The 123,208-nt window shown below is 44.8% G+C and overlaps 3 protein-coding genes, 1 long non-coding RNA gene and 1 other non-coding gene across 15 annotated transcripts; 2 read left to right on the top strand and 3 right to left on the bottom strand.

Moving 5' to 3' along the window:
* The first annotated feature begins 13,002 nt into the window (after positions 1-13,002).
* LOC133061795 (cytochrome P450 4F6-like) lies at positions 13,003-46,141 on the top strand. Of its 2 annotated transcripts, XM_061149997.1 has the most exons (13): positions 13,003-13,234; positions 13,679-13,906; positions 21,866-22,010; positions 22,633-22,686; positions 22,779-22,906; positions 27,329-27,450; positions 28,388-28,658; positions 29,246-29,312; positions 29,507-29,636; positions 45,152-45,285; positions 45,368-45,432; positions 45,545-45,627; positions 45,838-46,140. In XM_061149997.1, the coding sequence occupies exons 2-13, from the start codon at positions 13,709-13,711 to the stop codon at positions 46,010-46,012; spliced, it is 1,572 nt and encodes a 523-aa protein (XP_061005980.1). In that variant the 5' UTR covers positions 13,003-13,234; positions 13,679-13,708; the 3' UTR covers positions 46,013-46,140. The 2 variants fall into 2 exon arrangements, with proteins under 2 accessions (XP_061005980.1, XP_061005981.1); XM_061149998.1 differs by lacking the exons at positions 13,003-13,234; positions 21,866-22,010 and having other exon boundaries at positions 13,710-13,906; positions 45,838-46,141.
* A 3,772-nt stretch (positions 46,142-49,913) lies between these two features.
* On the bottom strand, positions 49,914-62,216 carry LOC133061796 (uncharacterized). 4 transcript variants are annotated; one of them, XR_009694035.1, is made up of 5 exons: positions 57,908-62,216; positions 55,715-57,324; positions 55,097-55,365; positions 53,197-53,389; positions 49,914-50,182 (listed from the first exon to the last, which is right to left on the bottom strand). It is a non-coding gene; the product is annotated as an uncharacterized LOC133061796 (long non-coding RNA). The 4 variants fall into 4 exon arrangements; XR_009694036.1 differs by lacking the exon at positions 49,914-50,182 and having other exon boundaries at positions 50,618-53,389; positions 55,715-55,828; positions 55,979-57,324; XR_009694037.1 differs by lacking the exon at positions 53,197-53,389.
* A 124-nt stretch (positions 62,217-62,340) lies between these two features.
* On the bottom strand, positions 62,341-78,227 carry LOC133061793 (cytochrome P450 4F2). 7 transcript variants are annotated; one of them, XM_061149991.1, is made up of 13 exons: positions 78,136-78,227; positions 77,550-77,778; positions 75,502-75,646; positions 72,674-72,727; positions 72,452-72,579; positions 69,451-69,572; positions 68,315-68,585; positions 66,787-66,853; positions 66,492-66,621; positions 63,398-63,531; positions 63,238-63,302; positions 62,999-63,081; positions 62,341-62,598 (listed from the first exon to the last, which is right to left on the bottom strand). In XM_061149991.1, exons 2-13 carry the CDS (start codon positions 77,745-77,747, stop codon positions 62,421-62,423), a joined length of 1,575 nt encoding a protein of 524 aa, XP_061005974.1. In that variant the 5' UTR covers positions 77,748-77,778; positions 78,136-78,227; the 3' UTR covers positions 62,341-62,420. The 7 variants fall into 7 exon arrangements, with proteins under 7 accessions (XP_061005974.1, XP_061005978.1, XP_061005975.1 ...); XM_061149995.1 differs by having other exon boundaries at positions 77,550-77,748; positions 78,136-78,179; XM_061149992.1 differs by having other exon boundaries at positions 78,023-78,159.
* A 9,874-nt stretch (positions 78,228-88,101) lies between these two features.
* TRNAM-CAU (transfer RNA methionine (anticodon CAU)) lies at positions 88,102-88,173 on the top strand. The gene has a single exon. It is a non-coding gene; the product is annotated as a tRNA-Met (tRNA).
* A 1,943-nt stretch (positions 88,174-90,116) lies between these two features.
* On the bottom strand, positions 90,117-122,760 carry LOC133061572 (CCAAT/enhancer-binding protein zeta-like). Its single transcript, XM_061149548.1, has 16 exons — positions 122,544-122,760; positions 122,007-122,234; positions 119,571-119,715; positions 117,842-117,986; positions 116,798-116,851; positions 116,578-116,705; positions 114,064-114,185; positions 113,381-113,651; positions 108,685-110,213; positions 107,380-107,700; positions 94,208-94,274; positions 93,938-94,025; positions 91,115-91,248; positions 90,954-91,018; positions 90,684-90,766; positions 90,117-90,294 (listed from the first exon to the last, which is right to left on the bottom strand). The coding sequence occupies exons 9-16, from the start codon at positions 110,020-110,022 to the stop codon at positions 90,117-90,119; spliced, it is 2,274 nt and encodes a 757-aa protein (XP_061005531.1). The 5' UTR covers positions 110,023-110,213; positions 113,381-113,651; positions 114,064-114,185; positions 116,578-116,705; positions 116,798-116,851; positions 117,842-117,986; positions 119,571-119,715; positions 122,007-122,234; positions 122,544-122,760.
* Positions 122,761-123,208: the final 448 nt, after the last annotated feature.

Raw genomic sequence — 123,208 nt, 5'->3', positions numbered from 1 at the left:
TCATACTGGCAGGTCTGCAGATAAATGGAATGTGGGGTTTGGGAGAATGGGACAACACCAGATTTGGGTCTGTGGTGGTTTAGTCACCAAGTTGTGTCCGACTCTCTGCAACCCCATGCACTGTAGCCCACCAGGCTCCTCTGTCCATGGAATTTTTGAGGCAAGGATGCTGGAGTGGGTTGCCATTTCCTTCTCCAAGGGATCTTCCAGACCCAGGAATCGAACCCAGGTCTCCCGCACAGCAGGTGGATTCCTGCATTGCAGGTGGATTCTTTACCAACTGAGCTACGAGGGAAGACCAGGTTTGGGTCTGAGCACCTGGAAATATGGAAATGCTATCAATTGAGATGGAGAATCCCAAATGGAGTGTGGTGTTTTTTTTTTAGGCGGTGGGGGGGGGGGGTGAGGCAAATGAGGGAGGTGGTTTGAGATCAGCATGTTTGTTTGGGCTGGGGTAGTTGGAGAAGGCAACCTGGCTGTTGGATAGATGGGTTCTAAATCTGGACGAGTCCAGGGCTGGTGATGTACATCTGGGGAGGCTCAGTGTTTAGATGTTGTTTAAAAAGCCTCAGGGCAAGGAGGGATCCCTTGGTGTGTGTGTGTGCCCGTGTACACACTGTGAGCTTGTGAGTACAGGAAGGAGGGGTTAAGGACCAAGCCCCTGGTGTCTCCAAATTAATAATGAGGTATGAATTGACTGAATACTTCTTGTGTGCCCTTCCCAGATATTTTCACTTAATTCTCAAGGGTGCTCTTACTCTCTCTCTTTTTGGGCTTCCCAGGTGGCTCAGTGGTAAATAATCTGCCTGCCAAGCAGGAGACACGGGTTGGATCCCTGGGTCGGAAAGATTCCCCTAGAGGAGGAAACAGCAACCCACTCCAGTATTCTTGCCTGGGAAATTTCATGGACAGAGGAGCCTGGCTGACTACAATCCATGGGATCACAAAAGAGTCGCAGGCAATTTAGTAGCAGAGCACATACGCAAAATCTCGTTTCACGGAGGTGGAAACTTGAGTTCCCCAGAATGAAATGACTTGCCCCGAATCATACAACGATGTCCTTGGGACCTTAGAGGGGGCCCGGAGTCGTTTTCTACCCCATGCTTCGGGCTCCTGGTCCTGGCGGGGTCTCTAGCCCCTCTTTGCCTGGAAAGGAGTGTGCTAGGGAATGGGGTGGGGTTGGGGGCATGGAGGAGCGGAGGCAAACCTGGCAAGCAGATCCTGGGGCGCCCTCAGGTGGCGTAAAGTGGGGTCGTCGATCGGAATCCCGTGTCAGAGGCTCCTCGCAGTCTAAGTGGGGAACTTGGGATTCCCGGCCTTGCAGCGGTCACTCGGCTTTGATGGTGCTCCGTCTTCCACATCCTTGTTCAGGCTGAGGGTCTCCAGGCACACATCATTCCCTAAATATCGCAGCGACATCTTTCGCCCCACCCTTTCGTTTGCAACCTTGTCATCCGCCGGCAAAAATAACTTGGCCTTGGGAGGCAAGAGGTGTGGGTTCAAACCCCAGCTCTGCCCCCTCCTAGCAGTGGGCTTTGGCGCAGGACTGCCCCTCTCTGCTGCTCTGTTCTCTCTTATCGTGTGGATTTTACAGGCTCATCATCCTTGTAATTAATGCAGATTGACTTTCCTCTCCGGGCTGTGGATGGTGAATGAAAGAGACAAGGAGGAGGGGAAAGAGACCAGGTCCCTGAGATGCAGGTGCACCCGTGTGTGAGATTCTTAAGGCCTGGTGCTGTCACTAGTTGCTTTTAGATCTCTTTCCTCTCCTGAGTGTGTCGGAGGCTCCCTCTGCTGGACGGTTCGGGAACAACAGGCTCTAAGGCGTCCGGTCTACACCAGTTTAGTGTGTGAGCGTGAGTGCACGCGAGGTCGTGTGTGACTTGGTATGTTAGGGCGCATTTGAGTGAATATGCGAGCATCCATGTGACTGTGTGCAAGTATGTGAGTGTGTGTATGTGTGTAAGAGTCAAAATGTGTGCACAGTGTGTGATTGTGTGCTGTGTGAGATTGTGGGTGCATGCATCCGTGTGTGCACGTGTGTGGATGGGTGTGTTGGGAATGACTGCAACTGTTCACATCAGGCTGGGCGTATCGCAGGAGCTGCTGTCCAAACTTTCCTCAGGCAAGACATTCTGGAGAAATAATGCCTTTGGAAGCAGCCCTAAGGAAGGACTGGAAGGGGGGGGGGGGTACATGTTCTCTGCTGTCTCCCAGAGGGACTGTGCCCCAGGAACTCATAGTGTAAGCTTCCTTGATAAAGCATCCTTTACCTGCTGCCTTCTCTTTTCTGCCTCACTTCCCCATTGTCTTACTGGCATTTTCTAGAACCACCTCCCAAAGAAACAACTTAACAGTTGAATTTTTGTCTCAAGGTCACTTCCAAATAAAATATTTTCACTTGAATCTTTACATCAGTGTTAAATTCTGGAGAGCCCAAATTAAGACACATATATGGGTTTGCTTCTCCAATTCCCATGTGAGTGTTAGTTGCTCAGTCGTGTCTGACTCTTTGGGACCCCATGGACTGTAGCCCACCAGGCTCCTCTGTCCTTGGGATTCTCTAGGCAAGGATTCTGGAGTGGGTTGCCATTCCCTTCAACAGGGGATCTTCCTGATCCAGGAATCCAACCCTGATCTCCCTCACTGCAGGTGGAGTCTTTACCATCTGTAGACCTAATCTTATGCCTCTTTTTACCAAGAAGGAAGTGAGACTCAGAGAAGGCAAGTCACTTGTTCAAGGTCACACAGCTGGAGATCAGGCAAAGGTGGGCATTGACCATGTGCTGTCTGACCCCAAGCCCAGTGCTTTCTCCCCTCTGGGAGTCTCCTCCTTGATAAGGGCTAGGGGAGTAAATGAGGTGAAGGTTGTAAACAGCTGGTAGGTCACTGATGTGTGTGGACCCAAAGCTCTTGCCTTGCACTCATGTCCCATTCTGTCATAAAATAAGAGGAATAACGGCAAACACCATGCTTGATGCTGACTGTGTGTCAGGAACATTGTTGTAAGCACTTCATTATTTATCTCCTCTCTCCCCCTTCCTTTCTCTCCAAGTATTACATGGGAAACATTTTCACTCTGTTCCTGCTCCCCAACCACCAGCCCCGCAGTGTGGTGTGATTTCTTTTTCGTTTTACAAAACTGCATACAAGAGCATTTTCATTGTGCACATTTGTGCACACATAACTATTTTTTAAGGACTCTAAACATGTTGGGAAATATATCTGTTTGTTGACTTTAATTGTGTAATAAACCTCCAGGAAGTTTAGTAACTTAAAACAATAAACTTTAGCTCCCTGGCAAACTTAAAAGAACATCTTCTCAGCAACACCTAGATAAGTGTTTAATAACTGGGTCCTATACTTTGGCCACCTGATGCAAAGAGCTGACTCATTGGAAAAGACCCTACAGCTGGGAAAGACTGGAAAGGCAGGAGAAGAGGGTGACAGAGGATGAGATGGTTGGATGGCATCACCGACTCAATGGGCTTGAATCTGAGCAAGCCCTGGGAGATGCTGAGGGACAGGGAACTAGCGTGATACAGGACTAGCGTGCTGCAGTCCACGGGGTTGCAAAGAGTCAGACACGACTTAGTGACTGAATAACAGCCACGACAACTGCCCCAGTCTAGCTGACAGACAAAATAAAATCATCATAATCTCTTAAGGGGAGGGGTGGCAAAGAGTTTACTGCTATCTTTAATTTACTACTTGGGGAGTTAGAAGGGGACAAATGATCTCTTTTTATAGCATGACACTTCCCAAGGGTCATTTCTCCAAGCCTCCCTCCTGTGGCTTGTGGTATTTCCTTGATGGTCAGGCTAGTTTTTGTGAACAATCATCACCCAGTAAGCAGACGGGGCAGATGATGAAGAGGAGGAGGGGAAAGGGGAGGAGGAGGGATGTGGGGAGAAAGGAGACTATTCGTAACTGTATTGTCAACAATAATGCGCCCTAGTGGTTTTTCCAACTGTGTGTGTTCTCTGTACTTTTCCAAAGTTTTCCTCCAGGCTTTCTGGCTCCCAAGCCAGTTTATTTCATCATCTGCCACCTGGGCCAGAAATCTGGCAGCTCTGCCATCTGGTTCTGCCTACCGTGTGGCCTCAGGGACCTGTTGGTTTTTTATCTCAAACCTGCTTCAGGGCTGGGAGTGTTGAGTCAGATTGCATCAGCTCCACTATGGGTCTCCAGCATGGCTGGTTCCCGCTGTTCCCACCAGCCCTGATTATCTTAGCCCATTTGAAGACAGAAGCAAGAATGAACATGTGTGTCCCACCCTGTGCCAGATCTTTATAGTCCTGGTATGGCTTCAGGGGGTGGTTCTTATTCATGGCCCACTTTCATTCAGGTTTCTGCTTGAAAGCTACCTCCTCAGGGAGGCCCTCCCTGACTGCCCAGTCCAGAGCAGTGCTCTTGGTCACTTTCTAGTGCATCTGACTCTGTTAATTTCCCTAATTCCTGCCACCATCCAACTTGGTCTTATTTCCTGTTGACTTCCTCCACTAGATGTGAGCTCAGTGATCCAGAGACCTTGTCTGTCTTGTTCATCTGTGCTGGGTCCCAGCCCTGTTCCTGGTATAGAGTGGATGGGCAAGTACAGCTTGTTGTTGAGGAATGAACCACCTGGGAGATATAAATCCTCTCTTCATCTGCAGAGGAGGACATGAAGATTAGAGAGGGCAATTGACTTGCCCAAGGTCACACAGCCAGTGAGTAGCAGAGCTGAGACTTGAACTCAGTCAGTTCTTCTGAGTCTGGAACTTGTTCCTTCCTAATAGGTGAGAGAGGAGAGGTGAAATACCAGCCAGCAGGCAGCCCACAACCTTGTTCTAGAGAGACTCCAGGCTGGTTCCTGAGAGGTGTGTCTTTATTATGACAACAAATAAAAGCTCCTCATCTGTTTTGTGTGGCCAGCTAAGTGCCTTTCACTGTGCTAAATCCTTAGTTCTTTTAAAAATTGTGTTTTACACAACAACCCAAAACCTATGGGACACTGTAAAAGCAGTGCTAAGGGGAAGGTTCATAGCATTACAGGCTTACATCAAGAAACAAGAAAAAAGCCAAATAAATAACCTAACTCTACACCTAAAGCAATTAGAGAAGGAAGAAATGAAGAACCCCAGGGTTAGCAGAAGGAAAGAAATCGTAAAAATCAGGGCAGAAATAAATGCAATAGAAACTAAAGAGACCATAGCAAAAATCAACAAAGCTAAAAGCTGGTTTTTTGAAAAAATAAACAAAATTGACAAACCATTAGCAAGACTCATTAAGAAGCAAAGAGAGAAGAACCAAATTAACAAAATTAGAAATGAAAATGGAGAGATCACAACAGACAACACTGAAATACAAAGGATCATAAGAGAGTACTACCAGCAGCTCTATGCCAATAAAATGGACAACTTGGATGAAATGGACAAATTCTTAGAAAAGTATAACTTTCCAAAACTGAACCAGGAAGAAATAGAAGATCTTAACAGACCCATCACAAGCAAGGAAATCGAAACTGTAATCAAAAATCTTCCAGCAAACAAAAGCCCAGGACCAGATGGCTTCACAGCTGAATTCTACCAAAAATTTAGAGAAGAGCTAACACCTATCTTACTCAAACTCTTCCAGAAAATTGCAGATGAAGCTTCCAAACTCATTCTATGAGGCCACCATCACCCTAATTCCAAAACCAGACAAAGATGCCACAAAAAAAGAAAACTGCAGGCCAATATCACTGATGAACATAGATGCAAAAATCCTTAACAAAATTCTAGCAAACAGAATCCAACAACATATTAAAAAAATCATACACCATGACCAAGTGGGCTTTATCCCAGGAATGCAAGGATTCTTTAATATCTGCAAATCAATCAATGTAATACACCACATTAACAAATTGAAAGATAAAAACCATATGATTATCTCAATAGATGCAGAGAAAGCCTTTGACAAAATTCAACACTCATTTATGATTAAAACTCTCCAAAAAGCAGGAATAGAGGGAACATACCTCAACATAATAAAAGCTATATATGACAAACCCACAGCAAGCATCACCCTCAATGGTGAAAAATTGAAAGCATTTCCCCTGAAATAAGGAACAAGACAAGGGTGCCCACTCTCACCACTACTATTCAACATAGTGTTGGAAGTTTTGGCCACAGCAATCAGAGCAGAAAAAGAAGTAAAAGGAATCCAGATAGGAAAAGAAGTGAAACTCTCTCTGTTTGCAGATGACATGATCCTCTACATAGAAAACCCTAAAGACTCTACCAGAAAATTACTAGAGCTAATCAATGAATATAGTAAAGTTGCAGGATATAAAATTAACACACAGAAATCCCTTGCATTCCTATATACTAACAATGAAAAAACAGACAGAGAAATTAAGGAAACAATACCATTCACCATTGCAACAAAAAGAATAAAATACTTAGGAGTATATCTACCTAAAGAAACAAAGGACCTATACATAGAAAACTATAAAACACTGATGAAAGAAATCAAAGAGGACACAAACAGATGGAGAAACATACCATGTTCATGGATTGGAAGAATCAATATTGTCAAAATGGCTATTCTACCCAAAGCAATCTATAGATTCAATGCAATCCCTATCAAGCTACCAACGGTATTTTTCACAGAACTAGAAGAAATAATTTCACAATTTGTATGGAAATACAAAAAACCTCGAATAGCCAAAGTAATCTTGAGAAAGAAGAATGGAACTGGAGGAATCAACCTGCCTGACTTCAGACTCTACTACACAGCCACAGTCATCAAGACAGTATGGTACTGGCACAAAGACAGAAATATAGATCAATGGAACAGAATAGAAAGCCCAGAGATAAATCCATGAACCTATGGACACCTTATCTTTGACAAAGGAGGCAAGGATATACAATGGAAAAGACAACCTCTTTAACAAGTGGTGCTGGGAAAACTGGTCAACCACTTGTAAAACAATGAAACTAGAACACTTTCTAACACCATACACAAAAATAAACTCAAAATGGATTAAAGATCTAAATGTAAGACCAGAAACTATAAAACTCCTAGAGGAGCACATAGGCAAAACATTTTCCGACATAAATCACAGCAAGATCCTCTATGACCCACCTCCCAGAATATTGGAAATAAAATCAAAACTAAACAAACGGGACCTAATGAAACTTAAAAGCTTTTGCACTACAAAGGAAACTATAAGCAAGGTGAAAAGACAGCCCTCAGATTGGGAGAAAATAATAGCAAATGAAGAAACAGACAAAGGATTAATCTCAAAAATATACAAGCAACTCCTGCAGCTCAATTCCAGAAAAATAAATGACCCAATCAAAAAATGGGCCAAAGAACTAAACAGACATTTCTCCAAAGAAGACATACAGATGGCTAACAAACACATGAAAAGATGCTCAACATCACTCATTATTAGAGAAATGCAAATCAAAACCACAATGAGGTACCATTACACGCCAGTCAGGATGACTGCTATCCAAAAGTCTACAAGCAATAAATGCTGGAGAGGGTGTGGAGAAAAGGGAACCCTCTTACACTGTTGGTGGGAATGCAAACTAGTACAGCCACTATGGAAAACAGTGGAGATTTCTTAAAAAACTGGAAATAGAACTGCCATATGACCCAGCAATCCCACTTCTGGGCATACACACTGAGGAAACCAGATCTGAAAGAGACACGTGCACCCCAATGTTCATCACAGCACTGTTTGTAATAGCCAGGACATGGAAGCAACCTAGATGCCCATCAGCAGATGAATGGATAAGGAAGCTGTGGTACATATACACCATGGAATATTACTCAGCTGTTAAAAAGAATTCATTTGAATCAGTTCTAATGAGATGGATGAAACTGGAGCCCGTTATACAGAGTGAAGTAAGCCAGAAAGATAAAGAACATCACAGCATACTAACACATATATATGGAATTTAGAAAGATGGTAATGATAACCCTATATGCAAAACAGAAAAAGAGACACAGAAATACAGAACAGACTTTTGAACTCTGTGGGAGAAGGTGAGGGTGGGATGTTTCAAAAGAACAGCATGTATACTATCTATGGTGAAACAGATCACCAGCCCAGGTGGGATGCATGAGACAAGTGCTTGGGCCTGGTGCACTGGGAAGACCCAGAGGAATCGGGTGGAGAGGGAGGTGGGAGGGGGGATCGGGATGGGGAATACGTGTAAATCTATGGCTGATTCATATCAATGTATGACAAAACCCACTGAAATGTTGTGAATTAGCCTCCAACTAATAAAAAAAAATAAATAAATTTAAAAAAAAAAGGAAAAAAAAAAGAAAAAAAAAGGTCTGTAACATATTACTAAATGAAAAGAAGGTACAAAACAGTATATGGAATTTGACACAATTTTCATAAATTTTAAATAAATATTAAAAATTAAAAAAAAAATAAAAATTGTGTTTTAGTGATAAACATTCTAGCAGCTCAATGTGGGAGAAAATGCATTCGAGACTCCAATTTACTTCCCTCAGTTCCACTGTGTTGTGTGGATTCTTCTGGATTTTTTCAATGCACATACAAACGTGCACACATGCACATGCGTTCACAGGTTTTGTTTATAATCTCACCTTTGTGCTTGCTCACTTGCTCAGTTGTGTCTGACTCTTAGCAACCCCATGGACCATAGTCTGCCAGGTTCTTCTGTCCACCAAATTCTCCAGGCAACAATACCAGAGTGGGTTGCTGTTTTCTTCCCCAGGAGATCTTCCAGACCAAGGGATTGAACACATGCCTCCTGCGTCTCCTGCTTTGGCAGGTGGATTCTTAATCACTGTGCCACCTGCAAACTGTTTTGAAACATACGTTCTCCTACTCTTTCTGCCTGTGTCTAATGGGATGCTTGCAACTCTCTGTGAGGTTCCATCAACCCATTTAACAGATGTGTAAAGTGAGGTTCAGAGGGGTGATGGACTGTGCCAGGGGCTGATGATTCCAAGCAACCACCACAGCTGGTCTGGCACAGGCTTGCCCACTGCCTGGCTCTCGGTGGGGGTGGAAGGACCTCTGGCAAAGGGACAGAGGGAGAGTGGCTCCTTTCTGTAACACTGGCTTGGGGACATTCAATAAGCCAGGCTTGTTTGATCTGGCAGCTGAGATGTTCTTTGATGAGAAACCATGGGAGATGCTCCAGTCTCCTCAGGCACAGAACAGAAGGTCCTCATCTGAAGCTTCCTGACCCCCCATGCTGGGTCCCTTTATTCTCCTACCATCTGATCCAGGAAGCTGGGTGATGGATCCTGCCCCTAGGCCTGTTGGATTTTGAGTTCTTGGCCACACAGTGAAGCAGTCTTTAACTCTGGCTTCTGGACAGAATTCTGGACCAAAATTTTCACATTAGCTGGCTCCCCCAAGGACTTGGCAACTGCCATCATAGTGTGGGTACTGAAAGGACAGGGACAGACTTGCTTGTGCCTACTCTGTGATTATGGGGCCCTTTTAACCATGCAGTCCACTCCCCCTCTTCATTTGGGTCCCACTCAAAGGTCACCTCCTCCTGGAAGCCCTCGTGTCCCTGTCACTGTCTGGTAATTCTTGATCGTTTATCTGATCATCGCCCTTCTCCCCCCTTAGAGGAGTCCTTGACAGAAGAGACAATGTCTGCTGTGCTTACAGCTACACCCTAGCCTCTAGAATTGTGCCTGGAACATAGTAGACACTCAGTAAATGCACAGCCATCCAGGCCTGGCAAGGACAGGTTTTTCTCTTGATTTCACAGATTAAAAAAGTGAGAGACAAACGGGGTATGGTTTCCTGACATATATTGCAGAGCCTGACTCAGGTCTCTTAAAGCAGTGACTATCAAACTTTAACAAGCACAGGAATCCCTGGGATCTGGTTAAAACATCAATTCTGATTAGGTAAGTACAATCCTACAGTAATGATCTGTCACTGGGTAATGAACACCCCCCAAATCTTTTTTGTAGTTATTTTATATCAATAACCTTTAAATGTTGTTTTGGGGTGTAGCCGATTAACAATGTTGTGATAGTTTCAGATAGACAGCTAAGGGATTCAGTCAGGCATCTACATGTATCCATTCTCCCCCAAACTCCCCTCACATCCAGGCTTCCACGTAACATTGAGCAGTTTCCTGTAGGTCCATTTGGTTATCTGTGGCTCAGCTGGTATAAAGAATCCACCTGCAATGCGAGACCTGGGTTTGATCCCTGGGTTGGGAAGATCCCCCGGAGAAGGGAACGGCTACCCACTCCAGCATTCTGGCTTGGAGAATTCCATGGACTATAGTTCATGGGGTCACAAAGAGTCAGACACGACTGAGTGACTTTCAGTTTCACGTCACTTTTAAATATAGCAGTGTGTACGTGTCCATCCCAAACTCCCTTACTATCCCTCCCCCTCATCCTCACTGATCCCTCCTGCCAGCAGCCATAAATTCATTCTCTAAGTCTGCGAGTCTCTTTCAGCTTTGTAAGTAGTTTCATTTGCATCATCTCCTTTTAGATTCCACATGTTAGGGATGTGTTACACCATTTGTCCTTCTCTATCTGATTTACTTCACTCGATATGACAGTCTCTAAGTCCATCCATAATCAGTCCCCAAGTCTTCATGGCTTAAAACAATGGCTACTTTATTTTCTCTTATGATTCTGCATGTCAACTGGGAACACTGTGATGTCACCCAAGGTGATCATCTGGAGGCTCAGCTGGTTGGACCATACAGATGGCTCCCTCTTGTGGCCAGCAGGTGACACTGGCTGTCAGCTGGGAGATAATCCAAGGCTGCTGATCAGAGCTTCTCCAACCACCTTGGGTGTCTCTATAGCATGGTGACTGAGTTCCAAGGGACTGTGTTTCAAGAACAGCACGTCGGGCTTCCCTGGTGGCTCAGTGGTAAAGAATCTGCCTGCCATTGCAGTAGACACGGGTTTGATCCCTGGTCTGGGAAGATCCCACATGCTGTGGAGCAGCTAAGCCCCTGCACCACAACTATTGAGCCTTTGGTCTAGAGCCTGGGAGCCTCATCAGGAGAAGCCCCACACCAGAGCTAGAGAGTATCCCCTGCTGGAAAGTAGCCTGTGCAGCAGTGAAGACCCAGCATAGCCAAAAATAATAAATAAATAAAATTACATACATTAAAAAAACTCTCATAATGTAAATTTAAGCTGCCAAACCAGTCTAAGGCCCATACCTGGCATGGTACCTCGCCACACAATGTTAGTTAAACACTGTCAGGCCCGATTCAGGGAGAAGACAAAATAACTCCTCCTCTCACTGGGGACAATGGTAGAAATTTTGCGGCCATCACCTTGGTGTGTTAGGGCCCAAAGTTCTGCATTTCCTAGATGTTGCTGCTATTGCCAGTGCTGCTGGTCTGAGGACCCCATTTTGGGTGACCAGGTTTTACAGCTCGTAGCTATAAAGGTCCCTTTCTTCCCTAAACAGTTGATGAGTTCCGAATAAGTGCCAAAATTCTCTTTCACTAGTGCTGTCTTGTTGAATTACTTCTCTATGTGGTTGGAGAGAGTTATTGTACCTCTCTGGACCCCTGTTTCCTCTTCTTTCTTCCTGCTTCTCCCCACCCCACTCTGGCTAGCCCTGCTGCTTCTTACCTGCTCCCACCCTGCTCCTGGCTCTTTTCTGGATGGAACTGTCAGTGGCTGGATCCACCTCAGCAGAGAAGAAGAGTCTAGGACAGTGCACCCAAACTTGCTGGGGGCTCCAGGCTTCCCAGGTGGCTCAGTGGTAAAGAATCTGCCTGCCAATGTAGGAGATGCATGTTCGATCCCTGCATTGGGAAGATCCCCTGGAGGAGGGCATGGCAACCCATTCCAGTATTCTTGCCTGGAGAATCCCATGGACAGAAGGGCCTGGCTGGCTACATAAGTCCATGGGGTCGCAAAGAGTTGGACATGACTTAGTGACTAAACACAAGGACCAGGCACCTGAAGCTGGATGAAGCCTTCTGAAGGGACCCGAAGCTGGATCAGGTAGACCCGGAAGAAGTAGGGGGTAGCAGAGGTGGTGGAAGAAATTTGGGCATCTCTCCAGCTTTCTGAGATACAGAAAGAATGTCTGTCTGAACTTCTTTCATCCAGCAGCTGCATCCTTCAAACCCACCCTCATCTTTTAGCCCAACCACGAAGAGAGCTCATGGGGGGCTGAGACCACTTTACAGGGAAATTTGGGAATGGGATCTGGAAGAATTTGTGTTCCCTTTAATGCTTACATCCCATGTCCCAGAAGGGAAGGCTGAGCCCAGAGAAAGTGAAAGTGTTCGTCACTCAGTTGTGTCCGACTCTGTAACCCCAGGACCGTAGCCCGCCAGATTCCTCTGCCCATGGGATTCTCCAGGCAAGAAGACTGGAGTGGGTTGCCATGTCCACCTCCAGGGGATCTTCCTGACCCAGGCATCGAACCTAGGTCTCCTGCATTGCAGGCAGAGTCTTTGCCGTCTGAGCTACCAGGGGAGCCCAGAGAGAGTGGGCACAAACCACTGTGAGATTGAGGCTCCCCCCTCAGGATCTCCCTGCCCTGCCCTCCCCTGTGTGAACCCTGCTCTCTACGAGTGCCTTGCAAGCCTTACACCTCATGCTTCCAGATGCTCTCTTCCGACTGAGTCTTTTTTCCTCTGAATCTAAGGTGGGTAATTCCCAGTCAGGCTGGATTCTCTGTTCCTGCTCCCCTCAGTCATGGCTGAACACACACCCTGGGCTGTCTGGAGGAAGGACTTGATCTCCTGCCAGGCTGTGTGCCCCAAAGGGCAGAGGCTTCAGATCTCTGAGCTTCCTGATTCTGCGCTGAAAAATGACTCACGATGCCCTCCTGACACACGCATGGAGAGGAGCTGCAGAGATGTTTTGGGACAAGGCTGGGCCAGGCCCTGCTCACCTGGCACCTGAGCGTTCTTGCTTTGAGCGCCACACCCTAGCCTTGGAAGGGCAAAGGCGGTTGTAAACTTGGGGGCCCAGAGTCATCTTTGCCCGCACCCCAACAAAGCCACGCGGGAGGCGCTGAGTCCTGAGAGTTCAGGGTCTGCGCCATGTGACCCTGAGCTGGTCTCTCTGGTCAGACACCTCCGGTCTGAAGTCTTGGGCCAGACGCCAGGTTGGGGAGGAGGCAGGCGGGGACTGGCTGTGAGCCTAGCCCAGCCTCCCTGCGGCCATTCAAAGGTTGGGCCAGAGGGAGAGAGACCTCCCAGAAGGAGGACAGAGGAAGTTGTGTGGGACAAGCCGCTCCTGACCGAAGGTGCTGGGCTGGTGTTGCTGGGGCTGAGGGTTCTGGCCTGGGGCAGGAAGTGGGTGCTGCCCTAGACAGGGTGGCTCCAGAGAGAGAGTTGCACACCCACTCCCCCCCACCGGGGATGGTGGTTTCCTCGCAACTGGAGCCCCTGGCAACCTTCCACTAATTCAGTTCTTCATCTGTCTTTCTTTCTCTCTTCTCTCTCTTCCTTTCATTTCCCTTCCCTTTCTTCCCCTGCCTTTTTCTTTCTTTCTTTTTCTCTCTTTCTCTCTCCCTCTTCCTCTGAATTTCTGCTTCTCCCTCCCCTCTCCCAGTGCCTGTCTGCCTGTCTCTGAGCCCTTCTTGCCCGTCCCCAGCACTCCCCATCCCTACCCCTCTCTCCCTTGCTCCTCTCCCTCTATCCTTCTCTGCCTCACAGCTCACCATCGCTGCCTCTTCCTTCATCCTCAGGTTTCACCCTCCAACCCATCTGACCACAGGATGCTGGAGCTGACCCTGTCCTGGCTGGGACTCGGGCCGGTGGCAGCCTCCCCATGGCTGCTGCTGCTGCTGGTCGGGGCCTCCTGGCTCCTGGCCCGCATCCTGGCCTGGACCTACACCTTCTATGACAATTGCTGTCGCCTCCGATGTTTCCCGCAGCCCCCCAAGCGGAGCTGGTTTTGGGGTCACCTGGGCCAGGTGAGTATGAGCAGCAGGAATAGGTCTGGGGGATCAGGGTGGATAGACTTCCTGAGGGTCAGGAATGGGGCTTAGAGAGCTGGGAGTCTGGGATTAGGCTGGGGTCTATGGTGGCAAGGGAAACCTCTTGCCTCACCTCCCACCCACTGGGTCCAGTCCTCTCTTCTCTGTCCATCCTATGCTTCAATGCCTTCCTTCTTCTTCTTCTTTTTTAAATTTACTTATTTCACTCACTGGATCTTAGTTGTGGCATGCAGGATCTTCAGTCTTCTTTGCTGTATGTGGGAGCTTTTTTTTTTTCCATTTATTTTTATTAGTTGGAGGCTGATTACTTTACAATATTGTAGTGGTTTTTGCCATACATCGACATGAATCAGCCATGGATTTGCATGTATTCCCCATCCCGATCCCCTCTCCCTCCTCCCTCCCCCCTCCATCCCTCTGGGTCTTCCCAGTGCACCAGCCCCGAGCACTTGTCTCAAGCATCCAGCCTGGGCTGGTGATCTGTTTCACCCTAGATAATATGCATGTTTATACATGATATATGATACATGATATACATGATGTATACATGATAATATACATGTTTTGATGTTCCGATGCTGTTCTCTTGAAACATCCCACCCTCGCCTTCTCTATGTGGGAGCTTTAATTGCAGAATGCAGGATCTGGTTCCCTGACCAGGGATCGAACCTGGGCCTTCTGCATGGGGAGCATGGAGTCTTAGCTACTGGACCACCAGAGAAGTTCCCCCAGTGCCCTTCTTGTTCCCCAGTGCTGTCCTCACCCCAAGCCCGTTTTGGGTCATGTTCCTGTTTGTCTTCCCCACATTTGTGCACATTTGAGGGGCTCTCAGGGTGGGCTGGAGAGAGCTGGGCCCCATGGTGTCCCCACAGACTGCATGGCTGGTCTTGAGGCCTCCTCAGACCCACTGTCCAGGATCTGTTCCAGTTGGGCCTTGGGCCAGTGTCTACTCCTCTGTGGGCTTCTGCTTCCCCATAGGAATTAATTATGAGCCCCGCCCCATCTTCCCCCAATGGGGTCAGAGGAATATGTGGACAGTTTCTCCTTCTCCCCTTCCTCAGTCACCTTTCTTTTCCTATCTTGCCTTCCACCCCCAAGACGCATCAGTGAGCCCTGTTGCCCAAATTGGATGAAAGCGGACCACTCTCTTTTTCAGAATCACTCTGCTCTAATGGTCAAACTTCCTGGAAGGAGGCTTCTGGCCCACCTTCCTAGTCTTATCCTCAGAGGCCTTTCCTCTGCGTTGAGTCCGGCCCCTTTTACCACAATCACACTTAGGATTTTGTCATCACCTGTAAGGGCGGCACCTCCAGAACCATTGACCTGAGGATTGCATTCTGTGATCACAACCCCTCTTCCTTCGAGCTTCTTTTTTCTTCATCTCCCATCCTAGATCTTTCCAGGATATTCAGTCCCTTCTATACCCTAGTCCAATGGCTTCCTTTCCATCCTACTGCCTCGGATACATTTAGCTTAGATTCTCATCCTTTGTGCTTGGGCTGCGGTGTCTGGCCAATCGGGTTTTCCTTCATGACGCTTTGGATAAGAGCTAAACCCTCAAAGTACTCTGATCTCTTCTCCACGATGATGCTAGAGGTCACAAAACAGGACAAAGAGGTGACATGAACACCCCCACCTGCCCATTCCCAGTGGGCTTTCTTCTGAACAAAACCTCTGGTCTGCTGTCTCAGAGTTGTTTTCACTCACTGCCTCCCTTTCTCTGTTTGCTCTCTCCTGCTCCAATCTGGTCCCCACCTCCATCTGGCATCTGCTCCTGCCAGATGGCTGTGGTCTCTAGGTCTCCACACCCCATGGACTCCATTCAGCCCCATCTCATCCAACTCCCAGCAGCTCTCTGAGCTTGCGGACCATGCTGTCCTCCTGAAACCTGCTTTTTCTCTTGGTTCCAGGACACACCCTCCTCTGGTCTCTCCCCTACCTCCCCATAGCCCCTCTGTCTCCTCTTGGCTCCTCCTTTGTTCCATCTTTTCATGTGAGGAACCCCCCACCCCCAGCATTATAACCCTTTCTCCTTCTTCTGAAGACATTTCCTCACCTAGGACTCCAACTTGTAAGGCGACCATCAGTTTCCTCCATAAGTGAATTTCAAGTTCACATCTCTCCTGATCCCAAGGTCATCCAGCTCCTTACTCCTCTTCTCACGTGAAGGGGGAGGGTCTCATAAACATCTCATTCTTTGCTCAGAATCTGAACTCATGGCTTCCTCCCCAATCCTGCCCCTTCCCTCAGTTTAGCACATCCTTCTAGCTGCCCACATCCCATACTTTGGGGTCCCTGAGCCTGCCTGCTTCTCTCACCCATGCCCCCAGGCCTAATATGCTGCCTCCACAAGCTGTCTTCAGTCTGTCCCTATCTGCATCTCCTATCACCCATGGCCCCATCCACCATCATTCTTCTCCAGGAATCCTTGCCAAGCCTACTCTCTGGTCTCCTCATTGCCACTGGCATCCCCTCCATCCTCTCTCTCTCTTTAGTCCTGGATAGACTTTTCTGGAATTCAGTTTAGGTCCTGCCGTTTCTTGGCTGAAAACTGTTCAATGACTGCCTATCACTCTGAAGATAAAGACTAAATGTTTCCAGGCCGGCACCTGCAGTTCTCCTTAGCCTTGTGCATGTCATGGTCACTCTGAGCTTCTGCTTTATCTCTTCAGTGAACCAAACTCTTCCCACTGCAGGGTTTTTGCTTGTGCTGCAGGAAGCACTCCCCTTCCTGTGTTTACCCCCTGGATTCCTCCTCATCCTTCCATTTTTGGCTCAGGTATAACTATCTTCTCTAAGCTTCCTTTGACTCCCCCAGACTCTGATCTCTGACTTTGCCCTTCTGTTGCCGTTGTTCAGTCTCTAAGTCACGTCCAGTTCTTTGCAACCCCATGGACTGCAGCACAGCAGGCTGCCCTGTCCTTCATCATCTCCTGGAGTTTGCTCAAACTCATGTCCATTTAGTCGATGCTGCCATCTCATCCTCTGTCATCCCCTTCTTCCGTCTTCAATCTTTCCCTGCATCAGGGTCTTTTCCAATGAGCCAGCTCTTCGTATCAGGTGGCCAAAATATCGGAGCTTCAAAACTTCAGCATCAGTCCTTCCAATGAACATTCAGGGTTTATTTCCTTCAGGATTGACCGGTTTGATCTTGCAGTCCAAAGGACTCTCAAGAGTCTTCTCCAAATGACAGTTCAAAAGCATCAATTCTTTGGCATTCAGCCTTCTTTATGGTCCAACTCTCACATCTGTATGTGACTACTGGAAAAACCACAGCTTTGACTATATGGATCTTTGTTGGCAAAGTGATGTCTCTGCTTTTTAATATGCTGTCTAGGTTTGTCATAGCTTTTCTTCCAAGGAGCAAGTATCTTTTAATTTTATGACTGCAGTCATCATCTGCAGTGACTTGGGAGCCCAAGAAAATAGAGTCTGTCACTGTTTCCATTTTTTCCACGTCTCTTTGCAATGAAGAGATGGGACCAGAATTCATGATCTTAATTTTTTGAATGTTGAGTTTTAAGCCAGTTTTTTCACTCTCCTCTTTCACCCTCATCAAGAGGCTCTTTAGTTCCTCTTTGCTTTCTGCCATTAGGATAGTATCCTCTGCATATCTGGGGTTATTGATATTTCTCCGGGCAGTCTTGATTCCAGCTTGTGATTCATTCAGCCTGGCATTTCTCATGATGTACTCTGCATGTAAGTTAAAAAAGCAGGGTGATAATATACAGCTTTGTTGTACTCCTTTCCCAATTTGAACCAGTCTTGTGTTCATGTCCAGTTCTAACTTTTGCTTCTTGACCTGCACACAGGTTTCTCAGGAAACAGGTAAAGTGGTCTGGTATTCCCATATCTTTAAGAATTTTATACAGTTAGCTGAGATCCACACAGTCAAAGGCTTTAGTGTAGAAGCAGCAGTAGATGTTTTTCTGGAATCCTGTTGCTTTTTCTATGATCCAGCTGATGTTGGCAATCTGATCTCTGGTTTCTCTGCCTTTTCTAAATCCAGCGTGTACTTTTGGAAGTTCTCAGTTCATGTATTGTTGAAACCTAACTTAAAGGATTTTGAGTATTACCTTGCTAGAATGTGAAATGAACACAGTTTTATGGACTTGCCCTTGCTCATGGTTGAATAGTTAATTGTTCGTTACTTATTATCCATCTCTCACACTAGGTATTTGCTCTGGGGACAAACATGATATACACAGTGGCCCATCCTGTTAAATAAATGTTTGGCAATACTGTGGTGGAGGCCTGGGTAACTTGCCATCACTTCCCTTTTTCATCCAAGGCTAAAGGCACAACTGTCCAGCTCCTCTCTCCTCCTCCCCCAGACCAGCATCTCACAGAACAGTATGTCCCAGGCACATTGTAAAGTCTGCCTGAGATTAGAGGGCTTGTGAAAGGTTGTTGCTGGAACTGAAAAGACGTCAGGATTCTTGGCCTCCGGAGGAGAAGAATTCAATCCGGGGCCAGAGACGAGCCTTGATCGCTCAAAGCTTTTGTGTAATAAAGTTTTATTAAAGTATAAAGGAGGTAGAGAAAGCTTCTGACATAGACATCAGAAGGGGGCAGAAAGAGTGCCCCCCCTGCTAGTTTTTAGCTGGATGTTATATAGGTACTAGCAGTCTGTTAATGAAAGAAAGGAGTGTCTTGAAACTCAGAGAATGGCATCAGCCCCCTCATCCGTAAGATGTACTTTGGGATAATCTTGGCACCAGATGAGTCATCCCCGGGCCATAAAACAATGACTTGAATCTTGTAGAAAGACAGATTACAATACAAATAGTTTCATTTACATAGTTTAGGGGAACAATGTCTGAGTATAACATACTCCTTTGACAAGTTGGTTCTGAGCCGTTAGGCAAACCGACTTGAAGACAGAGTCTGGGGTAAATGCACAGTACATTAACATAGCTTATGACAAACATTTCCATAAGAAAAGTGCATTGGTTAACTCAAGGTTTGAGAATAGTTAACTTCACATGGAACCAGGTGTCATTATGGCAACATAGTATTTTAAGAGAAACCTCCTTTTAAATTTGTATAGAGAAAGGAAAAAAAAAAAAATCACTAGTTTGTTTCCTCCTGCCGCTTAAGAGAGAGATAAAAATGTCTGACACTTGCAGCCTATTTCCTCCGTTTGGAGACACCTGGCTTTCCTGCCTGTTACCCTCTCACTTGGAATGTTCTCAGAGAGCTCCAGAGGGAGCGGGAATGCTATGAAGTTACTCTTCTGACTCCCCATCCAAGCTTGACTGTGGAGGCTGGTCTTAATCATGCTTTTCTCCTCCAATATCTCCTGCTGTGTGACTTTGGCTAAGTTCCTCTCCCTCTCTGAGCTGAACTTATCAAATGCCTCAGGGTCCTCAGGGAGCAGAGTGTGTGCACTCTCAGTCACTCAGTCACGTCCAACTCTTTGCGACCCCATGGACTGTAGTCCACCGGGCTTCTCTGTGCTTGGGATTCTCCAGGCAAGCATACTTGAGTGGAATCTTCCAGACCTAGGGATTGGACCTGTGTCTCCTGCATTTGCAAGTAGATTCTTTACTGTTAGTGCCACCTGGGAAGTCTCCAGTGAGCAAGGAGCAGGTCACAAAGGTAAAAATGACTTATGGTCACCTGCCTGGAGCACCTGAGGGCTTGCATGGGGTGTCCTGAGGGACTGGAGAGGGTGCCTCACCAGAAAGCAACTCTCCCTTCTTCTTCTTTTGGGGGATATGGCTTCAGTTTCTTCATTTGTAATTGTCATGATTTATGGGAGTGTCCAAGAAGCAGGTTCTAGCCCTGCTTCTTGGGAAGATCTTGGGTTGGGAAGATCGCCTGGAGAAGGAAATGACAACCCACTCCAGTATTCTTGCCTGGAAAATTCTGTGGAGAGAGGCGTCTGGTGGGCTATAGTCCATGGGATTATAAAGAGTTGGACACCACTGAGAGACTAAAGACCAATAGTAGCAGCATGGGAGTGTCCATAGGTTCAGGACAGAGATAGATAGCTAGGATGTACTGTGAGAAATAGATAGACAGGATGTACCAGATAGATGTCTATATCTAGATAGATATTTGGTTGGCCAATGAGTTCATTCAAACCTTCCATAAGATGTTATGGAAAACATGAATGCACTCCTTGGCCAACCCAGTAGCTAGCTAGCTAGACAGACAGAGAGGATGCACTATGCATAGAGCATCAGCAGAAGGGGTTCTAAGGTGACAGGGGATGTCTTGACTGATGGGCAGAGTTAACCTGTGTCCCTTGGGGTCAGCCAGGGCTGGAAAGCCCCAGGACTGTAGACCCTTAACTATGGAAGGAATTTGAGGCTATGTGGATGGGCCAGAACATGAAAGGATGTGGACTCAAAATCCAGGGACAAGTCCTGAGTCCACCCTGCTACTAATAAATCTCCTCCATAGGGATCTTCTCCTGTGTCCACCCCTGGGGCTGGCACCACTCCCAGGATGAGAAAAATGATTTCTTTGTGCTAAAGTCATCCTCCCTGTAGGCAAAGAATGTCTTCTCCCTGCCCTGGGGTGCCCCCTTGGGACTTGGAGAGCCTCCATGTCCCTCCCATCTCTGGCATGAAGAAGCAGGGGAAGCAGAGATCCCCTCCATCTGTGCAGGTTCCCACACACTGTTCACTGCAGCAGCTTCTCCTGGGGGAGTGATGGCTATTGCCTTGCTTGCAGGTCCTCCCAACGGTGCAGGGCTTGAGGGACTTCACTCCACTTCACTCACCTGCCCCCGGGGACTTAGGATCTGGCTGGGCTCCATCATCTTCCTCATCATTTTCTGCCACCATGACATTGCCTGATCTGTCACCAGCACCACAGGTGTCCGCCTGGGACAGGTGGTAGTGGGTGTCATGGCAGTTTCTGAGGGCGGTGAGCCCCTCACTGGCAAACTTCTGTTCACTTCCTGCAGGTCCCAGGGCCCCTCCTGCTCTTGGGCACCCTTGCTCATCTTTTCTTTCCCCCTTTCATTTATTTGCCAACCCCATTCTGGTGTTCTGAACATTGCTTGGGGATCCTTACAGAGACTGAGCTCTGGGCTCTGTTGTGGAGGACCCTCCAATCTTGGTCACACAGGATTAGAGATATCCCTGATCCTGTGTGGTCTGGGTGGGTCTGAGGGAGAGACACGGGCTGGGGGAGCCCAGAGAGGAATTAGGGCTTTTGCCATTGGGGCAGGCTGGAGGACTTCTTGGAGGCAGAGTTGTTGGAAGTGGGTCTGGAACAATTAATAGGCATTTTTTTTAAAGCAAAGAAGTGAAAGTATATTCTGTGGAGAGGACTAGTGCACTCAAAGGCCTGGAAGTGAAAGCGTGAGTGCCTGTCTTATATATACACAGATATACATATACACAGATACAAATATATCTATCTTCTACCTATTTATCAATCCATCAACCCACTTTCTATCATAGCTGTCATATCTGCTTATTTATCTATATGTTTTCCATCTACCCATACATCATCATCTATCTGTCACCTACCATCTGTCTATACCTACCCATCTATCATTTATCCAACTATCATCTAGTCATCCATCCATCCATCTTTCTATTCATCCATCTATCCTCCCATCATCTAATGATTAGTGGATTAGTAGGTTATCTATCTATCTATCCATCCACCCATTATCTCCTCCCACCTCTCTCCCCTGCCCTCTTTCTCTCTCTTCCCTGCCATTCTCCCCTCTCTCTCAGTCAAAATACAGAGATGAAGAGAATAAGGGGACAGAGAGAGGCACATAGAGAGACATGAAAAAAGACAGAGATGAACAGAGAAAAGCTGACTCAGATGGAGAGAGTATAGATCAACAATCTAGGCAGAAGAGGATAAGGGGGTGAGTGGGTGTGGTGGGTAGGGGGATGAAGCAGGAGGGTGTAGCTTCTGGTACCTCCTGCCAAGCCTAGCCTCAACCCCACCTGTTCCCAGGCACAGAGCAATGAGGAGGGCATGCGGCTGGTGGAGGAGCTGGGCCACTCCTTCCGCGACGTCCACCTCTGGTGGATGGGGCCCCTTTTCCCCATCCTGCGGCTTGTCCACCCTAACTTCGTTGCCCCTCTGCTCCAGGCCTCAGGTATCTGTCCCAGGAGCACCCCCTCCCAGCCTCTTCCCTGGCCCCTGCTCTCAAGCCCTTCCCACTCCTGGACAGACCAGGTTGAGCAGGAGAATGGACAGCATTGACAGAGAGCTGCTGGGTGACTCTGGCAAAGTCTCAAGTTCTCTCTGGTTGTCAACATCTTTTTTCAGCTTTGGGTGGTGGAAAATCAAAAATGTTGGTCCACCATGTCAGATGTTCCAGGAGAGGTCAGAAAGTGCTGGGGCAAGCATGCTGTCCCTGTTGCCTAAAAGTGCATTTTGCGGAGTGCTGTGCTGTGCTTGGGGATTTTAGGACATTCTGGGCCACGTAGGAGCCATGCCAAGGTGTGGTGGGATGTGTTGTGTCATGTTGGGGTGTGTCTAAGCACATAGGGTTGTGTTGATGGGGTCCACTCTGTGCTGCAGCCTGGTCTGGTCCCCCTCCCCCTCCCCCCCCACCACCTACCTCTTCCCAGCTTCCTCTCCTCTTGGCCCCATTCCTGCTATGCTGGGCTTGGAGGAGAAATTCAGAACCCTTCCTGGGAGCCTCCAGCCCCCACCACAAGTTATTCCTTCCCCTGCATCCACCATGGCACCTGATGTTCTATTTCTTGTGTCAGCCACCATCATACCCAAGGATACGTTTTTCTACAACTTCCTGAAGCCCTGGTTGGGTGAGTAACTGTTTGTGAAGGGGATTGGGGATGACCCTGGGGACCCAGAGGAAGGTCTTCCTTTGCCCACTCCCCGTGGCTGTCTCTGCTAGGGGATGGGCTCCTGCTGAGTGCTGGTGACAAGTGGAGCAGCCACCGTCGCCTGCTGACACCCGCCTTCCACTTCAAGATTTTGAAGCCATATATGAAGATTTTCAACAAGAGCACAGACGTCATGCATGTGAGTGTCTTGAACCCAGGGTCCCAGCTGGAGCCTTGGGAAAGGGGGAATGGGCTCAAATACATATGGTCTGGAATCCTGGTTTAGCTGGATGGCTTTGGGGAGGGGGTCACTGATTTTCCTCTCTAAGCCTCAGTTTCCTCATCTGTAAAACTGGGATGAAAGTGAAAGTGAAATTCGCTCAGTTGTGTCTTACTCTTTGCGACTGCATGGACTATACAGTCCATGGAATTCTCCAGGCCAGAATAGTGGAGTGGGTAGCCTTTCCCTTCTCCAAGGGATCTTCCCAACCCAGGGATCGAGCTCAGGTCTCCCACATTGAAGGCAGATTCTTTGCCAGCTGAGCCACTAGGGAAGCCCAAGAATACCGATATGGGTAGTCTATCCCTTCTCCAGGGGATCCTCCCAACCCAGGAATCAAACTGGGGTCTCTTGCATTGCAGGCAGATTCTTTACCGTTTGAAAGTGAAAGTGAAAGTGAAGTCGTTCAGTCATGTCCGACTCTTTGCGACCCCCGTGAACTGTAGCCCACCAGGCTCCTCCATCCATGGGATTCTCCAGGCAAGAATACTGGAGTGGGTTGCCATTTTACCATTTGAGCTACCCCTTTTTAAAGATCGTGATGCTGGGAAAGATTGAAGGCAAAAGGAGATGAAGGCAGCAGAGGATGAGATAGCATCACTGACTCAATGGACATGAATTTGAGCAAATTCCAGGAGGCAGTGAAGGACAGGGAATTCTGGCGTGCTGCAGTCCATGGGGTTGCAAAGAGTCAGACAGGACTTAGTGACTGAACAACAACAACAAAACGGTGATCAAGATGACATAATGGAATCAGGTTCCTGGCACATATTAGGTACTCGGAAAGTTTTAGTTGCTAGTCTGCCTCATGGAAGCTCTGTAAATTCAGGACAGAAATGATGAACATTGCACAGCAGTTCTTTCTGCATTACATACCACACTAAAACTTGTGGACTTGAAAGAATTAGTGCTTATTATTTTTCATGAGATGAAACATTAGTTGAGTCATTCTTCTCATCCTGGTTGGAATCATGCATGCATTTGTGGTCATGGGTGGGTTATATAGACAGCTCTGATGTTCTGGGCTTAGCTTTGGCATGTATTTGGAGCTTGGCTAGCTGTCAACTGGTTTAGGATAGCCTTAGTGGGACAATGGACTCCTGCACTTTTCTCTCATCTTCTTGTAGCTCTCCTCACCTGAGCTTGACTGCATGGTGGAGACTGGGCTCCAAGAGAATGAGCAGAAACATGTAATATCTCTTGAAACCTAGTTTGGGAACTAGCACACCATCTCCTGTTGACTGAAGCAAGTCCCAGCTCAGTCCAGATTCAACAGGTGGAGAAAGAGGTTGTACCTCCTAATGAAAGAACTGTGAAATCTCATTGCAAAGAGTGAAAGTAAAAGGAAGGATGAAGAAATGGGGACCCGTTTGCAGTTGTCTTTCACTATGATAGTGATGATGATGATAGTTAAAAGTTATTTAACACTTATTGTATATCAGAAGGGCCTTCCTTGGTGGCTCAGAGGGTAAACAGTCTGTCTGCAATGTGGGAGGCATGGGTTCAATCCCTGGGTCAGGAAGATCCCCTGGAGAAGGAAATGGAACAGTGAGCCAGGTCCATGGCATGTGTTGTCTAATTCATTTTCACAATCCTATGAGGTAGAGATGATTATAATTGCCACTTTAAGGATAATGAAATGGAAGGTTAGAGAGGTTAGGGAGATTGCCCAAGATAGCTCATTTAGTAAGTGAGCTATGCCTAGTGAAGCAGGTATTCTAACTTGGTTTGTGCAACACCAATGCAGGTTATCTTTGTTGTTCAGTTGCTAAGTTGGGCCCGACTCTTTGCAACCTCATGGGTTGTAGCACACCAGGCAGTCCTGTCCTTTACTATCACCTGGAGTTTGATCAAACTCATGTCCATTGAGTCAGTCAGGCCATCCTACCATCTTATCCTCTGTCAACCCCTTCTCCTCTTGCCCACAGTCTTTCCCAGAATCTGGGTATTTTCCAATGAGTCAGCTATTCACATCAGGTGGCCAAAGTATTGGAGCTTCAGCTTCAGCATCAGTCCTTCCAATAAATATTCAGGTTGATTTCCTTTAAGACTGATAAGTTTGATCTCCTTGCAGTCGAAGGGACTCTCAAGAGTCTTCTCCAGCACCACAATTTGAAAACATCAGTTCTTCGGCCCTCAGACTTCTTTATGGTCCAATTCTCAAATTTGTACATGACTACTTGAGAAACCTGTATGCAGGTCAGGAAGCAACAGTTAGAACTGGACATGGAACAATAGACTGGTTCCAAATAGGAAAAGGAGTATGTCAGGGCTGTGTATATTGTCACCTTGCTTATTTAACTTATGAGCAGAGTATATCTTGAGAAACGCTGGGCTGGATGAAGCACAGGTTGGAATCAAGATTGTCGGGAGAAATATCAATAACCTCAGATATGCAGGTGACACCACCCTTATGGCAGAAATGGAAGAAGAACTAAAGAACCTCTTGGTGAAAGTGAAAGAGGAGAGTGAAAAAGTTGGTTTAAAGCTCAACATTCAGAAAACTAAGATCATGGCATCTGGTCCCATCACTTCATGGCAAATAGACGGGGAAACAGTGGAAACAGTGTCAGACTTTATTTTTCTGGGCTCCAAAATCACTGCAGATGGTGATTGCAGCCGTGAAATTAAAACTTACTCCTTGGAAGGAAAGTTATGGCCAACATAGACAGCATATTAAAAAGCAGAGACATTACTTTGTCAACAAAGGTCCATCTAGTCAAGGCTATGGTTTTTCCAGTAGTCATGTATGGATGTGAGAGTTGGACTATGAAGAAAGCTGAGTGCAGAAGAATTGATGCTTTTGAACTGTGGTGTTGGAGAAGACTCTTGAGAGTCCCTTGGACTGCAAGGAGATCCAGCCAGTCCATCCTAAAGGAAATCAGTCCTGGGTGTCATTGGAAGGACTGATATTGAAGCTGAAATGCCAATGTTTTGGCCACCTGATGTGAAGAGCTGACTCGTTTGAAAAGACCCTGATGTTGGGAAAGATTGAAGGCAGGAGGAGAAGGGGACAACAGAGGATGAGATGGTTGGGTGGCATCACCAACTCAACGGACATGAGTCTGGGTAAACTCCGGGCGTTGGTGATGGACAGGGAGGCCTGGCATGCTGCGGTTCATGGAGTCACAAACAGTTGGACACGACCAAGCGACTGAACTGAACTGATGGGAAAAAACAGCTCTGTCTGTACGGACTTTTGTCAGCAAAGTGATGTCTCTGCTTTTTGACACACTGTCTAGGTTTGTCATAGCTTTTCTTCCAAGGAGCAAGTGTCTTTTAATTTCACTGCTGCAATCACCATCCACAATGATTTTGATGTCCAGGAAAATAAAAGTTGTCACTGTTTTGACCTTTTCCCTATCTGTTTGCCATGAAGTGATGGGAGTGAATGCCATGATCTTAGTTTTTGAATGTTGAGTTTCAAGACAGCTTTTCACTCTCCTCTTTCACCTTCATCAAGAGGCTCTTTAGTTCCTCTTTGCTTTCTGCCATTATAGTGGTATCATCTGCATATCTGAGGTTGTTGATATTTCTCCTGTCAATCTTGATTCCAGCTTGTGATTCATCTAGCTTGGCATCTTGCATGATGTACTCTGTATATAAATTAAATAAACAGTGTGACAATATACAGCTTTGTTGTACTCCTTTCCCAATTTTGAACAAGTCCATTGTTCCACGTCCAGTTCTATTGCTTCTTGACCCGCATACAGGTTTTTCAAGCATCAGGTAAGGTAATCTGGCTTTCCCATCTCTTTAAGAATTTTCCAGTTTGTCATGATCCACCTGGTCAAAGGCTTTCATGTAGTCAATGGAGCAGAATTAGATGTTTTTCTGGAATCCTTTTGCTTTCTCTGTGATCCAACGAATGTTGGCAATTTGACCTCTGATTCCTTTGCCTTTTCTAAATCCAACTTGTACTTCTGGAAGTTCTTCGTTCATATACTGTTGGAACCTAGCTTGAAGAATTTTGAGTGTGACCTTGATAGCATGTGAAATGAGTGCAATTGCAAGGTAGTTTGAACAGGTCATCTTAACTGCTACTAAGAATTGGATAGTGGAAAAGCCAAATGGAAAGCAACGAGTTAACTCAGGGCACACATAACATAAGAGGCAGAGCTGGACCTTGAGTCCAGGTCTCCTGACTCCCAGCTGTAGGGTCTTCATGTCTTGATAATAGGGGATTCCACTCTCACTCAAGCCTAGTTTTCCCTGGGGATGGGTATTTGGAGCACAGGACCAAAAGGTTGGGTCTCACGGAATTCAACCAGGTGGTTTGGATTGCGCAGGGACTCATGAGGGGGAAGTCCCAGCCCTAACCTTGCTCTCTTTTGTGTTTAGGGTAAGTGGCAACGCCTGGCCTTGGAGGGCAACACTCGTCTGGACATGTTTGAACACATCAGCCTCATGACCCTGGACAGTCTGCAGAAATGCGTCTTCAGTTACGACAGCAATTGCCAAGAGTGAGTCTCAGCCAAGGGCCTGGGGAACATGAAGAGTAGAGGGAGTAGAGGGTGAGGGGGGATGGACCAAGGTAATCAGAAGGGTCTTCTTGGAGGAGGTAGGTCAGAGCTGGACGCTGAAGGATGGGAAGGGAAAGAGTAGGAGTGATTCTTGCAGGTAGGCAGAACTGTTTGATAAAATCCAGGAGGCCAGGATGAGCAGAGCCTGTGTAGCTGTGAGGAGACATCTTGGGTATGAGGTTGGAGGAATGGGCAGAGTTCTATCTTCAGGACAATCTGAAGCCAGACAAAGAGGATATGAACTTCATCCTGAGGTTTCCTGGGAGCTGTGGAAGACCTTTGGGTACATGAGGATCTTGGTCAAAGATGAGCTTGGATATCTGACTGGAGAGAAGACTGTTGTGTAGACACAGGATGTGAGGAGACCACAGAGGGGAGGAAGTTTGAGCTTGGTGGAGAAAATGGGGCAGATTTGGGGAAAACTGAGAAAGATATTGGCAGGCCCAGATATTGTGTGGGAGAGAGGAGAGATGAGGGTGATTCCCATGCTCTGCCCTGATGTCTAGGACATGAGGAAGCTCACAGAGATGGGGGTCAGAGAGAGAAATGTGACTGAATGGGATGTGGTCCTGGGTAACTGACCAGAAGTGCTCCTCACAGTATGAGATCATGAAGGAAGACAATAGCTTAAAACATCTGAAATCCAGAAGTGATCAGGGTTCTCAAGACTTCCTATTAGGAATCAGAGTTTCTAAGGAGAGATGGCCTTCTTTTTTTTTTTTTTTTGGCGATGCCATGTAGCTTATGGGATCTTAGTTCCCCAACCAGGGATCCAACCTGTGCCCCCTGCAGTAGAAGCATAGAGCCCTAACCACTGGACCACCAGGGAAGTCCCACAGTACTGCTTCTTAAGGCTTTCTCTGGTTTGACCCTGTAGGAAACCCAGCGAATATATTGCTGCCATCTTGGAGCTCAGTGCCCTGGTGATGAAACGAATTGAGCAGATCTTCCTGCACGTGGACTTCTTGTACTACCTTACCCCTGAAGGGAAGCGCTTCTACAGGGCCTGCCGCCTGGTGCATGACTTCACAGATGCCGTCATCCAGAAGAGGCGTCATACTCTAACCAGTCAGGGTTCCCAAGAATTCCTCAAAACCAAGACTAAGACCAAGACTTTGGACTTCATTGATGTGCTCCTGCTGGCCAAGGTAGGCTTCTTATGTGTGTGTGTGTGTGTGTGTGTGTGTGTGTGTGTGCATGCTAAATTGCTTCAGTCATGTACAACTCTTTGTGACCCTATCGACTGTAGCCCACCAGGTTCTTCTGTCCATGGGATTATCCAGGCAAGAACACTGAGTGGGTTGCCATGCCCTCCTCCAGGGGATCTTCCCAGCCCCTGCACTGCAGGCAGATTCTTTACTGCTAAGGCAGCCAGAAAGCCTCAAGGTGGGCTTCTCTGGGATCTCAATTCAAGAGGTAGACTAGATGTTCGTTTCAAAGGACAGATTAAAGAACTTGGACTTGATCCAGAGAGTGCTAGGGAGTCATAGAGGATGCTCATAGAGGAAGGGAGGGGCAGGTAAGAGAAAAGTTTCAGATGTGACTGTGTAGAAGGCTGCCTGGAAGGAGTAAACAGGAGGCAGGAGACCAGGGAGGAGGCCCCTGGGGTGGAGTGGGCTATGGAGATGAAGAGGGAAGGATCCTGCTTGGATGATGGAGCTTCAGGGACAATCTCAGATTAGGCTCAGGTGTCCTCAGAGCTGGTGTGACTCTGGGGATCTTGCTTTCTGTTCAGGATGAAGATGGGAAGGGATTGTCAGATGAAGATATCCGAGCTGAAGCTGACACCTTCATGTTTGAGGGTGAGGGTCCCAGTGTGGGACTAGAGAATGGGCAGGGGTCTCTTCATCCTGTGGACTTGGCGGGTGCTGGATCACCCCATCTTGCCTATCCTTCCCATCTTCTTTGTGGGGAAGTGGGGAAGGGTGGCTTGGTGTGGTCCGCCCTTTGGTGCTGAAGTAGCCCAGAGACCCAAGTCTGTCTGGCTGCCCCTCAGGCCATGACACCACAGCCAGTGGCCTCTCCTGGATCCTGTACAACCTGGCAAAGCACCCAGAATACCAGGAGCACTGCCGGCAGGAGGTGCAAGAGCTCCTGAGGGACCGCGAGCCTAAAGAGATTGAATGGTGAGTGCAAGTCCTCATGGTGTGCTCCTGAACCCTTCCCACTGCCTCTGCTTTCCAGGTGGGAACCTGGAAAGATCTTTTTTTGTTGATTCTATAATTATTGCCCAGTGGGAATAGGAGCAGAACCCAGAGGCAAGGTCTGATACCTAGTCTGAATAGCAGGTGAAAGTTTGTAGGCTTTTGGGACAGAAAGATCTGAGCATCCACATTAATGTCCCTACTAACTTGCTATGTCACTTTAATAAAATCAGTTTCCTTTTATGAATACCATTTTTCTCCTCTATAAATTGGGAATGGGATGGGGAATCTCTCCCCCACAGTGCTGTTTGGAGTATTGGGATAATATGTGTAGAACAGATGCCACTGAATATATATTCAGCATATGAAGTCTTTTTCCCCCTCTCTTAATTTTCTGCCTGAAGTTGCATTTTCCTCGAAAAGACTCTCACTTCTCTTAATTTTTGTTCTTTTCTGATTCCCATGTAATAGTCTATTCCAGGGATTTTTCTTTTTTGAAAAATTTATTTATTTTAATTGGAGGCTAATTACTTTACAATATTGTAGTGAGTCTTGCCACACATTGACATGAATCAACCACGGGTGCACATGTGTTCCACGTCCTGAACCCCCCTCCCACCTCCCTCCCCATCCAATCCCTCAGGGTCATCCCAGTGCACCAGCTCTGAGCACCTTGTCTCATGCATCGAACCTGGCTTGGTGATCTGTTTCACGTATGATAATATACATGTTTCAATGCTATTCTCTCAAATCATCCCACCCTTGCCTTATCCCACAGAGTCCAAAAGTCTGTTCTATACATCTATGTCTCTTTTGCTGTCTCGCATATAGGGTCATCGTTACCATCTTTCTAAATTCCATATATATGCGTTAGTATACTGTATTGGTGTTTTTCATTGGGACCTACTTCACTCTGTATAATAGGCTCCAGTTTCATCCACCTCATTAGAATTGATTCAAATGTATTCTTTTTAATGGCTGAGTAATATTCCATGGTGTATATGTACCACAGCTTTCTTATCCATTCGTCTGCCGATGGACATCTAGGTTGCTTCCATGTCCTAGCTATTGTAAACAGTGCTGTGATGAACATTGGGGTAAACATGTCTCTTTCAATCCTGGTTTCCTCGGTGTGTATGCCCAGCAGTGGGATTGCTGGGTCACATGGCAGTTCTATTTCCAGTTTTTTAAGGAACCTCCACATTGTTCTCCATAGTGGCTGTACTAGTCTGCATTTCCACCAACAGTGTAAGAGGGCTCCCTTTTCTCCACACCCTCTCCAGCATTTATTGTTTGTAGACTTTTTGATAGCAGCCATTCTGGCTGGTGTGAGATGGTACCTCATTGTGGTTTTGATTTGCATTTCTCTAATAATGAGTGATGTTGAGCATCTTTTCATGTGTTTGTTAGCTGTATGTCTTCTTTGGAGAAATGTCTGCTTAGTTCTTTGGCCCATTTTTTTTTTAATTGGGTCATTTATTTTTCTGGAAATGAGCTGTAGGATTTGGTTGTTTATTTTTGAGATTAATCCTTTTGTTAGTTGCTTCATTTGCTATTATTTTCTCCCATTCTGAAGGCTGTCTTTTCACCTTGCTTATAGTTTCCTTCGTTGTGCAAAAGCTTTTAAGTTTAATTAGGTCCCATTTGTTTATTTTTGCTTTTATTTCCATTACTCTGGGAGGTGGGTCATAGAGGATGCTGCTGTGATTTATGTCAGAGAGTGTTTTGCCTATGTGCTCCTCTAGGAGTTTTATAGTTTCTGGTCTTACATTTAGATCTTTAATCTAATTTGAGTTTAGTTTTGTGTATGGTGTTAGAAAGTGTTCTGGTTTCATTCTTTTACAAGTGATTGACCAGTTTTCCCAGGACCACTTGTTAAACAGATTGCCGTTTCTCTGTTGTATATTTTTGCCTCCTTTGTCAAAGATAAGGCATCCATAGGTGTGTGGACTTATCTCTGGGCCTCCTATATTGTTCCATTGATCTATATTTCTGTCTTTGTGCCAGTACCATACTGTCCTGATGACTGAAGCTTTGTAGTAGAGCCTGAAGTCAGGCAGGTTGATTCCTCCAGGTTCATTCTTTCTCAAGATTGCTTTGGCTTTTCGACTTTTTTTGTATTTCCATAGAAATTGTGAAATTATTTGTTCTAGTTGTGTGAGAAATACCTTTGGTAGCTTGATAGGGAGTGCATTGAATGTATAGATTGCTTTGGGTAGTATACTCATTTTCACTATATTGATTCTTCCAATCCATGAACATGGTATATTTCTCCATCTATTTGTGTCCTTTTTGATTTCTTTCATCAGTATTTTATAGTTTTCTATGTATAGGTCTTTTGTTTCTTTAGGTAGATTTATTCCTAAGTATGTTATTCTTTTCGTTGCAATGGTGAATGGGATTGTTTCCTTAATTTCTCTTTCTGTTTTCTCATTGTTCATGTATAGGAATGCAAGGGATTTCTCTGTGTTAATTTTATATCCTGCAACTTTACTATATTCATTGATTAGCTCTTGTAATTTTCTGGTGGTGTCTTTAGGGTTTTCTATGTAGAGGATCATGTCATCTGCAAACAGTGAGAGTTTTACTTCTTTCCCAATCTGGATTCCTTTTATTTCTTTTTCTGCTCTGATTGCTGTGGCCAAAACTTGCAAAACTATGTTGAATAGCAGTGGTGAGAGTGGGCACCCCTGTCTTGTTCCTGACTTTAGGAGAAATGCTTTCAATTTTTCACCATTGAGGATAATGTTTGCTGAGGGTTTGTCATATATAGCTTTTATTATGTTGAGGTATGTTCCTTCTATGCCTGCTTTCTGGAGGGTTTTTTTTTTTTTTATCATAAACATCCATTTAGGATGTTGAATTTTGTCAAAGGCTTTCTCTGCATCTATTGAGATAATCATATGATTTTTATCTTTCAGTTTGTTAATGTGGTGTATTACATTGATTGATTTGCTGATATTGAAGAATCCTTGCATCCCTGGGATAAAGCCCACTTGGTCATGATGTATGATATTGTTAGTATGTGGTTGGATTCTGTTTGCTAGGATTTTTGTTAAGGATTTGTTCATCAGTGATATAGGCCTGTAGTTTTGTTTTTTTGTGGCATATTTGTCTGGTTTTGGTATTAGAGTGATGGTGGCCTCATAGAATGAGTTTCGAAGTTTACCTTCCTCTGCAATTTTCTGGAAGAGTTTGAGTAGGATAGGTGTTAGCTTTCCTTTAAATTTTTGGTAGAATTCAACTGTGAAGCCATCTGGTCCTGGGCTTTTGTTTCCTGGAAGATTTCTGATTACAGTTTCGATTTCCATGCTTGTGATCAGTCTGATAAGATTTTCTATTTCTTCCTGGTTCAGTTTTGGAAAGTTATACTTTTCTATGAATTTGTCTCTTTCTTCCAAGTTGTCCATTTTATTGGCATATAATTGCTGATAGTAGTCTCTTATGATCCTTTGTATTTCTGTGTTGTCTGTTGTGATTTCTCCATTTTCATTTCTAATTTTGTTGATTTGATTCTTCTCCCTTTTTATCTTGATGAGTCTGGCTAATGGTTGTCAATTTTATTTATCTTCTCAAAGAGCAAGCTTTTAACTTTGTTGATTTTTGGTATGGTCTCTTTTGTTTCTTTTGCATTTATTTCTGCCCTAATTTTTATAATTTCTTTCCTTCTACTAGCCCTGGGGTTCTTCATTTCTTCCTTTTCTAGTTGCTTTAGGTGTAGAGTTAGGTTATTTATTTGACTTTTTTCTTGTTCCTTGAGGTAAGCCTGTATTGCTATGAACCTTCCCCTTAGCACTGCTTTTATAGTGTCCCATAGGTTTTGGGTTGTTGTGTTTTCATTTTCACCAGTTTCTATGCATATTTTGCTTTCTTTTTTGATTTCTTCTATGATTTGTTGGTTATTCAGAAACATGTCATTTAGCCTCCATATGTTGGAATTTTTAGTAGTTTTTCCCCCTGTAATTGACATCTAATCTTACTGCATTGTGATCAGAAAAGATACTTGGAATGATTTCAAGTTTTTTGAATTTACCAAGGCCCAGGATGTGATCTGTCCTGGAGAGGGTTCCATGTGCACTTGAGAAAAAGGTGAAATTATTGTTTTGGGGTGGAATGTCCTATAGATCTCAATTAGGTCTAACTGGCCCATTGTATCATTTAAAGTTTGTGTTTCCTTGCTAATTTTCTGTTTAGTTGATCTCTCCTTAGGTGTGAGTGGGGGTATTAAATTCTCCCACTATTATTGTGTTATTGTTAATTTCCCCTTTCATACTTGTTAGCATTTGCCTTACATATTGCGGTGCTCCTATGTTGGGTGCATATATATTTATAATTATTATGTCTTCTTCTTGGATTGATCCTTTGATCATTATGTAGTGTCCTTCTTTGTCTCTTTTCACAGCCTTTATTTCAACGTCTATTTTATCTGATATGAGTATTGCTACTCCTGCTTTCTTTTGTTCTCCATTTGTGTGAAATATCTTCTTCCAGCCCTTCACTTCCAGTCTGTATGTGTCCCTTGTTTTGAGGTGGGTCTCTTGTAGACAGCATATATAGGGGTCTTGTTTTCATATTCATTCTGCCAGTCTTTGTCTTTTGGTTGGGGGCATTCAACTAATTTACATTTAAGGTACTTATTGATAAGTATAATCCTGTTGCCATTTACTGGTTGTTTTGGGTTCCAGTTTATACACATTTTCTGTGTTTCCTGTCTAGAGAAAATCTTTTAGCATTTGTTGAAGAGCTGGTTTGGTGGTGCTGAATTCTCTCAGCTTTTGCTTGTCTGTAAAACTTTTGATTTCTCCTTCATATTTGAATGAGATCTTTTCTGGGTACATTAATCTGGGTTGTAGGTTTTCCTCTTTCATCACTTTAAGTATGTCCTGCCAATCCCTTTGGCCTAAAGAGTTTCTGTTAAAAGATCAGCTGTTATCCTTTTGGAAATCTTCCTGTGTGTTATTTGTTGTCTTTCCCTTGCTGCTTTTAATATTTTTTCTTTGTGTTTGATCTTTGCTAATTTGAATAATTTGTGTCTTGGGGTGTTTCGCCTTGGGTTTATCCTTTTTGGGACTCTGGGTTTCTTGGACTTGGGTGGCTATTTCCTTCCCCATTCTAGGGAAGTTTTCAACTATTATCTCCTCAAGTCTTTTCTCATGGCCTTTCATCTTCTTCTTCTGGGACTCCTATGATTCGAGTGTTGGGGTGTTTGATGTTGTCCCAGAGGTCTCTGAGGTTGTCCTCATTTCTTTTAATTCTTTTTTCTTTTTTCCTCTCTGCTTCATTTATTTCCACCATTCTATCTTCTACCTCACTTATCCTATCTTCTGCCTCAGTTATTCTACTGTTCGTTCCCTCCAGAGTGCTTTTGAACTCAGTTATTGCATTATTCATTATTAATTGACTCTTTTTATTTCTTCTAGGTCCTTGTTAAACATTTCTTGCATCTTCTCAATCCTTGTCTCTAGGCTATTTATCTGTAACTACATTTTGTTTTCATGATTTTGCATCATTTTTCCTATCATTATTCTGAATTCTTTCTCAGGTAGACTCCCTATCTCCACTTCTTTTGTTTGGTTTGGTGGGCATTTATCATGTTCCTTTACATGCTGAGTATTTCTCTGCCTTTTCATCTTGTTTAGATTGCTTCATTTGGGGTGGCCTTTCTGTATTCTGGCAGTCTGTGGTTCCTCTTTATTGTGGAGGTTCCTCCCTGTGGGTGGGGTTGGATGAGTAGCTTGTCAAGGTTTCCTGATTAGGGAAGCTTGCATTGGTGTTCTGGTTGGTGGAGCTGGATTTCTTCTCTATGGAGTGCAATGAAGTGTCCAGTAGTGAGTTTTGAGATGTCTATAGGTTTGGAGTGACTTTGGGCAGCCTGTATATTAAAGCTCAGGGCTATGTTCCTGCTTTGCTGGAGAATTAGTGTGATGTATCTTTCTCTGGAACTTGTTTGCTCTTGGGTGGAGCTTGGTTTCAGTGTAGGTATGGAGGCTTTTGGATGAGCTCTTATCGATTAATGTTCCCTGGAGTCAGGAGTTCTCTGGTGTTCTCAGGATTTGGACTTAAGCCTCCTGCCTCTGGTTTTCAGTCTTATTCTTACACTAGCCTGAAGACTTCTACATCCATACAGCACCGATGATAAAACATTTAGGTTAATGGAGAAAAGATTCTCCACAGTGAGGAACACCCAGAGAGGTATACAGAGTTACATGGAGAAGAGAAGAGGGAGGAGGGAGATAGAGGTGACCAGGAGGAGAAGAGGGGGGATCAAAAGGGGGAGAGAGCAATCTAGCCAGTAGTCAAGTCCCTATGTGCTATTCACAGCCTGGAACAGCCAGAGAGGTTCATGGAGATACATAGAGAAGAGAAGAGGGAGGAAGGAGATAGAGGTGACCAGGAGGAGAAGGGAGGGGGGATCAAAAGGAGTGAGACAGATCTAGCCAGTAATCAGTTCCCTAAGTGTTCTCCATAGCCAGGAATAGCCAAAGAGATTCACAGAGTTGGGTAGAGAAGAGAAGGGGGAGGGAGGAGATAGAGGTGACCTGGGGAGAAAAAAGAGAGTCAAAAGGGTGAGAGGTCAATCAAGCCAGTAATCACACTCCTAAGTAAAAATGGGTACTGAAGATTGGGTTCTTAAAGGTACAAAATTGATAACAAATAACAAAAATCAAAAATTAAAAATCTAGAGAGGTTAGACTCTCAAAAACACAATATTAAAAAAGCAAACAAAACAAAATCACAAAGATTATATCACAAAAAATATATAAGAAGTTTGCTTTAAAAATAGGGTCTTTTTTTGGTAAGGTAGTAGTAGGTTATAAAAATGAAAATTAAAGGAGTAATAGAGGGCTTAAAAATTAAAAAACTTAAAAAATGATAATAGTAAAAATAGATCTAGGAATTTCTCTGGAGTCGGGCAGTGTAGGATGAGTTCAGTTGCAGATAGTTCCTTGTTTCTGCTTGTACTTCTCAAGACCTATAGGCCCCTTCCAATGTAGTCGGTGCTAACTACAGGGTTTTAATCTCTTGCACATGTCACTTCCAAAGTGGTTCCCTCTGTTTATTTTGGCTTCTTCTGTTTGCAAGTCTCTTCAGTGTCTAATTTCCACCCCGACACAAGGGGGCAAAGGTGGTCTCTTATCTAGGCTCACTTGTTCAGTCGTGCTGTGGGGAGGGAGGAGCACTGCAAACAAATATCACTGGCGTGTTTGGGGAGTGCTCGCAGTGTCTGGGCCACACTGGGTTTGCCCACTGCTCACGGCGTGTGTGCTTTCATTGTCTACACTGCTCAGGCTCCAGGTTGCTCTGCAGGGGAACTGTCTAAAGTAGACCCTGGGTTGCGTGCATTTCCCAGGTCTAAGCTGCTCAGGTTCAGGTTCTCGGGTACTCCACAAAGGCACAGACTCGGTTGGGCCTGCGTTTTATGCCCTTCCCAGGTCCGAGGAGCTCGGGTGACCAGGTGCTTGGTGAGCACACTCTCCCCAGGTGGGCTGGGAATCTTATCACCTCCCCCGCCCCAGCCGTTTGGTTTCCCGGGTGCGCAGTGGGAGCGCTGTCTCAGGTGTGCCATGTGTCTCTTCTGGGGCACTGATCTCTGGCTGCGACCCTCCTGATGGATGTCAACTGTCCAGGATCCCAGGAAGACTTGGTTGGCAACTGGGAGCCTGCTCACAGTTTGGGAGAGGATGCCGTCTAGGGGCCCAGATTGCCCCTTTCTGGCTCTGGCTGCCATCCACCTGCCTCCCTGCCTCCGGAGGGGGATGGGCCGGTCCAGTGTCCGCTAGCTCTCCTCTGGTATTTGCTCAGTCCTTTGTTCTGTGATTGGCCCAGCAGTGCCTTCAATTCAGTTCAGTTCAGTCGCTCAGTCGTGTCTGACTCTTTGTGACCCCATGAACTGCAGCAGGCCAGGCCTCCCTGTCCGTCCATCACCAACTCCTGAAGTTTATTCAAGCTCATGCCCATCAAGTCGGTGATGCTATCCAGCCATCTCATCTTCTGCTGTCCCCTCCTCCTCCTGCCCCCAATCCCTCCAAGCATCAGGGTCTTTTCCAATGAGTCAGCTCTTCGCATGAGGTGGCCAAAGTACTGGAGTTTCAGCTTCAGCATCAGTCCTTCCAATGAACACCCAGGACTGATCTCCTTTAGGAGGGACTGGTTGGATCTCCTTGCAGTCCAAGGGACTCAAGAGTCTTCTCCAACACCACAGTTCAAAGGCATCAATTTTTGGGTGCTCAGCTTTCTTCACAGTCCAACTTTCACATCCATACATGACTACTGGAAAAACCATAGCCTTGACCAGAAGGACCTTTGTTGGCAAAATAATGTCTCTGCTTTTTAATATGCTATCTAAGTTGGTCATAACTTCCTTCCAAGGAGTAAGCGTCTTTTAATTTCATGGCTGCAATCACCATCTGCAGTGATTTTGGATTCCAAAAAAATAAAGCCTGACACTGTTTCCACTGTCTCCCCATCTATTTCCCATGAGGTGATGGGACCAGATGCCATGATCTTAGTTTTCTGAATGTTAAGTTTAAGCCAACTTTTTCACTCTCCTCTTTCACTTTCATCAAGAGGCTTTTTAGTTCCTCTTCACTCTCTGCCATAAGGGTGGTGTCATCTGCATATCTGAGGTTATTGATATTTCTCCCGGCAATCTTGATTCCAGCTTGTGCTTCCTCCAGCCCAGCGTTTCTCATGATGTACTCTCCATATAAGTTAAATAAGCAGGGTGACAATATACAGCCTTGACATACTCCTTTTCCTATTTGGAACCAGTCTGTTGTTCCATGTCTAGTTCTAACTGTTGCTTCCTGACCTGCATACAGGTTTCTCAAGAGGCAGGTCAGGTGGTCTGGTATTCCCATCTCTTTCAGAATTTTCCACAGTTTATTGTGATCCACACAGTAGAAGGCTTTGGCATAGTCAATAAAGCAGAAATAGATGTTTTTCTGGAACTCTCTTGCTTTTCCGATGATCCATCGGATATTGGCAATTTCATCTCTGGTTCCTCTGCCTTTTCTAAAACCAGCTTGAACATCTGGAAGTTCATGGTTCACGTATTGCTGAAGCCTGGCTTGGAGAATTTTGAGCGTTACTTTACTAGCGTGTGAGATGAGTGCAATTGTGCAGTAGTTTGAGCATTCTTTGGGGTTGCCTTTCTTAGGGATTGGAATGAAAACTGACCTTTTCCAGTCCTGTGGCCACTGCTGAGTTTTCCAAATTTGCTGGCATATTGAGTGCAGCACTTTCACAGCTTCATCTTTCAGGATTTGAAATAGCTCAACTGGAATTCCATCACATCCACTAGCTTTGTTCATAGTGATGTTTTCTAAGGCCCACTTGATTTCACATTCCAGGACGTCTAGCTCTAGGTCAGTGATCACACCATTGTGATTATCTGGTTCATGAAGATCTTTTTTGTACAGTTCTTCTGTGTATTCTTGCCACCTCTTCTTAATATCTTCTGCTTCTGTTAGGTCCATACCATTTCTATCCCTTATCGAACCCATCTTTGCCTGAAATATTCCCTTGATATCTCTAATTTTCTTGACGAGATCTCTAGTCTTTCCCGTTCTGTTGTTTTCCTCTATTTCTTTTTATTGATTGCTGAGGAAGGCTTTCTTATCTCTTCTGGCTATTCTCTGGAACTCTGCATTCAAATGAGAGTATCTTTCCTTTTCTCCTTTGCTTTTTGCTTCTCTTCTTTTCACAGCTATTTGTAAGGCCTCCTCAGATAACCATTTTCCTTTTTGCATTTCTTTTCTATGAGGATGGTCTTGATCCCTGTCTCCTGTACAATGTCACGAACCTCTGCCCATATTTCGTCAGGCTCTCTGTCTATCAGATCTAGTCCCTTAAATCTATTTCTCACTTCCACTGTATAGTCATAAGGGATTTGATTTAGGTCATACCTGAATGGTCTAGTGGTTTTCCCTACTCTCTTCAGTTTAAGTCTGAATTTGGCAATAAGGAGTTTTAGCTTAGGGTTTTTCGCGGGAAAGTTCTCTCTCTCTCTCTCTGGCTATCCCACAGTTTAGGTTGCTATCTCATGTAAGCTCCCTCAGATTGCCCTCAGGGCATTCAGGCTACGTCCTTACCCTAAGCAATGCAGCCTGCGCCTCCCTGTTCAGCACCCGCTTGCTAGTGGCGGATGTGAGCGTCTGGGCTACTTCTGTACTGGGAGTTGCCATTAGGCACATAATCTGTGGGTTTTATTTATTTATTTTTCCTCCCAGTTATGTCGTCCTCTGAGATTCCAAAACTCCCCACAGACCTGCCAGTGAGAGGGTTTCCTGGTGTTTGGAAACTTCTCTTTTATGACTCCTTCCCTGGGAAGGATCTCCATCCCTAATTCTTTTGTCTCTCTTTTTATCTTCTATATTTTGTCCTACCTCCTTTCAAAGACAATGGGCTGCCTTTCTGGGCACCTGGTGTCCTCTGCCAGCGTTCAGAAGTTGTTTTGTGGAATTTATTCAGCATTCAAATGTCCTTTTGATGAATTTGTGGGGGAGAAAGTGGTCTCACCATCCTATTCCCCCGCCATCTTAGTCCAGGGATTTTTCTGCTGGGGCAGAGAAGAAAGTAGGTAAGGCTTGATAGTAAAACAGTGAATATGAATTCACCACTCTGGGTGTAGGTAGTGGACAGTGTCCAGGCTAAGGGGATATCTTGTGCAAAGGCCAGGAGTGAGCCTGAGTTTGGAAGTAAAAGTGGCTGGAAAGTTGTGAAATATACAGTGTGAGTATCAGAGGGGCTCCCAGTAAGGCTGGAACTTGTAATGGAAGCTCTTCTTTAAATGTTTTGAAAGTCATGTTAAGAATTTTTAAATATATCAGTTCAAGTCCTTTAGGGAGCCAATACTGGATAAAAGAGAGAAACGGGCAGGTGTGCCACCATTAAGGAAAAGTGAAGTTGGGCAGAAATGGTCAGGCAGTAGTGTGCTCAGTCATTGACTGTGAGCTGCCTGGGAAAGTGTGGACTTGGCTTGAATCCTGCAGCAGAGCCCAGAGACCCTATAGCTGGAGGCTGTCAGCTGACAGCTCTTCTTGTAGCTCTCCAGCAGGTTCTTTCTTGAAGGGAGATCCATGACTAGTGTAGGAGGGCAATGGGGAGCCTTGGGAGATATTTGAGCAGGGGAGGGGCAGGTCAGATATGAGTATTAGAAATATCTCTTAGCAGAGACTTTCCTGGTGGTCTGGTGGTTAAGACTCTACCTTCCAATACAAGGGATGTGAGTTTGATCCCTGGTCAGGGAACTAAGATCCCACGTGACACGAGGCCAATGCAGCCAAAAATAAATAAAATACATTTTCTTTTTAAAAAAGAAAGAAATATCTCTTTGCAGATACAGGGGCAAACTGGAGGAAGTGAGCTGTAGTCTGGGAGTCCAGGGGAAGATTCTGGGCCAAAGACTGAAGGATGGAGAGGAAGTAGGACTAGAGAAAGGAGGCCATGCCCTCAATTTCAAGGTTTTGCTCAGCATAGCAGTCCTGTAAGATGGAAAAATATTTTTATGCTTCCCCAAACTTCAAAAAATTATGCACTTGGTTAAAATCCAAACAGAAGGCATGAAAGGATTTACAATGAACTTAAGCCTCCCATCAGCCCCACCCCTAGCTTTATTGAGACATAACCAATGTATAACATTATGTACATTTTAGGTGTACAACATGACCTGATATATGTATATATTGCAAAATGATTACAATAAGGATAGTTGACACATACACCACCTCATATAAACCTCTGTCATATGCCAGTGTCCCAACCCCATTTCTTCTTTCAATGGTTTCCTGTGTCCTTCCAGACATTGTTCAGTCTGTACCTATGTTTATTTATTTATTTTTTGCTCCCTCTGCTAATGACTTTATTCGTGAATCTATAATGGAACTCAAAATAGCAAAGAACATGAAAAACTTCATATTAATATTTATCAACCAAATATATCAAACAATACATTTATTTTTTATATAACTAACAAAAATCTCTAAAATGCACATGTGAGAATACAAATATTCCTTACTTCGTGGCATTTCAAAGCAATGAAGATCTGGTTAACACAGTTGGCCAGAATAGCCCTTTGTACTTCCCTCTCCAATCCCTTAGTACTGGCTATCCAGGACGCTCCCATCACATCACCCAATGAACATCTTTGTGTATGTGTCTTTATTTACCTGTCCTAGAAGCTCTCTGAATCTACCCAGGAGCCAGCTTGCTGGGCTGTAAAAGACATGTTGCCTTTTCTTGACAATGCTGATGCCCTCTGCTTGGTCCCTGTCCACACCTCCACATATCAGCGCCCAGCACTCTACCTGCACAACCTCAGCCACTCCTTACCATTATCCACCCTATTAATTCTTGCCTCAAATAGATGTGAAGTATGACATCAAAGGCGCTTGCTCCTTGGAAGAAAAGTTATGACCAACCTAGACAATATATTAAAAAGCAAAGACATTACTTTGCCAAAAAAGGTCTAGTCCAAGCTATGGTTTTTCCAGTAGTCATGTATGGATGTGAGGAAAGCTCAGTGCCTAAGAATTGATGCTTTTGAAAGTGGTGTTGGATAAGACTCTTGAGAGTCCGTTGGACAGCAAGGAGATCCAACCAGTCCATCCTAAAGGAAATAAATCCTGAATATTCATTGGAAGGATTGATGCTGAAGCTGAAACTCCAATACTTCAGCCACCTGATGCAAGGAACTGACTCATTTGAAAAGACCCTGATGCTGGGAAAGATTGAAGGCAGAAGGAGAAGACGATGGCAGAGGATGAAATGGTTGGATGGCATCATTGACTCAATGGACATGAGTTTGAGTAAACTCCAGGAGTTGGTGCTGGACAGGGAGGCCTGGTGTGCTGCAGTCCATGGGGTCACAAAGAGTCAGACACGACTGAGCAACTGAACTGAACTGAACATCTATTTGCCATGTAATTGCCCCTTTTCTGATACCAGTTATTCTGAACATCTCTTCATATTTGAAATCTCAGTGTTTGCAGTTCCCTGAATTCCTAGATCATGTCCTCTGCTTACTTTTCTTCCAGAGCCATGCCACCTATATATTTATTGCAGCTATCTCATCTGTAATAAATGTTAATTTGGTCCCCTGGTATCTTTTATTAACTAGAAGATCTCCTTAATTCTGTGCATATTTATCCATTTCTTTTTGTCTTCCAGTTTGTACTTTTGGGATTTTAAGAATTCTTTCCTACACCTAGATCATGAAGATATCTCATATATTGTCTTCTAATATTATGGCTTTATCTTTCACATATAAGAGGAGATTATATTCTGTGTATATGTATATATTTAAAAATTTATTTATTTGTTTGGCTGTGTTGGGTCTTAGTTTCAGCACACAGAATCTTAGTTCTCCAGTTAGGGATTGAACCCACACCCTCTGCATTGCAAAGTGGGTTCTTAACCACTGGACCACCAGGGAAGTCCCCACTCTGTATATTGAATAGATGCGGATTTAGTTCTTTTAAACATTTTTTTTTTTGGTAGAGTCGCAGGGCTTGTGGGATCTCAGTTCCTGGACCAGGGTTTGAACTCAGGCCCCCTGCAGTGCAAGTGCAGAGTCCTAACCACTACACTGCCAGGAAGTTCCCGAGGATTTAGCTCTGTTCCTACATCACCGCTTGTCTGAATACCTTCAACCAATGATCCATCTACTGCTCAGTGGTTTACAGGGCCTCCTTTCCAGATGCGGTTTTCACCAATTCATGTTTGATCTCCAAGTTCTCTATTCTGTTCCATGAGTCTGTCTTACTGTTCTTGCAACAGTACCACGCTTTTTAAAAATTACAACACTTTTGTAATAGGCCTTAACATCTGGTAGGTTGGGTTCTCCTGTGTCTGTTCAGTTGCTTCAGTCACGTCTGACTCTTTGCAACTCTATGGACTGTAGCCCACCGGCCTCCTCTGTCCATGGGAATCTCCAGGCAGGAATACTGAAGTGGATTGCCAGATCTGCCTCTAGGGGATCTTCCCAACCTAGGCATTGAACCCACATCTCTTAGATTTCCTTTATTGGCAGACAGGTTATTTACCATTAGCACCCCCTGGGAAACCTTGCATTCTTCTATTATCTTTTATTTTCTTCTTTAAAAAAAATTTTTTTTAATTGGAGGATAGTTGTTTTACAATGTTGTGTTGGTTTCTTCCTTACAACAATGTGAATCAGCTATATATATATATATATATACACATCCCCTCCCTCCCTCCCACCCCCACCCCCACCCCCATCCCACCCCCATCCCACCCCTCCTAGGGCATCACAGAGCGCCAAGCTGGGCTCCTTGTGTTACACAGCAGCTTCCCACTGGCTGTCTATTTTACCCATGGTACTGTATATGTGTCAGTGCTACTCTCTCAAATCTTCCCATCCTCTCCTTGCCTCACTGTGTCTACAAGTCCGTCCCCTACATCTGCATCTCTATTCCGGCCCTACAAATAGGCTCATCAGTACCATTTTTCTAGACCCCATGCATGCGTGCATGCTAAGTCACTTAGGTCGTGTCTGGCTCTTTGCGACCCTTTGGACTGTAGCCCACCAGGCTCCTCTGTCCATGGGATTCTCCAGGCATGAATACTGGAGTGGGTTTCCATGCCCTCCTCCAGAGGATCTTCCAGACCCAGGGATCGAACCAGAGTCTCTTATGTCTCCTGCACTGGCAGGAGTGTTCTTTATCACTAGCACCACCTGGGAAGCCCCCTAGATCCCGTATCGATCTTGTTTTCAAACTGACCTAGCTTTGATGAATTCCAATTCTTTCAAATTGAAGATTACCAAGTCCCCCCCTCCCCCAACCAACTAGATTTTTATTTAATTACATTGAATATGCTCATTAATTTAGAAAGTATTGACACCTTAATAATATTAGGTTGTCTCACTATACAGTGTGGAGTAGAATAAACTTACTTACTCAAATAAACTTATATGTCCATTATAGAGACTTTTTTTGCATTGTAAGCTAATGATATAATTCAAAAAGCTTTAAATTATTAACACTTTAAAGGGTTAACACTTTAAAGAGTATGTTGGGAGTGTTGTGTTTTGCTCAGAAATTTTCTAAAAATACCAGGCTGTTTTCTTCTATTAATAGTAACTTGAGATATTGATATCCTAATTCTTAAATCTTTGGTTCATCTGGAATTAATTTTGTTATAGCAGTGAAAGTCAGAAAAGTGAAAGTGAATTTGCTCAGTCTTGTCCGACTCTTTGCGACCCCATGGACTGTAGCCTACCAGGAACCTCAGTCCAAGGGATTTTCCAGGCAAGAATACTGGAGTGGGTTGCCATTTCCTTCTCCAGGGGTTCTTCCCGACCCAGGGATCAAACCCAGGTCTCCTGCATTGTAGGCAGACGCTTTACCATCTGAGCTATCAGGGGAGCCCCGTGAGAGTCAGAGGGAGGTGGAAAGAGGGTCTTTAGGGCAGCAAGAGGGCTGGGGGTGTGTCTCTGTTTTTACTCCCGGGATAATTGTTTGGGGGTTCCTTAGGGACGACCTGGCCCAGTTGCCCTTCCTGACCATGTGCATCAAGGAGAGTCTGCGTTTGCATCCCCCTGTTGCTGTCATCTCCCGCCGCTGTACCCAAAATGTTGTGCTCCCAGATGGCCGAGTCATCCCCAAAGGTGCTCAAAACAATGGGGGTGAGGGAGGCTGGTGGTCCCATCAGCTGAGACCTTGACCTGACCATCCTCTCCTCTGTCATAGGGAACATCTGTGTCATCAGCATCTTCGGGATTCATCACAACCCATCGGTCTGGCCAGACCCTGAGGTGCTGCCTTCCACTGGGAAAATCAGACACTCCTCCACTCTATTCACATCTGGGGGTGTCCAGGTATCCTGAGATGTCCCACCCAGTAGCCCTGCCTCTCTCTGCCCTCCAGGTATTCAATCCCTTCCGCTTTGATCCAGAAGCTCCCCAGAAGAGATCACCTCTGGCTTTCATTCCCTTTTCGGCAGGGCCCAGGTAAGGCCAGCTGGTGTGTGAGGTGGGGATGGTTTGAGGATGGTGCTGGGGCTCAGGGAACATGCAAGCCCACGTGGAGGGAGTGTCTCAGACACCGTTAGCCTCCCTGTCCATCCCTGCAGAGGGGAGGGGTGTCCCAGTTAGTTTCTGGGCACGATGGAACATGATAGGGTTTCCCAGCACAGTCGGAGCCCTCACTTATGCCTATAGGAACTGCATCGGGCAGACGTTTGCCATGAACGAGATGAAGGTGGCGCTGGCGCTCACGCTACTGCGCTTCCGCGTCCTGCCGGATGAGGAGGAGCCACGCCGGAAGCCAGAGCTGATCCTGCGCGCGGAGGGCGGACTTTGGCTGCGGGTGGAGCCACTGAACACCGGCCAGTAATGACCCGCTACCTTCTGTCCTGGGGTTCACCCTGACCACAGACACCTCACTGCAGATTCCCAGGAATAAAACTGTGCTGTTATGTCTGTCCCAGTCTCATCAAGAGCCAGCAGGGAGAACCCAGGCGGGTGGGCGTGGCTGTGAATGTGGGAGGCGGGACGGAAGGTGAGGGAGGGGGCTTGGCGGCGGATATTGGTATGATACCTGGAGCTCCATCTTGGATCATGAGGACAAGACTACTCTTTAGCGAAGTGTGGAGCAGAGAGATAGATGCAATCAGGGTCAGATGACCCACTGATCCACCACTGTCCCACTGCAGAACTCGCCGTCCTAGTCTGCTATTTACTAGTTGTTTGGTTTGGGGAAAATCGTTTATTTTCCTTTACTACATAATAGTTCAGTTCAGTTCAGTTCAGTCGCTCAGTCCTGTCCAGCTCTTTGCGATCCCATGAACCGCAGCACACCAGGCCTACCTGTCTCTCACCAACTCCCGGAGTCCACCCAGTCCCATGTCCATTGAGTCGGTGATGCCATCCAACCATCTCGTTTGTTACATAATAGTAGCCTCTTAATTGCGATGTTGTGGAGATTTGTAAGCGAGTATGTGTGAAATGACTGACAATATTCGGTAAGCATCAGTACTCAATAAGGGTTCATTTCCTCTCTTCTTTTTGCATCACTTTCTCAAGTTCAAAGTGTTTTAAAGTCATAAAAGGTATATTTAACACTTCAGACATGTGGAAATACTGCTGAAGAAAACTGTCATTAAAAGATGCAGTAAATTCAAAGTCTCCATAGTTACATCTATTATGTAATTACAAGGGGCTCTGATGTTAAGCTGGTCTGAAGCTAGGAACCAAAAAAAATTTTTTTCCCTCTAAGAGGTATGATCCAGGACTTCATTTTCACCTAAATGTTCTAGGAAATAGAGATCAAGAGGGTCCTCAATAATAAGAGGAGGTGGAGGGGGCAGGAGTGGGGCCACTTAATTCAGCACCTGGGACAGTGGCTGCCCCAGACTTGCCCCACCGAGGCTGCAGGGGTTTCTGGGATAGAGTCCTACTCTCAGAGTCTTTCAGGGACCAGACGACTTACTGGTGGCAAAAATAAGAAAGAAGTCCTGTAACATGGAATGAGTAAATATTTAATATATCCTAAGCTGAAAACTGCATACATTTTTCTTTGCCTTCAGAGTTCTTACTTAAAATGTTTTTCTTTCCCCCCAAATGATACCTTGTCATTGAAGAAAATAAAGAATAAGAATTAAAAATCTTATCTATAATTCAAACATGTCAAAGTTATCACCATTTATATTCTCTCACATATACTGCCAAATTTAGTTTTATATGTAATAATTATACAAGTAAAATTTGATTTTACATATAAGTGTATAACATTTACATGTAATATCCTTTTAAAATGCTATTTTACTGACTAACAAGCACATGGAAATATGTTAAGCATCATTAGTCATTAGGGAAATGCAAGTCAATGCTACAATGGGATACCACTTCACACCCAATAGAATGGTGAAAGTAAAAGCGTTAGTCACTCAGTTGTGCCTGACTCTTTGTGACCCCATGGTCTGTAACCTCTGTTCATGGAATTTCCCAGGCAAGAATACTGGAGTGGGTTGCCATAACCTTTCCCAGAGGATCTTCCTGGTCCAGGGATTGGACCGGGGTCTCCTGCATTGAAGGCAGATTATTTACCATCTGAGCTACCAGGCGAGTCCTAATAGGATGGTAAGAATATAAAAAAAAATGGAGGACAAGTGTTGGTGAAGATGCGGGGTAATTGGAATCCTCATACATTGTTGCTGGGAATGTAAAATGGTGCAACCACTGTGGAAAACAGCCTGGTGTTTCCTAAGTAAATTAAACCTACAAGTATCATATGATTCAGCCATCTCATGCCTAGGTATGCACAAAGACTTGAAAATATGTGTTCAAACAAAGAACTTATACATGACTCTCTGTAGTGGCACTATCCACAATTGCCAAAAGTTGGATATTTGGGAAACAACTCAAGTATCCGTTAACAGATGAATGAATAAATAAATGAGGTATATCCATAACAAGGAATATTATTGGGTCATAAAAAGGAATGAAGCACTGATACATGCTACAACATGAATGAACTTTGAAAACATTATGCTAAGTGACAGGAACTGGATACAAAATGTCATATATTGTATAATTCCATGTATATGAAATGTGAAGAATGGGTAAATCCATAGAGATAGATCCAGGAGCTGGAGGGTAGAGGAGAAAATGGAGAGTGACTGCTACTAGGTATAAAGTTTCTTTTTCAGATGATGAAAATATCTTGGAACTAGTAGAAGTGTTGACTGCACCACGTTGTGAATGTACTAGAGGCATGGACTCGAAAGCTTTATAATGGTCACAGTGGTAAATTTTATGCTGTGTGAATTTTGCCACAAGAAAAAATTGCTATTTTGCCATACATTTCTCTTGTTAATCTGGATTTTTCATATAATAATATATTGTGAACATCCTTCCACAACATGCAGTCATCATCTTGGGGGTCTTTAGAATCTTTAAGTGTTAAGTGTTCAAGCCACTGTTTATTTTTGTAAATGACATTATGTTAGAAAATAATTTAATTTGTCTCACTTTATAAGGATTCTCTTTATGCACCTTGATGACTTGAAATATCACTACCAATTACATATTGAGTTACTCTTAATCACATAATTTTAAGTGTAGAAATTTTATTTTTTAGCAATAGATACACATACATTTATGTGGGTGTGGTTAAACACTTTTTATGCAACATATAAGGCTTGATAACTCTACAGACACTGATGTTTTTGGTCCTATTAACAGAGGTAGACCACTGGAAGGAAGAAGGTGATGACACTTCAGTTCCCCCAGGTAAACACTGATTTCATCCTCTCACCAGTCTATGGATTGGAGAAATTAACTCACTTGCTCAAGGTCACTCGATTGATGAGTGGTGGAATGGGGGTAAATTTTATCAGCTTGGCTTCAGTGGTCATGCCTAATCTTCTAAGGAAGTGAAGTGATTTTTAGTGTGTGTCTCAGCTCCAGTTGTGTCATATTACCTGGAGAAACTGTGCAGGCTTACAAGATGAGACTCTTTGATGAGTGGTGTCTAAATTTTTAAATTTAATATTTTTGACAGGGAATTCATTCACTCACATAGAAAATAAGATGCTCAATGAAAAATATTGGTGACAAAACCCACTACAATATTGTAAAGTAATTAGCCTCCAACTAATAAAAATAAATGAAAAAAAAATATTGGTCTCCCTATATCCTTTGTTGGATACCAGGCCAGAAGAGGGTGGGTCACCACTGACTTGTGCTCAGCGGCTCTACCCGCAGCCAAAGTCCACCCTCAGCAGGCATGATCAGCTCTGGCTTCCTGACTGACTCACAGCAGGGTGAGCACCAGGACCACCCTCATCTCGGTCATGGTGAGTGTCTGCCCGATGCAGTTCCTGTGGGTAAGAGAGGGGGCTCTGACTGCACCGTCATTCTGGCCTCATTGCACCCGGAATCTGGCCTGCAGCCCCCACCCATGACAGCAGAGGTAGAGGCTAATTGTGCCTGGGATCCCATTGTGGGCTTGAATATTCCCTGAACCTGGCCCCTGCTCCAGTCCTGAACTCACACCAGCAGACGGAAATGGGGCTCTCAGCACACTCTCTTTGGGTCCACTGCCATTCCCAGACTCTTACCCATTATGTCTTGGAGAGTGGAAGCGGGAGAGCCAGAACTCTATCTTTGTTTTCCCCATTCCTCTGCCCCACAGTTATGCCAGGAATCTAAGTCCCAGGCCCCACCCCCCCATCCCTACCTCAGAAGCCCACTACCCTCACCTGGGCCCTGAAAAGAAGGGACCAAAGGCCAGAGGTGACCTCCCCTCGGTGTTTTCTGGCTTGAAGCAGGAGTCATAGACCTGGGGACAAGACAAGACAGGGCTACTGTCTGGGATCTCTCAGGATGTCCATCCTTAGAGAGGCAGATGTGTATATATCGGAGGGAGGTGATGTCTGCTATGCATGTCAGAACTCTTTGCCCTTCCTTGCATCCCCCAAGGGGAGGGGGGGCAGCGCCTCAGGGTCTGGCCACACAGATGGGCTATGGTGGGTCCTGAAAATATTGATGAAACAGATAACACCTGTGGAAGAAGAGGGGCCAGTCAGGACTAAGTCCAACCTACTGATGAGTCCCTCTTTCTCACCAGGAACCTCCTCCCCTAGTCGTTATGGGTACCTCTGGGGATGACCTGGCCATCTGGAAGCACAATATCCTGGGTACAGCAGCAGGAGATGATCATGACTGGGGGATGCAGTCACAGACTGTCCTTAATGCACATGGTCAGGAAGGGCAACTGGGCAAGGTCATCCCTAAGGAAACCATATGACATCCAGGGAGCAAAAACAGAGACCCTCCAACCCTCCTACTACCCTGTAAGATCCCCTCTGCCTATAATAAAATCACAGATGGATCAAATAGCTCCAAACTCATCATGTTGTATACATTAAATATGGACAGCTTTTCTTTGTCTATCACACTTCAATAAAATGGTTCTTGAAAGAAAAGTAGTGCCACAGAAGTACCAGACAAAATTTACTCACATATTTTTAGAAGACTTTCTGAGAAAAACTACAAAAAGCCAACAATAAAAATATTTACAATATTGTATAAAATCAAAACATTCTTTGTGGAAAGTCTGCAAAATCAAAAGGCAATGCATAAGAGACAAAAAAAGCAAATTCAATATTTACTCTTATTTGTTACGGCACTAGAGATACTAGCTAATGCAATTAGACAGGGGGAAAAAGAGTAATGCCATTTGAAACATGGGGGAAAATGTATCATTTTTTGCACATAGTGATGTTATACTTAGAAAAGAAGAGAAATCACTGGAAAACTTTCATAAACATTGAAGGTAAGATCCAGTAATGGGGCTGAATTCTTTTTTTAAAAAATTTCTTTCTTTTTGTGTGGTGATTTAAGTTTTTTTTTTTTTGATTTAAATTCTTAATAGATGATACAGTTAACATAGTTCAAAGTTGGAACAATGCAACCATCACCCCTATGGCCCAACAGCACTCATTTCTCCTCACAGTTTGCCTAGTGGTTATTTTTATGTATCGTCCTAGAGGCATTTTTAAAAAAAAAACTTTTAATTTTGTATTTATTTTGTGTTGCTCACAGCTGTGAACAATGTTGTGATGGTTTCAGGTGGACAGCAAAGGGACTCAGCCACACATATTCATGCACCAGTTCTCCCCCAAATTCCCCTCCCATCCAGGCTGCCACGTAGTATTGAGGCGGGTTCCATGTGTGACACAGTAGGTCCTTGTGTATTATCCATCTTAAACATGGTGGTGTATACCTGCCCATCTCAAGCTCCCTAACTGTCCTTTCCCCTGTCCTTCCCCCTGGCAACCATAAGGTCATCCTTTAAGTCTGTGGGTCTGTTTTTGTTTTGTAATTAAATTCACTTGTATAATTTCTTTTTAGATCCACATATAAAGGATGTCATATATTTCTCCTTCTGTTTGACTTACTTCACTCAGTATGACAATTTCTAGGTCCATCCATGTGGCTGCAAATGGCATTTTTCACTCTTTTTAATGGCTGAGTAATGCTCCATTGTACACATTAAAGGTTTTGTTTCATTAAAAATTATATAATAGCATACTCTGTACTATACCTACTGCTCTGTATCTATGTCATGTAATAGCATATCAGTGTCTTATCGTACACCCTCTGGGACTTATGTCATGATACAGCCTTCTTACTGTGGAGCTGTAATATAACTTCCCATAGTTTCCTCTAGAGCCTTTAAGACTCCCTTATATGTTTTAAATCTTTGATTCATGTAGATGTTATTTTCTTGCCAGACATGAGAATCAGGTTGAATTAGCTATTTTTTCCATGTAGTTTCCCTGTTTTTTCAAAAGTTTTTATTATTAAGATGATATTTATTTTTCCTACTGATATGGGACTCCATATTTAGCAGTTACTAAGTTCACTGAGCAAGAAATTGATATCCATAAATTATTAATTTTTCTATTAGAAAAACTAGAAAAGATGATGATATAAAATATGTGGATCAAATTTAACAGGAAATGTGAATATCTGTATTCAAAATGAACTTGTAAATGTTTCTCAATCCAGATAGACTATATTCACCATAGCAACAAGAGTACCTAAGGGTTTATTTAGCAAAAGCTGCTCAAGATCTCTATGCTGGAATTGTAGACTCTACTAAAAGACCAAGTATTATTTTAATATCCAGAATTGGATATCTGCTCCACACTCTGGGACAGTGTGTTAATATTATGATGTAATCTATGCTCCACAGGTCAATCATATATCAACCCCCTCCTTTCCTCCTTTCTCTCTCCCTCTCTCTGCCCCTCTGCCTCCATCTCTTCATTTTTGACCAGCTACCTTGTTGACCTTACCTCAAATGCACCCACCTCTCTACTGATCAACTTTCAGGGTCTGAGATGAGGCACTTTTTTCCACCTTCTACTTTGTCTATCTTACTCTAAACTGTAGCTCTGCCCATGTATACAGGGAGTTTCTTGACTATTCCTCCATGAGACTAGGAAGGCAAAGGCCGGGTCTAGGTTCTTTCTGAGTCTCTGCAACACAGAATGGCTGAGAAGAATTGGAGATGTCATAGAACTGAGAAGAGGGAAGAAGTGTTCCAGTGTTTGTTGAATGGGGACTGGATGGAGGAAGATGCAGGTATACCTGGACAGGTGTTGAATGACTTTAGTTCCTAAGAGCTCCATGTGAATCCTGGACTAATTAATACTAGGAATTAAGGAGCAGGATATGAGGAAACACTCAAGGAGTGAAGATGTTGGAAAATATGTAATTTCAGAGAGAAAAGTTAGAGAGTAGAGGGAAATTTCACTTACTGAATATGTGCTAAGTGGTATCATCTACCCTCACACATTGTCACTGATTATCTCAGAAATCCAAGTCTTTCTGTCTCAAAAGCCTGCAAACTTCCCCCTACTATACCTGCTGTGCACCAGACCTTGTCTCTGGGTCTTCCCACTAAGAAATAATAACAGAATCCACAAAAAGATTTTTCTCTTTCCCAGCCAGGGAACAGAGCCAGTGAGAGGGACTCAGAAAAGTGCCATGAGGACTTGCATTCACCATTCAGTCTCTTTAGGCTCACGGTCCTTCAGGAACTCTTGTACCTCCTGCCAGCAATGCTCCTGATGTTCTGGGCACTTTGCAAGGTTGTACAGGATTCAGGAGAGGCCACTGGCTATGGTGTCAAGGCCTGAGGGGTAGCCAGACACGCTTGGGTCGCTGGGCTACTTCAGCACCAGAGGGTGGACAGCACCTTAACAGAAAGGACCAAGGGGAGGATGGAGAGGCATGGGGGATAGTTCAGGGTCCACACACCTAGTTCCTGCAATGGAGGGTCCAGTGATCCCCTCTGTAGTCCCACACTGGGACCCTCACCCTCAAACATGAAGGTGTCAGCTTCAGCTCAGATATCTTCATCTGACAATCCTTTCCCATCTTCATCTTGGAGAGAAAGCAAGATCCCCAGATTCACACTAACTCTGAGGGCCCCTAAGCCTAAACTGAGACAATCTCTGAAATTCCATTATCCATCTAGAAACTCAAGCCCACTCTGAAATCCTAAACCTCCTGGGTACTCTATCACCAGAGGCCCCATCCAGAGATCTCCTCCTTGACATCCTTGCCTACTATGCCATCCATGGTAAAGAGAATCAAACATTCATAGAAATTTTCATGTTTATACATGATGCAACCTAGGTTACAGGATAATTAAATGACAACTTGCCACGGAAGCTAGAGTTTAAACATTGTCCCAAAGCCATTTGCTTACAGGCTAGGATAGTAAATCCAGAGATTCTTTAGTCTCTTGGAGGGAAGAGATGGGTTAGAAACCTATAGAACCTATAAACTACTTTCTCACTGAAAAGGATTTAAGTTCCAGAACAACCTCTCTCCCTCCCTTCCTTTCCCCTATTTCTCTCTCTCCATCTCTCTCTCCCCTTTCTCTATTTCCTTTCCCCTCACTCTCTAAAGAGAAAGTGAAAGTCACTCAGTTGTGTCCAACTCCTTGCGACCCCATGGACTGTATAGTCCATGGGGTTGCAAATAGTCCATGGAATTCTCTAGGCCAGAATATTGGAGTGGGTAGCCTTTCCCTTCTCCAGGGGAACTTCCCAACCCAGGGATCAAACCCAGGTCTCCCTCACTGCAGGCAGATTCTTGGCCAGCTGAGCACCCACTAGGGTGAATGGAAAGGGGAAGAAGGGAAGGAGAAGATATATCAGCTGTCCTATATAAGGTCAAAATTTCAAAATCCTGTTCTGTGATGCAACCATGGTTGCATGTACAGGTAAAAGCATCATGGTGCCCTCAAAGGAATTTGGGGATGGGGAACCTGAGCTACAACTCTGCTCTGACTACTGTTTCTACTATGAGAAATAAATGTGCTGCTCTGATCCAGGCTTCCTTCTCTCTGTGTGTGTGTGTATACACATACACATATATGTGTATATATATGTATGCATGCATGCTCAGTCACACAATCCTGTTCAACTCTTTGTGACCCCATGCACTGTAGCCCACCAGGCTCCTCTGTCCATGGGATTATCCTGGCAAGAATACTGGAGTGGGTTGCCATTTCCTCCTCCAGGGGATCTTCCCAACCCGGGGATTGAAGCCACGCCTCCTGCAGCTCCTGCATTGCAGGTGGATTCTTTACCACTGAGCCATGTGGGAAGCCCATGTATGCATGTATTTGTACATGTATATATACAGTCTACCTCTGTGGTAGATAACTTACTAGCTTGGGAGTAGAGTAAAATCTCAGACCTTCACAGTTTCAGACTTAGCACTCCCCTGCAGACCAGTTTCACATGGTCATGTCTAAAACTTATCCATGACCCATTTCTCCCTTCCTCAAGCACCTCCTGTGGCTCCCCAGTACCCTATGCATCCCATCCAAGATCTCTGATCAGATCAAAGTTCATTCTACTTCTTGAACTCAGATCCCACAGTAGCCTACCTTGGTCAGCAGGAGCACATCAATGAAGTCCAAAGTCTTGGTCTTCACCTTGACCTTGAGGAAGTCATCAATACTGTCCCTGAGGAGGGGCTGGTGCTGCTCCTGGGTGACTGCATCTGTGCAGCCATGCACAAGGGCAAGTCCTGAGGAAGCGCTGCCCATCTGGGGTGAGGAAGCCCGGGAAGTCCATGTGCAGGAAGATCCGCCAGTGCAGTTTAGCCACAAGTGCACTGAGCTCCAAGAAGGTGGCAATGTATTCACTGGGCTTCCTGAAGGATGAGAGCAGGAAGGGAAGCCACCGCTTAAAACACCGGAAGCCCAGAAGCTGGGGGCTACCTCCCATCAGGAAACTGAGGCTCCAAGAACAGATGGTTCACAGATACAGTGTGGGGATGAGCCAGGAGATGTGACTCTTCAGACTCTTCTCAACCCACATCCCATCTCTGTGAGCTGCCTCCACGCCCCAGGCACCCAGAGCACAGCTTAGACATCAGGCTTCTCTCCTTTCTCTCTCACCCAGTTTCAGTCCTCCTCTCCTTCCCCATACTGTCCACTCGGCTCAGACCTTATCCTCTCCCAGCTGATCAATGCGGATAATGCCTTCCCTAGTCTCCTTACCTCCAGTTGTCAACATCATCCAGTGTCTGTATTGTGGTCAGTCTTCTCTCCGGTCAGATGTCCAAGTTCAGGTTTGACCTCGATCCTCATCTGCTCATACACCTTCTACGGCTCCTAGGAAACCTCAGATATAGTTCATATCCTCTGTCTACTTCAGAATGTCCTTAAGACATTCCTTCCACCTCATACCCAATTTGTCTCCTTACTGTTGCACTTACTTTGCTCATTCTAACCTCCTAGCATTTATTAAACACTTCTACCTACCTGTAAGGTTTGCTGTTTCTCTTTCCCTTTTCCTGTCTTTCAATGTCCAGTTTGACCCATCTCCTCCAGGAGGGCTTTTCTGATTGTCCACCTCATTCTCATTCATTTACTCCTTTGGGTCCAGGGCTCATATTCCCAGGCCCTGGGCCGAGCACTCCCTCCTGGCAATTGCTGTCGAAACTGAAGACGCCTTTCTGCAGACTGTCCAGGGTCATGAGGCTGGTGTGTTCAAACATGTCCAGATGGGTGTGGCCCTTTTTAATCAGGTGCTGTCACTTGGGCTGGACAGAGAAGGGGACACGGCTGAGGTTGGAAACTGCCTCCTCCCTAACCCCAGACACCAGACGCACTCTCCAGACCCTGCCTGCTGGTCCTAGGCTCCGATCTTCACAGATGACCAGCCTTGAGTGGGAGTGGAAGTTGTTACATTAAGGCATGAAGTCCCCAGCCTGGGAATCAGGAGACCTGCTATTAATATAACTTTGGTTCCTCCTACTACATTTTGTGCACTGTTGGTCAGCTTACTGCGTAAAGTAACTGCACAGCAAATGTCAGACCTCATCATCTTCATTGTTAGAAATTGGTGAGGGAAAGGTCCCCTACGTTGAGAGAGGTAGTCCTCCGTGGGTCCTGTGTACAATTTGTACTTTCTTGCTTCGTATGCCAAAAAAAAAAAGAAAAAGAAAAAAAGCAAGACTCTGATATTCTTTACCTGGACCATTTCAGAGTTGTGTTTTTAGCAAACAACCTTGAGGAGTGAAGTAATGTCTCCTCCTGGACAGTATTAGGGGGAATTGCTTTTAATTGATATGAAAGTCACAATTTCTCTTAACTCCCCCCGCCCCCCACCATAATACAACAGAGCAGGCATATACATCAGCATACTACTTGAGTAGGCATATATCAAAGCCCACCTGTGTAACCTGCATGAGATATAGTGACTTGGAAGATGAATGCAAACCAATGAGAAACACATGTTGTCGCCTTCTGAGGGTAATAAATTGTCCTCTGTCTCTCACCCAGGAGTTTCATGTCTCCTGACAGAATCCATGAAACAGTAACAAGCTCTCTTGTCAGCTTGCAGGTATGGTAAAAAATCCCAGGCACTTCACAAAAGCCTGACCTCCAGTTCTTCATTCCCACATATATACCCAAACCCTTTGCAGTGCAATTTTTCAGTAGCTTCTCTTAGGAGGTGGGGCCTCTTTCACAATCCTTGGATTCGGAGCTGGTTTGGCCAATAGACTGGTGAAAATGATGAAGTAGTCATCCCAAACCTAGACCCCAAGGAGAATTGCAGCTTACTTTCAGTCTGTTGGAACCTTGCTTCTGCCATGTGAGCAAGCCTAAAGGGAGAGAATCATATGAAAGGACATCCAGTTGTCTCATCTGAGGTCATCCGAGATCAATCTGCAGTCAGCCAAGCCACAAAGATGAGAGAGGACTGACCTCAGATCAGTAAGTCTTCCTATCTGACCTCCGGCAGACCACCCAATCACCCCAGCTCATCACAGATACGTGAGTGGCCCCATCCATGTCCAGAAGAACCAGCCTACTGACTCACAAACTTGTCAATACTAAGCACTTATTGTTTTCAAGTGATTTGTTACTCTGGAATAATGACTACATGATATTCATCATTATCATCAGCCATGTCTCAAGATTTCAAGCCTTCTGTGAGGGAAACATAGAAACTAACACCTTCTGAGCACCCACCATGTGCCAGGAACATGACTCCATTACATCATCTTGGCCACCCTACAAAGTGGGGATCACATAATCCTCATTTTTCAATTGTGGAAACCAAGGCTCTGAAAGAAAGAGCCATGGCCTTAAAGTCACCCACAAGAGTCAGATTCCAGACAAGATGTTGTTGTGTCCCTGTTATCCCCAAGACTCCAGCTGGAACCCTGAGTTCAAGAGACTCACGTGCATGATCTCTGTGCTCTTGGTGAAAATCTTCATATAGGGCTTCAGGATGTTGAAGTGGAAGGTGGGTGTCAGCATGTGATGGTGCCTGCTCCACTTGTCACCAGCACTCAGCAGGAGCCCATCCCCTAGCAGAGACAGCCACGGGGAGTGGGCAAAGGAAGACCTTTCCCTGGGTGCACTGGCTCATCCCCAACCCTCTTCACTCACAATTACTCATCCAGCCAGGGCTTCAGAGTATTGTAGAAAAGCATGTCCTTTGGTGCGATGGCAGCTGACATGAAGACCATCAAGGGCCGGGGAGCGGGGCGGGCGGGAAGGGAATTTTGGTGCAGATTGGAGGCTCCCAGCCAGGAACCTGCATTTCCCCTCCAAGCCCAGCATGGCAGGAATGGGGTTAAGAGCACCGGAAGCTAAAAGGAGGGGTAATGGGAGGAGGGAGGACCAGACCTGGTCCTCCCAGACCAGGCTGCAGGACAGAATAAAGCAAAGGCAGAGCCCACAGATACCACCTTGTGAGCTTAGACACACCCCAACATGACACAATATGTCCCAACATGACTGGACATGGCTCCCAGATTGTCCTACATATTTGGCAGGAGTTTGGGTGAAAAGATTTTTAACTGTTATTAGTGGTGGTTATAGGACTCTAGACACTTCAGAACTCAAAACTGTATACCAAATAGAGCAAACTTTACTTTTTATAAATTTTGTAAATTTACATACAATTTTAAGAGAAGCTGAGGGTAACTAAGCATATATATTATTTGCATAAATATACTGTGAAATGATGGGCTTTCCAGGTGGCTCAGTGAGTAAAGAATCTGCTTGCCAATGCAGGAGACTTGGGTTCAACCCCTGGGTTGGGAAGATGCCCTGGAGGAGGAAATGGCAACCCATTCTTGCCCGGAAAATCCCAGGGACAGAGGAGCCTGGTGGCTACATTCCTGGGGGTTGGAAAGAATCGGACATGACTAAAGCGACTGAGCATGCATGCACGACACTGTGAAAAAGGTACTATACAAAAAGTACAGATGAAAAAACAGGGAAAATGAACACCATATGGAAGACCAATGTATTTCACTGAGCATCTTATTTTCTACACGAGTGAATGAATTCCCTGTCAATAATATTGCATTAAAAACGTTAGGCACCACCCAGCAGAATCTCATCTGATAGGCCTACAGGTGTTCTCCAGGTGACCTGATGCATGTGGAGCTGAGACACACCTTGAAAATTACTTCCTTGGGAGGTGAGGCATGACATTTGAAGCCAAGCTGACTGAACTGACCCCTCACTTACAAAGTCACTCATCAACTGAATGACCTTGAGCTAGTGATTCAGTCTCTCCAATCCATAAGACTGATGTGAGTTGAAATTGTTTACCTGGGGGAGTTGAAGTGTCACTGCCTTCTGCCTTCCAGTGGTCTACTTCTTTAATAGGACCAAAAACATCAATGTCTGTGGAGTCACCAAGCCTTACATGCTGTATGAAAAGTGCTTAAACACATCCACATCTTACATGAATATATGTGCAAATATTACTATATAAATAAAATTGCTATACCAAAAGCTATGTGATTAAGAGTAACTCAATTTACAGCTGGTAGTGATATGTCAAGCCATCAAAGTGCATAAAGAGAATTCATAAAGAGATCAAAAATAAAGAGTGGCTTGACTATTTAACATTTAAAGATTTTAAAGACCGCCAAGATGATGACTGTCTATTGTGGAAAGATGTTCATGATATATTAGTATATGAAAAATCCAGATTACAAGAAAAATGGAAGATAAAATAACATTTTTGGTTGAGGTAAACTTACATAAAATTCATACATTCACAAAATTCATAACATTAGAAGTGTTCAAATCCATGCCTCTAGTACATTCACCGTGTTGTGCAACCACCAGCTCTCCTCTATCTAGTTCCAAGGTATTTTTGTCATCTGAAAATGAGACCTGTACCCATTAGCAGACACTCTCTGCTTCCTCCTCCAGCTCCTAGATCTATCTCTATGGATTAACCTATTCTGTGCATTTCATATAAAAGGAATCACACAATATGTGACCTTTTGTGTCTGACTCCTTTCACTTAGCCTGTTTTCAAAGATCATTCGCATTGTAGTTTTCATTCCTTTTTTTAAAACAATTTTTTTGGCCATGGCACATGGCTTAGTTTCCCAACCAGGGATCAATCTCACATCCCCTGCATTGGAAGCACGGAGTCTTAACCACTAGGCTGCCAAGGAAATCTTTGCTTCATTTCTTTTTATGACCCAATAATATTTCTTGTTATGGATATATCTCATTTTATTTATTCATTTTTCTGTTAATGGAAATTTGAATTGCTTCCCAAAGTTGAACTTTCAGCAACTGTGGATGGTGCCACTGTGAAGAGTTGTGTACAACATTTTGTTTAAACACCTGTTTTCAATTCTTTGGGGGTACATTCCTAGGTGTAGGATGGCAGGGTCAATTGGTAATTCTAGGTTTAATTTGAGGTCTTCTCTGTAGCTTAGTCAGTAAAGAGTATGCCTGCGATGCAGGAGATCTGAGTTCAATCCCTGGGTCAGAAAGATCTCCTGGAGAAGGAAATTGCAACCCACTCCAGTATACTTGCCTGGAGAATTCCATGGACAGATGACCCTGGTGAGATACAGTCCATGGGGTCACAAAGAGTTGGACAAGAGGTTTAATTTATTGAGGAAAAACACCAGATAATTTTCCACAGTCACCACACTATTTTGCATTCTCAACATCAATGTATGAGGATTCCAATGACCACATCCTCACCAACACTTGTTATTTTCCATTGTTTTTCAGTCTTGTCATCCTAGTGAGTGCGGCCTGATATCACATTGTTGCATTGATTTGCATTTCCCTAACAATTAATGATGTTGGGTACATTTCCATGTGCTTCTTAGTGCTGGGCCATGTTCAGTTGCTTCAGTCACATCTGACTTTTTGAGACCCCCAGGGACTTAATCTGTCAGGCTCCTCCGTCCGTGGGATTTTTCAGGCAAGAATACTAGAGTGGGTTGCCACGCCCTCCTCCAGGGATCACACCTGTGTCTCCTGCATTGGCAGGTGGATTCTTTACTGCTGAGCCACTGAAGAAGCCCTCTTAGTCAGTAAAATGGCATTATTAAGAAGAAGAAGTTTAAAAAAGAAGGAGATTACATGTAAATGTAATACATTTAGATACAAGGTCAAATTTTTACTGCTATAAGGATTACATGTGCTGCGGCCCATGTGGTCACAAAGAGCTGGACACAGCTGGGCAACCGAACAGCGACAACACCAAGGATTACATAGAATTTTAAATTTAGCAGAATATGTGAGAGAATATGAGTGGGGATTACTTTGACATGTTTAGATTATGGATACGATTTTTATTTGTTACTTTTTCTTATCTATAGTTTCTTCTATGACAGGGTATCATTTGTGGGAAAAGAAAAACGTTTTAAAGAACACAAGAAAAAGAAAAATATATGCAACTTTCAGCTTAGAGTGTGTTAAATACTTACTTATATCATTTTTTACAATATTTCTTTCTTATTTTGCAACCAGTGAATCTTCTAGCCCCTGAAAGGGTCTGAGACCGACCCTATCCCAGGACACCTGACAGCCTGAGGGGGGCCAGTCCTGGAGCAGCCGCTGTCCCAGGTGCTGAAGGAAACAGCCCCACGCCTGCCCCCTCCACCACCTCTCACTGTTGTGCTGTTGTGGACCCTCTTGACCCCACTTCCTAGAACTTCTAGATGAACATGAAATCCTGGGTCATGCTCCCCTGAGGGGAAATTTTTTTTTCGTCTCCTAGCTTCAGACTAGTGTCACATCAAAGCAGCTTGTAACTATGTAACATGTAATTATGGAGATTCTGAATTTACTGAATCTTCTAATGACAGTTTTCTTCAACAGCAGGTTCTCATAAGTCCGAAAACTTAAATGTAACTTTAAAACATGTTAAGTTTGAGAAAATGATGCAAAACAAAGGGAGGAAATGAACACTTATTGAGGATGCTTACCAGATATTGTCAGTCATTTGCACACTCTTGTTTATAAATCTTCACAACACGGCAATGAAGTGGCTACTGTTATGTAATAAAGACACTGAGGCTTAGAGAGTGATATGATTTTCCCCAAACCAAACAGCTAGTAAATGGCAGACTGGAATGGTGACTTTTGTAGGGATGGAATGGTGGGTCCAGGGACATCTGATCCTGACTACATCTAGCTCTCTGCTCCGCCTTCCCTAAGGAGTAGTCTTGTCCTCATGATCCAAGATGGAGCTCCAGCTTTCATAACTATACCTGCCCCCATTCCCCCTCCCCTCCCTCCTTCCCCCACCTCCTAGGTTCACAGCCACGCCCACCCGCCTGGATCCTCCCAAGCCCCAGGCGCCCCTGCTGGCTATCAATGCGACTGGAACAGAAATGACAAGCACAGTTTTATTCCTGGGAATCTGGAGGTGTCTAGGATCACGATGGATCCCAGGCAAGAAGGTGATGGGTCATTGCTGGCCTGCGCTCAGTGGCTCCACCCGCAGCCAAAGTCCACCCTCCGCGCGCAGGATCAGCTCTGGCTTCCTGCGAGGCTCCTCCTTGTCTGGCAGGACGCGGAACCGCAGTAGCGTGAGCGCTAGGACCACCTTCATCTCAGTCATGGCGAATGTCTGCCCAATACAGTTCCTGTGGGCGGGAGTGGGGGCTTTGACTGCACCTGGAACCCTCACCCGGACCCCAAAGCGCCTGGTATCTGGCCCACAACCCCCATTTCCACCCATAGTATAAAGAAGCTAACCATGCCTGGAACCCTATGTGGGTTTGCATATCTCCAGACCCTAGTCCACTCTCCAGTGCTGAACTCAGACCAGTAGACAGGGGAGCGGGTCCCCTCAGCACACCATGAACCCTTCCTTGAGCCCACCACCATTCCCCAGACCCTTACCATAATGCCTGGGGGGAGGGGCGAGAAAGCGACCATCTTAAAGTTTTCCCCCTTCCTGGCCCCCACAGTTAACCTGGAATTTCACCCCCAGTCCCCTACCCCCACCTCTCCACCCCCATCTCAGATGGCCGCTGTCTTCACCTGGGCCCCGCGGAGAAGGGAACAAAAGCCACAGGCGACCTCCCTTTGATGTTTTCTGGGTCGAAGCGGAAGGGATCAAAGACCTGGAGGCAAGAAAAGACAGGGTTACTTGGCAGATGTTTGTATAGTAGGGGGAGGTGATGGCTGATTTGCCAGAAGTCAGAACCCTGCACCCTCCCCTGGGTCCCCTGAGTGGAGTGGACAAGGATAAGGGAGGTGGGGGGTGGGGGAGGCATCACCTCAGGGTCTGGCCACACAGTTGGGTTGTGGTGGGTCCCGAAAATACTGATGAGGCAGATCACACCTGTGGAAGAGGAAGGGCAGTCAGGTCTAGGCCCCACCTGCCTGACTGGCCCCTCTTTCTCACCAGGAACCTCCTCTCCTAGTCACTGTGGGCACCTTTGGGGATGACCCGGCCATCTGGAAGTACAGTGTCCTGGGTACAGCGTCGGGAGATGACGGTGACCGGGGGGTGCAGCCGCAGACTCTCCTTGATGCACATGGTCAGGAAGGGCAACTGGGCCAGGTCGTCCCTAAGGAACCCCCACGACAATTGTCCAGGGAGCAAAAATAGAGACACACAACCAGCCCTCCCTGTGCCTCATAAGACCCTCTCTATCTATAACAAAACTGGATTGTTGGTTTAAATATCTCCAAACACATTAGGTTGTATACATTATTTATGTACAGCTTTTTCTTTGTCCATCATACATCAAAAAAATGGTTCTTAAAAATAAAGAAAAAAAAGCAATGTCATAGAAATACCAGAAAAAGTTTAGTGAGATATTTTTAGAACTTTTTAAAGCAAAACATTGAAGAGCCAACCAGAAACACATTTACAAATGTGTATAAAAACAAAATATTATTTATGGCAAGACAGTAAAGTCAAAAGGCAAATGAGTAAAAGATCAGATTCAATGTTTACTCTTATCTATTACAGCACTAGAGACACTAGCTAATGCAATTAGATGGGATAAAGGAGCATAATGCCATTTGAAATGGGGGTGAATATGTCATTTTTGGCAGACAGTGATTTTATACTTAGTAAACAAGAGAATTCACTGGAAAACTTTTATAGACATTGAAGATTCAGTAAGGGGACTGAATTCTTTTTCTTTAACCCCCTTCATTTTGGGTGGTGATTTAAATTCCTTTGTAAAAAGTTTTTATTGGAGTATAGTTGGTTTACAACATTTTATTTATTTCTACTGTACAGGAAAGTGAATGTATCCCCTCATTTTTTATTTCCTTCCCATTCTGTCACCACAGAGCATTGAATAGAGTTTCCTTATGCTATACAGTAGGTTCTTATTAGTTATCTATTTTATACATAGTATCGATACTATATGATAAATTCTTAACATAGACTGAAGGGATTAGATCTGATAGAGTGCCTGAAGAACTATGGACAGAGGTTCGTGACATTGTATAGGAGGCAGTGATCAAGACCATCCCCAAGAAAAAAAATGCAAAAAGGCAAAATGGTTGTCTGAGGAAGCCTTACAAATAGCTGAGAAAAGAAGAGAGGCTAAAGGCAAAGGAGAAAAGGAGAGATATAAGCATCTGAATGCAGAGTTCCAAAGAATAGCACAGAGAGATAAGAAAGCCTTTCTCAGTGATCAGTGCAAAGAAATAGAGGAAAACAATAGAATGGGAAAGACTAATAGTTATCTTTTATGTATTCTTCCATGGGTACTGTTTTGCATTAAAAATTGTATAGTAGCATACTATAGACTATACACATTGCTCTGTACCTTTTTCATGTAACTGCATATCAATCTCTTCTTGTACATCTCTTGGGACCTGTGTCAAAAATAGGGCATTTCCTACTCTGGATCTATAAAATAATTGCCCATTATTTTCTCTGGAGTCCTTGCTGCTGCTGCTGCTGCTGCTAAGTCGCTTCAGTCGTGTCTGACTCTGTGCGACCCCATAGACGGCAGGCCACCAGGCTCCCCCATCCCTGGGATTCTCCAGGCAAGAACACTGGAGTGGGTTGCCAATTCCTTCTCCAATGCATGAAAGTGAAAAGTGAAAGCGAAGCCGCTCATTCAGCGACCCCAGGGACTGCAGCCTACCAGGCTCCTCCATCCACCTTGAGACTCCTTAATTATATATTTAAAATCTTTGATTCATGTAGATGTTATTTTCATATAAGACATAAGAGCAGGTTGAATTCACTTTTTCCATGGAGCTCCCTACATGTTCCAAATTTTTATCAAATAATCTTTATATTTCCCATTGGTGTGAGACTCCAGGTTTAGCTGAGTGCTATGTTCACTGGGCAAGAAATTTACATCCATAAATTATTAATTTTTCAAATTTGAAATACAGAATAGATTATGTAAGAAAAGATGATGATATAAAATATATGCATTAGAATTAGCAAGACATGTGAATGTCAGTATTCCAAATGAACTTAAAGTTCTCAATCCAACTAGAGTATATGATTCACTATAGCAACAAGAGTACTCAAGGATTAATTTAGCAAAAGTTGCATAAGATCTTTATACTAAAGTTTTAGACTATTAAAATGCTAATGGATATGCCTTTTATTTTATTTTTTTTAGCTACGCCTTTTAAAAGGCTAATGTGAATATGCAAAAATGGATATTCATTCCACATTCTAGTATAGCGTATGTTAATGTTATGATGTAATCTCTTTTCCACAAGCAAATTATACATTCAATTAAACCTACTCCCTCACTCTCTTCCCTCTCCCTGTCTCTCTTTCTTTTCCCCCACATTATTTAATTTTTACCTGACTGTCTTCTTGACTTAACTGCACTTCAAATGCACCCAAATGTCTACTCATCATCTTTCAGGGTTTCATCTGGGGCACTTTTGTCCATTCTCAACTTTTCCTCTCTTGCTCCACATCCCAGCCTTGCCTATGTACACTGGAAGTGTTCTGACCTGATACTATTCCTCCACCAGAATGGGAGTTCCTGAAAGATAAAGACTGGTTCTGGTCCTTCCTGAGTCTCCAGGATACAGAATGGGGCTGAGATGAATTGGAGATGGCATAGAACTGGGGATAGGATGGCAGTTTGGCAGTGTTTCCTAAATGGGGACTGGATGGACGAAGATCCAGGTGTTTCTGAACAGGAGTTGAATGGGTTTAGTCCCTAAAAGTTCCCTGTGAATCCTGGACTACACAACATGAGGAATTATGGGGCAGGAGATGAGCAAACACTCAGGGAATGAAGGTTTTTGAAGATATGTTATTTTGAGAGAAAAATAAGAGAGTGGAGGGGAATTTCACTTTCTGAATATGTGCTAAGTTGTATCACTTGCTGTTAATTATCTCAGAAATCCAGGACTGTGTCCAAAAAGCCAACAAACTTTGCCATACTATCCATGCTGAGTACTAGATCCTGCCAAGTCTCTGATTGTATTCCTACTAAGCAACAATGACAGAACCAACTAACCCTCTCTTCTCTACAGAGCCAAAGAGAGGGGCTCAGAAATAGACCAGGAGACTTGGACTTACCATTCAATGTTTTTAGGCTCACGATCCTTCAGGAGCTCCTGCACCTCCTGCCGGCAGCGCTCCTGGTATTCTGGGTGCTTGGCAAGGTTGTACAGAATCCAGGACAGACCACTGGCTGTGGTATCATGGCCTGAGGGGCAGCCAGACAGGCTTGGTTCTCTGGGTTACTTCAGCACCAGAGCACGGACAGCTCCCTCACATTAAGGCCCATGGAGAGGATGGGGAGGGATAGGGTGGCCCAGGGTTCATTCAGCAAGGTCTTTCCCCTTCTGTAGTCCCACACTGGGACTCTCACCTTCAAACATGAAGGTGTCAGCTTCAGCTCGGATATCTTCATCTGACAATCCCTTCCCATCTTCATCCTGGAGAGAAAGCAAGATGCCCAGAATCACACCGGCTCTGAAGGCACCTGAGTCTAACCTGAGACAATCTTTGAACATCTCCATCATCCATCTAGAAACCCAAGGCCATCCTGAATTCCTGGACATTATCACTAGAGGGCCCACCACACAGACTTCCTCTTGACCACTTTGCCTCTTAAATTGTCCCTGGTGAATGGAATCAAAGATCCATAAATGTTTTCATGTTTCTACATGATGCAACCTGGGTTAAAGGATGACTGAATGGAAACTTAACTTATAAACTAGAGATTGAGCATTGCCCCAGTGCCATTTGCTCACTTTGCATAATAGAATTGGGTTGGCCAAAAAGCTTGTTTGGGTTTTTGGCAACCCAATAAATTCAGAGGTTCCTTTTCTCTCCTGAAGAGAAGGAATGGGTTATAAACTTGTGGATCTATAGACTTCAGTTTCTTTCCAGTGAGGATTTGTTTAAACTCCAGAATAATGTCTGTCTTTTCTACTCTTGTCTCATATTGTTTCATCTCTTCTCCACTCCTCTCCCCTCCTTCCCTCCTCACTGCTCCCTTCTTCTTTTCTTTCTCTCTTTCCCTCTCCCTGACCACCCCTGAAGGGGAGAAGGGAGCATATATCTTGCATTAGTTCTACAGTTCAGAATGTCAGTGGCAGTATGATGGTTAAGACTCCACACTTTCACTGCAGGGAACACAGGTTCCATCCCTGGTTGGGGAACTAAGATCCAGCATGCCAAATGGGGTGGTCAAAAAAAAAAAAAAAAAGAGTTCTAGAATTCAAAACTTGGCAGTACTTCCCCTCCATGAAAGCATGGCTGCATGTAAAGATAGAAGCATCATGGTGCCCTCAAAGGAATTTGGGGATGGGAAACCAGGGCTACAATTCTACTCTGACTACTGTTACTGCTATAAATAATACATGGGTTGCACTTATCTAGGGTTCTGTGTATATACATACAAGTATTTATACATATGCAAGTATACAGACATGTGGGGCTTCCCAGGTGGCTCAGTGGTAAAGAATCTGCTTGCCAATGCAGGAGATACAAGGAAATGTGGGTGTGATCCCTGGGTCAGGAAAGTACCCTAGAGGAAGAAATGGCAAGCCAATCTAGCATTCTTGCCTGTAAAATCCCATGGACAGAGCAATCCGTGAGGTTGCAAAGAGTCAGACGTGACTGAGCTCACACACATGTATATGCACATATCCTGTCTTATTAACTTGAAAATAGAGTGAAATCTTAGGCCCCTCACAATTTCAGATTTAGCAGCCCTCCTGCAGGCAGTATTCCATATTGGTCATCTTTAAAACTTATCCTAACCCACCCCTCCCTTCCATGAGCATCTCACATGGCTCCCCAGTGCCCTCTGCATCCAGTCCAAGCTCTTTGATCAAATCAAGTTCCCAAGGTCTATTTTACTTCTTGAATAAGAAACCAGAGGAGCCCACCTTGGTCAACAGGAGTACGTCAATGAAGTCCAAAGTCTTGGTCTTTGCTTTGGCCTTGAGGAAGTCATCAATACCCTCACTGGGGAGGGTGCGGTGCCGCTCCTGGATGACGGCATCTGTGAAGTCGTGCACCAGGCGGCAGGCCCTGCGGAAGCGCCGCCCATCTGAGGTGAGATAGTACAGGAAGTCCATGTGCAAAAAAATCTCCTGGTGTCGTTTTGCAACAAGGGCACTGAGCTCCAAGATGGCAGCGATATATTCACTGGGCTTCCTGCAGAATGAGATCATGAAGGGAGGCAACAACTTAAAACACCTGCAGCCCAGAAGTCGAAGGCTACCTCCCTTCAGGAAACTGAGGCTCCAAGAACAGGTGGGCCCATAGATTCCAGTATGGTGATGATCCAGGAGAGTGATGCTCCAGACTCTTCTCAACCCACTTCCCATCTCTGTGAGCTGCCTTCATACCCCAGGCAGCCAGAGCACAGCTTCTCCTCTCTCTCTTACCCAGTATCTGCCCTTTTTCTCCAAAACTGTCCACTCAGCTTAGATCTTCTGCTAGTGGGTCAATTGGAGAAGGAAATGGCAACCCACTCCAGTACTCTTGCCTGGAAAATCCCATTGGCAGAGGAGTTAATGGGGTCGCAGAGAGCCGGACACGACTGAATGACTTCACTTTCAATTTCTCACTTCCCTATTCTCCTTAGATCCATTGTCAACACCATCCAGGGTCTATATTATAGTCAGTCTTCTCTTGAGTCAGGTGTCAGAGCTCAGATTTGACCATGACTCTCATCTTCTGAAACATTTTTCATAGCTTCCTGGAAACCTCAGGATTAAGTTCATATCCTCTTTGTCTGGCTTCAAATGCCCTTAAGATATAACCTGCCCACTCCTCCAACCTCATTTCCAAAGTGTCCCATCACTATTGCACACACTTTGTTCATTATAACCACCTGGCCTTTATCAAACAGTTCTACCTACTTGCAGGAATAGCTCCTTCTCTTCCCCTTCCCTGTCCTTCAACATCCAGCTCTGAGCCACCTCCTCCAGGAAGACTCTTCTGATTACCCTGGTAGTCCTCCCTCTCTCATCTACTCTCGTGGGTCTATGTTCCCAGGTCCTGGGCTGAGACTCACTCCTGGCAATTGCTGTCATAACTGAAGACGCATTTCTGCAGACTGTCCAGGGTCATGAGGCTGATGTGTTCAAACATGTCCAGATGGGTGTGGCCCTCTTTGATCAGGCGCTGCCACTTGGCCTGAACAGAGAAGAAGACACAGCTGAGGCTGAGAACTGCCTCCCTGGTGCCCCTCCCTAATCCCAAACACCAAGATGCACTCCCCCAGACTCTGTCTCCTGGTCCCAGGCACCCAGCCCCAGGGAAGACTGGGCTTGTGTTACTATTAGTATATAAAGTCTCCATGGCTGGGAGCCAGGAGATCTGGGTTTGTGAATCCTGGCTATGTGCTCGATACTTATATATCATTGGTAAACTCTCAATAAAGTTAAGTGCTAACAATTGTTATTCAGTGACTGCAGCCATGAAATTAAAAGACACTTACTCCTTGAAAGAAAAGCTATGGCAAACCTAGACAGTGTATTAAAAAGCAGAGACATCACCTTGCCTACAAAGGTGCTTATAGTCAAAGCTATAGCTTTTCCAGTAGTCATGTATGGCTGTGAGAGTTGGACCATAAAGAAGGCTGAGCACTGAAGAATTGATGCTTCAAATTTTGGTGCTGGAGAAGACTCTTGAGAATCACTTGGACAGCAAAGAGATCAAACCAATCAATCCTAAAGGAAATCAACTCTGAATATTCATTGGAAGGACTGATGCTGAAGCTTAAGCTGCAATACTTGGACCACCTGATGTGAAGAGTGGACTCATTGGAAAAGCCCCAGATGCTTGGAGAGATTGAGGGCATGAGGAGAAGGGGATGACAGAGAATGAGATGGTTAGATGGCATCACTGACTCAATGGACATGAGTTTGAGAAAACTCTGGGAGCTAGCAAAGGACAGGGAAGCCTGGCGTGTTGTAGTCCACGGGGTTGCAAAAAGTCAGACAGGACTTAGTGACTGACCAACCAACAACAACAAATGTTAGGTTTTATCATCTTCATTGTTATAAATTGATTAGGAAGATGTTCCCTATGTTAGAAGAGTTAATCTTTCATAGGCCCAGAATATCCATGTACTTTTTTGCTGGGTAGGCCAAAAAATTGGAAGGCCCTGATGTTCTTTACTTGGCCCATTTCTCAGAGTTGTGTTTGTAGCAGACAGGCTTGAAAAGTGAGGTAGTGACTCCTCCTGGACAAATATCAGGATTGTTTCTATTGGCTATAAAAGTCGTAGAGTCCCTAAACCTAGTACTCCCTCCCCTGTGATAAAACATGCTACATGAGCAGACATCCATAGAAGCCCACCTGTGTCACTTGCATGAGATTTGGCGGCTTGGATGAAGAATGCAAACCCACAAGAAGCACGTGTTGTTTGCTGGGCTAACCTTTGCCTGTGACCCAGGAGTCTCACGTATTCTGGCAGAATCCAGGAAACAGTAACAAGCTCCCTTGTCAGCTCGCAAACATGGAGAAATTACAGGCACTTCACAAAAGCCTGACCTCTAATTCTTCACTTCCCTGTGTATGTATCCAAACTTTTTGCAATGTAATTTTTCAACAACTCTACCTGGAGGTGGAGCCTGTTTCAGCATCCTTTGATCCTGAGCTGGCCTTGGACTTACTTTGGCCAACAGACTGTGGTGAAAATGATGAGATGACCAGCCCAAACCTAGACCCCAAGGCACATTGCAGCTTCCTCTCAGTCTTCTCAAACCCTGCCTCTGCCATTTGAACCAGTCTGAGATGCCCTTTGAAGGCAGAGAATCACATGAAAGGAAGTCTAGTTACCCTACCTGAGGTCATGCTACATCAGTTTGTAGCCAACCAAGCTTCAAACCCGTGAGAGGACTGACCCCAGACCAGCAATGCTTCCTATCTGTATGGTCAGGCCACCCAAGACAGCTGTTCTCTTGTTCTCTGTACATCCCAGGCTTGACCAGTCCCTGCTTCACCTACACACTATTCACATGACAGACCTTTCCTCTTAATCATGGAGCCTAATGAGTAAATTCTACATACTTGTCTTCAGCCCCAGATAGTGATTGCTCTCATCTTTATATCAAAGTATCTCCATCACAATAGCTTATTAAAGCAGTAGTGAGGGGGCGGGCTCCTCTACTAGTTTTCTTGGTAACTTGTGAAACAACCTGACATCAATTCCCCCACAGCTGGTTACCTCCCACTCCCCACCCTGGTAGGGAAGACTTCTGCCAGGCCCTTCCTGCTGTCTGCTGCACATGGTGGGGTATCACTCCAGGACCTTGCTTCAAATGTGCAAGATCCCCGTATCCATTAAAGCACTGATGTCTCTGTCTTACTCCAGCTCCTGCTTCAGTTCTGCGGCTCGCAGGCCTGCAGGGTGCAGAGCAGCACCATCAGACCCACAGCTGATCACAGACACATGAGTGACCCCGTCTCCATCTAGAAGAACCAAACAACTGACTCATAGGTTTGCTGTCAGCGCGCCTGTGTGCTCAGTCATGTCCAACTCTCTGTGACCCCAGGCTCCTCCATCTAAGGGATTATCCCCAAAAGAATATGGGAGTGGGGTGCCCTTTCCTCCTCCTGGGGATCTTCCTAGGGATCAACCCTGTGTCTCCTGTGGCTAATCCACTGGCAGGAGGCTTCTTTACTGCTGAGCCATCTGGGCTGACCTTTGTTGTCAACACTAAAATCCTTCTTGTTTTCAAGTGATTTATTACTTAGAAATAACTAGCCCAATATTCATTATTATTATCAAGCATGTCTCAAGATTCCAAGGCTTCTGTCAAAGTAGAATAGAAACTAATGCCTTCTGAGCACCTACTATGTGCCAGGGACCTGGTTCCAATATGTTATCTCTACTGACTGTGAGCAGGGATCACATTATACTAATTTTATAGCCAAAGCAACTGAGGCTCAGAAAGGAAGAACAATGGACTCAAGGTCACTTACAACAGCCAGAATTATAGACAAGATGCCTATGAGTCTCCGTGTCCCCCAGACTCCAGCTGGGACCCTGGGTTCAAGTGACTCACGTGCATGATGTCTGTGCTCTTGGTGAAAATCTTCATATAGGGCTTCAGGATGTTGAAGTGGAAGGCGGGCGTCAGCATGCGACGGTGCCTGCTCCACTTGTCACCAGCACTCAGGAGGAGCCCATCCCCTAGCAGAGACAGGCACGGGGAGTGGGCAAAAGGCAGAACTTTCCCCTGGGTCCCCAAGGTCATCTCCAACCCTCTTTGCAAATAGTTACTCACCCAGCCAGGGCTTTAGAACTTCATAGAAGATCACGTCCTTTGGTGCGACGGCAGCTGACATGAATGAGAACCATTAGGGTCCTCTCCCCAAGGAGAGGGGGAGGGAAGGGGCTTTTGTTGGGCAGTGGAGGATCCTAACCCGGAATCTGCATTCCCCCTCCAAGCCAGCCATAGCAGAATGGGGCCAAGAGCACAGGAAATGTGGAAGGGGTGTGAGGGGAGGGGGGAACCAGACAGGCTACAGCATGGAATAGAGCAAAGGCAGAGCCCACAGACACAACTCTATGTGCTTAGATACATCCCAACACGACACAACGTGCCCAGCATTCCTTGACATGGCATCTTCTGAACACCCAAGCATAACCCAGCACTCTACAAAACATCATTATGGGGACCAAGGACCCCACACTTGCCCCAGCAGTGACCCCTCCTGAGACGTCTGACATAGCTCCATGTGTTAACATGCCCGGACACAGCCCCAAAGTGTGTGACACATCCTGACAGGACACAGCAGCTCTGCCGTGGACCTGAAGACCATCTGACCTGACCTGAGTGTGGCCTGAATACACTGATGATACAGACCTGAACCAGGCAAGACCCAGACCCACCCTAAGACCTGCATCAGGCAAGACTCACAGAAGGTCTCAGGCATTCCTCAGAGTGGGTTTGAGCCCCCGACTGCAGATAAATCCGAAATGTGCCCCAGGAGGGACCAGCAGGAGAACCAGACGGTCTCTAATGGCATCACAGACAAGAACCAGAGAGACTCCAAGATGCCTCAAATGTCTTTGGCCACAGCTGAGCCCCAGAGGTGACTGAGACCATCTCTGAGCTCAGTTATAAAATACAGCAGGTGTCACCAGGTATAATACATATCAGCAATAACCAGAATCAAGGTAGAAACATGAATGTGACCAGATGTGGCCATTCAGCAGATATTGCACAGACATGCCTGGAGGTCAGGCAGGTGGCATTCTGCAGTGGGAGACAGTGGCATATTTGCCATGCCCGCCGCCTGCATCCTGGTCACTTGAACACCAGAGGCAACACAGAAAGTATGACAGGTTACAAGCTGTGGCCAAGGATCTACCTGGAGCAAAGAGCACAGGCTTGATGCGGGTGGAGTGGAAGGTGCAGATGATCATGTGCCAGGGCCCCACCCACCAGCAGCACTGGTGGTGCTGGCCAGGCCCTGTGTGTACAGGAGAACTTCCTCCCAGCTCTGAATCTGGAGAGGAACAAATAGGACCCAATTCACACTCTTCTAGGCTGCCAGAGGGGAGCACCTGTAGGAAAGTGATCCCGACTTGAGCCTATGCATTACCTTCAACAGCAACTCCTTAGTCCTCAGCCTCCTGCAGTCTCCTTCCCCTTATCCTCCATATATGACCGTTGGGGCCCCTTGGGTGGGGGAAAAGAAATGGCCTTGCCCCGTTTGGATTCCAAACACCATGTGCCCCTGATTTCTCTTCCATTTCCTTATTCCAGATAAGAACTGATGCTCTGAGTGATGGAGTCACTTACCCACATTCTTACAGATAATAAATCTGAGACACTAGTCTAGGACTGTTTAATCCAGGGCCTGCATTCTTAGCTCCAAAATAGTAGCTCAGAGGACACTGTGCCCCCAAGACATGGAATTCAGAGTTTCAGGGATGCAGGAATTGGTCCTACGACCCAGGCAAAAGAAATGAAAGGGAACACTGTGTCTTTTCCTGGAAGTGTTGTGAATGAGCTCACTGTTCCATGAAGGTTGAACCCAGAAGATGAAACTTCTGGGTTTCATCTTTACCAGAATGAAAGTGATGCTGTCACGGATGAACACGGAACTAAATGATGGAGAAAGATTTCTTTGTCTTCAGATTGTCTATCTCTGACGGACTGTTTAAGACCTGGGTTCACCTGGACTTGAAGACACCCACCTGGGATGTTACAACCAGTTGATTTTCTTTCTCTTGATAGATCATGTAGGGTTGCATTTCCACCATTAACAGCTAAAGGAGGTGTTGGCAGGCAGAGAGAGGATGGGCCCTTCCTGGGCTCACCCAGCATGCTGGTGTCTGAACCCAGGTCTCTGTCACACGCTGCTTGCTGCCCTGCTTGCCTGATCTGTCTGTGGATGGGAGGGGCAGAGGGCAAGGGAAGGGGGTAAGGGTGGGGTGAAGTCTCCTCAGGAAGATTTCTGGGGACTGGAGAAGGAGGACACCGAACTAGAAGTGTGCAAGCCCTAGGATAGGCTCAAAGAAACCGACGCACCAGAGAGGTAAATAGCCACGGAAATAGCAACCCAGATCTTCCACCAGCCACAGGCCTTCATTGCTCTCAGTCTGGGGATGGGTGGGAGTGAGGACATGCCTGGCAGGGGGCCTGGAATGTTATGAATGCCCACTGCATAATTCTATCCTCCGCTTTAAAAATTGTTGCTCATTGTTCCAGATCCAGTTTCTGCAACTCCTCCTCCAGGAAGCCTTCCAGCATCCCCCAGCAGAGAACCTTGCTTCTTCTCTGCATTTGCGCAGCTCATCTCCCTCTGGCCAATTCCTGACCACACCAGGTCACAGATCTCTCTGCCCTAATCTGAGTCTTTACGTTTGGGGGTGTCTTTCACCCAGGACACCAGGGTGGGGTGTAAACGGTGATGGGAGAAGGGAGAAAGGAGGAGGCTGTGAGATGGAGATGATGGATACATGAAGGAAAGAGGAAGATGGCAGAGAGAGGAGGGGAGGGGGGTTGGGGTCCTTTAGGGGCCACATGGAAGCTTGGCAGGGAGGGGCTGGAAGCCCTGAGGTGTGTCATGGCACCCACCACCACAAGCTCTGCCTGGGTACCTGAAGCATTGGCGACGATCCGGATGCAGTCAGGGTGGCAGAAAACGATGATGGGGGTGATGGGACCCATCCAGACCCTAAATCCCTGGGAGTATTTGGCCACCAGCTCAGTTAATTTGCTCATGCCCTGCTCCGTGGGGGGGACCTGTGATAAAGGTAAGGGCCATCACTCTGCAGAAGGAGAGTCCACTGCAGTGGACAGAGTGTGGGATCCTGCACAGATGGAGGGAATCTCTGCTTCCTCCTTCCCTTTGGGGGAGGGAGGGACCTGGAGGCTCTCCAAGTCCCAAGGGTGTATCCCAGGGCACAGGGAGAAGCCAGGCTCTGTGCCCACAGGGAGGTGGACTTTGGTTTGAGAAGGCAAATTTTTCTGGTCCTGGGAGTTGTCCTAGCCCCAGGGGTAGACACAGGAGGAAATCCTTATGGGGGGGTTTGTGGATGTCAGGGTGGCCTCAGACTTCTCCCTGGGTTTTGGCCCCACATCCTTTTATTTCTGGGCCAGTCCACATGGCCTTTGCTTCCTTGCATAGGAAAGGATCTGCAGAGCTGGGACCTTCTAGCCCTGCCTGACCCCAGGGACAGACATGACCTCTGCCTATTAATCAGTGAGGAACTGTGACCTAGGAGCTCCCTCGCTGGCCAGTCTCTGTGCAGAGTGCATCCTGTCTATTTCTATGGACAATGCTTTCAACTGTGCCACTTACAAATGAAGAAACGGATGCCACATCCCCTCAAAGGGGAAGAAGTGTGGATTTTCTCCTGGTGAAGCACCCTCTTCCTCATAATGCCCCGTTCAAACCTGACAAATACCCCAGGTGCTCTAGGCAGGTGACATAGATCATTTTCACTTTTGTGCATTGCTCCCCTCTCCCCAAAGTCCTAAGGTGAGGATTCAAAGCACTAGATGAGATTGGTCCATAGAGGGAGCGTGACTCAGCCGAGGTCACATCTCAAGAGGGGCTGGAGGAAAGAAGTGTAAAGAAGAATGGCCCCCACGGCCAAGCTCTTGTGGGGAATGCAGAACTACAGGCACTTTGTAACATTACTGGTGCCTCCAGGACCTGCTGAGACCATTTCAAGACCCAGAATCTCAGCAAATCTTCACAATGAGCCTTGGACATCCCTACTGTGAATTTTGCCTTAATGAACAGTAATTGTTATAAGTCCTTCTCCAAGTTTAGATCTTGTCCCAGGCAGGAGAGGGAAGCTGCCTGGGAAATGGGTGGAGCTGGATACCCCTCCATTTGACCTTGACTGAGGGAGGTGATGGCACGTTCATCTCCAGAGTCATCAAATGTTTGAGTGCTTACTTTGTGCCAGCCCTGGACAGGGCACTGTAGTGTCTCCTCCCCAGAATGATCATCAAACTGGGATGTGTTAATAAGTAATTGGGTAATTAACTGTTTAATTAATTGTGACTAGGACCAAGTCAAAGGTCCAAGTCTGGGGCACAAGATACGTGGGTGTGGAGGAGGGTCTAAGAAGGCTTCTGAAAGAGGAAGTGAGCAGCCAACTTTATCCAGATGGGGGGAGGGGCCTAATGGGACATCTTGGGGGAAGGGCAGGGTGTAGGATTAGAGGAAGGGGTCCTGGGAATGGGAGAGGTTGGGAGCTCTCCTCCTGTAGGTGGGAATGGGGAAGTAATAGCTATTTCCTGTGAGGAAGCTGTAACCCAGAGTGAAAAGACACAGGAATGGGGCCACATGCAGAGCAGACCCTGGACAGCATGCTTGTATAGGTCTCAAGGCCACCATGGAGACTGGAAGGGCCAGGGAACCAGGTTCTGTGCAGCTCGGCCTCAGAGATACAATAACGTGTGCAAGGCAGGCAACAGATGGACCCTAAAGCAGGCTAGGGCTGGAAGGACAGGATGTGGGGAGGGTCTTGATGGCAGAGCAGGGGAATGAGTGAGTGAGGGAAGAGGGGCTCCCTGGCCTCCCTGTCTTCTCTGCCGTCCTAGACCCCAGTCCAAACTTGAGCCCCATTCCTGACTCTCGGGAAGTCCATCCACCCTGATCCCCCAGACCCATCCTACTGCCCACACTCACCAGGCCTAGGTGACCCAAGAACCAGTTGCGTTTTGGGGGCTGTGGGAAACACTGGAGGCGACGAGAGTTGTCATAGAAGGCGTAGGTCCAGGCCAGGATGCGGGCCAGGAGCCAGGAGGCCCCAGCCAACAGCAGCAGCAGCCACGGGGAGGCTGCCACTGGCCCAAGTCCCAGCCAGGACAGGCTCAGCTCCAGCATCCTGTGGGGCAGTCAGAGTGGAGGCTGAGTCCTGAGGATGAAGGAAGAGGCAGTAACGGTGAGCTGTGAGGCAGAGAAGGATAGAGGGAGAGGAGCAAGGGAGTGAGGGGCAGGGATGGGGAGTGCTGGGGATGGGCAAGAAGGGCTCAGAGACGGGCAAACAGGCGCTGGGAGAGGGGAGGGAGAAACAGAAATTCAGAGGAAGAGGGAAATATAGAGAAATTCAGAGAAAGACACATACAAACACGCACAAAGAATGTGTGCTAGTTACCCACTGGGATTCACTCATTTCCCAGGCCAGTTCTTTCCCTGGAGCCACCCTGCCTTGGGTAGCAGCCTTCCCCACCCTGGGCCAGGACACCCAGCCTTTTGACCCCCAGCCTGGCACCTTCTGTCAAGAGCGGCTTGTTTCACACAAGTTCCTCTCCTCTCCTCCTGGGATGGCTTTATTTGGCCCCTGAACCTATGGGAAGCTGCCAGGGGCCAGGCTGAGCTAGCCAATCCCTGGAGCCTGCTTACACCCTCCCTACCTGGCAGCTGCCCAAATAGAAGGCGGGGGAGGGGGAGCACAGTGCTATTGAAAGCAGCTTGTGAACCAGTTCACAATCACACATTGTTGACCCTGAGTCCTCAGGATTCAATATGTCCCATGTGGGCACATTGGGGTATGGGCAAAGGTGATTCTTGGCTTTCCAGTTTACGACCAGCCCTGCCCTTCCAAGGTCAGGGTACAGCAGGTAAAAGTATGTATATTCAGGTGCGAGGTAAGTAGGACCTGGCCCCAGCCTTATCCCAAAACATGTCTGGGGCTCCGCTCCATGCAGGGCCAGGAGGGCTTGGTACACCATCTCTCAGCACAGAATCAATAAGCTCAAAGACATGAAGTTTCTACCATCTGGGTCACACAGCCTGGAAAGGTATTCAAGCCCTTCCTCCAAACAGCCGAGGCCTTCTTTGAGACATGATTTCTGGGAGCAGGAGCAGAGAAACTAGCCCAGATGGGCATTGCCTGCATCAGACTCATGGGATAAAAAGCCTGCAGCTGGAAGAGGGCACTTGGAGGCTTGAGGGTAAGGCTGCAAGGGGCTCATAGAGAACAAGATCCGCTCAGTGGAGGACAGAGTCGGGAGCTTCTGAGTGGGCAGCCTCACTCTGACTGCGGGCTGTGCTGACCTTCCCTGGGCTCAGTCTTCCCATTTGGCAAATAGGATGTTAGATGAGGGCCTGAGAGAGGAACCAAGGACAGTCCCACAATAAGATGGGAAGATCAGGATCCCCCCAAAAGATGGAATGAAGGAAAAGGCCTGTCACCTAGTACTCACGCTTCTCTGTGCCAATATTCCACATAAAGTAATCCTCTTCTGTGTAGAGAACTCTATGTAAAAACTGTGTGCTGGTTACCTCAAAAAGCATGCATATGGTGTGTAAGGAACTCTATATAAATCACGCCTACTATGTGTCAGGTGCTTACATAAAATGCATCTTGCTGTTGTTCAGTTGTCAAGTTATGTCTGACTCTCTGCAACCCCATCAACTGCAACACGCCAGGCTTCCCTCTCCTTCACTCTCTCCCTGAGTTTGCTCAAACTAATGTCCACTGATTCAGTGATGCCATCCAACCATCTTATCCTCTGTTGCCCCCTTCTCCTCTTGCTCTCAATTTTCCCCAGTATCAGGGTTTTTTTTCCAGTGAATTAGCTTTTTATATCAGGTGGCCAAATATTGGAGCTTTAGCTTCAGCATCAGTCCTTCCAATGAATATTCAGGGTTGATTTCCTTTAGGGCTGACTGATTTTATCTCCTCCCTATCTACTGTATGCCAAGTACTGCTCACAAATCTGGTTCACTCTGTGCCAGCTGTTGCAAATGGAGCATGCCTACTGTGTTTTGGATGCTCTCCAGAAGGCAGTGTACTCAGTGCCTGGCGCTCTGTATAAAGCATCCCTGCTATGTGCCAAGTACTCTATGTTAAGAGCACCAATTGCATGCTCGGTGCTTTATGTAAATATGCCTACTGTGTGTCAGGTTCTCTACATAAAGCGTGCCTACTGTACGCTGGATACTCTAAACAAATCCTTTCTACTGTATCCCAGGTGTTCTACATAAAGCATGCCTGCTGAGTTGCCAGCATACTGCACAAAGAACATCTACGGTGTGCTGGGTATTCATGAAGCATGCCTACTGTGTGCCAGGTTCTGTGCACAAAATGCTTTCTCTGTGAGTCAGGTGTTCTATATAAAGTATACAGTATATAAAGCATACCTATTGTGCATCAGATGTTCTGCAACAAGATAATACTTCCTCCTTCCCTTGGTGCTCCTGGCCAACACATTGCGATCAGGCAGGAGACTCAAGGGATGGCAGGAGGGACGATACCTATTTAAAGGAAGAGTAAACTCAGGCTCAAAGAAGGCAAGCCTCAGCCTAAGCTGTTGAGCTGGAAGGAATCTATGTTTGCCTTATCCCCAAAACTAAGCCTTTCCCCTCTGACATGCTGCTCTACTCCCACTTATAAGGGACAATGCTCGGTTAATCCAGGGACATTTATAATGATGGAACCTCAGGCAATATGGTGACCCCAGTGGGGCGATATCTTGAGGTCCTTGTATCACCACATGGTTGGATCATACAACCATATTCTGAATGCACCACCCAATGGATCTCCAATGTACATACCATCTCCTCCTGGCCCTGTCTTGATCCTGTCCAGATTTGCTCTGACGGGTGGTCTCAGGTGGACAGAAAACTTGAAAGATGGGGCTCCTAGAGGAGCTGCTGAGCAGGAGAGTATGGGAAAGACAGTCCTTAATTCCTCAATTAATGCCTTAATGCTTGTAGAACCAATGGCATGCAATAGTCCTTGTTTGTAGAGCTCATACTTTGTAAATGGCCCCTACTTAAACCAACTCTTATGTAGCTCATTTGAGTTCTCTGCCAGAACCCGATTATTACATTGACCAAAGGGATAGGACACCTCAGCAGACCAGTCATGTGCATGTCCGTGTTTTCATAGGAATGGAAAATGTTGAAAAATTATACCTGACACCAGGAATGGGAGGGAGGAATAGGAGGAACAATGATTCTGCTAAATGTCTACATTTAACCAATTGTTTCCTTTTCTTAGATAAAACCTGCAGAGCATTTTTCATTATGACTGGTAATCTACGTAATTACAAATCATATTTTTAAGAGGAAGAATTCATAGCTTTGTGCATAATACCATGCTGACTGCTTGCTTCGTGCTATGCCACCTAGGTGGCAGTAAGTGATACATAGGATCTGTAGAAACCAGAGAGAAATGAGATTGAGAACTAGGACTTCAGTTGCGAAATCAGGCCCCACGGAGTGAATCTGGTAAAGGTCTCTTTACCTCTCTGTGCCTCAATGTCTAACCCCAAAATTGAGGGTAATGACAAACAAAACCAAATGTGAAACTCAAATAAATTGAAATGAATTAAGTGCTAATAACAATACTCTCAGGCTCAGAGTCATCACTAAGCCTGAATAATTGCCTTTATTTCACTTATTTTATGACAAAAGGAGGACAGAGACACCTGCCATGAGCCTTGGTCTCCACTGGCATGGACATCAGCTATCTTGAAGTCTATGAATGTACACTGTTCTTTACTCCCTTGAAAGGTACAAGCACTTGCTTGGGAACAGATGACTCATGGTCAATTGTCCCTTTCTAGCTGTGTGACCTTGGGGAAGTGACTTGCCTTCTCTGTGCCTCATATTTCTCCTCAGCAAAATGGGAATAATAATAGGCTGTTGTGTTTGCAGGAGTATGCTTATGTGTGTGTTTTAGTTTGCATTCTCTGGAAGTAGATCTTGATGAAAGGATTCAAATGTAAATACTTTATTTTGAGGTGATGCTGAGGCAAGGCTTCTAATGCAAGTTGCTTCTTTGGGAAGTGATCCCAGGAAATGCCAGTAGGGCACTGTGGAAGAGAGACTGTGAAGGGAAGGCAGCAGGTAAAGGGTGCTTCAGCGAGAAAGCTCACACTGTGGGCACCTGAGTCTCAGTTCTTGGGAGACAGAAAACATGCACCCACCAGTCCTTATTCAGGGTTGCTTTTAAGGGCTTTATTTCTCCGTAATGTCCTTCTAGTACTGCTTGGCTGAGAGCTGGGAACAGAGGCAGGAGCCTCCAACAGCTGTTGATGTGAGGAGCATAACATGGTGTGGACTATTAGAGTGGTTCAGTGACTTCAAGATACATACACTCACACTCTTACACACATATACACATGTACATAGTTACATAAACAATCACATATGCATACACACTGTCTGCACATAGACACAAAAAACACAGTGACATGTACCCACATGTGCTTGCATTTACATACACACTCATACACATGTGCACACACATGTGCAAAACACAGTACACTCATGCATGTACCCATGCACACAGTTACATACATACAGTCACACACACCATCACCCAGTGACACCTAGGCATACACACAGTCCCACACATAGTCACAGAGTTACACACACACTAATGGAGACTGAATGCCTTAGAGCTTGTCGCTGAATCCTCTAGCAGAATGAGTCTCCAACACACTCAGGGAAGGAATGGGTACCCCACAGAAGCCAATCACTGGGCCAGGCCAGAGTGTGTCTTGAGAATTAAACAGGAGGCTTATGACCCCATGCCTCCCTTCCTCCTCTCTCTCATTCATTCACCATCACAGCCCTTAGTGGAAAGTCAAAATCCATTTGTAGTGGGAGAGGAAATATTTGAAACTTATGTATGGATAACTCGTTGAAGGGCTTAGCTCCATGGTGGGGAAAAGAAACTCTGCATTAACTGGTAGGAAAGTGGGATGAAGCAAAGTTTTTTTTTTTTTTTTTTTTTTTAAGATTGATGTATTAACAGCATTATTTGTATTCCACTGGGGATGATGCAATAGACTTCAGGATACACGGTCAATATAAAAAATTAATTTCATTTTTATATTCCAGGGGTTAGCAAACTATGGTCTATGGACCATATCTGACCTGTGGCCTGTTTTTGTAAGATATATAAGCAAAGAATCAGTTTATATTTTAAAAGAATTGTAAAAGAAGGGAAGGGAGGGGAGGAGGAGTAACTGAATATGGTCTGCAAGCACTAAAATATTTACTATATGGGTCCCTACAGAAAAAATAGGTCAACTCTGTTGTACACTAGCAATGAACAATTGGAAAATGTTTTCAAATGCCATTTTTTTCAAGTACCATTAACTGGAAAAAGTGGAATACTCAGGTATAAATCTGACAAAATATGTGCATGAATTCTAGGATGAAAACTTCAAGATGCTGATAAAAGAAATCCAAGAAGACCCAAATTAGTGAAGAGATATACAATATTCCTGGACTGGAAGACTCATATTGGTAAGATCTTAAGTCTCCTAAAAGTGATCTACAAATTCTGAGAAATCACAGTCGCAGGAGAAATTTTTGTAGAAATAATATGATTATAAAATTTTCATGAAAATGCAAAGGACCTAGAATAGCCAAAATTGTTCTGAAAAAGAAAAATAAAGTTGAAGGATTTACGAGATCCCTTTTGAGACATATTATAAAACAGCAGTAATCATGACTGGGTGATGATGATACTGGCCAAAGACTAGACACAAATCAATTGAATGGAACAGAGAGTCCATAACTCAAAAAAAAAAAAGCAAGGCAAGTCAAAGCACAAAAGATGGTCTTTTCAATAAGTGGTACTGGAAAAACTGAACATTCACATGGAAAAAAGTCAACTTATATGTCATACCTTATGTAAAATTCAATTTAATATGAATCATGGAATTAAATAATGTAAAAATATAAAACTTTTAGAAGAAAAAACTAGAAGAGAATCTTTGGGGCCATAAGTTAAACAAAGAATTCTTATATATAGCATCATCAACATAAATTATAAAAAGAAAGAAATGGTAAATTGCACTTCATAAGCATTTAAAAATTTTGCTTTGTGAAAGAAATATAAGATAAAGACCAGGCACACACTTGGAAAAAAAGACATGCAAATCATATATCCGATAAAGGACTTATGTAAAAATCCAATAATTGGAAGGTAGAGAATTCAAGAAAAATTAATGGGCAAAAGATTTGAAAAGATGCTTTACCACAGAAGGTATATGGATGGCAAATAGGCACATGAAAAAATGTCCAACATCATTAGTTATTGTGTGTGTGTGTGTGTGTGTGTGTGTGTGTATGTGTGTGTGTGCATGCAGTTGTGTCTGACTCTTTGTGACCCCATGGTCTATAGCTCACCAGGCTCCTCTGTCCAAGAAATTTTCCAGGCAAGAATACTGGAGTGTGTTGCCATTTTCTACTCCAGGGGATCTACCTGACCCAGGGGTCAATCCCTTGTGTCTTGCGTCTCCTGCATTGGCAGCCAGATTCACTATGATATATCATTGCATACCCATAAGAATGGCTGGGGAAAAACTGACACCTTCAGGTGACAGTGATTATGGGGAGCAACCAGAACTCTCAGACATTAATGATGAGAATTTTCAATGACAGGACACCTATGGAAAACGGTATGGAGGTTCCTCAAAAAATTAGAAATAAGGCTACCACATGGTCCAGCAAAATTGGAATCAGGATTTCCTAGAGATATGTGCATTCTGATCTACATTGCAGCATTACTCACAATATCAGTGGATGAATGGATAATAATGGAATATAATTCAGCCAGGAGAAAGAAGGAAAATCTGTTTATGATGACGTGGTTGGAACTTGGCAGCATTATGCTAAGTGAAATAAGTTAGAGAAAGACAAATATAGCTAGCCTTCCATATCTGGGGATTCTGCATCTGCAGATTCAGCCAATCCCAATCCAAGAAGATTCAGGGGGAGAAGGAAAAGTTCAAAACGTTCCAAAAAGCAAAACTTGAATTTGCTGTGCACCAGCAAATGTTTACATATTGTTTACATTGTGTTGGGCATCAAAAGGGCTTCCCTGGCGGCTCAGTGGTAAAGAACCAGCCTACCAATGCTGGAGACATGGATTCAATCCCTAGGTTGGGAAGGTCCCCTGGAGTAGGAAATGGCAATCCACTCTGGTATTCTTGCCTGGAGGATCCCATGGACAGAGGAGCCTGGTGGGCTACCGTCTGTGGGGTCACAAAAGAGTTGGACATGACTCAGAAACTAAACTAGAACAACAACAACAAGAACAAGGCATTATAAGTAATCTAGAGATAATTTCAAGTATACAGGAGGTTATGTGTAAGTTATATGCAAATACTACACCATTTTACATGAAGGGCTTGAGCATCCCCAGATTTGGGTAGCCACAAGGAGTCTTGGAACCAATCCCTCCATTCCCCACCCCTCCAAAGTGCTGAGGGATAACTGTAGTGTATGATAACACTTATATGTGGAGTCTAAAAAAAGACAGGCTGAAAGAAACTATGAGTAGAGTAGTGGTTACCAGGAGTTTGATTAATGAAGAGATACTGATCAAAGGATGCAACCTTTCAGTTATAAGTTAGCTAGTTTGGGGATATAGTGTATAGTATGGTGACCACATGGTACTGTGTCACAAGCTTGAATGTCCCTGAGAGAGGGGATCTTAAATGTTCTGGTCAGAAAAAAATAAATACGTATGTGATGGGGTAAGAGGTGGTAACTAACATCATGTGGTCATCACTTTCTAAGTTACATATCTATTAAATCAATGTGTTGTACACCTTAAAGTGACAAAATGTTATGTGTCAATTATATCACAATAAGGCTGGGAATTTTAATTAAAAAATTTAAATGGTGCCCTTTGAAATATAGTTTGGCTGTTCCCTCTAATGTTAAACATACACCTATAATATGACCCAGCCATCCCACTCCAAGACCAATGAACACTTATATACACATATCCACAGTAGCTTTATTTATAATAGGACAAAATTGAAAACAATCCACATGTTTTTCAACTGCAGAAGAAAATGTGGTTCATCATACTATGCAATATTACTTAGCAATAAAATACCAAAGTACTGAATAATGCAACATGGATGAATCATAAATGCATTGTTAGGTGAAAGATGCCAGATGATAGGGATCACAGTTTGGCAGGAGTTGGGATGAAAATGTTTTGATTATCAAGGGTGGCTGTGGTAGTGGTGGTTACACCTCTCTAGACACTTCAAAACTTAGAACTGTACACCAAATAGAGCAGTCTTTACTTTTTATAAACTTGATAAACTTACATACTTGTTTAAGATGAGGCTGAGGGTATTAAGCACATATATTACCCCCATAAATATACTATGAAATGATATACAAAAAGTAACAGAGTGAAAGTTGCTCAGATGTGTCCAACTGTTTGTGACCCCATGGACTATGCAGTCCATGGAATTCTCTAGGCCAGAATACTGGAGTGGGTAGCCTTTCCCTTCTCCATCGGATCTTTCCAACCCAGGGATTGAACTCAGGTTTCCCACATTGTAGGCAGATTCTTTACCAGCTGAGCCACAAGGAAAGCCCCATACAAAAAGTAAAGCATTTACCTAAAGGTGAAAAAAACTGGGAAAATAAAGTACATGTGGAGAAGCAATGCTTTTCATTGAGCACCTTATTTTCTACATGAGTGAATGTATTCTCTGTCAAAAATATTACATTGAAAAAGTTAAGCATCACTCTTCAAAGAGTCTCATCTTCTAAACCTTCAGGGGCTCTCTACTGATCTAATGCACTTGGGGCTGAGATACATCTTGAAAATTATTTCCTTGGGAGGTGAGGCATGACCTTTGAAGCCAAGCTAACCAAACTTACCTCCACTCCACCACTCATCAGCTAATTGATCTTGAGCAAGTGAGTTAATCATTCCAATCTGAAAGACTGAGGTGAGGATGAAATTGGGGTTTGGATCAAAAGCATCAAGGTCTGTGGAGTCATTCAGTCTTATGTGTTGTATGAAAAGTGTTTAATACACCCACATCTTACATGAATGCATGTAAGATACTCCTACTATAGAAATAAAATTTCTGCACCAAAGGTTATGTGATTAAGAGTAACTCAGTAAGTAACTGATAATGAGATCTCAAGTCGTCAAGGTACATAAAGAGATTATTTTTTGCAAAGTGAAGACAAACTAAATTGTTTTCTATCATAATACCATTTATGAAAAGAAAGAGTGCATTGAATACTTAACATTTAAAGATTTTAAAGATCTTCAAGATGATGATTGTACATTGTGGAGGGATGTTCACGATTCATCATTTAGTGAAAAATCCAGATTAATGATTTATTTATTATTTAATGAAAAATCCAGATTAACAAGAAAAATATAAGATAAAATAGCATTTTTTGTTGAGGTAAAACACACAAAATAAAATTTATTCAATTATAGGGCTTCCCTGATAGCTCAGTTGGTAAAGAATCCGCCTGCAATGCAGGAGACCCTGGTTCAATTCCTAGGTTGGGAAGATCCACTGGAGAAGGGATACACGACCCACACCAGTATTCTTGGGCTTCCTTTTGATAGAGCAGTTGGTAAAGAATCTGCCTTTACCGACTGAGAAGTCCATGGATGGTATAGTCCATGTGGAATCCATTGTGGAGGGATGTTCATGATATATTGTTCAATGAAAAATCTAGATTAACAAGAAAAATGTAAGATAAAATAGTATTTTTTTTTGTTGAGGTAAAAGTCACATAAAGTAAAATTTATTCAGTTATAGAATTCATAACATTAAAAAGTGTTTGATTTCATGCATCCAGTACACTCACAATGTTGTGCAACCACCACCTCTCCTCTATCTAGCTCCAAGATATTTCCATCACCTGAAAAGGAGACCTGTACCCATTAGCAGTCACCCTCCATTTTGTCCTCCAGCTCCTAGATCTATCTCTATGGATTTGCCTATTCTGCACATTTCATATAAATGGAATCATACAATATGTGACCTTTTGTGTCCAGTTCCTTTCTTTTATCATAATGTTTTCAAAGTTCATTCATATTGAAGCATGTGTCAGTGCTTCATTCCTTTTTTTAAAAAAAATTTGGCCATGCAACATGGCATGTGGCATCTTAGTTCCCTAACCAGGGATTGAACCTGCACCTCTTGTATTGGAAGTGCAGAGTCTTAACCACTGGCCTGTAGGGAACTCCCTACTTCATTTCTTTTTATGACCCAATAAAACATTTTGTTCTGCTTCACTGACTATGCTAAAACCTTTGACTGTGTGGATCACAACAAACTGTGGAAAATTCTTAAAGAGGTGGGAGTACCAGGTCACCTCACCTGACTCCTGAGAATTCTGTATGTGGGCTAAGAAGCAACAATTAGAACTGGACATGGAATAACGGACTGGTTAAAAATTGGAGAATTTAAAGTTAAAAAGTCAGAGCAGAGTGGCGCAGCGGAAGCGTGCTGGGCCCATAACCCAGAGGTCGATGGATCGAAACCATCCTCTGCTAAAGATTTTGTAAAGTCTTGAGTATGCGTGGCCTCTGAGAAAGTGTATTTCATAGGCTTCTCTGGTGGCTCAGTCAGTAAAGAATCTGCCTGTGATGTGTGAGACTCAGGTTCGATCCCTGGGTCAGGAAGATCCCTTGGAGAAGGGACTCTTCTACCTACTCCAGTAGTCTTGCTAGGAGAATTCCATGGACAGAGGAGCCTTGTCGGCTACAGTTCATGGAGTCGCAAAGAGCTGGGTGCAACTGATACTTTCACTTTAAAATTTGGCAGTATATGTGAGAGAATATGAAGTGATTACTTTGGCATGTTTGGATTATGGATATGATGCTTATTTCTTACTTTTTCTTCACTGTGGTTTTTTTTCTATGACAAGGTATAATTTGGGGGAAAGGAAAAGCATTAATAAATATTTACTTATTTATCTGCCTGTTCTGGGTCTTGGTCACAGCCTGCAGAATCTGTATTTACAGGATGCAAACTCTTAGTTGTGGCATGTGGAATATAGTTCATGGACCAGATATTGAACCTGGGCTACCTGCATTGAGAGCACTGAATCTAAGCTATCAGACCACCAGGGCAGTTCCCCCCCCCCCCTTTTCTGTTTTGTTTTTAAAGAAAAACATTTTAATAAGAACTCTGAAGGCAAAGAACATATGCAATTTTCAGCATAGAATACATGAAATATTTACTAATTTCATGATATAGGATTTATTTCTTATTATTCAACCATTAAGTCTTCTGACCCCAGCCTGTAGAACCCTAAAAGGGTCTGATACTAAGACCATCCCAGGACCCCCTGCCACCTCAGTGGGGCTAGTCCTGGAGCAGCTGCTGTCCCAGGTGCTGAAGGAAGTGGCCCCACTCCTGCCCCCTCCACCTTCTCTCACTACTGAGGACTCTCTTCACCTCCGCTTCCCAGAACATCCTGATGAAAATGAAGTCCTGGGTCATGCCTCTCTGAGGGAAAATTTTTCTTTTTGGTTCTTAGCTTCAGGTCTGTTTCACAGCAGAGCAGCCTGTAACTGTGTAACAGATCTAACTATGGAGAATTTGAATTTGCTGAATCTTCTAATGGCAGGTTTCTTCAACAGCAGGTTTCCACATGTCTCCAAACTTCAGTGTAACTTTTATGACTTTAAAGCATTTTAAATGTGAAAAAGTGATGCAAAAACAAGTGTGGAAATGAACGCACATTCAGTAGGGATGCTTACCAGATACTGAGTCAGTCATTTTGCACAAGCTTTTCTTTCTTTTTTGGTCCATTTCTCACTATTTTTATTTTTATTTTTTTTATTTTTATTAGTTGGAGGCTAATTACTTTACAATATTGTAGTATATATGGAATTTAGAAAGATGGTAATGATAACCCTATATGCAAAACAGAAAAAGAGACACAGATGTACAGAACAGACTTTTGGACTCTGCACAAGCTTTTCATAAATCTCCACAACATCGCAAGGTGGCTACTATTATGTAATAAAGGCACTGAGGCTTAGAGAGAGATTTGCCCCAACCCAGCCAAATAGCTAAAAATGGCAAACGTTTGTAAGGAGGGAGTGGTGGATCCAGGGTCATCTGACCCTGACTGCATCTAGCTCTCTGCTTCACCTTCCTTAAAAAGTCATGTTGTCCTCATGATCCAAGATGGAGCTCCAGTATCATAATAAAATTTGCCCCCATTCCCCCACCCTCCCCCCGCCTCCCCCGCCAGGTTCACAGCGGCACCCATCGGCCTGGATCTGTCCAGGCCTCAGGGACCCCCTGATGGCTCTCAGTGAGGCTTGGGACAGACGTGAGCTCCCGGATCAGGATCCCGTGACCCTTGCAGTGGAAGCACAAAGTCTTAGCCACTGCACTGCCAATGAAGTCCCAGATTTATTCCTGGGAATCTGCAGTGAGGTGTCTATGGTTATGGCGGATCTCAGGCCAGAAGGTGAGTGCGTCATTGGTGCTCGGCACTCAGCTGCTCCACCCGCAGCCAAAGTCCGCCCTCCGCGCGCAGGATCAGCTCTGGCTTCCGGCGAGGCTCCTCCTCATCTGGCAGGACGCGGAAGCGCAGTAGCGTGAGCGCCAGGACCACATTCATCTCTGTCATGGCGAATGTCTGCCCGATGCAGTTCCTATGGGCGGGAGCGGGGGCTCTGACTGCACCTGGAACCCTCATCTGGGCTCCGCAGCACCCGGCCCACAACTTACATGCACAGTGGTAGAGAAGGAAGCTAACCATGTCAGGAAGCACCGCGTGGGCTTGCATATCCCCAGACCCTTGCCCACACTCCAGTCCTGAACTCAGACCAGAACACAGGGGAACCGGCCTCTCAGCACACTGTGGACCCCTCCTTGTGCCCCCCACCATTCCCTAGGCCCTTGCCATTATGTCTGGGGGAGGGGAGGGAAACACAGCCTTAAACTTCCCGTCTTCCTGACCCCCACAGTTAAGCCTGGAATCTCAGTCCCAGACCCCCGCCCCCACTATTCCATCCTCACCTCAAATGCCCAACGTCCTCACCTGGGACCCGCTGAGAAGGGGATAAAAGCCAGAGGTGACCTCCCCTTGATGTTTTCTGGCTCGAAGCGGAAGGGGTCATAGACCTGGGGGCAAGCCAAGACAGGGTTACTGGGTGGTATCTCCCAGAACGTCCATCCTTAGAGAGGCAGATGTGTGTATAATGGGAGGGAAGTGATGTCTGATTGGCCAATCAGAATTCTGTAGTCGCCCTTGGGTCCGCCAAAGGGAATGGACAGGGGTGATGGAGGTATGGCATCGCAGAGGCATCACCTCAGGGTCTGGCCACACAGATGGGTTGTGGTGGGTCCCGAAAATACTGATGAGGCAGATAACACCTGTGGGAGAGGAGGGACCAGTCAGAATTAGGTTCAACCTGCCTGATGGGCTCCCTTTCAGACCAGGAGCCTCATCCCACAAGTCATTGTGGGCACCTTTGGGGATGACCCGGCTGTGTGGAAGCATGATGTCCTGGGTACAGCAGCGAGAGATGACGGTGACTGGGGGGTGCAACCGCAGACTATCCTTGATGCACATGGTCAGGAAGGGCAACTGAGCCAGGTCGTCCCTAAGGAACCCCCACGACAATTATTCAGGGAGCAAAAATAGACATGCCAGCCTCCAGCACTCCTACTGCCCTATAAGATCCCTTCTGTCTATGACATAATCATAGATGGATCAAATAGTGCCAAACCCATTACGTTGTATACATTAAATATGTACAACTTTTTCTTTGTCCATCACAGCTCAATAAGATGGTTTCTAAAAAGAAAGAAAAATCACAGAAGTACCAGACAAAATTTAGCCACATATTTTCAGAAGCTTTTCTAAGCAAAATATCAAAGAACCAACCAAAAAGAAAGTTTACTAATTTGTTTAAAAATGAAATATTCTTTATGGTAAGACAGAAAAATCAAAAGGCAAATGAGAAAGAAATAAAAAGTCAGATTCAATGTTTACTCCTATTTATAACAGCACTAGGGATACTAGCTAATGAACTTAGAAGGGGGAAAAAGAGAGAAATGCCATTTGAAACATGGGGGTAAATGTGTCATTTTTGGCATATAGTGGTTTTATACTTAGAAAATGAGAGAATTCACTGGAAAAAGTGAAAGTGAGAGTCACGTCCGACTCTTTGTGACCCCATGGACTATACCGTCCATGGAATTCTCCAGGCCAGAATACTGGAGTGGGTAGTCTTTCCCTTCTCCAGCGGATCTTCCCAACCCAGGGATCGAGCCCAGGTCTCCCGCATTGTAGAGGGGTTCTTTACCAGCTGAGCCACAAGGGAAGCCCAAGAATACTGGAGTGGGTAGCCTATCCCTTCTCCAGAGAATTGTCCCAACCTGGGAATCAAACTGGGGTCGCCTGCATTGCAGGCAGATTCTTTACCAACTGAACTATCAGGGAAGCAACTCACTGCAAAACTGGTACAAATATTGAAGATAAGACCCAGTAATGGAACTGAATTCTTTTTCTTTATCCCCTTAATTTTGTGTGGTGATTTAAACTCTTAATAGCTGATATAGTTAGCTAGTTCCAAATTGGAAAACCACAAAACACCGCCCCATGTCTCAGTATCACTCCTTTCCCTTCCTCACAGTTTGACTAGTTGGTTATTCTTTATGGATCCTTCCAGGAGTACCTTTTTGCATTAATAATTATGCAGTATCATGCTGTATACCATACACATTGCTCTGTATCTTTGTCATGTAACAGTGTGTCAAGCTCTTCTTGTACATCTCTTGGGACTTGTGTCCAAAATAAGGCCTTTCCTACTTTGGAGCTATAAAATAATTTCCCCTGGTTTCCTCTAGAGCCTTTAAGACTCCTTTATTTTATTATCTTCTGAAAATATTAGTTATTTGTTTGGTTGCAGCAGGGCTTAGTTGCATTAGATCTTTGTTGTGTCAGGCGGGATCTTTCACTGGGCCCATGGACTCTGTTTAGCTGCGTGTCGGCTTAGCTGCTATTGCACACATGGGATCTTAGTTCCCCCACCAGGGATCAAACCTAAGTCTCCTGCATAGCAAGGTGAATTCTTAACCACTGGACCACTAGGGATGTCCCAAGGCTCTTTTATTTTTTATTTTAAATCTTTGATTAGTGTATATATTATTTTCTTATAAGACATAAGACCATGTTGAATTAACCTTTTTCCATGTAGCTCTCCAGTTGTTACAAGAGTTTTTAGTATAAATGATCTTTCTTTGTCCTGTTGATATGAGACCATATCTAGCACTTACTATGTTCACTGGGCAAGAAAATTTATACCAATAAATTATTAGTTTTTCTTTAGAAATAATATAATAGATGAAAGAAAAGATGGTGATGATATAAAATATCTGGAAGACATGTGAATGTCTATATTCCAAATGAACTTATAAATGTTTCTCAATCCAGATAGACTATATGATTCACCATAGGAACAAGAGTTTGTTTAACAAACTCTTGTAAGGGTTTGTTTAACAAAAGCTGCCTAAGATTTCTATGCTAAAATTTTAGACTCTATTAAAAGCTTAAAGATTATGTGAATATCTAAATATGGATATCCATTCCATACTCTGGAATAGCATGTTAATATTATTAAATAATCTGTTTTCCACAAACCTATCATATCAATCCCCATCCTGGTCCATGCACACTGGGAGTGTCCTGACCTGGGACTATTCTTCCGCCAGGCTGGGAGATCCTGGAAGGCAAAAACTGGGGCTGGTCCTTCCTGAGTCCAGGACACACAGTGAGATGGGGAGAATTGGAGATGGCATAGAACTGGGGAGAGGGAGGCAGGTTTGCAGTGTTTCCTAAATGGGGAATGGATGGAAGAAGATGCAGATATTCCTGGAAAGGAGTTGAATGACTTTAGTCCTCAGGTGTTCCTTTTAAATCCTGGACTAAATAATATGAGGAATTAGGATATGAGGAAATAGAATGAAGATTTTTGAAAACATGTGACTTCAGAGAGAAAAGTAAAGAAGTGGAGGGAAAGTTCATTTGCTGAATAGGTGCTCACTGGTATCACCTGCCCTCACAAATTGTTGCTAGTTAATGCAGGACTTCCTATCCCCCAAACCTGCAAACTTTCCCCAGACCCTGTCTCTGGGATCTTCTCACATTCCCACTAAGAAATAAGGACAGAATCCACAAGAATATTTTCACTCTTCCCAAACCAGGAAGCAGGGGCTCAGAAAAAGGCCATGAAGACTTGCACTCATCATTCAATCTCTTTAGACTCACGGTCCTTCAGGAGCTCTCACACCTCCTGCCGGCAGCGCTCCTGATATTCTGGGTGTTTTGCAAGGTTGTACAGGACCCAGGAGAGGCCACTGGCTGTGGTGTCATGGCCTGAGGAGCATCCAGAGAGGCTTGGGTCTCTGGCCTACTTCAGCACTACAATGTGGTCAGCACCCTCACCTTAGCCCATGGGGGTCATGGGGAGGGATGGCATGATCCAGGGTCCACTTGCCAAGTTCCTGGGCTGGTGGAGAGACCCACCCCCCTGTGTAGTTCCACACTGGGACCCTCACCTTCAAACATGAAGGTGTCAGCTTCAGCTCGGATGTCTTCATCTGATAATCCCTTCCCATCTTCATCCTGGAGAGAAAGCAAGATTCCCAGATTCACACAAGTTCTGAGGGCCACTAAGCCTAAACTGAGACAATCTCTGAAGCTCCATCATCCATCTAGAAACCCAAGCTCAACCTGAAGTCCTAGACCTCCTTTGCTCAGTACCACCAGATGCCCCACCCACAGACCTCCTCCTTGAACTCTTTGCCTCCTATGGCATCCATGGTAAAAGGAATCAATGATTCATAAATATTTTCATGTTCCTACATGATGTAACCTGGGTTACAGGATGACTGATGACAAGTTTACCTTAGAAGTAGAGATTAAAACCCATTCTTAATGCCTCCTGGAGATAAAGAATGGGTTGTACACCTGTAGAACATGCAAACTTTGCCTTCTCAGTGAAGAGGTTCTGTTTAAGTTCTAAAACAACCTCTTCTCATCTCTGTTGTATTCTTGTCTATTCTTCTCTCCTCTCCACTATTTTCCCTTCCCCTCCACTCCCCTCCCTCCCCTTCCCTCCTCTCTCTTTCTCCTTCTCCCTTCCCTCCTCGAACAAAGGGAAAAAGGAGAAGAAGTCCTGTGTATGTTCCAAATTGCAAAAACTGAAGGTAAAACCACTACAATATTGTAAAGTAATTATCCTCCAATTAAAATAAATAAACTGGGGGGGGGGGGGCGCAGTCCTAAGATGGTGGATGAATAGGACAGGGAGACCACTTTCTCCCCCACAAATTCATGAAAAGATCATTTGAATGCTGAGAAAACTCTAAAAAACAGCTTTTGAATGCTGGTGGAGGACACCAGGCACCCAGAAAGGCAGCCCATTTGCTTTGAAAGGAGGTAGGACAAAATATAAAAGACAAAAAGAGAGACAAAAGAGTTAGGGATGGAGACCCATATCAGGGTGGGAGTCATGAAGGAGGAGAAGTTTCTAAACACCAGGAAACCCTCTCACCGGCAGGCCTGTGGGGAGCTTTGGAATCTCAGAGGGCAACATACCAGGAGGAAAAAAAAGCAACCCACAGAATAAACGCCTAATCACAATTCCCAGCAGAGAAGTAGCCCAAATGCCTGTGTCTACCAGTAGCGAGGGGGGCTGAACAGAGAGGTGTGGGTTGCGTGCTTAGGGTAAGGACTGGGCCTGAATGCCCTGAGGGCAATCTGAGGGAGCTAACATGAGAAAGCAAACCAAACTGTGGGTTAACCAGAGAGAGAGAGAGAGAGAGAGAAGAAAAAAAGACAGAGAGAGAGAGAGAAATTTCCCGCAAAAAGCTCTAACCTAGGGCACAGTCTGGTCCACTCACAGAACAAAAGATTGAGCGAATACCAGAGGAGAGCTAGCTGGTTGCACACCTGCCCCTTCCCCCACCAGAGGCAGAGAGGCAGGCGGGCGACAGCCAGAGCCAGAAGGCAAGGGGCAATCTCGGCTCGAGAGATGCATCCTCCACCAAATTGTGAGCAGGCTCCCAGTTGCTAACCAAGTCTTCCTGGGATCCTGGATGGTGGACTTTCATCAGGAGGGTCACAGCCTGAGATCAGCTCCGCAGAAGAGACACACAGCACACCTGAGACAGGGCTCTCACTGTGCACCCAGGAAACTGAGCAGCTAAGACTGGGGAGGTGATGAGACGCTCTGCACACCTGGGACAGTGCACTCACCAAGCACCTGGTTGCCTGAGCTGCTCGGACATGGAAACAGCACAAAACGCTGGCCCAACCAAGTCTGTGCCTTGGTGGAGTACCCAAGAACCTGAACCTGAGCAGCTTAGACCTGGGAAGTGCATGCAACCCAGGGCCTGCTTTGGACAATTCTGCTGTAGAGCAACCTGGAGCCTGAGCAGTGTAGACTGGGAAAGCACACACACCGTGAGTGGGGCAAACCCAGTGTGGCCCAGACACTTCGAGCGCTCCCCACACTCGCCAGTGATATTTGTTTCCAGTGTTCCTCCCTCCCCACAGAGTGACTGAACAAGTGAGCCTACATAAGTGACCACCTTCACCCCCTCCCCCCTTGTGTCAGGGTGGAAATTAGACACTGAAGAGACTTGCAAACAGAGGAAGCCAAAATAAACAAAGAGGGAGACACGCTGGAAGTGACAGGTGCAACAGATTAAAACCCCGTAGTTAGCATTGACTAAGCATTGGAAGGGGCCTATGGACCTTGAGAAGTATAAGCTGGAACAAGGAACTATCTGAAACTGAACTGACCCCACACTGCCCTCAACAGCTCCAGAGAAATTCCTAGATACTTTTAACTATTCTCATTTTTTAATTTTTAAGTTATTACTCCTTTAAGTTTCATTTTTATAACCTACTGTTACCTTGCAAAAAAAGATGCCATTTTTAAAGCAAATTTCATATATATATTTTATAATTTTTGTGATTTTTTAATTTTGTATTTTTGAGAGTCTAACTTCTACACTAGATTTTTAATCTTTGCTTTTTGGTACTTGTTACCAATTTTGTACCTTTAAAAATCTAATCTTCAGTACCCACTTTAACTTAGGAGTGTGATTACTGGCTTGATTGCTCTTTTCCCTTTTGACTCTCCTTTCTCTCCCCCAGGTCACCTCTATCTCCTCCGTCCCCCTTCTCTTCTCTACCTGAATCTGTGAATCTCTGTGGGTGTTCTGGGCCATGGAGAACACTTAGGGAACTGATTACTGGCTAGATCTGTCTCTTTCCTTTTGATTCCTCCTCTTCTCCTCCTGGTCACCTCTATATCCTTCTTCCCTCTTCTCTTCTCTGTGTAACTGTGAACTTCTCTGAGAGTTCCAGACTGTGGAGAACACATAGGGAATTGATTACTGGCTAGACTGCTCTCTCCGCTTTTGATTCTCCCTCTTGGTCACCTCTATCTCCCTCCTCCCTCTTCTCCATGTAACACTGTGAGCCTCTCTGGTGTCCCTCACTGTGGAGAATCTTTTGATCATTAACCTAGATGTTTTATCATTGGTGCTGTATGGATGAAGAAGTCTGAGGCTACTGTAAGAATAAGACTGAAAGCCAGAGGCAGGAGGCATAAATCCTTGAGAACTTGAGAACACTGGAAAACTCCTGATTCCAGGGAACATTAACTGACAAGAGCTCATCCCAAAGCCTCCATATCTACACTGAAACCAAGCTCCACCCAAGAGCCAACAAGTTTCAGGGCAAGACAAAACCAAGCTAATTCTCCAACAACGCAGGAACATAACCCTGAGCATTAAAATACAGGCGGCCAAAAGTCACACTAAACCCATAGACATCTCAAAACTCACTACTGGATGCTTCATTGCACTCCGGAGAGAAGAGATCCAGCTCCACCCACCAGAACACCGATGCAAGCTCCCCTAAGCAGGAAACCTTGACAAGGCACTCGTTCAACCCCACCCACAGGGAGGAATATCCACAATAAAGAGGAACCACACACTTCCAGCATACAGAAAGGCCACCCCAAACACAGCAATATAAACAAGATGAAAACGCAGAGGAATATTCAGCAGGTTAAGGAACATGATAAATGCCCACCAAACCAAACAAAAGAGGAGGAGATACGGAGTCTACCTGAAAAAATAATTCAGAATAATGACAGTAAAAATGATCCAAAATCTTGAAAACAAAATGGAGTTACAGATAAATAGTTTGGAGACAAGGATTGAGAAGATGCAAAAGAAGTTTAAAAAGGACCTAGAAGAAATAAAAGAGTCAATCATATAGGGTTATCATTACCATCTTTCTAAATTCCATATATATGCGTTAGTATACTGTATTGGTCTTTATCTTTCTGGCTTACTTCACTCTGTATAATTGGCTCCAGTTTCATCCATCTCGTTAGAACTGATTCAAATGAATTCTTTTTAATGGCTGAGTAATATTCCACTACAATATTGTAAAGTAATTAGCCTCCAACTAATGAAAATAAATGGGAAAAAAAAGAGTCAATCAGAGGAGGAGCCAAGATGGCGGAGGAGTAGGACGGGGAGACCACTTTCTCTCCTACAAATTCATCAAAAGAATAACTGAACACAGAGCAAACTTTGCAAAACAACTTCTGATCACTAGCTGAGGTCATCAGGGGCCCAGAAAAGCAGCTCATTGTCTTCCAAAGGAGGTAGGACAAAATATAAAAGATAAAAAGTGAGACAAAAGAGCTAAGGATGGAGGTCCGTCCCGGGAAGGGAGTCTTAGGCGGCATTGCTTAGGGTAGGGTCCGGGCCTGAGTGCCCTGAGGACAATCGGAGGGAGCTTCTGTGAGTTGCCAACTTGAACTGTGGGAGACCAAAAGAGAGAGAGTAAATTAACCGGCCGGAACACACTGCCGGCCGTTCGCAGAACAAAGAGACCGAGAAAATCCAGAGAAGAGCTCTCAGGCTGCGGACCGGCCCAGCCCCGCCAGAGGCAGGAGGCAGGGGGGAGGGGAAGGTCGCAGCGAGACACAGGGCTCAGGCACCCGACCGGCGCGGGTGGGGACTGGGGCTGGGGACGCGGAGGGCAGAAGGCGCGCGCACCCGACTGGCGCCAGTGGAAACTGAAACTGGGTCCGCGGAAGGGAGTGGGCGCGCCACACCTGGGGAGAGAGCGCCCACCAAGCCCCTGGCTGCCTGGACCGCTCTGACGGGGAAGGCACAGAGAGCAGGCGCAGCTTTTCCTTCCGCGCTTTTGTGGAACACCCGAGGGCTGGAACCTCGCGCAGCGCGGGACGCGCTCCATATAGAACAGCCGGAAGCCTGAGCAGCACAGACGGAGAAAGCAGCGTCAGCCCCTCCCGGCAGTGCCAGCCCCTCCCGGCAGCGCCAGCCCCTCCCCGAAGAGCGACGGAACTAGCTACCTGAATAAGAGTACACCTCCGCCCGCCTGTGTCAGGGCGGAAATGAGGCTCTGAAGAGACCTGCAAACAGAAGCCAAATAAACAAAGGGAACCGCTTCAGAAGGGACCGGTGCAACAGATTAAAATCCCTCTAGAAAACACCGATTACACCGGAAGGGGCCTGTAGATATCGAGAAGTGTAAGCTGGAACGAGGAGCTATCTGAAACTGAGCTGAACCCACACTGACCGCAACAGCTCCAGAGAAATATAGCTCCTAGATATAATTTTACTTTTTTCTTTTTTAAATTTTTTAAATTTTGTCTTTTTTCTCTTTTATTTTCCTTTAAAATCCCCTATTACTCCCCCATTACTCCTTAACTTTCATTTCCATAGATTTTTACGATTTTTTTAATTAAGGGAAAAAAATTTTTTTTTCTTTTTCTTTTTTTTTCTTTTTTCTTCTTTCCTTTTTCTCTTCTATTTTCTATTTTTCTTTTTCTCTTATTTCTTTTAAAGTCCTCTAGTACTCCTCTACTACTCCTTAATTTTCATTTTCAATACACTATAACCTTACAAAAAAAAAAAAAAAAAAAAAGAAGAGAAGCCCTATTTTTAAACCGAAGATTATTCTCTCCCAATCTTGACTCTCTGTTTTCTACCTCAGAACACCTCTATTTCCTCCTTTCCCCTTCTCTTCCCAATCCAATTCTGTGAATCTTTGTAGGTGACTGGGCTACGGAGAACACTCTGGGAACAGACAGCTGCGTAGATCTGTCTCTCTCCTCTTGAGTCCCCCTTTTTTCTCCTCCTGCTCATCTCTATCTCCCTCCTCCCTCTCCTCTTCTTCATGTAACTCTGTGAACCTCTCTGGGTGTCCCTAACGGGAGAGAATCTTTTCGCCATTAACCTAGAAGTTTTCTTATCAGTGCTGTATAGTTGGAGAAGTCCTGAGACTACAGGAAGAATAAACCTGAAATCCAGAGGCAGGAGACTTAAGCCCAAAACCTGAGAACACCAGAAAACTCCTGACTACATGGAACTTTAAGTAATAAGTGACTGTCCAAAAGCCTCCATACCTACACTGAAACCAACCACCACCCAAGAGCCAATAAGTTTTAGAGCAAGACATACCATGCAAATTCTCCAGCAATGCAGGAACATGGCCCTGAACATCAACATACAGGCTGCCCAAGGTCACACCTAACACATAGACCCATCTCAAAACTCATTACTGGGCACTCCATTGCTCTCCAAAGAGAAGAAATCAAGTTCCATGCACCAGAACACTGACACAAGCTTCCCTAACCAGGAAACCTTGAGAAGCCAATCGTCTAACCCCACCCACTGGGTAAATCCTCCACAATAAAAAGGAACCACAGACCTCCAGAACACAGAAAGCCCACTCCAGACACAGCAATCTAATCAAGATGAAAAGGCAAAGAAATACCCAGCAGGTAAAGGAACATGAAAAATGCCCACCAAGTCAAACAAAAGAGGAGGAGATAGGGAATCTACCTGAAAAAGAACTTAGAATAATGATAATAAAAATGATCCAAAATCTTGAAAACAAAATGGAGTTACAGATAAATAGCCTGGAAACAAAGATTGAAAAGATACAAGAAATGTTTAATAAAGTCCTAGAAGAAATAAAAAAGAGTCAATTAAAAATGAATAATGCAATGAATGAGATCAAAAACACTTTGGAGGGAACCAAGAGTAGAATAACAGAGGCAGAAAATAGGATAAGTGAGGTAGAAGATAAAATGGTGGAAATAAATGAAGCAGAGAGGAAAAAAGAAAAAAGGATCAAAAGAAATGAGGACAACCTCAGGGACCTCCGGGACAATGTGAAACACCCCAACATTCGAATCATAGGAGTCCCAGAAGAAGAAGACAAAAAGAAAGGCCATGAGAAAATACCCGAGGAGATAATAGCTGAAAACTTCCCTAAAATGGGGAAGGAAATAGCCACCCAAGTCCAAGAAACCCAGACAGTCCCAAACAGGATAAACCCAAGGCGAAACACCCCAAGACACATACTAATCAAATTAACAAAGATCAAACACAAAGAGCAAATATTAAAGGCAGCAATGGAAAAACAACAAATAACACACAAAGGGATTCCCATAAGGATAACAGCTGATCAATCAATAGAAACCCTCCAGGCCAGAAGGGAATGGCAGGATGTACTGAAAGTAATGAAAGAGAATAACCTACAACCTAGATTACTGTATCCAGCAAGGATCTCATTCAGATATGAAGGAGAATTCAAAAGCTTTACAGATAAACAAAAGCTGAGAGAATTCAGCACCACCAAACCAGCTCTTCAACAAATGCTAAAGGATCTTCTCTAGACAGGAAATGTAGAAAGGTTGTATAAACGTGAACCCAAAACAACAAAGTAAATGGCAACGGGACCACACCTATCAATAATTACCCTAAATGTAAATGGGTTGAATGCCCCAACCAAAAGACAAAGATTGGCTGAATGGATACAAAAACAAGACCCCTATATATGCTGTCTACAAGAGACCCACCTCAAAACAAGAGACACATACAGACTAAAAGTGAAGGGCTGGAAAAAAATATTTCATGCAAACGGAGACCAAAAGAAAGCAGGAGTCGCAATACTCATATCAGATAAAATAGACTTTCAGATAAAGGATGTGAAAAGAGACAAAGATGGACACTACATAATGATCAAAGGATCAATCCAAGAAGAAGATATAACAATTATAAATATATATGCACCCAACATAGGAGCACCACAATATGTACGGCAAACACTAACGAGTATGAAAGAGGAAATTAATAGTAACACAATAATAGTGGGAGACTTTAATACCCCACTCACAACTATGGATAGATCAACTAAACAGAAAATTAACAAGGAAACACAAACCTTAAATGACACAATGGACCAGCTAGACCTAATTGATATCTATAGGACATTTCACCCCAAAACAATCAACGTCACCTTTTTCTCAAGTGCACACGGAACCTTCTCCAGAATACATCACATCCTGGGCCATAAATCTGGTCTTGGAAAATTCAAAAAAATTGAAATCATTCCAGTCATCTTTTCTGACCACAGTGCAGTAAGATTAGATCTCAATTACAGGAAAAAAATTGTTAAAAATTCAAACATATGGAGGCTAAATAACACACTTCTGAATAACCAACAAATCATAGAAGAAATCAAAAAAGAAATCAAAATATGCATAGAAATGAATGAAAATGAAAACACAACAACCCAAAACCTATGGGACACTGTAAAAGCAGTGCTAAGGGGAAGGTTCATAGCATTACAGGCTTACATCAAGGAACAAGAAAAAAAGCAAATAAATAACCTAACTCTACACCTAAAGCAATTAGAGAAGGAAGAAATGAAGAACCCCAGGGTTAGCAGAAGGAAAGAAATCTTAAAAATCAGGGCAGAAATAAATGCAAAAGAAACTAAAGAGACCATAGCAAAAATCAACAAAGCTAAAAGCTGCTTTTTTGAAAAAATAAACAAAATTGACAAACCATTAGCAAGACTCATTAAGAAGCAAAGAGAGAAGAACCAAATTAACAAAATTAGAAATGGAAATGGAGAGATCACAACAGACAACACTGAAATACAAAGGATCATAAGAGACTACTACCAGCAGCTCTATGCCAATAAGATGGACAACTTGGATGAAATGGACAAATTCTTAGAAAAGTATAACTTTCCAAAACTGAACCAGGAAGAAATAGAAGATCTTTACAGACCTATCACAAGCAAGGAAATCGAAACTGTAATAAAAAATCTTCCAGCAAACAAAAGCCCAGGACCAGATGGCTTCACAGCTGAATTCTACCAAAAATTTAGAGAAGAGCTAACACCTATCTTACTCAAACTCTTCCAGAAAATTGCAGAAGAAGGTAAACTTCCAAACTCATTCTATGAGGCCACCATCACCCTAATACCAAAACTAGACAAATATGCCACAAAAAAAGAAAACTACAAGCCAATATCACTGATGAACATAGATGCAAAAATCCTTAACAAAATTCTAGCAAACAGAATCCAACAACATATTAAAAAAATCATACACCATGACCAAGTGGGCTTATCCCAGGAATGCAAGGATTCTTTAATATCCACAAATCAATCAATGTAATACACCATATTAACAAATTGAAAGATAAAAGCCATATGATTATCTCAATAGATGCAGAAAAAGCCTTTGACAAAATTCAACACTCATTTATGATTAAAACTCTTCAAAAAGCAGGAATAGAAGGAACATACCTCAACATAATAAAAGCTATATATGACAAACCCACAGCAAGCATCACCCTCAATGGTGAAAAGTTGCAAGCATTTCCCCTGAAATCAGGAACAAGACAAGGGTACTATTCAATATAGTGTTGGAAGTTTTGGCCACAGCAATCAGAGCAGAAAAAGAAGTAAAAGGAATCCACATAGGAAAAGAAGAAGTGAAACTCTCACTGTTTGCAGATGACATGATCCTCTACATAGAAAACCCTAAAGACTCTACCAGAAAATTACTAGAGCTAATCAATGAATATAGTTAAGTTGCAGGATATAAAATTAACACACAGAAATCCCTTGCATTCCTATGTACTAACAATGAAAAAACAGAAAGAGAAATTAAGGAAACAATACCATTCACCATTGCAACAAAAAGAATAAAATACTTAGGAGTATATCTACCTAAAGAAACAAAAGACCTATACATAGAAAACTATAAAACACTGATGAAAGAAATCAAAGAGGACACAAACAGATGGAGAAACATACCGTGTTCATGGATGGGAAGAATCAATATTGTCAAAATGGCTATTCTACCCAAAGCAGTCTATAGATTCAATGCAATCCCTATCAAGCTACCAACGGTATTTTTCACAGAACTAGACCAAAGAATTTCACAATTTGTATGGAAATACAAAAAACCTCGAATAGCCAAAGTAATCTTGAGAAAGAAGAATGGAACTGGAGGAATCAACCTGCCTGACTTCAAACTCTACTACAAAGCCACAGTCATCAAGACAGTATGGTACTGGCACAAAGACAGAAATATAGATCAATGGAACAGAATAGAAAGCCCAGAGATAAATCCATGAACCTATGGACACCTTATCTTTGACAAAGGAGGCAAGGATATACAATGGAAAAGACAACCTCTTTAACAAGTGGTGCTGGGAAAACTGGTCAACCACTTGTAAAAGAATGAAACTAGAACACTTTCTAACACCATACACAAAAATAAACTCAAAACGGATTAAAGATCTAAATGTAAGACCAGAAACTATAAAACTCCTAGAGGAGAACATAGGCAAAACACTCTCCGACATAAATCACAGCAAGATCCTCTATGACCCACCTCCCAGAATATTGGAAATAAAAGCAAAAATAAACAAATGGGACCTTATGAAACTTAAAAGCTTTTGCACTACAAAGGAAACTATAAGTAAGGTGAAAAGACAGCCCTCAGATTGGGAGAAAATAATAGCAAATGAAGAAACAGACAAAGGATTAATCTCAAAAATATACAAGCAACTCCTGAAGCTCAATTCCAGAAAAATAAATGACCCAATCAAAAATGGGCCAAAGAAGTAAACAGACATTTCTCCAAAGAAGACATACAGATGGCTAACAAACACATGAAAAGATGCTCAACATCACTCATTATTAGAGAAATGCAAATCAAAACCACAATGAGGTACCATTACACGCCAGTCAGGATGGCTGCTATCCAAAAGTCTACAAGCAATAAATGCTGGAGAGGGTGTGGAGAAAAGGGAACCCTCTTACACTGTTGGTGGGAATGCAAACTAGTACAGCCGCTATGGAAAGCAGTGTGGAGATTTTTTTAAAAACTGGAAATAGAACTGCCACATGACCCAGCAACCCCACTTCTGGGCATACACCCTGAGGAAACCAGATCTGAAAGAGACACGTGCACCCCAATGTTCATCGCAGCATTCTTTATAATAGCCAGGACATGGAGGCAACCTAGATGCCCATCAGCAGATGAATGGATAAGGAAGCTGTGGTACATATACACAATGGAATATTACTCAGCCGTTAAAAAGAATTCATTTGAATCAGTCCTAATGAGATGGATGAAACTGGAGCCCGTTATACAGAGTGAAGTAAGCCAGAAAGATAAAGAACATTACAGCATACTAACACATATATATTGAATTTAGAAAGATGGTAACGACAACCCTACATGCAAAACAGAAAAAGAGACACAGAAATATAAAACAGACTTTTGAACTCTGTGGGAGAATGTGAGGGTGGGATATTTCAAAATAACAGCATGTATACTATCTATGGTGAAACAGATCACCAGCCCAGGTTGGATGCATGAAACAAGTGCTCGGGCCTGGTGCACTGGGAAGACCCAGAGGAATCGGGTGGAGAGGGAGGTGGGAGGCGGGATCGGGATGGGGAATACGTGTAAATCTATGGCTGATTCATATCAATGTATGACAAAACCCACTGAAATGTTGTGAAGTAATTAGCCTCCAACTAATAAAAAAAAAAAAAGAAAAAGAAAAAAAAAACATAAAAAGACCATTAGTTTTCAATGTTAAAAAAAAAAAAAGAGTCAATCAATCATGAATAATGCAATAACTGAGATCAAAAGCACTCTGGAGGGAACCAACAGTAGAATAACTGAGGGAGAAGATAGGATAAGTGAGGTAGAAGATAAAATGGTGGAAATAAATGAAGCAGAGAGGAAAAGAGAAAAAAGAATTTAAAGAAATGAGGACAACCTCAGAGACCTCTGGGACAATGCTAAACGTCCCAACATTCGAATCACAGGAGTCCCAGAAAAGAAGACAAAAAGAAAGGCCATGAGAAAACACCTAAGGAGATAATAGTTGAAAACTTCCCTAAAATGGGAAGGAAACAGTCACCCAAATCCAAGAAACACAGAGGGTCCCAAACAGGATAAACCCAAGGCAAAACACCCCAAGACACATATTAATCAAATTAACAAAGATCAAACACAAAGAATAAATATTAAAAGCAGCAAGGGAAAAGCAGCAAATAACACACAAGGGAATTCCCATAAGGATAACAACTGATCTTTCAATAGAAACTCTTCAGGCCAGAAGGGAATGGCAGGACATACTTAAATTGATGAAAGAGAAAAACCCACAACTCTGATTACTGTACCCAGCAAGGATCTCATTCAAATATGAAGGAGAAACCAAAAGTTTTACAGACATGCAAAAGCTGAGAGAATTCAGCACCACCAAACCAGCTCTTCAACAAATGCTAAAGGATCTTCTCTAGACAGGAAACACAGAAAAGGTGTACAAACTGGAACCCAAAACAACAAAGTTAATGACAATGGGATCATACTTATCAATAATTACCTTAAATGTAAATGGGTTGAATGCCCCAACCAAAAGACAAAGACTGACTGAATGGATACAAAAACAAGACCCCTATATATGCTGTCTACAAGAGATCCACCTCAAAACAAGGGACACATACAGACTGGAAGTGAAGGGCTGGAAAAAGATATTTCATGCAAATGGAGACCAAAAGAAAGCAGGAGTAGCAATACTCATATCAAATAAAATAGACTTTGAAATCAAGGCCATGAAAAGAGACAAAGAAGGTACTACAAAGTGATCAAAGGATCAATCCAAGAAGAAGATATAACAATTATAAATATGTATGCACCAAACATAGGAGCACCACAATGTGTAAGGCAAATGCTAACGAGTATGAAAGGGGAAATTAACAATGATACAATAATCGTGGGAGACTTTATTATTCTTTTTCTCAGTATAGTTTAATTTTAACAGTTTTACATGATTTTATAAATGACAGCTATTTTTATTTATAATTTATTACAAATCCATTGAACATTCTGGAATGTATGGAATCAGAGAGCAAGATCAAGAAAAATGGCTGAGCAGTAAAAATTAAGAGTAAGTGGAATTTTACTTTGTAATTTATTTAGAAAACACTTATTTTCTTTGCCTTTTAATTTTTTGAGTGGTTTTTGGCCTCTTTCTGAAATTTTTCTTCCTCTTGATGATGCTTTTCACATCTCTGTTGTGTAACCAGTCATCACGTTCAGCCTCCCATCTAAGCTGTTTGAGACTTGCATTATCTTTGTTAGCCATGGCATTCATGCCAATGTTATAAAACTTGGATCCCATATTTTCATCCAACAGGTGGCCAAACTCTTCAGCAGATACAAATACGTTGGAGTCATCAAAGTCTCTTTTCTTTTTTTTTCTCGAAATGACCCAGCAAAGTCAAAATCATTTGCACCTTTTCTCTTGTTTTTCTTATTATTGACTTTGAGTCTGACTTCATCATCAAGTTCTGGAATGCCCTCATTCTCATCATCTAACACATCCATGAATGTTCCTCCATCTTCTTCAATTTCGGCGAATTCTTCATTCATACTTCCTAACGAAACTTCATCATCATCCAAATTATCAAGGTCGTCATCTTCTGAATCTTCATCTTCTGAGTCATCCTTAGCTCCTTTTGCTTTCTTCTTCATGTTGCTAGTGAAATCAAGGTCATCCGTTCCAGAGGTGAAGCAATTATCATCTTCAAATGTGTCAATCATCTTTTCAAATTCCTCATCGTCCACATCTTCTATACTTTCTTCATCTTCATTCCGCTTTTGTTTCACTTTAACACTAGCAACTTTTTTATAATACCTGTAGAAAAACACTTCTTCTACTGGTATTTGGCTTTCTTCTTTTGCAAGGAACTCCTTACTGTTAACAGCAAGACTACGAATATCCTTCATAAAATGTTTTCTTTTTGGCTGCATCACAACACTGTCTGTGTTTTCTTTGCCTTTATGTGGCTTTGGATTTCGATATACAAATCAATCCAAGAACCTCATTAGCGTGAAATCCTGCAGTGGATCCCCCGAGTACTCAATATAATTTCCCTGAAGAATAGTCTTTGCAAAAAGGGCCACAGAAGGATGAAAATGCTCAGATAGCTTTTTGAGTTCCCAAAGACTTGTATATTCAGCTCCACAGTACAAAGGGTTTCTACTGAATGGGTCGTATGTGTTTAACCGTTTGCCACCTTTTAAATTATCAAAGTGCACCCACGAAGCAGACTCTACCTTTCTGGTTCCGACATGACTTTCAGACTCAGTTTCTTCCATCTCAGCTTTTTTCACGGTATCTGTTTCTGTTTCTTTATCTGCATCAGTGAATTTTTTTGCTTCTTCATCATCTGCTATGTCAATAAAATTTTCTTCCTCATCAGACTCCAGATGATCATCCAGTTGACTTCTTAAACCTGGTTTTGCTTTAAGGATCTCAGACACAAGATACAAAGCTCCACATATAAATGGTGGCATCTGTTCACAAGTGACTTGAAGTAACCTCTTCACAAAAGCCTTCACCCTCCGCAACACAATGTCAGCTTTCAGAGACTTGTAGACAAGGTTAAGAAACATGGCTTGCTTAGAACACAACATCAACCCCGGATCCAGCATCTTCCAATACAATGCTGCATAATATCGATCTGATATCGTCTGCTGAGAATTCATGACTTGGAATAGTAACATTAAAGCCTGCACACTGGTATTAAAATTCACAGCATGAAGCACTTTGAACAGCGTGTCAACCTGCTCCCTCACTTTGTCATCACCAGTCTGGGCATAGGGGTATGCCCTATTCACTCCTGTTAAAAGGGCACTGAGCATTTTTGATTCAATATCTTTTTTCTTGATGCAAGTCTGAAAAAAACAAAAATAAAGTGTTATTAATTTGTTAGCTAGTTCACTTTCTTCATGAGAGAGGACCATTTGATTTAAAAAGCAAATTGCATAATACTGGGCTTTGGCGCTGATATTTGAGCGGAACAGCAGTCTCTCTACTTCACCACACACAGCTCCTTTCATGTTGGGATGTTTACAAAGCAGTGTCTCCAACAGATGGGAGGCTTTGGTGGCTATTCTGTTCTGAGGATCTCCCAGTTTATTTACCACCTGCACAAGAAAGGCCTTTTCTTCCTCAGGTTTGTTACAAAGAAGCTCGTGAGCCACCATGAGAGCTCGAGTTTTGGTGGTTACTAATGAATCATGACTTAAAGTTTCTAAGACTTGCACAAATTCAGCCACTAAGTGCTTCAGCTGGTGTTCAAAATACCATACTATGAGTCTTCTGTCTCTGGAGTCCCTGTTGCCACTGGACAACTGCTCTAGTTTGTCGAAAGGATGCTGGCTGAAAACCCGTAGCTTTCGATTATCTGGCAAAAGGTCTGTAATAAGTAACTCTTTGAAAGTATCCAAAGCCATGAGGCACTGCTGTTTGCTGCCCTTCTTTTTAACAAGGTTCACGAGAGTTTCCACAAACTGGAGTGTGTGAATAGCATCATCCTGAATAAGAAGAATCATGGCTGCCATCCTGTCACCTAGAGTCCCTGATGATACAGTCACCTTCATCCAGGTAGAAGAGGCTCCCTTTTGGTTATTCATCTTATTTTTGAATAAATTGATTTCATGTTCATACAGCTTCTGAGCCAAGGCTTTGCACTTAGACACAACATCCCTAGGCTGGGGTTCCAAACAATATTCATCGCTATACTCCAGATCATACCATTTGCCGCCAGACTTAAGTAACAATGTCTGTCTCTCAAAAAATTCAAAGATGTCCTGTTGCTTATCTTTCTTTGTTTTTGTTATGGCACTGTTGTTCTCATCAGAGTGCTGTTCTGGCCTCTTCTTATTTTTCACCTTACTTTCACTTTCTGCTGTCTTTTGCTTTTTACTATCTACTTTAGAAACTCTTGCTTCCTTCTTGCTGGACTCTTCTTTTTTAGCTGGTTGATCTTCTTCAATTAGGAAAGCTTTTGCATACTTGGCCAAACTAAGATTCTGAATAAATGCTTCCAATTCACTTTGCTGAAGATCATCAATTGCTCCTTTTTTGCCTCCATCCACAACTTCCTCATTCTCATCCAAAGCAGCCAACATAAGATAATCTTGCTTGGTGCCTCCGAGCCGCAACACTTCCTGAAGGGAGAATGCATCCTCGGTTTCATCGTTATCATCCTCTTCGTCTTCGTCCGGATCTTCTAGCCCGTTCTCCGGGCCCCAGGGCCGCTTGGCATAGAACTCCAAAGGTTTCTCAGCTCTCGTGGGAGACTTTAATACCCCATTCACACCTATGGATAGATCAACTAAACATAAAATTAGCAAGGAAACACAAACTTTAATGATACAATGGGCCAGTTAGTCCTAATTGATATCTATAGGACATTTCACCCCAAAACAATGAATTTCACCTTTTTTTTCAAGTGCACACGAAACCTTCTCCAGGACAGATCACATCCTGGGCCACAAATCTAGCCTTGGAAAATTCAAAAAAACTGAAATCATCTCAAGCATCTTTTCTGATCACAATGTGTTAAGATTAAATGTCAACTACAGGAAAAAAGCTATTAAAAATACAAAAATATGGAGGCTAAAAAACATGCTTCTGAATAACTAACAAATCACAGAAGAAATAAAAGAATAAATCAAAATATGCATAGAAATGAATGAAAATGAAAACACGACAACCCAAAACCTATGGGATTCAGTAAAAGCAGTGCTAAGGGGAAAGTTCACAGTAACACAAGCTTACCTCAAGAAACAAGAGAAAAATAAAATAAACAACCTAACTCTACACCTAAAGCAACTGGAAAAAGAAGAAATGAAGAACCCCAAGGTTAGTAGAAGGAAAGAAATCATAAAAATTAGGGCAGAAATAAATGAAAAAGAAACAAAGGAGACTATAGCAAAAAACAACAAAACTAAAAGCTGGTTCTGGGAAAACTGGTCAACCCCTTGTAAAAGAATGAAACTAGAACACTTTCTAACACCGTACACAAAAACAAACTCAAAATGGATTAAAGTTCATGGATTGGAAGAACCAATATAGTGAAAATGAGTATACTACCCAAAGCAATCTATACATTCAATGCACTCCCTATCAAGCTACCAAAGGTATTTCTCACACAACTAGAACAAATAATTTCACAATTTCTATGGAAATACAAAAAACGTCGAAAAGCCAACGCAATCTTGAGAAAGAATGAACCTGGAGGAATCAACCTGCCTGACTTCAGGCTCTACTACAAAGCTTCAGTCATCAGGACAGTATGGTACTGGCACAAAGACAGAAATATAGATCAATGGAACAATATAGGAGGCCCAGAGATAAGTCCACACACCTATGGATGCCTTATCTTTGACAAAGGAGGCAAAAATATACAACAGAGAAACGGCAATCTGTTTAACAAGTGGTCCTGGGAAAACTGGTCAATCACTTGTAAAAGAATGAAACTAGAACACTTTCTAACACCATACACAAAACTAAACTCAAATTAGATTAAAGATCTAAATGTAAGACCAGAAACTATAAAACTCCTAGAGGAAAACATAGGCAAAACACTCTCTGACATAAATCACAGCAGCATCCTCTATGACCCACCTCCCAGAATATTGGAAATAAAAGCAAAAATAAACAAATGGGACCTAATGAAACTTAAAAGCTTTTGCACACTGAAGGGAACTATAAGCAAGGTGAAAAGACAGCCTTCAGAATGGGAGAAAATAATAGCAAATGAAGCAACTGACAAAGAATTAATTTCAAAAATATACAAGCAGATCCTGCAGCTCAATTCCAGAAAAATAAACGGCCTAATAAAAAAAAACGGGCCAAAGAACTAAACAGACAATTCTCCAAAGAAGACATACAGATGGCTAGCAAACACATGAAAAGATGCTCAACATCACTCATTATTAGAAAAATGCAAATCAAAACCACAATGAGGTACCATCTCAAGCCGGTCAGAATGGCTGCTATCAAAATGTCTACAAACAATAAATCCTGGAGAGGGTGCAGAGAAAAGGGGACCCTCTTACTCTGTTGGTGGGAATGCAAACTAGTACAGCCGCTATGGAGAACAGTGATGAGATTCCTTAAAAAACTGGAAATAGAACTGCCATATGACCCAGCAATCCCACTCCTGGGCATACACACTGAGGAAACCAGAACTGAAAGAGACACGTATACCCCAATGTTCATCACAGCACTGTTTATAATAGCCAGGACATGGAAGCAGCCTATATGTCCATCAGCAGACGAATGGATAAGAAAGCTGTGGTACATATACACAATGGACTATTTACTCAGCCATTAAAAAGAATACATTTGAATCAATTCTAATGAGGTGGATGAAACTGGAGTCTATTATACAGAGTGAAGTAAGCCAGAAAGAAAAACACCAATACAGTATACTAATGCATACATACAGAATTTAGAAAGATGGTAATGATAACCCTATATGCGAGACAGCAAAAGAGACACAGATATATAGAACAGTCTTTTGGACTCTGTGGGAGAAGGTGAGGGTGGCATGATTTGAGAGAATAGCATTGAAACATGTATATTATCATATGTGAAACAGATCACCAGTCCAGGTTTGATGCTTGAGACAGGGTGCTCAGGGATGGTGCACTGGGATGACCCTGAGGGATGGGATGGGGAGGGAGGTGAGAGGGGGGTTCAGGATGGGGAACACATGTACACCCATAGTGGATTCATGTCAATGTGTGGCAAAACCCACTACAGTATTGTAAAGTAATTAGTCTCCAATCAAAATGAATTAATTAAAAAAAAAAAAAAAAGGAAGGTATTTGTTCTGTAACATTAAGCATGGCTACATTGGAAGATAAAGGGATAGTGGAGCTCTCAGAGGAACTTGGGGTTGGGGAACAGAGACACCATTCTACTCTGGCTACTGTTACTGCCATAAGTAATAAATGGATTCCTATGATCCAGTGTTCTGTATGTATACATGGATATACACAGTCTATTTCTGTAGTAGACTAACTTACTAATTTGGAAGTAGAGTAAAATCTCAGGCCTTCACAGTTTCAGTCCCCTGCAGGCTGTACCCCACATGTGTGTGTGTGTTAGTCACTCAGTCCTGTCCGACTCTTTGCAACCCCATGGACTGAACCCCATCAGGCTCTCCTGTCCATGGAATTCTCTAGGCAAGACTACTGGAGTGGGTTGCCACTTCCTACTCCCGGGGATCTTCCTGACCTGGGGATTGGACTTGGGCCTCCTGCACTGGAGGTGGATTCTTTACTGTGTGAGCCACAAGGGAAGCCCTGTGCATTCTCATGGTCATCTCTAAAACTTACCCCTGACCCAGCCCTTCCTTCAACAAGAATCTCACATGGCTGCCCAGCACCCTCTGCATCCAGTTCAAGCTCTTTGATTAAATCAAGTTTCCAAGGTCTATACCACTTCTTGAATTCAGATCCCAGAGGAGCCCACCTTGGTCAGCAGGAGTACATCAATAAAGTCCAAAGTCTTGGCCTTCTCCTTTTCCTTGAGGAAGTCCTCAATACCTTCCTTGGGGAGGGTGTGGCGCTGCTCCTGGATGACGGCATCTGTGAAGTCGTGCACCAGGCGGCAGGCCCTGCGGAAGAGCCGCCCATCAGGGATGAGGTAATACAGGAAGTCCATGTGCAGGAAGAGCTGCTGATATCGTTTTGCCACAAGCGCGCTGAGCTCCAAGATGGCCGCGATATAGTCACTGGGCTTCCTACAGGACAAGAGCGTGAAAATGCAACAATGTCTGAAATAAACTTTGAACAGAACCCTCTTCTCCTCAAACACCTTCCATGGCTCTCTGGAAAGCTCAGGAGAAACTTCATATCCTCTTTGGTTTCAGAATGTCATTAAGATATAAATATGCCCATGCCTCCACTCTTATTTTCAAGATGTCTCCTCACTATTGCACATACCTTGCTCTTCCTAGCCTCCTGGCCTTTATCAAACAGTTCTACCTACCTAAAAGGATGGCATCTTCTCTTTCCCCTTCTTGTTCCTCAATGTCCAGATCTGACACACCTCCTCCAAGAAGACCTTTCTGATTGTCCTGGTCAACCCTTCCTTACCCATCTACTCCCACGGGTCTGTGGCTCATGATCCCCAGGACCTTTCGTGAGACTCACTCTTGGCAATTGCTGTCGTAACTGAAGACGCATTTCTGTAGACTGTCCAGGGTCATGAGGCTGATGTGTTCAAAGATGTCCAGATGGGTGTGGCCCTCTTTGATCAGATGCTGCCACTTGGCCTGGACAGAGAAGGGGACACAGCAGAGGCTGAGAACTGCCTCCTTGGTGCCCTTTCCTAACCCCAGATACCAGGATGCACTCCCTGGACTCTGTCTCCTGGTCCCAGGCACCCACCCCCGGGGAGGACCAGGCTCACGGAGGAGTGAAAACTGTTACTATTAGGACATGAAGTCTCCATGACTGGGAGTCCGAAGATCTGGGTTCTGTAATCCTGACTCTACCTCCCAACTCTGTGTGCATGAGTGTGAGCTTGGTTACTCAGTCATGTCCGACTCTGTGTCTGAACTTTGGACTGTGCCCCCCCGCCCCCGCAACAGGCTCCTCTGTCCTTGGGATTTTTCAGGCAGGAATAGTATAGTGGGTTGCCGTTTTCTCATCTAGGGGATGTGCCCAACCCAGGGATCCAACCCACATCTCCTGAGTCTCCAGCATTGTAGGCAGATTCTTTACCTGTTGAGCCCATGCTTTGTGCACTGTTGGTCAACTTTTCATAAAGTAAGTGCTAACAAATGTTAGGTTTCATCATTTTCATTGTTATAAGTTGATTCGGAAAATGATCCCTATCTTGATAGAGATAGTCCTCCATGGGCCCTGAGTACTCCTGCACTTTTTTTTTTTTTTTTTGGTTTTGCCAAAAAATTGTAAGACCCCTATGTTCTTTACCTGGGCCATTTCTCAGAGCTGTGTTTGTAGCAAACAACCTTGAGAAGTGAGGTAATGTGTCACCCTGGAAAATATCAAGCTTGCTTCTAACTGCTATAAATGTCACAGAGTTCCTAAACCTAATATTCCCTCCCCTGTGATATATGAGTAGACATACATAGAAGCCCACCTGTGTTATTTGCATGAAATTTGGTGACTTGGATGAAGGATGCAAACCCACAAGAAGCATGTGTTGTTTGCTGGGCTAACCTTTGTCTATGACCCAGGAGTCTCACCTATTCTGGCAGAATCCAGGAAACAGTCACAAGCTCCCTTGTCAGCTTGAAAGTATGAAAAAAAATCGCAGGCACTTCACAGAAACCTGTGCTCCAGTTTTTTGCTTTCCTATGTGTATATCAAAGCCCTTTGCAATGTAACTTTTCAGTAACTCTACTTGGAGGTGGAGCCTCTTTCACCATACTTTGATTCTGAGCTGGCCTTGGACTTGCTTAGGTCAACAGACTGTGGTGAAAATGATGAGGTGATCACTCCAAACCTAGACCCCAAGGGGGCACTGCAGCTTTCTCCCAGTCTTTTCATACCCTGCCTCTACCATGTGAACCGGCCTGAGACGCCTTTTGAAGGGAGAGAATCACATGAAAGCAAGTCTATTTACCCTTCCCGAGGTCATGCTAGATCAGCTTGTAGCCACCCAAGCTTCAAACCTCTGAGAGGACTGACCCCAGACCAGCAATGCTTCCTATCTATATGGTCAGGCCACCCAAGACAGCTGTCCTCTTGTTCTCTGTACATCCCAGGCTTGACCAGTCCCTGCTTCACCTACACCTTATTCACATTTCCTGTTACTCATGGAGCCTTATCAGTAAATGCTGACATACTTGCTCTCAGTCACAGATATACCTGATGGGATATCACTCCAGGACCTTGCTTCAGACACATAAGATCCCCTTATCCATTAAACCACTGATGTACATCTGTGTTATTGACTCCAGCTCTTTCTTCAGTCTTGAGTCTTTCAGTGCTCGCAGGGTGCAGTCCAACACGACCAGACCCACAGCTGATCACTGGCACAAGAGTGGCCCCATCCACATCCAGAGAAACCAGCCAACTGACTCACAGTCTCACTGTACATACTAAACCCTTATAGTTTTCAAGTGATTCATTACTCAAAAATAACTACTGCCTGATATTCATTATTATCATCAAATATGTCTCAAGATTCTAAGGCTTCTGTGAAGGTAAAACAGAAGCTAACACCTTCTGAGCATCTACTATGTGCCAGGGACATGGCTCCATTATGATATCTTGAAAGTAAAAGCGTTAGTCATTCAGTCATGTACGACTCTTTGTGACCCCATGGACTGTAGCCTGACAGGCTCCCCTGTCCATGGAATTCTTCAGGCAAGAACACTGGAGAATGGCAACACTGGGTTGCCATTTCCTTCTCCAAGGGATCTTCCTGACCCAGGGATTGAACCCAGGTCTCCTGCATTGCAGGCAGATTCTTTGCCATCTGAGCCACCAGGGAAGCTCAGCTTGCAGGATATCTTGACCACCCTGCAAAACAGGGATCATATTACACTCTTTTTATAGCCAAGGACACTGAGGCTGAGAAAGGAAGAATGATGGACTTGAGACAATCAGAAGAGGGAGAAATCCAGACAAGACATCTCTGAGTCCCTGTTGTCCCCCAGGCTCCAGATGGGACCATGGGTTCAAGAGACTCACATGCATGATGTCTGTGCTCTTGGTGAAAATCTTCATATAGGGCTTCAGGATGTTGAAGTGGAAGGCGGGAGTCAGCATGTGATGGTGCCTGTTCCACTTGTCACCAGCACTCAGGAGGAGCCCATCCCCTAGCAGAGACAGCCACAGGGATTGAGCAAAGAAAGACCTTCCCCTGGGTCCCCAGGGTCATCCCCAACCCCCTTCACAAACAGTTACTCACCCAGCCAGGGCTTCAGAAAGTCGTAGAAGACCACATCCTTGGGTGCGGCGGCAGCTGACATGAAGGAGGACCATCAGGGACCAAGGAGAGGGGGAGGGGAGGGTCTTTTGGTGGGGAGTGGAGGCTCCCAGCCAGGAGTCTGCATTCCCTCTCCAAGCCCAACATAGCAGAACGGGACCAAAAGCACAGGAAGCTGGGAGGGGAGAGGAGACAAGACCAGGCCACAGCACAGAACAGAGCAAAGGCAGAGCCCACAGACACACTCACGGTGCTTAGACACACCCCAGCCTGAGACATGACTGGACATTGCATCTTCTGACCTTACAAAACACCTTTACGGGGACCTAGGACACCACACCTGCCCCAGCACTGGCCCCTCCTGAGACATCTGACCTGGCCCCATGTCTTAACAAGTCCTAACAGGCCACACCATGAGTGGCACAACACGACATGACGCAGAATGCTTTGCCATGGGCCTGAAGACCATCTGACATGACCTCGGTGTGCCCCAGGTGGACCCCAGACAGGACCTGAATACACTGATGACACGGGCCTCAACCAGAGCCTAAGACCTGCATCAGGCAAGACTCACATAAGGTCTCGGGCATTTCGCAGAGTGACCCTGGAGTCCCAGACCTCAGACAAACACCCACAAGTGACCAGCAGGAGCACCAGGCAATCTCTAACAGCATCTCAGACAAGAACCAGAGAGGCTCCAAGATGCTTCACATGTCCTTGGCCACAGGTGAGCTCTAGACATGACTGAGAACATCTCTGAGCTCAGATTTAAACATATACCAGGTATCACTAGGTATAACACACACCAACTGTAGCCAGAATCCACGTAGAAACATAAATCTGATCAGACGTGGCCATTCAGCAGACATTGCAGACATGACTGGACATCATGCAGTTGGGATTCTGCAGTGGGAGACAGTGGCACCTTTGCTATGCCCCCCTCTGCCTGCATCCTGGTCACTTGTACAACTAGAGGCAACACAGAGACCATGGCAGTGGGCAAGCTATGGCCAGGGAGGCGTCTACCTGGAGCAAAGAGCACAGGCTTGATGCAGGTGCGGTGGAAGATGCAGATGATTGGGTGCCAGGGCCCCATCCACCAGCAGCATGCATCCCCATAGGTGCTGGCCAGGCCCTGTGTGTACAGGAGACCTTCCTCTGAGCTCTGAATCTGGAGAGGAACAAATAGAACCCAATTCACACTCTTCTAGGCTGCCAGAGGGAAGGACCTCCAGGGCAGAGATCCAGAGCTGGGACAATGAATCACTTCCAGCAGCTGCTCCTCTGTCCTCAGCCTCCTGCCACCCTCTCTCCCCTTATCCTCCATACGTGATAATTGGGGTCCCTTGAGTATAAGTATAGGAAGGGTCTTTCCCTGTTTGGATCCCAAACACCGTGTTCCCCTGACTTCTCTTCCATCCCCATATTCCTGATAAGGAGACTGAGGCTCTGAACGATGGAGTCTGTTGCCCACGTTCTCTCAGACAATAAGCCTGAGACACGTGCCCACATCTGTCTGAACCCAGGGTCTGTGTTCTTAACCATCAAATCACTCTGAGCCTCAAGACAACAGCTTAGAGGACCCTTAAACAACCTCCAAGACTGGATACTCAAGAGTTTCAGGGACACAGGAATGGGTCCTATGACACAGGCTAGGGAAATAAAAGGAAATCCTGTGTCTTTTCCTGAAAATGTTGTCAATGAGCTCACTTTTCCATGGGGGTTGAGCTTGTTGGATTCAGTGTTACCAAGATGATAGGGAAGCCACCACAGAGGAACAGAGAACTAAACAATGAAAACAGATTTCTTATGACATTATATAGACATGGATATATCTGGGTCTGAAGATACCCCTCCTTGGACTTCACAGTCACTTGATTCCTTTTCTTTCCATAGATCATACAGGGTGGCATTTCCACCACTAACAGCTGAAGGAGACTTCAGCAGCCACAGAGAGCTGGGGCCCTTCTCATGTTCACTCTGCATTCTTGGGTCTGAACCCAGGTCTCTGTTACACGCTGCCTGTTCCCCTGCTTACTTGGTCATCTGTCTGCGGATGGGAGGGGCAGGGGACAAGGGAAGAGAGCCAGGATGGGGTGGAGTCTCCTCAGGAAGATTCCTGGCATCTGGAGAAGGAGGGCACTGATCTAGAAGTGGACCAGCTCCAAGACAGGGGGAAAGAAAGTGACCCACCAGAGAGGTGGATGTCATGTGAATAGCAACTCAGATGTACACCAGCCATAAGCCGTCATTGCTCAGCACCTGGGGATATGTGGGGACTGAGGACAGGTCTGGCAGGGGACCCGGGATGTTATGGATGCCCATGCATCACGCCATACTCTGTTTTAAAAAATTTCTGCTCATTGTTCTGGAACCAGTTCCAACTCCTCCTCCAGGAAGCCTTCCAGCATCCCTCAGAAGAGAACCTTGCTTCTTTTCTGGGTTTGCAGAGCTCATTTCCCTCTGGCCAGTTCCTGACCACACCAGGTCACAGATCTATTTCTCTGCCTCAATCTGAATCTTCAAGTCCTGTCTTTTACCCAGGACACCAGGGTGGGGTGTAAATGGCAGTGAGAGAGAGCAAGGAGGAGGCTGTGAGATTGGGATGATCAATGCATGAAGGAAAGAGGAAGATGGCAAGAGAGGAGGGGAGGGGGTTGGGGTCCTGTACGGGCCACATGGAAGCTTGGCAGGGAGGGGCTGGAAGCCCTGAGGTGTGTGATGGCACCCACCACCACAAGCTCTGCCTGGGTACCTGAGGCACTGGCGAAAGTCCGGATGCAGTCAGGGTGGCAGAAAACGACCAGGGGGATGATGGGGCCCATCCACATCAAGTAACCCTGGGGGTAGTTGGTCACCAGCTGAGTTACTTTGCTCAAGCCCTGCTCCGTGGGGGGAACCTGTGAGCAAGATAAGGGCCATCACTCTACAGAAGGAGAGTCCACTGCAGTGGACAGAGTGTGGGATCCTGCACAGATGGAGGGAATCTCTCCTTCCTCCTTCCCTCTGGGGGAGGCTCTCTATAAGTCCTAAGGGTGTATCCCAGGGCACAGGGAGAAGACAGGCTCTCTGCCCGCAGGGAGGCAGATCTTGGCTTGAGAAGACACAATTTTCTTGTCCTGGGAGTGGTCCCAGTGCAAGGGCAATCTAAGAAGGAGGTCCTCAGTGGGCAGCTTTGTGGGTAGCAGGGTGACTGGGCTTTGGTCCAACCCTGTCCCATGTTTTTCCTGCTCCACCTGGCTTCTGATTTCTTGCATGGCAAGGGTTCTGCAGACCTCTGACCTTCTAGCCCTGGCCATCCCCCAGGGACAGACATGAACTCTGCCTGCTAACCCAAGGGGGAACATGATCTATAACCTTCGCTGCTCAGGCTCCGTGCAGAGTGCATCCTGTCTGTTTCTCTGCAAGTTATGGGCATGCCCTTCAATTGTGCCATTTTCAAAAGAAGAAACGGATGCCATATCCCCTCAAAGGGGAAGAAGTGTGGGTTGCCTCCTAGTGAAGCACCCTCTCCCTCACGATGCTCCATTCAAACCTGACAAATACCCCGAGGTACTCTAGGCAGGTGACAGATCATTTTCACCTTTGTGACTTGCTCCCCTCTCCCAAGGCCCTAAGGTGAGGATTCAAAGCCCAGAGAGGATGAAACTGGAGCCCATTATACAGAGTGAAGTAAGCCAGAAAGATAAAGATCATTACAGCATACTAACACATATATATGGAATTTAGAAAGATGGTAATGATAACCCTATATGCAAAACAGAAAAAGAGACACAGATGTACAGAACAGACTTTTGGACTCTGTGGGAGAAGGCGAGGGTGGGATGTTTTGAGAGAACAGTATCGAAACATGTATATTATTAAGGGTGAAAAGGATCACCAGCCCAGGTTGGATGCATGAGACAAGTGCTCGGGGCTGGTGCACTGGGAAGACCCAGAGGGATGGGGTGGGGAGGGAGGTGGGAGGGGGGATCAGGATGGGGAATACATGTAAATCCATTGCTGATTCATGTCAATGTATGACAAAAACCACTACAATATTGTAAAGTAATTAGCCTCCAAGTAATAAAAATAAATGAAAAAAAAAAGAACATAAAAAAAACAAACAAACAAAAAAACCCCCCAAAGCCCAGAGAGGGGGCGTGGCTCAGCTGATGTCACACAGAAGAGTGACTGAACCGGTCTCCACGGCCAAGCCCTTGGAGGCAGGGAATGCTGAACTGGAGAACTTTGTAACATTCCTGCTGCCTCCAGGGCTCGCTGAGACCATCTGAAGATCTGGAACCTCAGCAAATCTTCACGGTGAGCTTTGGACACCCTCTGCTGTGAACGCTGCCTTAATGAATAGTAACTGCAATAAGTCCTCCCCCAAGTTGTAGTTCTCATCCCAGGCATGAAAGGAAAAGTTGTCTGCGAGATAGGGGGAGCTGAATATAATCCCTCTGACCTTGACTGAGGGAGATGATGGCAAGTTGATCACCTCGGTCATCAAGCATTTGTTTTGAGTGCTTACATCGCTCCAGTCCTGGACTGGGCACTGTAGTGTCTGCTCCCCCAAACCATCATCAAATTGGGAGGTGGTTACTAAGTGATTGGACGATTACCCGTTTCATTCATCCTGAGTGGGGTCAAGTCATAAGTCACAGTCTGGGGCACAAGCTAGGCAGGTGTGGAGGTGGGGTAGGTCTAAGAAGGTTTCTGAAAGAGGAAGTGAGTAGCTGACTTTATCTAGATTGGGCAACGGGCCTATTGGGACATCTTTGGGAGAGGGATGAGAGTTAAATTAGAGGAAGGGGTCCTGGACAGGGGAGGGGGTCGGCAGCTGTGCTCCTGTAGGTGGGAATGGGGAGGTGGTAGTTATTTCCATTAGGAAAGCTGTGGCTCAGAGCAAGACACACGGATATGGGTCATGTGCAGAGCAGACGCTGGATGGTGGATCTTATCAGGTGCATAATGTGTGGGAGTCAGGCAGGGAATGGACCCCAAAGCAGGCTAGGACTGGAAGGACAGGATGTGGGGAAGGTCTCGATGGCAGTGTAGAGGGATTAATGAGTGAGGGAAGAGGGGGTTCCTTGGCCTCCCTGTCTTCTCTGCTGTCCTAGACCCCAGCCAAAACCTGGGCCCCATTCCTGACCCCCCAGGAAGTCCATCTACCCTGATTTCCCAGACCCAACCTGCTGCCCACACTCACCAAACTCAGGTGACCAAAGAACCAGTTACATTTTGGGGGCTGTGGGAAACATCGGAGGCGGCAAGAGTTGTTGTAGGAGGTGAAGGTCCAGGCCAGGACGTGGGCCAGGATCCAGGAGGCCCTGACCAGCAGCAGCAGCAGTCACGGGGAGGCTGCCACCGGCCCGAGTCCCAGCCAGGACAGGCTCAGCTCCAGCATCCTGTGATCAGATGGGGTGGAGGGTGAATCCTGAGGATGAAGGAAGAGGCAGTAACGGTGAGCTGTGAGGCAGAGAAGGATAGAGGGAGAGGAGCAAGGGAGTGAGGGGTAGGGATGGGGAGTGCTGGGGACGGGCAAGAAGGGCTCAGAGACAGGCAGACAGGCGCTGGGAGAAGGGAGGGAGAAACAGAAATTCAGAGGAAGAGGGAGAGACAGAGACAGACAGACAGACAGACAGACACACGTATCCACTCATCTCCCAGGTCATCTCATTCCCTGGAGCCACCCTGCCTTGGGCATTGCCTTCCTCAGCTCGGGCCAGGACCCCCAGCCTCTTACCTTCTGTGTGGGCTGGCTTGTCCCACACAACTTCTTCTGCTCTCCTCCTGGGATGGCTGGGTCTGACCCCAGATCTAGAGGAAGCTGCCAGGGGCCGGGCTAAGCCAGCCAATCCCCACAGCTTCCTTACTTCCTCCCCACCTGGCAGCTGTCTGGATACAGGGTGGGGGGAGGGGGAGCACAGTGTTACCCAGAGCTGCCTGTGAATCAGTTCAGGATTCATTCCCCCACCCACTGTGGACACTGGCTCCTCTGGACTCAGTACCTCCCACGTGAGCAAGTTGGGGTGCAGACAAAGGTGATTCTGGGCCTCCAGTTTCACAACAACCCCTGCACTTCCAAGGCCAATGTGTGGCAGGCAAAAGCACATACAGGAGGGCAGGGCAAAGATCTCTGCAGCTCCTCTCCACTCATGGGCCAGGAAGCCTTCACACCCCATTTCCAGGCCTGGAATCAGGAAGCTCAGAACCCTTAAAAATTCTGGCTTTGGGGGCACACACAGCCTGGCGGGAGTTCAGGTTGTGTCTCCAAGCAGCCCAGGGTCTGGGGCGAGATGTGACTGCTGCAGAACAGAAATAGAGAAACCTGCCTGACTGGGGATTACCTGCATCAGATTCAGAAGATAAAGGGCCCATTTGGAAGAGGGCTCTGGGAGGCTCTGAGGG

This window comes from Dama dama, chromosome 9 (genome assembly GCF_033118175.1).
Source record: "Dama dama isolate Ldn47 chromosome 9, ASM3311817v1, whole genome shotgun sequence".
Classification (NCBI taxonomy): domain Eukaryota; kingdom Metazoa; phylum Chordata; class Mammalia; order Artiodactyla; family Cervidae; genus Dama; species Dama dama.
This window is presented reverse-complemented; position numbering and strand designations above follow the sequence as displayed.

Excerpts from the sequence above, each read along its gene's own strand:
- LOC133061795 (XM_061149997.1), top strand. The coding sequence starts at position 13,709 with ATGCTGGAGCTGACCCTGTCCTGGCTGGGACTCGGGCCGGTGGCAGCC. Across the intron at positions 13,907-21,865 it reads TTTGGGGTCACCTGGGCCAG|GCACAGAGCAATGAGGAGGG; the intron begins GTGAGTATGAGC and ends ACCTGTTCCCAG. Across the intron at positions 28,659-29,245 it reads ATGTGCTCCTGCTGGCCAAG|GATGAAGATGGGAAGGGATT; the intron begins GTAGGCTTCTTA and ends CTTTCTGTTCAG.
- LOC133061793 (XM_061149989.1), bottom strand. Across the intron at positions 72,580-72,673 it reads AGTTCTAAAGCCCTGGCTGG|GGGATGGGCTCCTCCTGAGT; the intron begins GTGAGTAACTAT and ends TGTCTCTGCTAG. Across the intron at positions 63,082-63,237 it reads CTGTGTGGCCAGACCCTGAG|GTCTTTGATCCCTTCCGCTT; the intron begins GTGATGCCTCCC and ends TCTTGCCTCCAG.
- LOC133061572 (XM_061149548.1), bottom strand. The coding sequence starts at position 110,022 with ATGTTGGCTGCTTTGGATGAGAATGAGGAAGTTGTGGATGGAGGCAAA. Across the intron at positions 94,275-107,379 it reads TTCCAGAACTTGATGATGAA|GATGAAGATGGGAAGGGATT; the intron begins GTCAGACTCAAA and ends CTTTCTCTCCAG. Across the intron at positions 91,019-91,114 it reads CAGCCGGGTCATCCCCAAAG|GTGTTATCTGCCTCATCAGT; the intron begins GTGCCCACAATG and ends CCTCTCCCACAG.